Source organism: Pseudoliparis swirei, chromosome 18, assembly GCF_029220125.1.
Source record: "Pseudoliparis swirei isolate HS2019 ecotype Mariana Trench chromosome 18, NWPU_hadal_v1, whole genome shotgun sequence".
Taxonomy (NCBI): Eukaryota; Metazoa; Chordata; class Actinopteri; order Perciformes; family Liparidae; genus Pseudoliparis; species Pseudoliparis swirei.
Window position 1 is genome coordinate 26,480,581 of NC_079405.1, and position 124,556 is coordinate 26,605,136.

The 124,556-nt window shown below is 45.1% G+C and overlaps 13 protein-coding genes and 2 non-coding genes across 20 annotated transcripts; 4 read left to right on the forward strand and 11 right to left on the reverse strand.

Annotated features, from left to right (window-relative positions):
* The first annotated feature begins 12,229 nt into the window (after positions 1 to 12,229).
* On the forward strand, positions 12,230 to 16,971 carry si:dkey-202e22.2 (netrin-4). The gene is made up of 10 exons (XM_056437359.1): positions 12,230 to 12,320; positions 12,791 to 13,311; positions 13,388 to 13,657; positions 13,851 to 13,977; positions 14,401 to 14,589; positions 14,782 to 14,998; positions 15,080 to 15,207; positions 15,625 to 15,693; positions 15,785 to 15,955; positions 16,441 to 16,971. Exons 1-10 carry the CDS (start codon positions 12,230 to 12,232, stop codon positions 16,575 to 16,577), a joined length of 1,920 nt encoding a protein of 639 aa, XP_056293334.1. The 3' UTR covers positions 16,578 to 16,971.
* Positions 16,972 to 17,074: 103 nt separating this feature from the next.
* chchd4a (coiled-coil-helix-coiled-coil-helix domain containing 4a) lies at positions 17,075 to 19,253 on the reverse strand. 2 transcript variants are annotated; one of them, XM_056438358.1, is made up of 3 exons: positions 19,118 to 19,253; positions 18,628 to 18,726; positions 17,075 to 18,229 (listed from the first exon to the last, which is right to left on the reverse strand). In XM_056438358.1, exons 1-3 carry the CDS (start codon positions 19,137 to 19,139, stop codon positions 17,883 to 17,885), a joined length of 468 nt encoding a protein of 155 aa, XP_056294333.1. In that variant the 5' UTR covers positions 19,140 to 19,253; the 3' UTR covers positions 17,075 to 17,882. The 2 variants fall into 2 exon arrangements, with proteins under 2 accessions (XP_056294333.1, XP_056294334.1); XM_056438359.1 differs by lacking the exon at positions 19,118 to 19,253 and having other exon boundaries at positions 18,566 to 18,720.
* Positions 19,254 to 20,025: 772 nt separating this feature from the next.
* On the reverse strand, positions 20,026 to 25,563 carry LOC130208676 (protein transport protein Sec61 subunit alpha). Its single transcript, XM_056437934.1, has 12 exons — positions 25,455 to 25,563; positions 24,634 to 24,701; positions 24,349 to 24,414; positions 24,181 to 24,259; positions 23,881 to 24,012; positions 23,636 to 23,745; positions 23,026 to 23,179; positions 22,775 to 22,935; positions 22,484 to 22,681; positions 22,168 to 22,359; positions 22,006 to 22,082; positions 20,026 to 21,903 (listed from the first exon to the last, which is right to left on the reverse strand). The coding sequence occupies exons 1-12, from the start codon at positions 25,459 to 25,461 to the stop codon at positions 21,717 to 21,719; spliced, it is 1,431 nt and encodes a 476-aa protein (XP_056293909.1). The 5' UTR covers positions 25,462 to 25,563; the 3' UTR covers positions 20,026 to 21,716.
* Positions 25,564 to 31,281: 5,718 nt separating this feature from the next.
* LOC130209037 (inositol hexakisphosphate kinase 2-like) lies at positions 31,282 to 37,064 on the reverse strand. Its single transcript, XM_056438558.1, has 5 exons — positions 36,787 to 37,064; positions 34,787 to 35,024; positions 34,059 to 34,225; positions 33,075 to 33,250; positions 31,282 to 32,316 (listed from the first exon to the last, which is right to left on the reverse strand). The coding sequence occupies exons 1-5, from the start codon at positions 36,950 to 36,952 to the stop codon at positions 31,693 to 31,695; spliced, it is 1,371 nt and encodes a 456-aa protein (XP_056294533.1). The 5' UTR covers positions 36,953 to 37,064; the 3' UTR covers positions 31,282 to 31,692.
* Positions 37,065 to 40,136: 3,072 nt separating this feature from the next.
* trnaf-gaa (transfer RNA phenylalanine (anticodon GAA)) lies at positions 40,137 to 40,209 on the reverse strand. The gene has a single exon. It is a non-coding gene; the product is annotated as a tRNA-Phe (tRNA).
* A 1,620-nt stretch (positions 40,210 to 41,829) lies between these two features.
* Positions 41,830 to 55,981, reverse strand: LOC130208456 (G-protein coupled receptor 22-like). The gene is made up of 2 exons (XM_056437605.1): positions 55,866 to 55,981; positions 41,830 to 45,245 (listed from the first exon to the last, which is right to left on the reverse strand). The coding sequence occupies exon 2, from the start codon at positions 45,134 to 45,136 to the stop codon at positions 43,685 to 43,687; it is 1,452 nt and encodes a 483-aa protein (XP_056293580.1). The 5' UTR covers positions 45,137 to 45,245; positions 55,866 to 55,981; the 3' UTR covers positions 41,830 to 43,684.
* Positions 55,982 to 57,404: 1,423 nt separating this feature from the next.
* cidec (cell death inducing DFFA like effector c) lies at positions 57,405 to 60,210 on the reverse strand. The gene is made up of 6 exons (XM_056437772.1): positions 60,130 to 60,210; positions 59,759 to 59,827; positions 59,518 to 59,659; positions 59,162 to 59,311; positions 58,401 to 58,591; positions 57,405 to 57,819 (listed from the first exon to the last, which is right to left on the reverse strand). Exons 2-6 carry the CDS (start codon positions 59,821 to 59,823, stop codon positions 57,621 to 57,623), a joined length of 747 nt encoding a protein of 248 aa, XP_056293747.1. The 5' UTR covers positions 59,824 to 59,827; positions 60,130 to 60,210; the 3' UTR covers positions 57,405 to 57,620.
* A 2,506-nt stretch (positions 60,211 to 62,716) lies between these two features.
* On the reverse strand, positions 62,717 to 64,323 carry LOC130209005 (urocortin-2-like). Its single transcript, XM_056438487.1, has 2 exons — positions 64,142 to 64,323; positions 62,717 to 63,435 (listed from the first exon to the last, which is right to left on the reverse strand). The coding sequence occupies exon 2, from the start codon at positions 63,418 to 63,420 to the stop codon at positions 63,076 to 63,078; it is 345 nt and encodes a 114-aa protein (XP_056294462.1). The 5' UTR covers positions 63,421 to 63,435; positions 64,142 to 64,323; the 3' UTR covers positions 62,717 to 63,075.
* A 1,042-nt stretch (positions 64,324 to 65,365) lies between these two features.
* On the reverse strand, positions 65,366 to 70,901 carry LOC130208283 (cytochrome b-c1 complex subunit 1, mitochondrial). Its single transcript, XM_056437321.1, has 13 exons — positions 70,791 to 70,901; positions 69,516 to 69,656; positions 69,287 to 69,373; positions 68,558 to 68,687; positions 68,139 to 68,337; positions 67,828 to 67,907; positions 67,580 to 67,695; positions 67,132 to 67,275; positions 66,718 to 66,878; positions 66,554 to 66,639; positions 66,051 to 66,139; positions 65,865 to 65,940; positions 65,366 to 65,759 (listed from the first exon to the last, which is right to left on the reverse strand). The coding sequence occupies exons 1-13, from the start codon at positions 70,851 to 70,853 to the stop codon at positions 65,695 to 65,697; spliced, it is 1,437 nt and encodes a 478-aa protein (XP_056293296.1). The 5' UTR covers positions 70,854 to 70,901; the 3' UTR covers positions 65,366 to 65,694.
* Positions 70,902 to 71,291: 390 nt separating this feature from the next.
* LOC130208403 (tubulin monoglycylase TTLL3-like) lies at positions 71,292 to 76,951 on the reverse strand. Its single transcript, XM_056437494.1, has 12 exons — positions 75,650 to 76,951; positions 75,421 to 75,524; positions 75,198 to 75,318; positions 75,064 to 75,110; positions 74,800 to 74,928; positions 74,079 to 74,193; positions 73,662 to 73,950; positions 73,426 to 73,574; positions 73,102 to 73,345; positions 72,706 to 72,965; positions 72,025 to 72,200; positions 71,292 to 71,908 (listed from the first exon to the last, which is right to left on the reverse strand). The coding sequence occupies exons 1-12, from the start codon at positions 75,765 to 75,767 to the stop codon at positions 71,513 to 71,515; spliced, it is 2,148 nt and encodes a 715-aa protein (XP_056293469.1). The 5' UTR covers positions 75,768 to 76,951; the 3' UTR covers positions 71,292 to 71,512.
* A 109-nt stretch (positions 76,952 to 77,060) lies between these two features.
* On the forward strand, positions 77,061 to 79,372 carry hmces (5-hydroxymethylcytosine binding, ES cell specific). Its single transcript, XM_056437495.1, has 7 exons — positions 77,061 to 77,146; positions 77,273 to 77,493; positions 77,664 to 77,807; positions 77,912 to 78,145; positions 78,459 to 78,613; positions 78,710 to 78,902; positions 78,978 to 79,372. Exons 2-7 carry the CDS (start codon positions 77,305 to 77,307, stop codon positions 79,161 to 79,163), a joined length of 1,101 nt encoding a protein of 366 aa, XP_056293470.1. The 5' UTR covers positions 77,061 to 77,146; positions 77,273 to 77,304; the 3' UTR covers positions 79,164 to 79,372.
* Positions 79,204 to 85,506, reverse strand: rab7a (RAB7a, member RAS oncogene family). Of its 2 annotated transcripts, XM_056437498.1 has the most exons (7): positions 85,385 to 85,506; positions 85,225 to 85,312; positions 82,414 to 82,476; positions 81,789 to 81,915; positions 81,482 to 81,700; positions 80,866 to 80,994; positions 79,204 to 80,764 (listed from the first exon to the last, which is right to left on the reverse strand). In XM_056437498.1, exons 3-7 carry the CDS (start codon positions 82,464 to 82,466, stop codon positions 80,669 to 80,671), a joined length of 624 nt encoding a protein of 207 aa, XP_056293473.1. In that variant the 5' UTR covers positions 82,467 to 82,476; positions 85,225 to 85,312; positions 85,385 to 85,506; the 3' UTR covers positions 79,204 to 80,668. The 2 variants fall into 2 exon arrangements, with proteins under 2 accessions (XP_056293473.1, XP_056293472.1); XM_056437497.1 differs by having other exon boundaries at positions 85,225 to 85,506.
* Positions 85,507 to 87,587: 2,081 nt separating this feature from the next.
* trnaf-gaa (transfer RNA phenylalanine (anticodon GAA)) lies at positions 87,588 to 87,660 on the reverse strand. The gene has a single exon. It is a non-coding gene; the product is annotated as a tRNA-Phe (tRNA).
* A 363-nt stretch (positions 87,661 to 88,023) lies between these two features.
* rpn1 (ribophorin I) lies at positions 88,024 to 93,173 on the forward strand. Its single transcript, XM_056437228.1, has 10 exons — positions 88,024 to 88,385; positions 88,947 to 89,011; positions 89,602 to 89,908; positions 89,995 to 90,204; positions 90,293 to 90,485; positions 90,715 to 90,814; positions 90,903 to 91,041; positions 91,602 to 91,721; positions 91,838 to 92,083; positions 92,165 to 93,173. The coding sequence occupies exons 1-10, from the start codon at positions 88,137 to 88,139 to the stop codon at positions 92,345 to 92,347; spliced, it is 1,812 nt and encodes a 603-aa protein (XP_056293203.1). The 5' UTR covers positions 88,024 to 88,136; the 3' UTR covers positions 92,348 to 93,173.
* An 8,007-nt stretch (positions 93,174 to 101,180) lies between these two features.
* gata2a (GATA binding protein 2a) lies at positions 101,181 to 114,454 on the forward strand. Of its 4 annotated transcripts, none has more exons than XM_056438109.1 (6): positions 101,181 to 101,476; positions 106,131 to 106,545; positions 107,358 to 107,932; positions 110,407 to 110,565; positions 112,610 to 112,735; positions 113,622 to 114,454. In XM_056438109.1, exons 2-6 carry the CDS (start codon positions 106,317 to 106,319, stop codon positions 113,928 to 113,930), a joined length of 1,398 nt encoding a protein of 465 aa, XP_056294084.1. In that variant the 5' UTR covers positions 101,181 to 101,476; positions 106,131 to 106,316; the 3' UTR covers positions 113,931 to 114,454. The 4 variants fall into 4 exon arrangements, with proteins under 4 accessions (XP_056294084.1, XP_056294083.1, XP_056294085.1 ...); XM_056438108.1 differs by lacking the exon at positions 101,181 to 101,476 and adding an exon at positions 104,528 to 105,879; XM_056438110.1 differs by lacking the exon at positions 101,181 to 101,476 and adding an exon at positions 104,529 to 105,879 and having other exon boundaries at positions 107,358 to 107,933; positions 110,420 to 110,565.
* The last annotated feature ends 10,102 nt before the right edge of the window (positions 114,455 to 124,556 follow it).

Consider the following 124,556-nt stretch of genomic DNA (forward strand, 5'->3'; position numbering starts at 1 on the left):
CAACAGCAGAAGAAAAGGCAAAAACAGTAAGCTGACTACCCGGCTTACATTTAAAAGAAAAATATCCACGTTTCCAAGAGCGTTTCCCCCCTAAAAGCAGTATAACACAGTCATAACACAATCTCCCTTCAGCCGGCCTTTCAGAAAGGCTCAAGAGAAACCGAGGACAGGGTGATGTAACAGTTTGAGCCAGGATGCCAACCCACATCATATAAAGTAATGTGAAAAACACACGCCGGCACCACATGGGTGGAGCGCTGCTGGGTGAAATGTTTGGCCAGCCACATTTCATTTATTTTATTTACACTACACACATACACACACATTTCATTTGCACTACACACATACACACACTTTGCATTTTGCACACTGTCTATATTTGGTGTTTTTATATTTAGTTTAATTGTCATTAGTATTGTGTATTGTGTATGCATATATGTTGTATATATAGTAACATATATATTTTATTTTATATTTTGCTTTGTATGCTTCTATATCTTTCATCCCTGTTTTTATATTTTATTTATTATTTTTTATTCATGTGTGTTTGGTTTATTGGTGCTGCTACTGCTACGACAAATTTCCCCTTGGGGATTAATAAAGTATCTATCTATCTATCTATCTAGAGTTCAGGTTTGTGGAGGATAGTTGTGGTGATCCTTCAAGCTTATCCATGGCATCCATGGCATCTAGCTTCTGTCAAAGTAGTATTCTACATGGCCTATGGCCCAAAAATAGAGAAACCAATTAGCACAGAGGTGGCCATTCTTAACGAAAGGACAAACGGGAGTTCTGGGTCTATGAGAAAGTCCCTCCCCCCCCCAGGGTCAGAGAGAGTGTACGAAAAGAGAGAGTGCAAGATGATTCCCAGGCACCCCATGTGACTCTGACCTGGACCAGAGAGACGGGCAGCAATGACCTCGAGAGGTCAGCAAGAGGGACGGCGACGAGGGCGGTGGAGGGCGACGCCGGACCGGTCCCTGGAAAGATGGGGTAACGAGCCGTGAAATAAAAAGCTGTTGCATTATTGAAGGGCAAACAGCCGGAAATGATTTTTCAGCTGAAGTTAGCGGAGGCAATACATCAACCATTGTTTGCACTGCAATGGAGCCGTTATTGCCGTGTTAATAACGCCACACATCGGATAGCCCCCGTCGCAGAGATAAGACATATTGGTTTGGACGTCAACATTAAGGAGAGTGATGCAACCGTTTTCATGACGGTCCTCAGAAAGTGCACACACAGAACCATGAAGGTGCCATCTGGAACCGAAAAGGGTTCTTCAGAGTGATGCCATAAGAACCATTTCTGGTTCCACCAAGAACCTTTTAAATCAGGGTTATTTAAAGAATCATTACCTTGTATAGTTATTCAAGCTATCTCAAAGAAACCTTCAAAAAATGGTTCTTATAGGCACCATTTCTGGTTCTACAAAGAACCTTTCAGACCAGGGTTCTTTAAAGAACCATTTTCTTAAAGAGTTCTTCAAATAACCTTGAATGGTGTCTCAACGAACCTTCAAAAAATGGTTCTTATAGGCGTCATTTATGGTTCCACAATTAACCTTTCAAACCAGGGTTCTTTAAAGATCCATTTCCTTAAAAGGTTCTTCAAAGAACCTATAAAGGTATCTCAGAGAACCTTGAACACATATTTCTTCAAGGCACCATTTATGGTTCCACAAATAACCTTTCAGACCAGGGTTCTTTAAAGAACCATTTTCTTAAAGAGTTCTTCAAATAACCTTGAATGGTGTCTCAACGAACCTTTAAAAAATGGTTCTTATAGGCATCATTTATGGTTCCACAATTAACCTTTCAAACCAGGGTTCTTTAAAGATCCATTTCCTTAAAAGGTTCTTCAAAGAACCTATAAAGGTATCTCAGAGAACCTTGAACACATATTTCTTCAAGGCACCATTTATGGTTCCACAAAGAACCTTTCAGACCAGGGTTCTTTAAAGAACCATTACCTTATATAGTTCTTCAATTAAACCGACAAAGGTGTCTCAAAGAACCTTAAAAAATGGTTCTCTAAGGCACCATTTTTGGTTCCACAAAGAACCTTTCAAACCAGGGTTCTTCAAAGAACCATTTCCTCAAAGAGTTCTTAAAATAACCTATCAAGGTGTCTCAAATGAAAAAATGGTTCTTCAGTCAGTGACGGTTCTACGTAGAACCACAAAGCCTTTTAAAGAACCATTTAAGAACCTTTATTTGTCGGTGTGCAGCACCAGCAGCTTCTGGAGTGAGTCGGTTGTCCGTCTCCTGCTGTTTGCCATCAAAGGTTCTCTTGACACCCAGCAGATGTTGGGCGAAGCTCTCTGCCAGGTTGCTGAAGCCGTGCAGACCGTTAAGGGCCCAGCATGTCCCCCCCCCCCCCCCAGCGCCGGTCAGTCTGCCACGGAGCGACAACACAGAGTCATTACATATATTGCCTCAATGTTACCTCAATATTTCTGTATTTGTATGAGTTCCTACAGGAAATTAAAAAAGGAAAGCAGACTGTCACTCGCCTGCTCCTCGCCGGATGAAAGTTGTTCTCATTCATCGCGATGCGAGCGCCGAGGAGAAACGAGGACGCGAGGTTGTGCTTCTCAAACAAGCTGCGGCACACATTGCTGTGCAGGCCAAAGGTCAAGAATTAATTGATGGTGTGTGTGTATGTATGTGTGTGTGTGTGTGTGTGTGTGTTCACCTGTTGCAACAAAAGCAGGATCTAACGCCTCTGCTTTATTCTCCAAGAGGTTTTAAGATTAAGGAAGTCCGGGTTAACGTATTATAACAAGACATTGAGCGCCTGCTCTCTTGATACAAGTTCATACAATTCAATTACAAGCTACACGTTGTGAAGGAATAATTCAAAGTCTTGATACGACTGCTTTTCTTATGTTATTTTCTCACCGGCACCCTCTGCAGTTCGGATCGGCACACATGCAGGCTTCTCGCCATCTTTTTTCCATCCATTTGTTGGCTCGTCCCCCGAGGATCGATGAATAAAGTCTAAAACGGATTCAGTGTGATGGTCGATCAAAATGTTATCGGCGTGAATGTCAGCTGATGATAGGAGGGTTCGTGAATGGATCTCCTTTAGAAATATAAATTGATCCATCATGTAATAACATTTTAATTACATTTCATTGAGCTGTAAATCGCTTTTATTCAAAGCAACTTACAATCATGTTACATTCATACGCCGTAGGGAGCAACTCAGGGTTAAGTGTCTTGCTCAAGGACGCACCGACTAGACAGGATTGAACCACCAACCCCCTGATTGACAGACTCAGACTATCATTCTTATTTCAACTCTCCTTTCCTTTTGCTCAGCATGTTTTCACATTTTAAAAAGTGATTAATTAGAATAAGATACATTGCAGCCTCACTTCAGCATTCAGAGCCAGCAGATAGATTTGGGCGTTTATACTTTAGTGTAATGGGAGCTCTGACCTTTCATTCATAAAAGGCCCTTTTCATGATGCCCCTCGTATTTGATAAATATTTCCCTTCGGTTGACATCATCAGAGCTGAAGATGGAACTCCAGTCCATCCGTGCGAGCACCAGAAGAGGGCAGCAGCACAACACAAGCCACCGCATAGCAACCACACACAACACAAGGGTGTGTTAGTGGTTCCCCCAAAATAAGTTCAACCAGACTGTGTGTAAACTGGGACTAAGAAAGGAAGAAAATACAGATAGTGTGTGTATATTGACACCTAATAAGACCCCAGGAAGGGGATCCTCGTCAAGTCCTGGGACTCTACTTTGTCTGATTGATAATAATAATAAGTGATATCTCTGTTTATGTCCACACTTTTCTTTTTCAGTGCTGTACAACCTTCAGAAAGGGGGGTTCCCTGAACTGCTGTTCTTGTCAGACGGGCCTTACGATACCATAAAGACATGGCTATGTGTGTGTGTGTATGTGTGTGTGTGTGTGCGTGAGAGTCATTCTGAGCTTGTTCCAGGGCCCGAGCGAGAAGGTGTGAAAAAAAAAATACATGAAAAAAGTAACAGCCACCAATTTTAATGCAGATATTCACACATTGGGCCATGTGCACGAGCAAGAGAATGAAAAAACAAACACGTGGCCTCTGTTTCACCATCATCACTTCTCAAATGCTCTTATTGTGAAAAATAAAAGTGTGTTATGCATGCAGGGACTTTTTTGAAGGCTTCAAATTAAAAGGATTTATGTTATAATATTAGAGAAATGTTCTTATGTATAATATACAAGGCCCGCCACGTCATTTTATGTGGCCCTTGTCGGCTTAAAAGACTCATGATCACCTTTTCTTCAAGAAATTGAAGAAAAATATCCTATGCTTTTATTTTGAAGGTTTCAAATGAAATGGATTTATGTTTATAATATTAGAGAAATGTTCTAGTTACAAAGGAAACTATGACGATGGGATCAGAATCAACAGATACTGTCATAAAGTGACAAACTTAAAAAGAAGTGGATTTAGTGTCAAGTCACTCTTTAAAATAAAGTTTATGGACCGACCATACAGGTATTTGGGGCTGTAGAGGGGTCAGGAACATATTTATGTTTTGTAATATCATCAATAACCAAATTTTCTAAAGTTACTGTTGACTCATTTATCATAGCCCTGAACCCACACACCTGGGGGAAACATTGTGTGTGTGTGTGTGTGTGTTTACAGTGGAGACAAAGAACAAAGGTCAAATAGAGTAATACTGCAGTACTGTTTGTCTGCTTCATTGGCTTCACTCTCCAAACAATGACCTCACCCAACGAGGAAGCCTAAACCAAATGAAAGACCCTCCCCGAGGGTCTCAACCCACATCTAATAAAGACATTATCACATCAGAGCGGCCTCCACACTCAAAGGCACCCCCACCGCAGCAATGTATTAATCATTCGCACACGTCTAATGGCTATTGATTAAACCGGTGAGGAGATCCGGAGGCCGGAGAGGTTTTCCCAAACGGGAACCACAAAGTCTCAGATGAGGTGGTGTTCCTCCAAAAAAAAAACATGGTCGCCTAACCCCATTTCTGGTTGGCAGTGCTGGAGCCACCTCTGGAGCCGGGGTCCACCAGATGTGGCAGAGTGGAGCTGATTAAATCCTAACAAGCTCTCGTTACTTTGATCCACCGCCGACTGATGAAAGGTCTGGCTCGACATCGAGCGTGGAAGATCAATCGATATTAGTGAATGACGTCATCGCTCAGATGGTACGATCCATCCTCTCCCCTCTGCCTGTAGATCAATAAGAGAGTCCGGGCACATTGGGCTCTCTGAGTCAACAGTTTAGAAATAACACGATGAGAAAGAAAAAATACACAGAAGGTGGTAATATATGTACAGTGGTCATTTTTAGAACACAGATCTGTCTTTAAATGTTTTAATGATGTGAAATTAAATAAATGTCAACTGAATTTTACATTGTTTACTTTGTGAGTATTTTAGAGCAATTTTACCGTGGACAGAAAATATTTGAAAAACTATAAACACACATTTTTTATTTATTTTAACATATCTTTGTGTTATTTTAACAGATCTTTGTGTTATTTTAACATATCTTTGTTTTATTTTAACATATCTTTGTGTCATTTTAAAACATCTTTGTGTTATTTTAACATATCTGTGTGTTATTTTAACAGATCTTTGTGTTATTTTAACATATCCTTGTGTTATTTAAACACATATTTTTATTATTTTAACATATCTTTGTTTTATTTTAACATATCTTTGTGTCATTTTAAAACATCTTTGTGTTATTTTAACATATCTTTGTGTTATTTAAACAGATCTTTGTGTTATTTAAACACATATTTTTATTATTTTAACATATCTTTGTTTTATTTTAACATATCTTTGTGTCATTTTAAAACATCTTTGTGTTATTTTAACATATCTTTGTGTTATTTTAACAGATCTATGTGTTATTTTAACAGATCTTTGTGTAATTTAAACACATATTTTTATTATTTTAATATATCTTTGTTTTATTTTAACATATCTTTGTGTTATTTTAACAGATCTTTGTGTTATTTTAACATATCTTTGTGTTATTTTAACATATCTTTGGGTTATTTAAAACACATCTTTGTGTAATCCTGAAATTTCCCCACTGTGGGACTAATAAAGGAATATCTAATCTAATCTATTTTAACACATTTTAGTGTTATTTTAAGCACATATTTATGTTGAAATATGTAACACACAGCTTGTGTTAAATGTGCTGACACAGTGACTGTGTTGAAAGCAACACAACATGCATTCTCCTTAACTAGACACACAGATGTGTTTAAAATGAACACATGATGTGTTATTTTTGAGAACGTATGCAGTTTCAGAAACAGTTTTAAATGACAGATAGTAATAATATGTCACATGTTGCACATGCTAAGTGTATTGAGGTGGTGTTTTGTTATTACACATATTTAACATATGTACTGATGCTTTTCACTTCTACTAAGTCAAAGGCTGCACGACATGTATATTCAATAGAACTTCAGTTATTATTTTCCAGATTGTCAGTATAAATACACATATTTAAATAGTTTTGTTTTGCCATCAGTCTGTGAAGCTGTAGAGAGACGATGCTGTCCGCTCTATTATATATATATTATATATATTATTGATCCACTTCTCTCCTCTGGGCGTTCACAGCAGTGGGATGTTGTGAGGGTCATGGCTCTGTGAATATAGAACTAACTCCCATTTTATATTTTACGCTAATGACATCAGCATGTGCCGCTAACTTTAGCTCCCCCTTAGGGCCAGATGTTGGCTGATGGGATCAAACACTGGCTACCCCCCCCCCCCCCCACACACACACACACACACACCCTCTCACAGTCTCACAGTTTATAGCAGTCTTACATATTCTCACATTTATAAAAACCCGCGGTCCGACCGACGCTGCAAGCACACACCCGTACTGTGTGATCAGATTTCTTTAATTTTCTGGGCATTTGCACACAGGAATGGAAAACACACACACACACACACATACTGTGGTTTCCAGGAGAGGCTCATTTACACATTCTTGAGAATGAACTGAAATGTTGTTTAATTTTGATCATCTGACCCCCAGAGCTCCAAAGTCTTCCTCGTGATGTTCACTCTATGGAACCACCGGGGGCCGGGAGCGCTCCTGCACACCGGGTGCATGATCCACGCTTCACGCTCACAACCTAAAAACACATCGCACCCCCATTTCCATCCAGATCGTTGTGGATAAATAACTATTTTTATTTGCTTTGTCGGTTTTGAATGTGTGAGTCTTCTTGTTGCATGTCTTGTGAGTAGTCGACAATGTCGAAGAGTATACTCACTATTCTATTCTCACACTTAATTGTTTGTGCATGCATTGAAAAGCGTAAATATTGTACAATTATTGTATATGTAATCTCGTGTTTTTAAGTTTGCTTTAGGACGTCTGACTCTCGGGACTACAGATGAAAAATAGCCTCTTGGCTAATAACTCTGGCACAGATGAATACAGATGATACCAAAAATCACAATTTAATTTTCAACTCTTCAAAATAAAGAACATTAATGTTTTTATTAATATGCACTGTCCCTTATCAAATAAACCAAAGTTAAAAAAAAAGAAGAAAAAAACCCCAATCAGCACTAGAAATGAAGAAGGCACTTGGGAATGACACGGTAGAGCAAACTGTAAACCCATACTTCGGTGTTTTATTTTGACCTCCATTTTGACCTCTATTTTCAAAGCTCTTTTTTTCTCCTCTCCAGGTGATCTGTGGGACGTCGCCGCCGTGGTCACAGAATGGTCAGCGGCGTCGGTCACGTTAACATCGCAGCGTTCCGTGTGTGTTTTTTAACAGGAGCGAAGCCGATACCATGAAGCCTCCACGCACGAGGCCTCCACGCAGATGTTTCTTCTTGACTGCCGTTCGAAACGTTGACCCCCTCGCGCTCGGCCATACATTGAAGTTTTCCCGTCACGGCTTGGATGACTTAAAGGTGGACTCTTTGGCACGCCAATAAAAAAAAGCTGTTTAATGAGAAAAAGGAGGGCCTCAAAGAAGCAGAGTGGCCAGACATGAGAGGACAGATTGGACCCCACCCCCCCCACCCCCCAACCTGTGGAACCAGGACCCTCGAACAGCTGCGATTGATTTTTTTCTTTTTCTCCTCTCGTTTGCTTCGACTTTTTGAGGAGGGCGAAAACTAAAACTCAGAAACCACGGGTCACGGCACAGAGCGAGCATCTCAGAGAAAGAACTAACGCTCCTGGTGTGGATTCATTACGCTCTGCGTTCCTCCGCATCCAAGTGACGCTGAGCTCCAGTCGAGAGCGTCCGGGATCTATTCCCGCTGACCTCTGACCCCCAGGGCACGCGATGACATCGGTGCGTTTGTTCAGCCGCTCGATCCGAGAGAAAAAACTCCCGTTTCCTTTTGAATTCATCGAAGTTCTTTGAGTTCAAATAAATCGTTACGTAAACCACGCTGTGCTTTATCTAAGTGGGTGTGCAGAATATGAGCTGGAAGAATAAGGAAGTTTGCAATCTGTAACACATGGCGGGTGTGTGTGTGCGTGTGTGTGTGTGTGTGTGCGTGTGTGCGTGTGTGTGTGTGTTTGTGGTAACAAACCCGTGCATCTATACTGGCATTCCAGTTTGTTTACGTGGGTGGGCGATAGAAAGCCAAGAAAGAGTTATCAATAAATTGTGTGTGTGTGTGTGTGTGTGTGTGTGTGGGTTTGTTTCTAAGAGTACATTTTTTCGGGTCTCGTTAGTTGACGACATCATAAATATGGAGCAGGCAGACGGTCGGGGGGACCCGGGTCTTGGAGGCTGTTTTTCAGGCTGCTGCTGGGTGGCAGGTACCTGTGTTGTCTAATAATAAACACGAGTCTCCTCCAACAGTCTTTCTGAAAGTCCTCCTCGTTCAGCTTTAACAAAGAGCGGACGGGAAGCGTTCCGCATGGTTTCCACTCTGACGTTCAGCCACGATTTTCTCACGCCGAGTCATCCCGTCTCATCTGGCCGGTTTCAGCTGAATCTGTGTGATTCATCCTCTCACATCAGAGCAATGTAAACCTGTGCGAACAGATTTGTTTAAAACCACCTCTGTGTGCATTTCTTTCGTTCTTTCTTTCTTTTCTTTCTTTCTTTAAACCTCCATGACGTCCACAGCGAGGCCTTTTCTCGTCCTACGCTGTTCCACACGGACTACCGCGCTCACGGGGGATAATAAATTATCCCCGAAGAAATACAGTCCTCCTGGTTTTGTTGGACTTGAACCCTTGAACCTTTGTTGTTGACCTTTGTTGTTGACCTTCCACCTTGACCTTTCAACTTGAAACTGTCTTTTGGGGGAAGAGCTTTTAAGAATCGCTGTACGACTTTAAGTGCAACAGTCCGAAACTGGAATTCCGTGGATCCACAGCATAAGACATTAGCACTACGTACTTTAGGTTTTAAAAGCTACGAGTCGTCAACAAGATAATGACCTCCGACCTCAAGCACCTCCTATCAACCATCGCGTGGATATCAACACATTTGGTCCCACTCTGTGCAGTTAAAGTCTCCCAAACAGCAATTCCATAAGATATAGCGACCTCTGAATGAGACTGTTAGGAAGCAGCTTCACCCTCTTCTTCCCCCGTGGGATGAAGATCTACGAGCTGACATGCAGAACACGAAGGCCCGAGAGATGACACGGAACGGGAGGAGGAGTGTGGAGCGACACCATGTGCTCCACGCACCAGCAGGCTGGACAAACACTGGGGATTATTAAGGGCGGGAAGAGATGGGGAGGGGGGGAGGGGGGAGGGGGGGGAGTCCCCCATTGGTCTGACCCCAACTCTCTAACCCCCGGCCCCCTATTAAGCCCTTGTAAATGAGAAAGAGGAGCAATTAGAGGGGCAGTCACGCAGCAGGTAGGAGAACTCTGTGACCTTTCCTGGCTGGTATTTGACCTCTCCCAACTGGGGGCCAGGATAAATATATACATCCTGAGCATCGGGAGAAAAAAACAAGAAGACATTTTTTGTTCTCTCTCTGCACTTAGAAGCACGTGTTGTTCATCCTCCTTGATACGCTCACAACCGGCACTCTACTGGATTCCTATACCTTCAATTACAAGTCAGTCAATTAAGAATTCAATGGTCTTTTTTTTCTTTCTTTTTTTAAAGGCAAAACTAGCAAAACCAAATCTTATAGTTTACTTGTACTTGAACCAGCAAACCATCAAACCGTTGCCTCAGACCTCAGTTCACGTGCATTTAATAACGACAGTATGGACCTGAGTCTGTCGGTGGAAGCTAAAACAACAGCTGGACCACACCGAATAATTCCACTCTGTATGTTTTATCCATTACAAATGCGCACACGGGTCCTCGCGTCCTGCAAACCTCACGCCAAAAGATGTGAAACTCATTTCCGTGCATGTCCCATCAATCCAGAACTGACTCCAAATCAGCTCAAGGCAGCCATAAACTGTCTGTCTGCCACTCACACGAGCAGATAACCGCTAATCCCTCATAAATGGCATTACCCTAATCCATAAAGCTATTGTTAGCATATATATGTGTCGGAAAGTGTGTGACGAAAGGAGACACGTTGATGCCAGAAGATGGAGAGCCTCCGTGTTTTATGGAGTGGAGGCCTGCCCGGCACTCTCCGAGTGGAGAGCGAGGGCTGAACTAAAACAAACGCACTCCGGGAGTGATATACAAGTGGAGATACTATTAAAATGAACACAGATGGACTGGATGAAGGATTGATGACTTGGTCAAAATGTCGAGTACGACCCGCTGCTGCATGGCGGCTCGTAAACATCGTGTATATGTTACTGTCGGAGCGAACATTGCCATATGGCATTCCTCTGTCATTTTTATTTTCATTCTCCAATTTTTTTTTAAAAAGCCGGGGAATTAAAGAAATGTATATAGGAACGGATCTAATTCTAAACATCCGATCCAATTGACTGAACCCCCTTGTATTTGAAGTCCTAAAACTATACAGACATGATGTTTATTCTCTCAAGGTGCCAGGCGGAGGGGGGGGGGGGGGGGGGCTCAAGATTTCCTGATGTATGTGTCATATATCGGACCATGTGTTGACTATCCAGGGCTTATAATGACACGTGGCAGAATTCATCTACAGTCATGCAGACACAGACTGTTCTGGTTCAACTCATTTGCATGAAACTCCAAGCTGTCAGATTCTTGTGGTGCCACAATGCGCCATCAAGCTGCACACACACACACACACACCGCACTGAGGACTGTGTGTGTGTGTGTGTGTGTGTGTGTGTGTGTGTCCCGTCTCCAGTTTCTTGCCGCTATAGACTTCAAAGAGATCCCGCAACCTCGGAATCACTGCAGCTGAAAACCAGAGCGGCGAGGAGCAGATACATTAATTTCCTCGGCTCCATTACGAGGCCGTATAGTGGAGGGACCTGGTTGAGCGGCTGGTTCACGTTAACACACGTGTTGACGAGCCCGCGCGTGCCAGTCGCGCTGTAGTCTGTCCTCCTCCTCCTCCCTCCTCCTCCTCCTCCTCCTCCTCACACGATCTTTAGCGTAATCCTCAAATGGATAAAAGCCAGAGAGGAGAACAAATACATCTTCTCGGTAAAGCTTTGATTTGTTGTTGTTGTTGTTGTTGTTGTAGTACAACATCCTCACAGTGCGTGTGTATGTGCGTGTGTGTATGCGTGTGAGTGCGTGTGTGTGTGGTGGGCGGGGGAGGACCGTGGATAAATAGAGCGCACGCTCCGCTCCTGTGCGTAACGCGCGAGGAGCGCTGGACCTCACGGGACTCGGAGCTCTAAGATTGTGTGTGAATTAATGATATTCACATTTATGATTTAGCATAGAAGAAAAAACTTCATTTTTTATCGTTTAGACACTTTTTCTTGCGCAGAATGGATACAGCTCATCAAATGGTAATGAGGTCAAATGTCGTTGTTGTGTCAACTATGACGCGTTCCTGCTCGGACTGACCACTGGTCCACACCCTCCATCTTCTTGCTGCCACGCGCGTGCACAGGACCCACTCGGCGACATGCACCAAACTTTATGAAGGATTGTTTTCCTTCTTTCCTGGAAGGATATATCGGGTAAAAAAAACACCCCGTGATTCATCTGTATACGCTTTTCGCATTGCGTAATTGGCAGGAGAGGAACACAATGCGCGTGTCCGTTTGTGAGCGTGCTTTCCATCATATTGGGACCAACCTCTGGAACCGCGTATGTTGTAAACAACAACAACAAGGATGAGAGTGTCTAGTGTGCTCGGGAGACGGCGGCATCAGATGCTGCTGGCGCTCTGGTGGCTGCTGTTGGTTCGCGCGAGGAGCGGAGCAGGTGAGGTGCATCATCATCATCATCCTCTTTATTTGAATAGTATACGGCTAAACTCCCCTTATCGTTTCCCCCCGTTGTGGTATGTTATTGGGTGGGTATTGATGACGCACGCAGCTGCGTTAAATTGCCATGACGTTGATGACGTCATGGTTCATACCTGTTGATGTTGCATTTGATAGCGGGGCCACTTGGTGTCTCGCTCGTTACATGTAACCTGGTAAGATTTAATGCTGCATGTCCAACGGGGAAAGAGCAAGATTATGTGTCACATCAGAGAGAGAGAGAGAGAGAGAGAGACACGGTCAGGGAAATTAAATATGCAAACACAATGAAGAGGACAGTTTTTGCTCACGTCAGTGCTTGTTCTTTTATTTGATTTTTTAAAAGATATTTCTGTCACTATATGATATATATATATAAATAAATATATATATATACATATAAATATAAATACACATACACTGTAAAAGCGCCACCTCTCCATCCCCCTCATGTGTCAGTCTCCAGATGTGTGGACCACGCCTGCAGCCCCCCAATCGGGAACTTGGCGAGCGGCCGGACCCTCCTCACCCACTCGAGCTGCTGTGGGAACGGCTCCCTCCACCGCAGGCCTTGCCCCCCACATGTGGCCCCCCACCTCCTCTGCCCAGAGGACGCCCACCCGTCCGCTCACATGACCGACGACCCTTTCTCGCATCCGAATACGTGGTGGGCGTCGGGTGCGGGCACCGCCGTGCCGGGGCGGCGGGACGAGATCCGGTTGGACCTGGAGACGCGGTTCTGCCTGTCCCACGTGGTTTTGGTGTTCAGGTCCCCGCGGCCCGCCGCCATGGCCGTCGAGCGTTCGGCTGACTTCGGAGCCACCTGGGACGCTCTCAAGCTGTTTGCGCGGAACTGCAGCGCGGCGTTCGGTTTGCCCGACGATTCCGCTCGGCCGGGCTCGTCGTGCACATCCCGCTACACCGGCGCCACGCCCTGCAGCGGGGGGGAGGTGAGAGAATGCACGCGGCGAAAGGCGCAGATCCACAATGCGGGCGATTCGGTGCTGACCGGCGCTCTCCTTCCAGGTGATATTACGGACACTCGACCCCGGCGGCGTCGACAGACCGGACCCGTACGGCCCAGAGGCCCTCGCCCGCCTCACCGTCACCAACCTCCGCGTCAGACTGCTGGAGGCTCAGAGCTGTCCTCCCGCATCCACCGGAGGAAGCCCTGCAGCTTCAGCACCGTACGCCATTTACACTCTCCAGGCCAGAGGGACCTGCCTGTGCCACGGACACGCCGAGTCCTGCGTGCCACACGACGGCGGCCGAGACCCAAAGCCGGACACTAGCACGGTGAGTGGCTATTTCCTGTATAGGTGCATGAGAAGTGAGAGAAATGTGTGTGTGTGTCAGAATGTTGCACTCACCTGTTTTCTATCGCCTTGTACATCACACACGTCTGGAGGTCAGAGGTCACCGTACTTGCCGATGGAAAGCAGGTGTTTGTCTCGTCAGTAACTGAGCTGCCCCAGGTGTGTTCCTCCAGGTGCCCGGGAGGTGCCGGTGTGCTCATCACACGGCGGGCGACCACTGTGAGAAGTGCGCCCCGCTCTACAACGACCGTCCCTGGAGGCCGGCCAACGGCAGCAGCGGGGAGGCCGCGCCGTGCCAGAGTGAGTGGCGGCGAGCGGTACTGCACGACACTCAGGAGGCCACGGAGGAGCTTTAAGAGCCAATTAAGGACTCTTTTGTTCTTTGGAGGCTCATTTTTTTAAAGCACTCAAACACACACGTTTTAAGGAGAGCAATGATTTCCATACTTTGTCGAGATGTTTAAATGAAATAATCAGACCTCAGATATAAACATGAACATGTTCACGGGTCTTTTTAAGAACCGATCAGAGAGGGAAGCGTCTGGTCAGCGCACCTTTGGATCTGGCTGCTTGTAGCCTGGACTACCTTTTTACAGACTATACTCTTTAAATCTACTTTAACTATTTATTTCTCATATACATACACATATATACGACTATAGTATACAAGTCAACTAAACTAAAATCAGACTATTGATTCATCTATCTCTCTCTCTCTCTCAGAGTGCCAGTGTCACGGCCACGCCGACACCTGTCACTTCTCTCCGCGGGCGTGGCTTTCCTCCGGCGGCACCAGCGGCGGCGTTTGCGACGCCTGCAGACACAACACCGTGGGGCGCAGGTGCAGGCGCTGTCGCCACGGCTACCACCGCCATCCATCGCTGCCCCTCAACTCCCCTCACGCCTGCACACGTAAGAGACTCAGAATTGTGTGTGTGTGTGTGTGTAGGGGTGGGGTCACAGTTTTATGGTTGATTTGACTTGAGGTTTGTGGATGAAATGAAAAGGAATCGAAATATTGTATCGCTCCATAGGCTGGCAAATCTTGAGAAATTAAAGAAGAGATCACACACACACACCTGTAACTGTGTCTCTGCCCCTCAGGCTGCCGGTGCGACCCACAGGGCTCTGTGCCGCCCCGTCCGGGGGAGGCGGGCCCGTGGTGCCACCCGAGGAGCGGGCGGTGCCGGTGCAGATCGGGTGCAGGCGGCCCGAGCTGCGGCCGCTGCCGGCCCGGCCACTGGGGGCTCGGAGCGCACGGCTGCAGACCCTGCGCGTGCCCTCACAGCTGTGATCCCACCACTGGACGGTGTCTGGACAGGTCAGCCCAGTGATAATGTACACAGAACCGTAACGGTGAACGATGAGCCGTAACCCGACGAGTTCAACTCCACTGTTGCAGCTTCTCACACAACCAGGTGTTCCACGTGGCCGTCGGCGGGAGAATCCCCGATCTGGACCACGCGCTCACGGCAGAAGAGGAGGTGCCGTGGTCCAAGGAGCTCTCGGTCTCTGCTCTGCATTACACAGGTGAGCAGCTCACTCGACCCATAACTAATTTAGTTACCAATTTAGTATTAGTATTTAGTTTTGTGTTTTATCATTATTATTAATGCTCTGATGTGCACCGCTGCTGTGATTTTTGAAATGTCCCCACTGTGGGACGAATAAAGGAATATATCATATCATAACTGACGAGTCGACAGTTTAAATTGTGGACTCATGCATTACATCACACGTCATTTAGCAGACGCTTTTATACAAAGCGACTTACAATAAGTGCATCAAACAAGAGTACAATCTAAGAACAAGAATACAGAAAGTAACATTTCCTCAACATAGTCGAACTACAAAAGTACCATAATAAGAGCTCTTTAAGAGCCACTGAAGTGCTAATCTGTGTTTGCAAAAAAGTGGATTGGTGCGTAACTCGATATCTGTACGCAGGAAAGTGCAGCTGTAAAGAGAAAAGGCTGAAGAGTGCGTCCGACCTCTGTCGGGTCAAGCACGATTACGGTGAGACGCGACGACGTCGTTAAAAAAAAAATCTGTTTCATAAAAGATTGCACCGTTCTCGACGATTCTCTTTTCTTTCTTCCCGTGTCAGTGATCAAGGCCAGCGTGCTGTCGGCTCACGACAAAGGCAGCCACGCGGAGGTAAGGGTCAAAGTTCGCAAGGTCCTGCGATCGGGCCGAGCGGCGCTCCACCCGGGCACCATCAGCATCTACCCGCTGTCCTGGACCAGCCGCGGCTGCACCTGTCCGATTCTAAACCCAGGTAGGTCAGAGCATGACAAAAGGAGGAGACTTTTTTATTTTATTTCACAGTTCTCAATTCATAATCAAATCAAATATAACTAGAACGGTCATTCGGTAGAGCGCATACCGTCGCATATCACAAGATTGGGCATTGAATTATGAACATGTTGGTATTAGTTGCATGCCAATTGGATAGAAATTGACCGCGCTATGGTAAGAAGAAGATGTTGACCTCATGACCTTGACCTTTGACCCGATCATCCCAAAATCGAATCAAATGGTCCCCGGACAATAACCAATCATCCCACCAAATTTCATGCGATTTGGTTTAATACTTTTTGAGTTATGCAAGTAACACGCAGACAAATAAATACATAAATAAATAAATACACGGCGATCAAAAAATAACCTTCCGCATTGAAAATGCGGAGGTAATCAAGCTCCAGATAGTTGTGATAAGATTAGGTCAATTCACAATGTATTATTTTTCCCCCCACCCACCAGGTACGGAGTACCTGCTTGCAGGCCCAGAGGAGGCCGGGACAGGCCGCCTGCTGGTCACCATGCAGAGCGTGGTGGTCCCGTGGACCCCCCGACTCGGTCTACTTGTGTCAGAGGCTCTGAGGAACGGATGTACGTGAATATAGATCGGAGAGAAAAGAAAAAGATGGACACGCTTCAGAAGATTTCACGAGAAATGTGGAGTCCGTGGACAATTCAGAAAAAGGGACTATGCGGTGTCGTGAGAAGGAAGTCACAACATTGAAGAAAGCTAAATCGAGATGTGCGACAGAAAATAAAGACGAATGAATTCCTGGATTTGTTAAGATCCGAGTCCAACAGACAGTTTTCAATGTTTGAGTCGTACAGAAAATATGGGATGAGCACAACCTTGAGTTAACTCTTTGAATGTCTAGATGGGTTGTATTTATAGATCACAGATGGTAATTGTACATGTTCAAACCCAATTCATCTTAAATGAAACTAAACTATAAAATGACTAATATACAGGCAATGTAACAAGATCAGTTAAAGCTGTAGAGTATGGTGGTGTGGTTCGGTATCGTCTTCATCTTGTGAACTACAGACGTACGTTACATAACGGCTGCGCCTCGTCTTAAGAACAACAAAGTGGAAATAAATTTTGATTATAATTTTAATCTGGACATATCCATCGAGTCTTTTAAGGCCTGAATGTCAGTGAGTAGAGACCACAGCATCCAACTGGAGACAGAAATAAAGACGACAGAAACATTTATGCAGCGACAACAAAAACCTTTTGGTCTCGACCAGAGGAGTTCCATCTGGTGACGTGCCGGCCGCAGTTCATACGCGGAGAGATGAAACCCCTGAAGTTTTACCACGACGTCAACCAACACGTGCGCAACGAGCCTGGCTGAGGAAATGACACGTCTCTTCCATCGATGTGAAAACCCTCGTCTTCTTACCAATCATCTGCGTTTCGCTCTCTTAAATGATGGAAAGCAAAAAGGGATTTTTTTGATAATTCACAGCAGGATTTAAAACCGTCTCGAGTCGCGGTGAATTCCTAAGAAAAGTTGAACGTTGCTCAAATAAAATACAATTTCCAGTGATTACTGTTCAAATCGACACATAAATAAAAAGTATAATAAGTAAATTAAATTCAAATTGCATATGAAGAGAGTCTTCCAACGAAAACGTCCCTGCAGCGAACAGCGTGGCCGGCTGTCGTTAAATCACATTATTCAATGATCTATTTTTGGGGGGGGATTGCTCGTCAAACAAAAGAAGCGGACCTAAACTCGTGTACGCGCGCCGCGTTTCTCCTCGGTCACAAAGTCCGTCTCTGCGCGCTCGCGTGTGAACGTTGCCCCGCGAGCGCCAGAGCGCCGACAGACGGAGAGAGAGTCAGTCACGGTGGGCGGCGCTTGCACACAGGAAGCCCGGGCGACGCCGGGCGGACCTTAGCTGGCGGTCCGGTCGTCTGTCGGCGCCACGCTGTCGGGCGTGGCGGCGGACTCGGCCGCGGGAGAGTCAGTTTCGGGGGGCGAGGCGGAGCCCTCGGCCGGGTCGGCGGGCTCCGCTTGGGAGGAGGCTTCTTTGTCCTCGTCCTGCGGATAGAGCTCCGGGTACCTCTGCATGCACTCCTGCATGTCACGGAAGTCGTCGATGCACTCGGAGCCCTTCAGCTCCTCCTTGCTGTTGTGGAAGCAGGAAAAGGCGTCTTTGAACTGAGAGCCGCAGGGGCCGCTGGCCATGCCGCCGAGGCACGGGCAGTTCCAGTTGATGTCCCCGTTGGGCAGGATCAGACCTGAAGGAAACGGGGCGCGCGTCAGAATACCTCGACGAAGGGCGGGGCGCACGCACACGGCGACCAACGGATTCCCACGACGTTAAATAAAATGTCCATGACCAAACGTGTTGTGAAATCTCGATGTATGCGACACAAATATGTAACTAGTTTGATTAAAAGTACACATATTTATATAAATGTTTCTTTTAATTAAACTGCGTAAATGAAGATATGAATATAACACATTTACATGACTTTTCCAAAACTTTTGGGATATAATTTGTCTTCAAGGACTTTTCCAGGCCTAGAAATAACCATTTTAAAATTGCATGACTTTTCCAGATTCTTCATGACCTTTGAACCCTGAAGGGGGAGGCCAGGCCCACTTGTTTTCCACAACGACCAGCATGGCGTACCCTGCTCCTCGTAGGGGTCATTGGGGTCATCTGCAATGAGTTCGGCGTTGCTCGGAGCCTCGTGGTCCTCCTTGGTCACGAAGATGATGCGATCTTTACCTTCAAGGGGACAAAAACACAAGCAAAGACAACATGACGGATGAGGGAGCAGCAGAAGACCCGGTCCTCGAGAGCTTACGGGTACTAGTTGGTAGACACTGCCCCCTAGTGGCGAACTTTGGTAGCAGCTCCTTAACACCGGTTAAATCTGCCTGGCCTGGTTCAGGATGAAAGACAATACCGCTCTTCCGACTCGCGACGTGACGTTCAGCAGCCACTAGTTAGATTACGTCATCTCAATGCTGGGCTCCAATTATGAGCAAACCAGCGCTGTTGCTGGAGACGAAGCTCCTCGTCGCAGCTAACCGACAGCTAGCCTAGCATGGTGGCTCGCTCGGTGACATTGGATACCAAGCAAGTGGAAATGGAGTTTAAAGACGGTTGACATTACCCTCTTGCTTGCAGTACGACATGTCTGCCGGTGTTCGCGCGCGTCGCCCTCTGCGGTAAAAGGTGACCAGTGTGGGAGGAATTACTAGAAGACTGCGAGGATCTCATTTGACAAGCGACCCGGCGTCCGACAGCACGGTTACACTCTCTGACCCTGCGGTCACGTGTGGCGCGCCGTGATGACGTCAGGGGGGCCCTTTTCAACAATAATACATATATAAGACTTAAAATCACGCTGTTTCCTATTTAATTCGTACAACTATACATATATATACACATATATATATAGATATAGATATAGATATATATACACACGCATATATATATATTTATATATCTTTATATATAAATAAATATATATACACAAATATATATATGCATATATATATTTATATAAATATATATGTATACAATATATATATACACACATACATATATATTAAAATATACATATACAGGACTCTCAGAAAATTAGAATATTGTGATGAAGTTCTTTATTTTCTGTAATGCAATTCAAAAAACAAAAATGTCATGCATTCTGGATTCATTACAAATCAACTGAAATATTGCAAGCCTTTTATTCTTTTAATATTGCTGATTATGGCTTACAGCTTAAGAAAACTCAAATATCCTATCTCTAAATATTAGAATATCATGAAAAAGTATACTAGTAGGGTATTAAACAAATCACTTGAATTGTCTAATTAACTCGAAACACCTGCAAGGGTTTCCTGAGCCTTGACAAACACTCAGCTGTTATAAATCTTTTTTTTACTTGGTCTGAGGAAATATTAAAATTTTATGAGATAGGATTTTAGAGTTTTCTTAAGCTGTAAGCCATAATCAGCAATATTAAAAGAATAAAAGGCTTGCAATATTTCAGTTGATTTGTAATGAATCCAGAATGCATGACATTCTTGTTTTTTTAATTGCATTACAGAAAATAAAGAACTTTATCACAATATTCTAATTTTCTGAGACAGTCCTGTATATTAAGCTCACACATGCAGAGGGCAAGCGGATACATACAAAATGAATAAAATGTAAAATAACCTTAATCACCTAATTAAATACCATTCATGCATTGGCTCATAACTCATGTTTGATGAATAAATAATGATCCCTTGCAGTATGTCGTAATGGGTAACTGATTTACCTTACTTGTCCACTTAGATCTCTGTTAAGCAACATTTTATATAAACATTGAATGTAATGTGAGAAGGTTGCCGGTAGTAATGTGCAGGCATTCAGTTTAATTAGCCACTCCACCCCAAACCCTTTATAGAGTATATTTTACTCTTTACGTGAAACAAGTTTATCTTAAACCTCATAAAGTTGGCCTGAAGAACTGGCTTTTTACCAGTCAGATGTGTGAGCATGAACTGTGACTCCCTCCTCAGTGATTGTGTAAATAATTATTGTTTTTATGTCTGTTTTTTTATTTAAATTTATTTTATGTTTTAATGATTTTATGAAGAGGCCTGTATTTTATCGTAACCTGTATGTTTACTGCTTTTCTATTATGTTACCGTGTTAACCTCTTACTCCTTTAGTGAAGGCTGTAACATCTGGCCACAGGGACCAAAGCTGAAATTTAGCCTTAGCTAACGTTAACACATTTACCCATGGGTTGATTAATCTGTACGGTCCCTGTACAAATAAATAAATAAAATGAAAAGAAAAATAAAGTGACCTCTAGTGGAAGTTAAGTGAATTGTAGTAAAATACAGCCAAGTTATAAAGCACAACTAATGGGAGCTAAACTTACAGCCCTGGGGAGTTGAGACGATAGGAATCAAAACATGTTTTTTTTCTTCTTTTTTTTTTAATAACAATTATGTTTGTTACATAAAGTAAAAACAAAATAATAAAACCCCCTTTTCATCCCTATCAAACCCACCCTCGGCCCGACCATCTCGGCAGTGGGAAGAAAAAGAGCATGACGACGCTGACCAACTTTCCTTTGAGGACCCGGAGACAAAGGGCAACCCCTGTGCCCGACATAAGACCAGCGTGAAGATAAACATAGTCCATCATTTGAGATAAAAAGGTAAATAAAAACCACCGAAAGCTTGACTGAGATTACAAGAACCCTTATTAGGAGTACAAGCATATTGTATTTATACTTTTCACATCCTACTACGGGCCCCCAGAAACCTCGAGCTTGATTGCTACCGAAAAATCCAGGCGGTGCTTTCAGATTGAAATAAGCACCAACTCGTGGTCGTCGTCGTCTTCGTGTTTCTTGAACATAATGCAATGAACAATGCCTGAGGTAAGTCGAAGACAGCACCTCACACTCTGTGCTTTTAGGCATTCTTCAGCTGATGAGACAGTCCGTGGGTACAGAGGCAGCCTGCAGGTAGATGGGTGACAGCTATGGAGCACAAGGACTGAAGACGTACAATACTGTGGATTTTCACAGCATTGTCAGGCTGGAGGTAACGATGGGAAACCCAGGCGAGGGCGAAAGATGACCTACCCCAGCAGAAAAATGTACTGAATGTGCGATTTGTAAAAAAAATAATAATTCAAAAATAAAAGATGGAGGGGTTGGGGGGTGCTTTGTGTCCGATGCGCGTCAGAAGGTTGGTGTTCTCCTAGAAAAGCAGCGCTCCCATGCTGCCCATTTCGCTCTGCTCCTTCACGAAGATTTCAAAGTACTGGTAGATGATGGTCACAGCCAAGAGGATTCCTGTACCCGAACCGATCGCACCCAGGAAGTCGGCCATGACTGACAGCCCTCCTATGCAGAGGCCACCAAAGGCAGCCGCTGTGGGGATGTACCTGTGAAAAGGGAACCCAGTATAAATACACGCATATCCTGGACGACTTCCAACGCGCCGCAAAGTAACAAACGTGCAACCCGAGACTCTGGTTTCTTTGTACCTGTTGAGCTCATGCACCATCGAGGTCTCTCTGTGTCCCCTCATAACCATCTGCTGCTCCTTCAGCTGCTTCGCCACCTGAGACACACGGAGTCGATACAGGCAGGTGAATTTAATGCGGGACGCCCGCCGAGCAAACGGCCGTTTCAAAACGCTGACTTACATCTTTGGCAGAGGACCCCGAGACCTCGATCCAGGTCTTGGAGAAGAAGGCGCAGGAACCGAGCATGAAGACGATGTAGATGCCGGCGTGAACCGGGTCGTCCATGACAGAACCAAACGACTCCGGAGGAGACAGGTAGTAGCAGAGACCGGCAACTGGGTAGGCCCGAGCCGGTCCCCCGCCCGTGGAGTCCTGAACAAAACAGGATGTCGATCATAAGATTGACAATAGTCCATAACTTGCATGGATCGCAAGAGATGGTCTGGTCTGCACGTGTCGCAAAAGACTGGAGGCGGAGCTCCCATTCTGTACTTACAGACCACGTCCCCAGGAGGTTGACGAGGAAGTTGCCGCTGAAGCGCGTCGAGAGCATCTGAGAAATCACGTAGAGATTGGAGACCAGGGCAGACTGCAGGATGATGGGTATGTTGGAGGTGTAGAACAGCTTGATGGGGTAGGTGTTGTATTGACCACGATAGCGCGCCGACTTGATGGGCAGGTCCACCCGGAAGCCCTGGGGAGGCAAAGAAGAGCGAGTGGGAATTCCTTTCCTGCCGCAACAGCGGGTCGGACTCCGGACCGCATGCGGTTGGCGTCGCCTGCTCACCTGGAAGTATATGACCACGGCAAACACAAAGACGGTGGCCATGAGGTTCAAGAGGTTGGGCAGGTTTTGCCTGTAGAAGCCCTCTCTCAGGGCGCGCACCTTGTCCGAGCGGGTGGCCAGGAGATGAAACATAGCAATGATGGCTCCCTCAAACTCAGTACCTGGATAACAGGAGCCACAAGGTTGGCCATTATAATGCAGAGGTGGACGCATCTCATTCGTCGTGACTCAGCTTTAAGATGTTCCCGTACCTCGGCCCGTGTTGACGGTGGTGGGGCTGAAGGCCTTCCAGACGATCGTCTCGCAGATGTTGGTTGCGATGAAGAGAGAGATACCGGAGCCCAGACCGTAGCCCTTCTGGAGCAGCTCATCCAGCAGCAGGACAATCAGACCTGCGACAAAGAGCTGAAGAAACGGACTCCGGGTTTATGTCGAGGCGATTCAGGCCGACCGCGAACTGCAACGTTACGGCGGGTTTAGTTACACAGTTAGCGTGACTCCGTTAAACTAACACACACACAAAAACAACAAACCAAGAACCGGTATATATATCCATTCAGTCGCTACCGGCGACGAGACGCCAGCGAGTGACGCCACGTCGTCATACGCCACCCTTTCTTTGTGAAATGTGCTTTTCGGGAAGGCCATTTTTACATGGCATCCTGCTTTTCAAAAGAACCACGAAAGAAAGTCACAATAAACTAATTCCTGTCTACCACGCTAAGGGAGAGGCTGACAATTGAACTGCAATCCTAGCAGGTTGGATCATTTAATTATTAACGAGCTCAAGCACACTTTCATACACAGAACAGTAACTTTGGAAATGTTGAGGCACGAGAGCGGCAGCCGGCGTGGACTCACCTGGATGATGATGATCAAGCATATACCGGCACCCATCTCCGAAGGGTCTCCATACATGCCGGTCATAACGTACACAATGGCCTGTCCGATGGTGATGATCATTCCAAACACTGCAAAGAGAACGAAAAGATTTGCCATCTTGCAGTTAGTTGTGCTGGTGTTACTAAATGAAAAAAAAGGTATTCAGTTTCAAAAAGGCATGTGACTGGTCTAAAAATAGAAAATGTAGCGAGCAATAGACCTACATTTCTGAGCTCCATTGAAAAGGGCGCGGTCCTTTGGACTGTCTCCCACCTCAATGATCTTGGCACCGGCCAGCAGCTGCATGATGAGGCCCGAGGTGACAATGGGTGAGATGCCCAGCTCCATCAGAGTACCTGCAGGGGAGCAGCATTAGTGTCACTGTAAGCCTCAGTTAGCACAACAAGGGCTAACATATGTTGACCTTTGACTTGTCACGTGATAATGAGATTAGATCTATTTATTGGACAGGACGTAAAAGACCGCTGTGATTAACTCGTGTTAAACATTTACAAATCATGCACCTCTGTTGGAAGCCAGGATCACTCTCATCCAGTAGAAAGGATCTGCTGAATCTGAAGACATGATGCCAAAAAGAGGAATCTGAAAAAGAAGAAGATGGAAAACAGTGTCACGAACCACTGTCGCCACCAACAGAACCAGCAGGTGGGTTGTCATCCACAGAAACTAACCTGGCAGCAGACCAGGAAGATGAATAGCGTGATGGCGGTCCATAGTACTTTTTCTCTAAATTGAATCTGGAAGGATTAAAAAAGGGGCGCATGTCATTTTCATATATTAAGATTCAACTGTATTGTCATTTCACAGAGGAGGACAACATGCAGTTTTAGGATCTAACCAAAAGTGCAAAAACAAGCAGTAAAAGTGCTTTTCAAAATGCTCGATACATAACAGATCCATGCACAGTGCAGACATAAAAGAAAATACATATAATTTAAAAAAGGAAATTAACGCACCTTTCTTTCTGGTTTCTGAATTTCTGGCAAGATCGCACAGAACGGCTTGATGACTTCCAAAAACTTAACTGCAGAAAAAGCGATGAGCAGGTTGTGAGACACAGGAAACGATCACACAGACAGTGAGAGATGAAGCCATTGCTCCCTTCACCAGAAGCTACGTCATCACTGTCGCCGCCAGGTATCTGCAGCTGCCGATGCAACAACACCGGGTTTCCTTAGACATTAAATAAAACGTGGAACAAGTTTGGAGTAACTAATATCCAGTTTGTGGCCATTTAAAAAACTAGAAACGTGTTGCGGCCTCGTAGCTGCTGAATGTTCCGTCTTTGGTTGCCGATCAGCCGAGTTCAAATCACGGACACGTACTTTGACAGGAAGCGATTTAAACATGTTTTCCACTTAACACTCGATTGTCCAGTTGGACCCGAGGGTCTCGCGAAGAGAGAGAGAATAAAGGAGAAGAAGAAGAAACCCAAACGTCGACCCGTTTGGTCGCCCGCTGTCGTAGGAGCGTGATGCTAGCTAGCGATTACAAGTCTCCACACGAAGTGAGCGAATCACGTGAAAAAACAGGGAGCTCGCGCCCATATCTTGACACGGAGGTTACTTAATCCGGATTTGAGGAGAATAAAAGCCTCAAATTATGAAAACTAGCTGACGTCCAACTTGCCACCTAGCGTTAGCCTATCCAAGGTTAGCCAATTAGCTCGAGCGCCTTACGTCCGTGATAGTTCCGATGTGACAAACCAGACGGCAGGTATTCATTTTTTTAAAGACACCGCTCGACAACACGCATAAAAGTAAGAACCGCCACGTACTCCCCATGGCGTCCTGAGTCCGAGTTCCTGGTGACGGGTGTGTGAGTGCTCCGCGGAGTCAGTGCGGCTCCATCAGCCTCTCCGTGAGAAATGAGCGAGCAGGAGAGACACGTCACCAGACCAGCCGCTCGCGCACACACACGTCACTTCTCCGAGACGCGTGCGGACACGATTCTGATTCTCCTCCTCCTCCTTTCCTCCCTCCCTGCACACGTACGCGGTGTGCAGCCCGTGTCCTTATTTTAAAGGCGATGAACGCATCCAGGAAACTCGGGGAAACGCGCGATTGAGATATTTAACATATATAAATGAACGTCCCGTGACACGGAGGTCTTCCGTCCACCAGGGGGCGCCACGCTCCAGACGCACCAGTTGCTCTATGTACGCTTTCCCCGGAAAGAGGGTTCGGGATCAGGCCAGGACTGGATGAGGAGTGACAGGCTGACAGCCCTGCAGAAGAGATACAAGCTGGTATTAACTTATAACCACTAGTCTTCTGCTACTTGATTGCATTATTAACCCTATACTATTATGTTTATTTGTATATAGACCTCCCATACACCAACATAATAACACCTATAACTGCGGCTGCAGAGATGTTGCAATGGCACACTATATACTGAACAAAAAATACTGTAAAAAGTGTTATTAAAATGTATTTATTGAAAAAATACTACTACTAATAATGATGTCGTGTCACCTGAGACGCTCTCGCCACTAGGGGGCAGTGTTTTCCTTGAGTTATATTTAGCTGTGTGTGTGAGGTGGTATTCGATTAGATGAAAACAAACACAAACTAATGTAAATTATAATGAGAATATGTAATCATTTTGATATTGAATGGCAGTGAGCACCACGTGCTGGTGACCACTGACCCATAATAATGACATGATAGCACCACAATGATTGGAGCTTTCAGACATCTGTATACAGATCAGTCTACACTTTCTGGGTCTATTCTTGCCCATTGACTTGTAGCAGAAATCACACACATGCACACACACACACGGACACACATGGACACACACACACACACACACGGTCGTTGATGGTTGGGAGCCTGCACATCTGGCCCCAGATAAAGGAATATTTGTTCACGTGGTTACATAATCACAGAGCTGTGAGCTAACAGGTGAGGACAAGCAAATACCACACAAACTCCCTCCAGGCCCCGAGTTTCACTGAGATTTGAATAGTATTGTTCAAGATCTACTGTACAGTTCTTCCTGCCAGTGATAAGGAACGCTGTTAACTTCTGCTTTAATATGTTACATTTGAGTTTCGCTGGGAAACTATTTCTGAACACTATTTCTAATCAGCTTTAATGATCCGAAAAGGATTACCCTAATACACCATGTGCAATCAGTGCCTCGGCACCATTGGATATTTCAAATAGTCTGGGCAAAAACACAAATATTTCTTTAGTGTTTGTACAGTGGAAAAATCCATGCCAGTAAAACATGAATGCTGATTGCAATTTTTGGATACCTTAGTTTCCCCTGAAGCCTGTTCCTGTGCGCACCTGTGGAGGACATGCCTGTCTAACCTTCATTATGTAAACTCCCACTGATTCACTGCCTGAATACGTGCACCTCGGGCCATGGCTATAGGCCCAGGGCCAGACTATTTACTCTAAATGTGTCTCCACTCGCAAAGTTAAGACGTGTTTTGCCTCCTGGCTTTCATCGAAGATAAGATTAATTACAGAGTGAACATATTTCTTTAAAAAATGGGCTAAAATATCTGAAATAACTCAGATAACTGAAAAGTAGTCAACAAGCCTTACAATTTCTTAACAGCATTCAAGAATAAGACATTATTTTATAGCTGCAACCGATGTTTACATCTTTATCATTGATAACTCGGTCGTAATTTTTGTTTTCTACGTTTGTACTTTAAAAAAATATTACAAATATTCAAATGTATTTCAAATAAATGTCTTTATTTCTCAGAGCCCAAACTGGTTTGATCAGCCAACGGTCCAAAATAAAAATATAGACAGTGTAATATAATATAAATCAAAGAGAACCAACACATTTTTTTATGGAGAGATTACGTCAGACAAATCAAAAATAATGTTCTGCCTGTTTCTGCCCTACATCATTTACTCTGTTTACTCTTCATCTTCATCTACCTGCTCTGTGACGATGAAGAAACTCAAAACAATGAACACGCGTGGATTTCTATTGGTGTTTGGTCAGAGCTTTGAAAGGGTTAATCTGCAACGTAAATATTGTATCCGTCAAGTAAATAAAGCAATGGCGTAACTTTAGTCCGAAGACCAGAAGACCGTCATTTATTTATCATCTGCCAATTACTTCTCACGCACGCGCACTTATTCTTTGTTTACTTGCTGTCATTGTTCGGGCCGTCAATCAGGAAACCAGCTGTAGATCAGCTGGTCTCCTCTATCCAATAAGCGGGGGGTATGTATCTTGTTGCTGATCTCAAACGGACCTCAATTACAAACCCCCCTGCAGAAATAAGTGACAAAGACTCTGCAGTTTATGTCTCAGGTCAGGACTCCTGTGAGCTCTTGCCTCACTCTTGGGGCGGCTGAGGGTGGACGTCGACCAAGCCTCAGACCCCCAGACCCCCAGCAGAGCTCTGAACCCCTCTCAGCACCCCAGAGAGTCTGAGACCCAGTGAGAACGGTCCTCCCTGCCCCTCCACCCCGACACCACCCGCCCCACCAACGCCAATCTGCTCAGAAGCCCCGCCCCTCCACCCAAATCTGACATTTTATGACAAATAAATATTGTGCAAAAGATAATTGAATATCTTGTTGATTTCTATTTGACTCAAAGGCATTATTGTTATTACTGTTAAGTATTGATATTCGTAATATTAGATGGTGATATAAATTAAATGGAGAAAGTTGTAGATTATGGCCATCAATTTGCAGTATAAGTCTTACTATTACTATTTATTCAAATGAACTCGAAACTAACAGTTGTAATCTTTATTGATTGTGTACCAGAACAAAATGTAATAATACATAGACGTAGGTGCATGGCCACAACATGTGCCGTTAATACATCAGGGGGAAACAATGTGGGAACATGATGAATTAATAACATAGTATTTGTTTACAGCTTAACTCTGCTGTAGCTTATTTAAAAATGATCATATAGAATTTACCAACACTTGAGGAGAAAAATAAAGAAATACATAGAAAATAACGACGAGGTTCAGTGGAGTTTTTATTGTCAGGTACATACTTTGGCCTAAATAGATCAATGAAACATTTGAGTCATATCAAAATGAAATTATGAGATGAAAGTTCGGGTGAACTTCTAAATGTAAAAAGGGTCTGCACTGCCGCCACAAGATAGCCTCATCACCACAGTTTGTTTCCTCTTATATTCTGTGTGCAGTGAGGCATATACCTCTGATATGAATCATAAGACATATGTTTGTAAATGTGTTGTAAGATCTGTGCAGTGCCTATAAAATACAGATTATTACACACATGGGAAACTCTGGAGTGTTTCCAGAGGGCCACAAGTCTTCCTTCCTTTGACCTTCTTGGGTGAGCTGGAATAAAGACGGTTGTTTCGTACATCTGTGCCTCTGATGGCTCATTATAGTAATTAAGAGGTCAGAGTGAACGAGTTTGACAGCACTCCGTGAGGACAACGGGGGACTCAGGCGAGGACGCCGGCCGCCGCCCGGCAGACAGCGTCACCGCCGCCGTTATGTAACCCTCCAATTGCATCTCGGCGTCCGTTCCTCCGCCTTCTTCTCAACAGTCAGTTTGGTTCTGTTCAGTGGTTGAAACCGACTCGACGTGGGTTTTGGTTCGCAGGTGGAGGAAACATAGTTAGTTCAATGTGTGTGTGGAATGCACACACGTGATGGTGTGGAGTGTGGTTGGTTTATGCATTCCTGCTGTACCTGTCTTCTCAGTACACATCCTCTTCCTAGAGCTCACCTGAACACTGGCACGTGTGTGTGTGTGTGTGTGTGTGTGTGTGTGTGAATGTTCGCATGAGTCCTAATAGAGGCAACACAATGTCAGCCTAATTCTTCTTGAATAGAAGAACCTACATCCTGCCTGTTTTTCACATGCTTATAAACACACGTGTGTCTTTAAGCATGTTCTTTTGCATGTTGTCTTCCCACTGTGACGGCTTGATGTATTGTTGGATTACTCATGTTGTGTGTGAGTGTGACCCCCGTGGCCTAAAAAACAATGACACTATTTCATTCCCATAGCAAAAGGTTGCTGTTGACATCGTGATTTTAACCATTATGCAATTGCTGACACACACAAACACACACACACACATGTATGCACACATGGGTCATATACAGTGGCACGCACCCTCTGTGTTATAGAAAAACAGATCTACAGTGTGCGCAGTGCGCAGTGCATTGCATACAAACAATACGATGGCAGAACGGGGTCAAATTGGTTGTTTTTGACAACTGATTCTGAGTTACGCAACATTGGGTGACCCCCAATCCCCCCCCCACCCCTCTATCACAGTACAGCCGAGATGAAAGAGCTTATCTTCGTCATCCCTCCATCCTCTCATCTATCAATCTTTAGATCCCTCTGCAATCCCACGGCACATACACCACATCTATACCGCCTCGTATTAAACATACATTGGCATCTAAAAGTGGCGCGTCAATACGCCATGTGCACATAAGACCGCCCTAAGACTCCCCCGACTCTTTCAAATGAAAGTGTCGGTCCCTTACCGGGTTACAGTAAAGGGTTTGACCTTTTATTGTGCAGTCCGTAAACCACCAAAGGATTACAGAATAAAACAGGCCCGACATACTGTTGATAAAGAGCATATTGACAGTCAACCAATGACATCCTTGAGAAAACGATGTCTGCACAGCTGCCGGTGAGAGATATATGGGAGGAGAAGAGCGTTTGAACTGGGTCAGATATTCAGGTTCTAATTCAACAAAACAATGTGTACAGTCAAGTCACATGTCAAACGGCAAAAATAAAAGTGTTCTTTAAAAAATGGAATTGAAATGTGTGTGTTAGACGGCCAGCAGTGCAGAGATGACACGGCAGTGGTATTGGCTCATGCTTTCTGTTGACACAAGCACCGTGTCTGTTTAATAGCTCCTCTCCACACAGCGCCGGTGTCTCTGAGAGTCTCCGCCCGCCTATATACATATATATATATATATATATATATAGAAATATATATATATATATAATGATTGTAGATTAACGGAAACACGTCTTTCTCTCTCTCTAAATATATATATATAAATATATAAATGTATATATAAATATATATAAAAAACTAAATCATTATTCTAGATTAACGGAAACACGTCTCTCTTTAAATATATGTATATAAATACATATACATGTATATACAGTATATACATGTATATAAATATATATACATATACATATAAATATATATATAAAAACTAAATAATGATTCTAGATTAACGGAAACACGTCTCTCTCCCCCTCTTAATATATATAAATATATATATTTATATAAATATATAAAACGTATATATATATATGTATACTGTATATATATAAGTATATATATGTATATATATATACATATATATATATATATGTATATTGTGGGAACCTTGTTTCTTGTCCTTACATTTCCAGGGTATTTATAGAGGTATTAATAATTCTGTCGTCACGTGTTTGTGCAGGGTGCCACTCAAAGAGCAGTCATTAGTACACACCAAGGGGACGACCTCACATCCGGGAAATGTACATGAAATTTGATTGCCGCACATTTAAATTAGCCGAGTCTGGTTTCTTTTTTTATGATTATAAAGCTCCTGGTATCTTCAAATATGAAAGAAGACAGAGAGATCGTAACACAAACCAAAGTGTTCATTTTCTTTCGACAACACATACGTACAAGATAGAGGTAGGAAAGATGTAAAATAACAATATGAATTAATATCATTATTATAACATTAATAACAGGGAATGTAGTACCCCTCAGTCACGTTCTTTTTTAAACTTTTTGTTTATTTTATGAAACATGTCAAAAAAAGCAATAACTCTATATCAACTGTCCTTGATACAATATATATTTATATGTATATAATCTCTTTGAGTGGAGATGAACCGGGAAAGAAGGATGGCAGAATGAACAGGCAAAAAAGAAGACCGGAGGGGTCACGACCTCTCCTCCCACTTCTGCTTTTTATCCTCTGTGTTACTCTGTATCCGAGTGTGTGTGTGTGTGTGTGTGTGTGTGTGTGTGTGTGTCAGTCTTTAGACTGTGCTGTGGTTCTCCAGCTCGGAGATGATGGTGATCAATTGCTGGAGGCCAAAGATGTATCCGCTGTCCAGGCCATCGTACACCACTTTGTCCCCGTGGTACTGTCTGCAGGTGGTGTGAGCAAAATCGATCATCTGCACGTCCACCAGCGGCCCGCGGGCGCCGGAGCGCGATGAGCGAGCGGAGCCGGCGCCCGAGCTCCCGCCACTGCTGCTGCCATTGCTCGACGTGGAGGGTCTGCGAGGAAAGCCGAGTGCACCCGCTACTTCGCCCTCCTCCTCCTCCATTTCGGGTTCGGCCTCCACCTCCTCACCGTCATCCTCTTCTTCTTCCTCTTCGTCTTCTTCGTCCGAGAGGCCGTCCTCGGTGCGTTTTTGGTGCGGCGCTCCGTCGTAGATGATGAGCAGGGAGCTGGAGTAGAAGCGATAGGACTCACAGGTCTCCAGGGCGGCTTGCAGCTCTCGGAGCCGGCGCAGCACCGACGAGAAGAGTTCACTCAGTAGACGGCGTCCGCTGTGGAAGAATTGGAACAGAGCCTCCTTGAAGCCCAACACAGTCAGCTGGAGGCCTTGGATCTTGTTCATGAACATCAGCTGGCCCGTGTCACACTGGTACACCTGGAGATAGACAGAGAGTAGGCGGCGACCACTTCTTCTATATGTTTGACTACATTAAAAGTGCCAGAAAATAGGCTTTGTTTCACCTGGACTAGACTGGTCAGGTTGAATAAATAATTCACAGTTAATTGTACACCTAATGGTATCTCTGTGCTGTGTCATCATCCTATGCACCAACTTTTTGATTTATCTTTTTCTCTTTGGGTGGGGGGAATTATCTATTTACTTTTTATTTGTTTTATTTATTCTACTTTTATTTTATTTATTTTATTTATTTTATTTATTTTATTTATTTTCCTTTAATTTCTTCTATTTCCTAACTTGCTGTGTAATTTTCTGTAATGTTTAATGCACTGTGCTCTGTATGCTCTGAATGTTCTCTTGCATTGTGAAAATATAAAAAATTGCATACCAAATGTTTTGCGTCTTATTCCTAATTTTCTTTAAATTTCTATTTAAATAATCCCCATAGGGAGATAAACCGGTGTTTTGATTGGTCCTAGTCAGAGATGATGTGCAGATGTCGACCCATTATTCCTCTAAAATATTTCACCTTTACTAATTTAATAGCGAAAGGCAAATGTCCCTGCTATTTGACAGAGTAGATTCCTAAACAAAACATAGAAGTCTGGTTTATGAAAGGAATGCAGTCGGAATAGTCACTATAATAACGATATATAATATAAATATAGCGCATCCGAGGTGTTCCCCCAAATGTGCGCCTGTCCCTTTAAGCCTCTTCTCGGCTCGACGCTCACCTGCATGCCGGCGAGGCAGACTCCTAAAACAGCCGCTGTGCTCTGCTGGCACTTGCGCATCTTCCTGGCCTTCTTGTCCTCGGGCACCCCGTCTCCGTGCTGCTGCGTGCCCATCTTCAGGTCCAACACGCACGGCAGCGTGTGGCGCCACGTCAGATTCTCCAGCAAGATGAATTCTGGGAAAAACTTGAGTCAAGGAGGCAATGAGGTGCGTCTTCTACACTGATCAGTGTACGACGTTAAACTGCTTCGCGAGGTCCGATAAAAAAAACTAAAAGAACTCCACGTGTTTAACTACATTCACATAAATCTACAATCCATGCAATGGTCTGCAGAGGCCAGCGACAGTAATGTTAAGGAACCAATGGGAGAGCTTTGGAAGCACAACTCCACCAGACAAAGACAGTGATAGCTCGTAATTGTAATACACACAAAAAAATGAAGGTGTCATCTGGAACCGAAAATGGTTCTTCAGTGATGCCATAGAAAGAACCATTTTTGGTTCCTGAAAGCACCTTTCAAATCAGAGTTCTTTCAAGAAATATTTCCTTAAATAGTTCTTAAAAGAATGTATAAAGGTGTCTCAATGAACCTTAAAAAATGGTTCTTTAAGGCACCATTTTTGGTTCCTCAAAGAACCTTTCAAACCAGGGTTCTTTCAAGAACCATTAACTTAAATAGTTCTTCAAAGAACCTCTAAACGTGTCTCAAAGAACCTTCAAAACATGGTTCTTTAAGGCACCATTTCCAAAATAGTTCTTCAGTAGGTGATGGTTCTTCGTAGAACCACAAAGCCTTTTAAAGAAGCATTTAATAAACATTATTTTTCTGTGTGTTGGTAATGTCCCTCCGGTTACATGCCAGCGCCGCTGATGATCATGTATACATTTCAGCTGCTGCAGGTGTGGAGGTGTCCTGTGACCTTTGACCTTGAACCTCTAGAACATCTCCACATCTGGTTCCACTGTGACGGGGAAAGGATACTGTATTGGTTCCATTGCTCGGCCTTGTCCTTGATTCTCTGCATGCAGTGCTGCTGGGTCCAGGGGTTGTGTTTGAGCTGCGGCACCGCGGAGCCGGCACTGCGCTCGGCCTCCTCCGCCTCCTCCTCCTCCTCCTCCGCCTCCTCCTCCTCCTCCAGCTTTTGGACGCTGAGCGGAGAGAGAGAGAGACCGGCATCAGATTCAGGCGTAAAGAAGAAAGGAAACAAATCTGCTTGTGTTCGTAAAGGTGTGTGTGTGTGTGTGTGTGTGTGTGTGTGTGTGTGTGTGTGTGTGTGTGTGTTGGTTGCATGGCACAGAGGGCAGACATGAATTGTTATATTGGAAATAAAGAGGAAACCAATTCTATTGTGTCTTTCACTTAGGCCTACTATGATCCACAAAGTGACAAAGTGTTTGTGTACATACAGACGGACATGCGTCTATTGCAGTTATATACGCCTCTCTCTGGCTGCCGAGGAGCAGTGTTAACACCTACGGTTGTACGTTGTAATGTGCGTGTCGATTAATGTGAGTCTACAGAAAACAGCTTTACCATTCATGACAAACTTTTATTATTTTAAATAGATCGTAGCTGCGTCACAGTTCTGAAGCGACCAATGCGTCGTGTTCATGCATTGACTACACACCTGCTGCTTCATCATGAGTAATGATAAGACGATGCACAGTGTGCTGCTGTCTCTGATGCGACATTTTCTTTTTTCATTTCACCTCTTCTCGTCCTGGTCTTTAAAAGAATGGCGGCTTCGGCCATCTTTGCTGTAATCTTCGCCGTCCACCAGAGGGCAGGACGACATCATCTTCTCCCATAGGAGCAGCTCGCATTTGGGCTTGTCGTCGGCCGAGGGGTCCTTGTTTTCCAGGTCGTCTGCAGGGTCGCTCTGGATGGGGTAAGCGACGAAGCAAAAGTTCCCTTCTTCATCCTCCTCCAAGCTCACTGACACGACACCTGAGAAGCGGACATAGAGGGGAACAGAGAGAGAATCTGTTAGACGTGTCCGTCATGGAGCAGGGAGGATAATATGCCTCTCGTGTTGAAGTGAAACTAAATAAAGCTGATTATGTAACACAAGCTCACCTCAAGTGCTTAGAATCTCTTATCCCTGATAATTATACCTGCGGCTTTACTACACCTACATCTCTTCGAGACATCTGTGCTAACAACATCAAGTCAATATCAGTGCGCTGGCAGGTTATATAATGGTGTAAACCCATAGAAAACAAAAAAATGCTTTAAAGTAGTGATGCTCAAATGCATATAGCAACACAAAAGGTCATAGCCAATCATGAATGACACAAGGCTGCATAATTGAAGTTCACTTTATTGCCAATACATGTCATCTCACACAGTTAATGAGCAATATACATTAAGTAACATACAGAAACATCAAAGCATCACCGGAAATGTACACTGAGAAGAAAAAAAGGAGATGATGCTCGTCCACAGGCTTCACTTACAAGCACATCAACAACAAACAGTCAGCGGGACATATTTGGATCATAAACAGTCTTTCCTCCCCATTGGAGTCAGAGAACAATGAAGGAGAGGCAGAGGAGGACTGAGAAGTGTAACCTGTGGCTTAATTTGAAATTAGTTTTTACCAAAGTTGATGGATGTTGTCCCCAGGTTCGTCTATGGAGCTCGATTCGTGTGGGAAAAACACAAAACCAAATAGTTGAGTTTTAAGGGTTTTTACTGAACATAAAGAACAAAAATCAAGTACACATATTTATAATGAAAAATGAACTTTGTCAAAGTGGGCAGTCATAGTGTTCATCCGACTCGTGGGTAGCTCGCCATCTTCATCTGATACTAATTTGTATCAGCTCAAAAACCTGACCTATATAAAAGGTCACATAAAAACAGTTAATTCAAAACACACACAAAAATGTTACGAGCAGTAACCCAAACCGCGGGGGATCCTGTGCGAGGTGTTGATTCAAATGCCTTGCACACATGCACATAGAGCAGTGACATAAAGAAAGAGAGACAGCGCATAACAGTGCATAATAGCACATAATAAGCCATAACAGCACATAACAGCGTATAACAGCACATACCAGTGCATAATAGCACATAATAAGCCATAACAGCACATAACAGCGCATAACAGTGCATACTAGCACATAATAACACATAACAGCACATAACAGTGCATAACAGTGCATACAAGTGCATAATAGCACATAATAACCCATAACAGCACATAACAGCGCATACTAGCACATAATAACACATAACAGCACATAACAGCGCATAACAGTGCATAATAGCACATAATAAGCCATAACAGCACATAACATAACAACGCATAACAGTGCATACTAGCACATACTAACAAACACATAACAGCGTATAACAGCGCATCCCAGTGCATAATGACACATAACTCATAACAGTGCATAACAATAAATAATAGCACATAATAACACATAAGAGCGCATAACAATGAATAATAGCTCATAACAACACATAACAGCACATAGCGGCACATAATAACAGCGCATAACAGCATATAATAACTCATAACAGCGCATAATCAATCATAACAGCGTATAATAACTCATAACGGCGCATAACAGCACATAATAACGCATAACAGCGCATTACAGCGCATAATAACTCATAACAGCGCATAATCAATCATAACAGCGTATAATAACTCATAACAGCGCATTACAACCCCGGTGAGCGAAGGAAGGCTCCTTACCTCTGTACTCGGGGGTAAACTTCCTCACGGCTGCGGGCACACTCTCGTAGAACTGGTGCTCGCGGGGGATGAGGGGCTTGCAGATGGTCTGCTGCCCGAAGCGCAGCACGCAGCAGTGCCCCCCCACCTGGTGGAGGTACGGCTCAAGCATCACCCCTTTCTCCATATAGCGCTGCTGCTGCTGCTGCTGCTGCTGCTGCTGCTGCTGCTGCGGGAGCTGCTGTCGCTCTGCAACCTGCACGGCCTTCTGGGCCTGAGCCTCCACAGCCGGAGCTGGCTCTCCACTGGTAGAGCGCGCACAAGGCTGACGCTGGCCCCGCCCCCTTGACGCGCTATCCACCAATCAGGAGCAGCCGAAAGCAGGCTGTCGGGTGGTAACCCTTCAATCGAAAAGAAGTGCGAAAACAGAGACAGCGGTGGGAGGGGGGGGGGAATGTGTGAGAGAGAGAGAGAGAGAGAGAGAGAGAGAGAGAGAGAGAGAGAGGGGGGGGAGAGAATACAAACAAGGGGGAAGGCCACAGCAGGATTAACATCCTGACACAACATGTAACACCATTTTCTCATAGAAAGTGAGGAACAACATCACAAATGAACACAGAAAAGGACAAAATACACAATATAAAAACAAAATGACCTACTTACTAACGTGCAAAACATGCAAAACGGCTTCATTTCAATGACGTCACACTTACAGCAGAGGTATTAGGCGTCATGAATTGCAGCTCCACCCGAAGGCACTGTGGTTACCAGCAGGTGCAGCAGCATTGCTTTCCCTTTTCATCTCCTTCATAGCTCACAGAAGGTATTTTATAATCAGATGTGTCTCTCTCACTTTGGGCTCTGTCTGACGAGACCAGTGGTCCCCAAACTAAGGCCCGCCTCCACATTTGGCCCGGCCCCCTGAACAATACCAGAGACACATTATGATTTTTTTAAAGTCTGGCCACGCAAATCCTAGACTAGCCCCTTACGAATAGAACGTGTGAAGATCCCGGAAAGGGTTATTAATATTTGGTTATGTGTGGCTTTCTGGAAAGCAATAATTGTTTACATTTAGGCACCCCTGCGATTGTCACACTTTTTCTGGCCCCCATCAGAGAAGGGAAAAGTTATGTGGCCCTCACAGGAAAAAGTTTGAGGACCCCTGGACTAGACACTTCTGATTTAGACCCAGATGAAAAACTCTCACGCACGGAAAACCCACATAATACGTCAACGTAAGGCTCAAAGACGGAGTCCAGTTACAGTGACTTGTGGCTCGGTAGTCGGCATACTGACTTTTTATAGGACCTGTTTCTTCATGCAGAAACAAGCTGGAATGTGGAAACACACACGGTGTCACATATAGGACACACACCTGAGAGTTGTGATTTGTGGCGGGTTTGCGAGACACTTGGGGCTGTCGAGTCTAAACCGGTCCGATAACCAAACCATTACCTGCAGCGCACGAACCTCTCATCCAATAATCGTGTTACACCTGCAGAACACCCAGTCTTTCACATACAGTACAATCAGGCGCGTGCACAGGCGTGTTGGGGGGCAGGTACTCAAACCAAAAAAAGGGCACCCATTGCCAAGATGATTTATCTACTGATCAATGTAACTTGAAGTTAGCAAGTAAATGGTTGCTACGCAACACCTGAAACACATTGTGTCGTGAGAAGACATGAGAGCTGAACAAAATGACATGTTTTCTATTCAAAATTACAATTTATTTTCATTTACAAAATGATACGAGCGAAAAATGCCATATGATAAACGCGCGAGGAGGAGTCCGTGAGGCTCGGGGCAACATTTCTTACAAGAACTCAAATAAATGCCTCCGTCAGATATCGAAAACACATTTAAGGGAAATTGATGACAGAGTGAGTCATTTTTATTCTTCAATACTTACTAATAAAGAAACTTTTCTCATCCAGGGCAAAAGGGGAGGAGCTTGTGCACCACGAGGGGTCTATCTGTGTAGTACAATAAGCAAATAGTTTGTGAGTCAATTTTATGATGAAAAAAAAGAGAGTCCGAAAGCACAAAATACGTTATTTTGGAGCGTAGATAATTAGACAAATGAAAAGATTGACTCGATAATACACGATGTGGAGACCTGAGCAGCGCTGCAGAACTACCCGTGTTAGATAATCTCAGCTATGATGTAACACGTGTGTTATGAGACATTAAAACTGCTGAAACCCTAAGAGAAGGTCCAGAGCCGTTGATTTCACACTCCCTGCAAAACACACATAATCACACACATAAACACCACTTCAGATTTATGACTGGGTACATGTTGCTCCACGAAAGGTCAACAAGGTCACACATGATCAGGCACAAACAAAGCCAGAGGCCGAAACCCTGAAAACTGAATTCTCGTCGAGTCAGCGTGAAAGATTAGAATTCCCTCGGCGCGGCTCTCTCGTGCCCGGGAGACATGCAGGGAACAGCCTGTTCCTAAAACACAGCCCACACACACACACACACACACACACACACACACACACACACAATATGAACACAAAGTATCAAAATGCTCAAAATGCATTCCCTCATATAGTGTAGTGTGGGTATGTGTGTGTGTGTGTGTGTGTGTGTGTGATGTGGATGCACCTCAGCAAAGTTCATGCACGTGCACTAATCAATCCATTATAGACTCATCTAATTATTAGTGTGTGGTTTCAGTGTTCAGTGTTCTTAAGTGAGCTGGAAACTATCCAGTCCTGCCATCTGCTGGCGAGTAAATGTACTACAACTTCTGTGTGTTATAAATAAATAAAAATATATATTAAAGTCATAATAAACATAGATTCACAAAAATAACAAACAATACCCTGCTTTATATCTATAGTCAAACATGCTGTAGCTGAAGGACAAAACATGACTTCAATATAATTAAATACCTAAGTAAATGCATCAATAAATACAGGAATTAATTAATAAATGCTCAAAGAAATGTATGCATACCTAAATAAATAAGAACAATTATAAATAAAAGCTGAAATAAATAATTGAAAGCATATATGAATAAAAAACGTGATAATCAAACAGGACAGAAATACATATCATACAATCATGTCTACATTGTTGTTCACCGACATTTATTCATTCATTTATATATATATATATGATATCCTATTTCACAAAATGTTGCTTAAGAATGAGGTGTAAACTTCTACCACACATAAATAAATGAATGAAGGCCTTCAATGGTGTAGAAATGGGTTAATTTAATTAGTCAACTTTAGAATTTGATTATTTGAACTTATATATTTTTAATTCATTTTCCGGTCCTCTCTACTACTCACTTCACTATAAAACTTCTTTTACCGTCTGTGATTTCTCAAAAGGAGACATGTCTCTGCCGAAACCCGGGATCGAACCAGGGACCTTTAGATCTTCAGTCTAACGCTCTCCCAACTGAGCTATTCCGGCGGATGATTAAACCCGGACTCCCGGTGGGTGTAAGTACTCAATCCCTCCACCAGAGGCCAGTCGAGTTCAGAGTATTGTTCACCATATTCACAGATACAAGAAATGTTTTGATTATTTTCCATTATCTTCAAAACTATTTCTTTATTTAGAAGGAACACATGAGATATTTTATATATCTGCTTATTGCTCTTGCAGTTTGGCATACTGTATGGTACGTCCTGGGTAAAGTATAAATAAAACACACATGAATGTGTGTCATCTAAATACACACACACACACACACACACACACGCCTAATTTGATTCACTCCTCATGGCTCTCATGAAGGGTCATGTCGTGATTTTAGATGTTTTTTGAGCTACGCAGAGGCCACACACACACACTATCAGACATGATGATGTTAAAGTTTGAGTTAACTTGACTAAAGTACACATTTATAAAGAAGTGAAAATGAAGGTGACCTCTGAAGCTGACCTTTTAAAGTTGTGACCCCGAAACGTCTATAACGTCACATTTCGTAAAGATATTGAATCACACAGTCAGTGTGCAATGAAACCATTTATTAAATGTTAATATTACAAGTGTTCACATTAATGCAGATTTGAGGCAATTGAGTGAGCTTCAGCTTTAACATTTTGTGAAAGCATTTCCCCCAGAAAATACCTCACATGACCTCGGCCAGTCGACCTTGGGCCTCTCTGGTAATGTTGGTGTCATTTGACCACAAGACATCCGCACATACAGCTACATACTCTGGATTATTTTTCAACATGAAGTCTCCGTTTGAGCAACCGTTCCTCACGAGCACTTCGAGTCCAAAGCAAAACATCAACTTACGCAGGTGTAAGGTGTAAAGTCAGATAACGATCGCAGACCGTCGACTGTGTAACTCGCACTTCTTGCGAGTTAAGTGCTGCCGATATTTTTCTTCGTGGATGACCTTCTTCTTCCCGCGCTGCAGAGGTCCGCATCACCTTCCTCCCACGCGAGACCGAACCCACGCAGTTTGTCAAACTGCATGCTGAGGGCAACACTCTGGATGCTCCCGCTTGAGAACGGTGAAAAGACGGCGTCTCGTCAGAGTGAGAATGCAGGGGAGAGATCTCACCATGCCAACGGGAACGAGACAATGCTCAAATTAACACATTGCAAATTGCACCATCCTACTCACTTTTGGCTCTTTACGGCTGTTAGAAGTGGACAAACAGTTTATCATATGCAAACATGCCATCCGTGCCCAACCACAAGCACAGAGGGAATATTGAACACAAGTATATATTTATTTATATTGCAACAATATGTGGAAGAGGATACAGTGTTATGGCTCAGCGGTATATATATATATATATATCTTTATATATATATATATCTCGCCGCGTGTGTCTCGTCTGGGAACAAGAGTATAATCATGTGAGCTGTATGGACACTGGTGATTGTCCTCATGCTGTTCCCCTCCCAGCAGGTCGTCATGGAAGGAGAAAAAAACCAACTGTTGTGATGACTGCACTCGAAGCGTTAAGCTTCTTAGACAGAAACATTGTCTGTATTGTATAGTTTGTATAATTCGTCCGTGGCCTGACTCTCACACACTCGTAGCAGGGACAAAAAACAGCAAGTCCAGACCTCGGCATTTCATATTTATTGATATAATTCAACATTGCATGGTGATACATTCACATAAGAACACCGCCATGAAGAGAAACCTATGAAGATAGCATATTCTTGGTGTACATACGATATAATATTTATATTTTATATATCTATTTTCATGTTTTTGCATTCAATAATGCATTGTGTGTGTGTGTGTGTGTGTGTGTAGCAGGTAGAACACAGTCAACAGGAAACACACGTCCTATGGGGCTTAATCTACACACTGTGAGTTGTGTGTTGTCGGTTTCACATGAAATACACATTTTAATCTGCTCAGTATTTACAGTACATGAATGTTATTTTCCAAAGAGCTTTTGCATGCAAAAAAAAAAAAAACCGCTGACCGTCAAATATGATGCATAACAATGAACACTACTTTTTCTTAAGGCTGTCAGTATTTTTTGTTGACAATGTTTTTCAGAGGGCTGTTGATTGAACTATGTGGTTATTTGTTTGGGGTGATGAGACCGCATTATGTAACATCGCCCACCTCATCCCAACTAGCTACTTTAGCACAACCGGCAGACTTTACCCATAAGTCTGTCAACATTTAATATAATAAAATATATGTACACTACCGTTCCGTTTTTTCAAGAAAGATAACATTAATCATAAATACACACTATACATTGTTAATGTGGTAAATGACTATTCTAGGTGGAAACGTCTGGTTTCTAATGAAATATCTCCAGAGGTGTATAGAGGCCCATTTCCATCAACGATCACTCCAGTGTTCTAATGGTACATTGTGTTTGCTAATCGCCTTAGAAGACTAATGTCTGATTAGAAAACCCTTGTGCAATTATGTTAGCACAGCTGAAAACAGTTATGCTGGTGATATAAGCTATACAACTGGCCTTCCTTTGAGCTTGAAGTTTGAAGAACAAAATTAATACTTCAAATATTAATCATTATTTCTAACCTTGTCAATGTCTTGACTATATTTTCTATTACATTTTCAATTCATTTGATAAATAAAAGTGAGTTTTCATGGAAGACACAAAATTGTCTGGATGACCCCAAACTTTTGAACGGTAGTGTATTTTTTTACTATTTAAAAAGGACTATCAAGAACTTTTTGGGAGGAAAAAAAGAGGCTGATTGACTTTCTTTCTCGCTAGATGAGAAGTTCGATAGAATCAATCTTCTCATCCAATCCAATGAGCCGATTTCATTTCCCCCCCAAAAAGTAAAACCACGACTTCAATCCATATCCCTATAACTCCTCCGAGCACTATATGCAAAACATCGATAAGACGTGACACCCATGTGATACACATTCCAGAGCAAAAGAGTGTCATTTGTACAAAAGAGCGTTGCAATATTTCTTGTAAACACTGTGACATCGACCGTTTTCATAACTACCCGAAGCAGAACCTCGTCCTCATATTATTATCACGGAGCTATAGACGATATCAAACACGTTGAAAGAGTTTTTGGGTATTCATTTGTTTCAACGTGTAACAAAATGTATTTTTAAAGCTGCCTCGGAGCTTTGGAGTGGGTGGCAGACCAGATCATCTGCTGGCTGAACACATTCTTTGGAGCAGTTCGGTAAGCACCACTATGAGAACGCTCTATCATACAACTCCATATGTAAACAGACTTCACGAAGTGGAGTGTAAATTATATACATCATGTGCGCGCGTGTGTGTGTGTGTGTGTCGTCTTTAGCATGAGGGCTTGGTGGTTACGTTAAAAACATTTCCCAGACGTGGAAACGTGTTTTCCACATGTCCCACGCTGGCTTCACACACCCGTGTGTTTCATCATGGAACACACCTGTGGCTCTATTTTTTAATTACTGTGTAATAACCAGCGCGTCTCACAGGACCTCCGCCAGGCAGCGGTCAGTCCCCTCGCTCGCTTCCAGCCGCACCTTCCGGCTGCTTTTCCGGTTCTCCACCCACGAGTTGTGTATGACGGTGCCCCCCGGCGACGGGTCCACCTGCAGCAGGGACACCGCCCTCTTCTTCACCTTGGTGCGCAGGGCCCGGCGCAGCTTCTGCCGCGTGAAGGCGTAGAGCAGCGGGTGGGACACGGTGGTGCCGTACGACAGCGCCAGGAACCACAGGCGGAGGCTGACCAGCGCGTCGCTGGGGCCGACGCCCAGGATGAGCATGTTGGTGACGGAGAGCGGCGCCCAGCAGCCCAGGAACGTGGCGATGATGATGAGCGACATCCGGAACACCCGCCGCTGGCGCTCCCGCCGATCCCTGTGGCGCCGCACCGCCCTCCTCAGGGCGATGATGGCGGACACGGAGGCCTGGACGCCCAGGGTGGCGGCGGGCGCGGCGGCGCCGGAGGCCGGCGCCGGGGGGGAGGTGGCCGTGGGAGCGGGGGAGGGGGAGGGGATGAGGGGAGGGCGGCAGAGCTGTTTGGTGCCGTCGGCGGTGCACCGCTCCCCCGCCCCCGCCTGCTGCCCGCCGCCGCCGTCCGTCGGGAGCCCCGCCTTCTTTCTCGTCAGTTTCTTGTGGGGCCCCTCCGGGCCCTTCTTTACGTGGGAGCCGATGCGGATGTTCAAAGCCCTCAGTATCTTGGAGTAGGTGAAGAGCATGACCGCCACCGTGGTGAAGAAGATGGGCACCTGCAGGACGAGATGGTAGGACATGGCCAGACCCGTGTGCGCGCCCCGCCCGCCGACGCACAGCAGCGTCCGGTTACGCCACGCCGCCGAGGACGCCGCCTGGCCTCCCTCCTCTTCGACGGACCACCGCACCTCCAGGAACGGGATGAAAAACACGGCCACCGAGGCGATCCACACGGCGGCCAGGAGCAGCGTGGCCCTACGCGCGGTCAGCAGCCGGTTGGCGGGCCGCACCGAGATGTCGTACCGGTCCAGGCTGATGACCAGGATGTTGACGGCCGTGGCGATGCTGGCGAAGGTGACGCCGGCCTCGTGGAAGCAGCACAGCAGCGCCATGTCGGGTCCCGGCGGCAGCAGCACGACCGCCAGCGTGAGCGGCAGGCACAGCGTGCACACCGCCACGTCCAGCACGTGCAGGTTCACCGTCACCACGTTGCTCACCGAGTCCACCAGGTTGGATTGAGAGCAGTAGAGCACCAGCACCGTCAGGTTGCTGCTGAAGCCCAACACCAGCTCCAGCAGGAGGAAGGAGGCGAGCGACACCTGGAAGCCCAGCGAGTACGGCGCGTACCAGGAGAAGCCGCCGCCCCCTTGCTCCCGGAGGAGTCCCGTCCCGTCCGGGCCGGCCGCCGTCCCGGCCCAGTCGGCGGCGGCGGCGGCGGGGCCCAAGGTGTAGCTGTCGGTCTCCATGACGACCTCTCAGCCCTCATATATTGTGTTGGTCACAGCATGATGCACCGGACTGAGCCTCCGTGATGCGGCGCCGGCGGATAACGATCCAGACGGACGAGGGGATGAACTGGGGAGGAGAAAATAAAAACACTTTTTCTCTCTCGTATAATGTCAGACATCTCAACATTAAAAAGGTCAGAACACAAGAGATCATAACCCGTGTTGTCTATCCATCCATCGACCAACCAACCTACGATCAATTGTTATTGTTTTTCCTTTTTTCTTCTTCTTTGGTTTATTTGATAAGGGACAGTAAGGCACATTAAAAAAAACATTCTGTAAATATGCCAGAGTTTTTAGCCAAAAGGCTATTTTTCATCTGAGAGACGTCATAAAACATAAAAACATAAGATGATTTATACAATGTTTGTGCAATATTTAAGCTTTCAAATGTGTGCACAAACAATTAATAGTGAGAATAGTGAGTATACTCTTAGACATCGTCGACTAACAAGACATGCAACAAGAAGACTCACAAATTCAAATCAGACAAGGAAAATAAAATAAGGGAGAACTATAACTATGTTATTAGGAAGCATTGAACAGGTGCATCATGGATCAGGCTCTGGGAAAAAATCTGGACTTATTACAGTTTTTCACATTCGCTTCGGCTCAATTCTCAAATGACAATTTATTTTTGTGATTAATTTGAGTAAATTGCACAACAATTGCAAAAACATTTCAAGAATTTGCATAATAACTATTTGCACATGGTGTGGTGATAAAAAAATAAACCTCAGTGTTGGAAGGTTTTGGTTGAACTGACGATCAGTTGAGTTAACTCAACTAAATATACTGTGGAAGGAGGTCGTAACAAAAGGTAAACATCAATCATAAAGCAGACTTCAGGGAGATTCATGTGAATAAAAAACAAGTGCAGTAAGTAACTGCATTTAAACCAAAAACAACTCATTTAATCTCTATTTAAGCCAATTCACTTTGCTCTTCAGTTTTGGAAAATGCCCTAAAACTGCTAAATAAAATATGTCCAGCACTTTAAATTAAAACCTACAACTTCAATACGAGCATGAACAAAAAAATAAATAGAATTTTAATGGGAGTTAGAGTACATGATGTAACTGTCTCTCGACAAACAGCAACAAATATTGCCCATTTCACAAAATATTTCTCTAAAATAACTTCTCTGTTGTGTTTCCCGGATGTTTGATCAATGTACAATAACAGTGGTCTCAGTCATTATATTTAAATACGTGGTCCTCGGTGGAGGATACTTCTTTTCTTTTTCTTACTTAATACAAATTGCAGGTTTATTCCGATAATTCCCATCTTGGAGAACACACAGTTAATTCAGAAGCCACTGATTGCACCTGCGGGAAATCGCTTGAACGAATCCAATCCCGGCTATTTTTCTCTCTCTCCCACCTCCTTCATCAAGAGGTGAAAATCACAAACCCCCTCCAAGTCTTTAAAACGCCGACTATCAACGGCTGGAAAACGAGACATTTTTTGGTTGAGCGATGAACTCGTTTTTTTCCTCCTCGGGTCCAGGTTGCCACGGCAACCGCACAAGAGCCTCGCTCAAACCAGGGCACAGGTGCGATCCTATACTGAAGTGCGTGTGTGGAGTCGTGGAGTTAAAAGCATCCGCCCGGAAAACACGGGAGCGTGTTACATTCCCACGGACGAGATGAAGGGAGACGAAAACTAATAAATAATTCACCGGTGGCGCTCCGTCCGCTCGTCTATCGAGGAGAGATGGAAAGAAGGAATACTGGAGGAAGTAAAGTGAGAAACAGCCAGTGAAAAGTGGGACGTGTGCACGAGTGCAGCCCTGCAGCCGCTCCGCTTGACCCACGTTCCAGCAGAATCACCGATTTCCCCTGAACAAGGGATTTGTGATTCATGTTTAAAATGCACCGCCTGGACGTTTTAGGTACATCGGAAGAAGGAAAAAAACGCCCGAGACGTGACAGAAAGTGTGAACGCGGAGGAAGGAGAGAGGAGAAAGGAAAGAGGCACTGGTAAACAAGATGTCCCAGGGTGCTGGTTTCCTGGCTGCCTCCGGTACCCAACAGGCTGCCCGCGTCCCCAAAGACTCCGCTCATGATTGCCTGCGTGAAAAGCGTGACGACGGTCCGGGTTAGATGCTTAAGGACCCAAAAAAGGGGGGGGGGGGGAGCAATCTGGTCGTTGAACGTCAGAGAGGATGATGGAGGCCCGAGCTCTCCCTGACTCACCGGCCCTCCTGTGTCAGAGGGGGTGATGCTGTCGAGTTTGTTTGCTCTATTTTTAGTTTTATTGGTCAGATTTCTTTTTTTTAAAAGTACGGGTACGTTTTTTTTTTTAAACTTCTGTTTTAATCACCGTGATTTAAAAAGGTCGAGGTCGCACGTGTCCATGTGAAGTGTGAAAAATCAATCGACGCGACCCGGCATCAACCCGGCGAGCCTCGCGTCCGACCACGGAGACGCCGTGGCGTTCCATGCCGTGCTTCACGTACAGGCTGGTCATCCGGACACAGAGTCCTCTCTCGGTTGGGTTTTCGGAGTTGGGTTTTGTAAAGCTTGTTTTTGTATTTCCGAATCTAGATAAAACCTTGTCAGAAAGCGACCCCCTCTCTCTCTCACACACACACACACACACACACACACACACACACACACACACACACACACACACACACACACACACACACACACACACTAACTAATGTAAACCAGAGGCAGGCAAGTGTGGAACCAGGCGCCGGGTCTTAAGATGGCTTCCTTATTATGTCGAGTTAGATGTGGAAGGCGGTCACCAGGGAGTTGCCCAGGTGACGTGTGTGAGGGTGTGTGTGTGAGTGTGTGTGTTCTGTGTGTGTGTGTGAGTGTGTGAGAGAGACCATTGTCTGGCTTTGCAGAGGGCGGTGAACGCATCCTAACATGCAAAGAAGCAGGAAAAGATCACATCAAGGAACTTGCTTTTAATCTGTGGTCGTATTCACACAAGTATATTTCACATTTATATCTTTATATGTTTCACATATATATATTTATATATTTCACATTATATCTTTATATGTTTCACATGTATATCTTTATGTATTTCACGTGTCCACACAGCAGCTGACATGAAGGAACCACCACAACACATTTAAAGTGTTCGAGGGCGGAGCGGACGTCTTTAGCTTCTGGGTCCCAACGTCTGCTTCTAATTCTCAAGTGTTCTAATTATTGAATCAAGTGTTCTTATTAATTAATTAAGTGTTCTAATCAAGTGTTCTAATTCATGTTTCAACTGTTCTAATTAAGTTTTCTTATTCGTGTATCAAGTATTCTAAATGTATATCAAGTGTTTTAATTCATTTATCAAGAGTTCCAATTCATTTATAAAGTGTTCTTATTCATATATCAAGTGTTCTAATTCATTTATAAAGTGTTCTTATTCATATATCAAGTGTTCTAATTCATTTATAAAGTGTACTTATTCATATATCAAGTGTTCTAATTCATTTATAAAGTGTACTTATTCATATATCAAGTGTTCTAATTCATTTATAGTGTTCTTAGTCATATATCAAGTGTTTTAATTCATTTATCAAGTGTACTTATTCATATATCAAGTGTTCTAATTCATTTATAAAGTGTTCTTATTCATATATCAAGTGTTCTAATTCATTTATAAAGTGTTCTTATTCATATATCAAGTGTTCTAATTCATTTATTAAGTGTTCTTATTCATATATCAAGTGTTCTAATTCATTTATAAAGTGTACTTATTCATATATCAAGTGTTCTAATTCATTTATAAAGTGTTCTTATTCATATATCAAGTGTTTTAATTCATTTATAAAGTGTACTTATTCATATATCAAGTGTTCTAATTCATTTATCAAGAGTTCTTATTCATATATCAAGTGTTCTAATTCATTTATCAAGAGTTATTATTGATGTATCAAGTGTTCTAATTCATTTATAATGTGTTCTAATTCATTTATAATGTGTTCTAATTCCTTTATAATGTGTTCTAATTCATTTATAATGTGTTCTAATTCATTTATCAAGTGTTTTAATTCATTTATCAAGAGTTATAATTGATGTATCAAGTGTAAATTACAACTCTTTATGACACCAGGGGCTGATCTGGTATATCATGGTTCATTCTTTCATTTTAAAGTGAAAGCCTCGGCTCTGGGGCTTCACTCACACGTCCAAGAGGCTCCGTTCTGTGTGTGAAGCCAGAAGCGAGGCGGCAGGAGACGTCTAACGTGAATACATGAACAGACCGTCACATCGGCTTCCCCAGGAGCCGCAGCAGCATTAAGATTCATCGGTAGTGAAGATAATCTTCATATTCCTGTGAGACGAGCTGATGTAACAGGTTGTCAAACGGATGTATCGTAAAAAAAGAAGAAGACAGGAATGCAGACGAAGGTCACATGAATAGTGATGTGGGAAGGTGGGAGTATTGATATATTTCTATGGGAATGCAATGGAATATTATATATATATATATATATATATATGTTCATAAACCACACTAAAACATATCATGATTTAATGAAATACAGGAATAAGTGTTTGATATGTTATCCTTTTACAGGACATCAGCTTTTTGTCAATTGGTCTAAGCCCCGCCCCTTGAAAGCATGTAATATATAGGAAGGTATATTAATGTATTTCTATGGGAATGCAATGGGATATTATATTCATATGTTCATAAACCACACTAAAAAAGTATTATGATTTAATGTAATGTATAATTTTACTCTTTTACTTTTATATTTTTTGCACATATGTCACATGGAATCTGATCTTTTCGCTTCAGGTGTGATTTCTCGCCGAGGTGCCTCAGTCTGAACACGCATGATGTAATCAACGTGACTTTTACATGACATCATGCTCCCACCACCACTGGGTGCCTCGCTGCGTCCACGCACACCTACGCACACAAGAGGCATCTCTCGCTTCCTCATCATCATCCGCTCACATATTCACTGGCCTCCATATTCACTGGCCTCTATATTCACTGGCTTCCATATTCACTGGCCTCCATATTCACTGGCCTCCATATTCACTGGCCACCGTGTTCACTGGCCTCCATATTCACTGGCCTCCATATTCACTGGCCTCCGTGTTCACTGGCCTCCATATTCACTGGCCTCCATATTCACTGGCCTCCGTGTTCACTGGCCTCCATATTCACTGGCCTCCATATTCACTGGCCTCCATGTTCACTGGCCTCCATATTCACTGGCCTCCATATTCACTGGCCTCTATATTCACTGGCCTCCATATTCACTGGCCTCCATATTCACTGGCCTCCGTGTTCACTGGCCTCTATATTCACTGGCCTCCATATTCACTGGCCTCCATATTCACTGGCCTCCATATTCACTGGCCTCCATATTCACTGACCTCCGTGTTCACTGGCCTCCATATTCACTGGCCTCCATATTCACTGGCCTCCGTGTTCACTGGCCTCCATATTCACTGGCCTCCATATTCACTGGCCTCCATATTCACTGGCCTCCATATTCACTGGCCTCCATATTCACTGGCCTCCGTGTTCACTGGCCTCCATATTCACTGGCCTCCATATTCACTGGCCTCCATATTCACTGGCCTCTATATTCACTGGCCTCCATATTCACTGGCCTCCATATTCACTGACCTCCGTGTTCACTGGCCTCTATATTCACTGGCCTCCATATTCACTGGCCTCTATATTCACTGGCCTCCATATTCACTGGCCTCCATATTCACTGGCCTCCATATTCACTGGCCTCCATGTTCACTGGCCTCCATGTTCACTGACCGTTGTGCCATGTACGGCTTCATGCTGCGGGACCGACAAAAAAGGGAATAGTCGGGATACTTATTCTATTGTGTATATAATAACACAATAGAATAAACACGCACTGCAAAAGAAGACTTTCCATCACACCGCGGAGTAGAAAAAGGTTGTCGTCTACTTCAGGTCCTTGAGATGAAGATGACCTCCACGGAGATCTGAAGCAGACATTAACGTCAGACCGATAGAGAGAGAGAGATAGAGAGGACGGAGAGTCTGAGAGTCCTGACTATGCATTATACACCCACCGGCACGAGTGTGCGCACACACACACACACACACACACTTGTGTAGCGAGACTCCTATTGAGACGTCAAGCTGTTATCTGAGCACTCAACACGTCATGATGGAGACAAAAGGTCAAGGAGGAGCAAAACACAGGCAGGGCCACTGCTCATCGTCAGCGCAGTCGAGGGCCTGGGAGGGCAACGCACTATATCATCACTACATGTACACACACACACACACACACACTCAGTTGTACAACGGGACACCTGCTGAGTCTAAGTGGTCTTCGCAGATGAATACAGAGAGGACACGAAAGTCTCATCTGGAGCGACGCCGGAGTGGTTTACAGAGTCGTAAATCTGAGGGATTAGTTTTCCCCGCCCGGCGGACGAAATGTTAAACAAATACGAATTCAATACAGATTTCCCGGCTGAATCGGAGTTAGCGTGGTCGCCCGCCTCTGAGGCACGACTCCGACCTTCAGACGCGAGGACACATACCACAGGTTGAGATGAGCGCCATCATGTGAAGCGTCACGAATACGGATGGGTATCGTTTGGGTTTTTTCCCCGATACCGATGCTAAACCGGTACTTTAAAAACGATACCGGTGCCCAAACGGTGCCTGAACCGATACTTTAACCCTTGTGTTGCCTTCGGGTCATTTTGACCCGAATCAATATTACACCCTCCCCCCGCCTATGGGTCATTTTGACCCGATTCAATGTTTCACCCTCCTGTTACCTTTATATTTACTAACATATTTTACCGTTTGGGTTCAATTTGACGCCAGCAATTAAAACCTCCAGAAAATTATTAGAATTAATATTGTTTTCCAAGTTTAAGTGTGAGGCACTTTATGTTTGTTTGTTGACTTCCGAAAGAACACCGACATTAAACATTGAATGGGGTCAAATTAATCCGAAGGCGGGGGGAGGGTGTAATCTTGATTCGGGTCAAAATGACCCGAAGGCAACACAAGGGTTAAAAAAACGCACAAAACGACGATTGACAATGACCACATAAAAAACCTCTTCGGCCATATTCCCTGTAAAAGCCGTTCTCATGAAAAATTATTAGAATTAATATTGTTTCCCAAGTTTAAGTGTGAGGTACTTTATGTTTGTTTGTTGACTACCTACATAGCCCTTTAAATACATAAAAAAGTTGATATTTCTTATATGTTTGACACAGTGAAAAACAGCCTGGGGTCAAATTGACCCCAAAGAACACCGACATTAAACATTGAATGGGGTCAAATTGACCCTAAAGGTAACAAGAGGGTTAAACATGTTTATAATGGCTAATTTATTTTTTGTCGGCCTACTTTTATGAATGCAAGACTTGCAAACAACGTTCCAGTATATCTGAGTTCAGGCTCCTCTCTTCATCATCGGACTCCACGTTTTCAGAGGGACCGTCTCCCCATCGCACCCAGCCTGACCGCTGATGTGCTCGGCATATTGGCACCGGATTTCGGTACCCAACCCTAGTCATGAACAACTCTCAATGCAAATAAATAGTTATATACACACATATATATGTATATATATATATACATATATATGCTGCCAATGTGATGCAGAACGATAAACGGGCGTGCACATGATGGCGAGGCTCATTCTGCAATGATCTGTAGTTTAAGATGATCGGGTGACAGAACTCATCACCGCTCAAGGTGCACTCGCTGGGCTTTTTCTCACTTCCACAGATGCATCTCCATGACAACTTCCCCATCCGCTGACGACCACGGGAAGCTACCAAGTGGTCCTCGAGTTAAAACGACTTTGTCCAATGTGAGAAATGAACATCGATGCTCATCGATGAGGACGGACGTGTGAACGTAGCTCCCCCGAGAAGAGAATGGTTTATCAGGTGCTGGCCACAGACCATTTCTCTTCTTTCCTTATCCTCCCGGGTTTATTGGGCTCTCGTTGTGCATGTTGCTGGTGGTACTACTGGTGGTACCTGCAGTCCATCCGGGTTGCACAGGTCGTCCAGCACATCTACCGATACGTGTTTTCACGAGTAGGTTTGCCGTGTCTCCCAGAACAGTCTCAAGAGCGTAGAAGGGCAACAAGCAGGACCAATATCTGCTCCTTTGTGCGAGGGGGAACAGGAAGTGACCTTCCTGGTTTCCTCCTGGTGGAGGCCAATGGCCGGCCCCGTGTGGCCAGAGTGTGGAGGCAGTTCCTGGATGAAGATGGCATTGATGCTCCTCTTTTGTCTCTCTTGTATTGCACAGCAGCATGTCGTATCAGGATAGTTTAGATCTCCTTTCATGAAAAGGGAGGATAATTAAAGTTTCTGTTCCAGACAAACAAACGCATGCGTACTACGTCAGGGCTCTCTTAACCTCCATTGATATGTTGGCAAGGGCGCGAGGTCAGAGGTCAGCTTCACTCTGATTGGTTTATTGACCCTCTGTCCATGGTTTCCACTATAGCCTTAATTGTGGCTGTAGTTAAAGCTGCATCCATACTTTTTCTTTCAATGCAGCAATCCAATAATCCGTTCAGTCCCAAGTCATAAATATTTTTGGCTCATTTTCACAATGCAGACGCTGTAAAAAGCCAGCAGAACGGCATGAAATATGGAGAAAAACAGAGAGGGCTCTCAGGTAAAAGAGTCGACGCTCAGCAGGAGACTCATCTTTAATGTATTTATCTCTTCAAGTGACTGAGGAGAAATCAGAGTGAGTTCACCCAGTGCCATTTCACTCAAAATACATTACATTACACTCCGGATCCATTATTCAGACGTATTTTCCGAATGACGGGTTTGAGCAAAGCGCCCAGGCTCTCACCGAGGACCTCCGTGTTGTCCTGTTGCCTGCATTATTTATTGCCGAGCTGACATATGGACCTCAAAGAACCTATAAGCTTGGGGTGGGGGTGGGGGGGGGAGAAGAAAAGAAGAAATAGAGACAACAGGAAGAAGAAAAAGGGGTGTTGCAGCTGACAGATGCTGAACAGAAAACAGCTTGCGAGAAGAAAAAACCGAGGAGGTTACTTTCCTGCAGAAGGGGTGAATTATAAGACAATTGAATAATGTGTGTGTGTGTGTGACGACGGAGAGGCAGACACACTCCCCGTCTTCCATGTGTCGAGCAGGATTTGGTTTCCCTCCTTCATGTTCACAATCAAAGGCGTCCGCAGCTGGAGACTCGGAGCCGAATGCTTTTCATCAAGACTTTTTCGCTTTTCTTCTTCAGCCTCCGACCACTTCCCGTGATTCCCCATCTCGCCTGCTGGGTCTTACTCACTGCATTTAGTTTCACTTTCACTGTCTTTATTTGCCCCTCTGTACATCTCTCTTTTTTAAGTGAAGAGAAACTGTTGCTTGTGATGAACAGCTGAGAGAGAAAACACGTGGAGTGCATGAGAGAGTAAATCTAAGTTATTGGATTCCGTGAGGGCCGAATGCGGTTGTGAAATGCTCCGCGGCAGATTGTCCCATCGGTCAGAACTAACACCGTTTGGCTTCCTGTCTGACCCCAGAGGCTTTACCAAACACCGTTAGTGCTCAAACAATGCAGCAATAACATAATTATTTGAATGGCGAAAAAATTTCAGAAAATATAGGGGGAGATGCCGTGCCGTCATCATTTCCCAGAACCCAAAGCGATGACGACAAATTGCTTGTTTTTGCAGAACCAACAGTCCAAAACCAAGAGAACGTGATCCAAAATACAAAACAGAAGACCAGTAAATAATATTATATCACAGTTAATAAACTGGAACCAGATAAATTGATCATCGGCAGGTTGATTATACTTGAAAACCACAATTTGGGTGAAAGAAAACAAAACCTAAGAAACCAAATCATTTGAGTGTGTATCTAAAATGTTTATAATTACGTAATAATGGTTTAACAAACTAATGGAAAGTACTACATTCTGCTCATCACTCAATATACAATATATCCCAAAGGTTTAATTATACATTAAGTTGTATTTTGATCATTCTTCTTAAGGATGGGCAGATATACCTCACAACTATACCAGAGTGAGACTATATCACGAGAGCTTTAGGGCATTTTAAAAGGGACGTTTGCGGACGTTGGCGCGCACCCCTTGCACACTTGGCGCACGGTGAAACGTTTCCATCGGACTGCATCGAGTCTCTCAGGAGCGTGGGAGAAATACAGCCTCAGTGCCCGTAACTGTGTCAAGCACCTACTCCCACATACAGCTCGTGGGTTCCGGTAAAAGCCCAGATTCCTCTGCGCAATCGATATTTCGTGGGGCGCGTTGTGCCAAAACAGCACACGGAGTGTGTGCGTGTGTTTGCCGTGCACTATATCGTCAAATAAACACGGAGAGCTTGACATAATATATGCATGAACCACGATGTTTCCACTTCGTAAGGATGCTGTTGATTACCCACGTGAAAAAAGATTATGGAAATAAAATACGCATGCGTAAAAGTTGCGCTATATATGCTATACGAAAGTTTTGTTAAAAAGATCATTTTAACGTGTTGAATTTGAGCGCATGCACGTGCATATAAAACATATTCAATAGACTGAAGTTATTGCTGGACTGATGGTCGACACTGTTTACGACGCTGTGCACATTTACTCCCAAATATATTCATCGCAGAGTAAATGAAGTAAAAACTAAAACCCCACTTGGATTATTTTTGAAAAAACTGAGCTCTTACCTCTTGGAGTCGGAGCCGTGCGCTCAGCCATTCACGTCCGCAACATGTGAGCGAGTGTGTGTGTGTGAGTGTGTGTGTGTGTGTACGTCCCGTATGTCGCGTGGAGCGGAGAGTGGACTGTGCCTCTCTGCGAAGCAGCGGAGCACGTGCTGAGCAGCAGCTCCACCAGAGGCCACTGACAACAAGCCCGCTCAGTGCGAAGCGAGGACGGGCGGCTGCCGGGAGGACTTCAACGGAGTGAGGGGGGAGGAGGAAGAAGAGGAGGCATCTATGTGTAAAGGCTTCAAACTTCAAACTAGTCTGTGTTGCAACGCTGGTTGAAACTTAAGCCCCACTCTTTGTTGTGCGCACTAAACGAATTGCACAATATTAAATGCACATGTGAAAGAAATCAAAAGGGCATGTCATCTCCGCATTCATACATTAAATCTGCCCACTCCGGATCTCTGCTGGAGGCTACATTAGCTGCTTCCAGGCAAACGCATGCTGACTCTAGGGTTGAGTTGCATTATGGGTAATGCAGTGGCCAGACAAAGAAATCTCTATAAAATAAAAAATAAAAATTGGATCTCTCCATTTATGCTGCATCCATATTCGATGGCCCATCACGAGTCTGACATCAGGAGCGTGACAGCAAAGCAGCGGACATCTCCTTTAGGAACTGAAGCCGCAGTATTCCAGTCAGTCGTTTCTAAACGAGACGGTGGGTTCCCATCTCGTCTTTTTGGTGGAGCGAAGTGAAAGAAATCAAAACCACTCTTGCCTCATCGGTGTAGAGCAGATCCTGTAGAAATTGATCTTGAGACAAGACTGCCACCAGGAATACAAAGTAAGACAGTCTCCCTGACGCCAGATCAAATGAGACCTCTGACCAGTGTTCAGTCTTTAATGTTGTGTGCAATACTCATGCATTCATGAGATGAACGACCAATATACCGATTACTGAGGAATGTTTTGATTATCTCAAGATTCCTTATTTAAACATCCCTCAATAGCAAAAAAACAAACTAATACTAAGCGGTGTGTATATCATCTTTCATGTAAATGCTGATTGAATCCAAAATGATACAGTATTATTTCTGGTGATATTTTCCATTAGACAGAACCGGGCAGCAGAGGCGGGGGAGTGAGCCGACTCCTGACCTACTGATCTTCCGCCGGGTGGATCAGATGGACAATTTGGCTGAAAATCTGTCCTCCGCAACCTTTTTTCACAACAAGACGGCAAAAGTGGCACTTCTGCCGCCAGCTGAAGCCATCATCTCTCTCCTCTCGCAGCGTCATGGTTCGCTTCCGGCCTCTCGCCCCCTGCAGCTGCTCTTACTTCGTTCCCTTCCTCTGGTTTTCTGGAGGCCGGGGGACAATTAGGGAAGCGTGGGAGAGACAGCTGGACCTGTTGCCAATTATACCGACTTTAAACAGGAACCACACACACACACACACACACAGCTTAATGGGCTCACACTGCACATCTAAGCTCACTTGTAGACCGACTGTATGTATGCATGTACACTTGAATGGACTTTCAGGAACGGGAAATAAAAGTTACGTTATATTTATTCATCTCCATAGAAAAAGTGACAGTAGTGAGTAAAAGTGCTTTCTGAGGAATAACTTGTGGTATCAGTTTGTACATAAACAAAAGTAACAGGACAAGAAAGTGACAGAGAGACTTCAGAGGAGACTGACGCGTGGAGCTTGGCGGTTTCGTTTCCATCGTGTTCTAAACCCGGGAGTGGAGGAGGAGGTCCATCTTCACTGGGTTATCCTTCCCAGCAGCATGCTGTGCAGCTGCCTGATGCGGCCTTCCTGTGGCAGCGCCAGGTTCTTCTCGGCTCGCTCCTCCTCCTCCTCCTCCACCACCTCCTGCATCAGCTGCTCGATGTAGCAGGAGGATCCCAGCAGGATGTGACCCGTGGCCTGCATGGAGAAGATGGTCCATCGCAGAGCCTCCCTGGAGGCACAGAGAGAGAGAGAGAACAAAAGAAAGGGGTCACACGCAGCAACTTGAGCTATTCATCAGGTGTGACATCATCATGTCTTGAGAAATTTCATAGATAACTACACAAGCTACTGACTGATAATCATTCCTCACATTAACTGCATCTCTGACTGACGATGACACAACATGAATTTAATCCCGGTAAAATCAAGCATTTTCTTCTTCTGCAATCTGATTTTTTAAACTCATACACGTATTAATTAATCTGATTATTTAAACTAGTACACGTATTAATTAATCTGATTATTTAAACTAGTACACGTATTAATTAATCTGATTATTTAAACTCGGTACACACATTCAAATATTAAAAGTAGGAAATTAAACAGAAAACATGTAATTGTTATTGAGAGCAGTGAAATGGTGATTATCTGCTTTGTATTTCATAAATTAAAAACCCATTAAACTATAATAAATTTTCATTTTTGACTGAATTAAACGCGAACGAATGAAAGTCGCAAGAGAAACGCTTTAAAAAGAAGAATAAACCAACTTTGATTCCATGACAGTTCAACAGATATTCAGAGACTCACTTCAGCATCTTCTTGGCGGCGTAGCAGCGCAGGTCGTAGGACACGGAGTAAGCGCCGTACAGCGTCGCCTTCACGTTCAGGCAGCCGATGAAATCCGTGGGGTTGTTTTTGTAGAGGTCAAAGGTCACCTTGGCCACATCTGTCCGGTGCTGTGGCCTGCAGCGGCCGAGCTGATCTCTGGAGGGGCTGATCTGTGAGGAGACGGCCCGGACACACGGGGTCGGGGTCAGAGGGGGAGACTGACATTTAGGTGGCGTGATTGCGAGCAACAAAACGACAACAGGAGCGCCGCCAAGCAGACGTTACGGCAACGATGAGAGACGGATCAGGACAATGAAGAGAGGTCAACGTGAGGTCACCAGAGGAAACATGTATAGAGGGGGGGATGCAAATCACTGCATGCCTCAATTCCTATGGAAATTAATTGATTTTGGGAGAAACGCCATTTAAATTTTAACAGCTTCTGATTCTTCTCTGAACAATGTGAAGGGGGAGACTAATCTCTGGCGTTTGCAATAACTGACAATACTCCTCCTCGATTTGAGGATACAATATCTGCCGATTCAATTTCACTTTATTACTCTTCCTTCCAGAGACACCTGTAGCATCCATATTCATGGCGGCTTCATTCAGAAACAGACATGCCCCCGTTTATTCAGGCAATTCATCAAAGAATCGAGTCGAAACGGCACACTGCAGCGGATCAACAGCGCCACCTAGTGGTCGATGTGGGGGGGGAAAGGAGTCAGACGGCATCGTACCGTCTGAGGGGTCCACTTGTGGCCCTTCTCCAGGACCATGAGCACCGCGTTGTCCGGCAGCGTCTGGAAGAACTCCTCCGTGTCCACCCCGGTGCCGTCCTCGTCCAGCACCAGGGCGCCGACGCACGCCACGCTCAGCGAGACGCTGACCTGAGGACAGCGGTTCAGACAGCGGCCCGGCACACAAAAGACAAACACTGAGGCAGTCGGGCGTTAACCAGCGCGAGGCCCACGGACGATAAGTGAGTCACGGGCCAATCGGGTGTGTGGACGCTTTAAATCACCGGGTCGTCATCAGCCACTCGACGACTTCCCAATGAGCCCTTATTATTCTCTCACACACAATCACGCCTTGCCTTGTTCATCAGGTCTTCCAGCACGTCCGCCATGATGCCCTTCTTCATACTGCGGTCGGCGTTGGTGACCCTGAAGGGCTTTGGCCGCGGACCTCGACCCAACAGGAGCTGCTGGGTCATGGAGGCACTGGCCGTCACACACCTGGGAGAGAAAAGATGGAAGTCACGCTCCTCCTCCTCCTCCTCCTCCTCCTCCTCCTCCTCCTCCTCCTCCTCCTCCTCCTCCTAGCGGTGCTCTTACTTGGAGAGGGACGACGGCGTCAGAAGGCTGAGTGACTTCATGGCGTATTCCATCTGAGAGCTCATCGACCTGCAGGTTGGAGGAAGCAGCTGGACTTTAACTGGGAGAAAACATTGTGTGCTACATGTAACATTAAGAGGAGGAGCAGGAAGCAGCGATGAGAGAATATCGCAGCTTGAAAGTTCAAAAAAAAAGATAAAGAATTAGGGAAAAGGATCTGAAGTACAGTCTGTGTTCAGGCCTCCATGTCTACACCTGTAATAATTAACTCTAATCTGTAAAACCAGACCCCTTTGTGTTTCAGTTAACACACATTTCACAATAATTCCCAATAAAAATTAAAACACATGAAAATCCACAACAGATATGACCTTATTGTGTTGTTGTCCCGGCCGTGTTGTTAACCCTCAGTGCTGCTCCTCTCTCCACTAAACCGCTCTGACACTCTCGCCTCTTCTCTCCGTGTCTTGCGCCACTTGGCGACTGAACTTTGTGCCGATGACTGTTGAGCCTGATTGAGTCATAAGTCTCCATGAGCGCCGCTCTGACCCTCCCCTGATAAAAGCCCCGGATTTCAGTTTGTTACATGAGTCAGAGTTTACATTTAACCGAGAATCAAAAACTGTTTGACTTTCTGAGGAAAGTGTCCCTCTGAAAATATGCAGAGGAGTCCGTGAACGGTTTCTCAGATTAACCTGGAGGTTGTTATTGGAAAGATGTATAAACGATGTTCAAAATTGTATTTTTTCAATACATGTAGAACATACTAAATCATATTTAGCTCTATACTGTATTGGAACATGTGATCTGTATAATTTGGTGAATCAGCCCTTTAAAAATTTTTTTTTAAAAAGAGGTTCGTCATATGAAAACCAGAAGTCTTGATTAACATAAAACATCTAAAAACACTTTTCTATTAAATCTAATTAAATAATTTCTTGACATCAAGCTAGAATCAACTTAATGAAGAAAGACAACAAACAGCTGACAGCTGAACATTCTACCTACGTTTCTTTTTTTTAAATGTCCCATAATTTTAAAAAAAGGGGAAAACTATAACTTTTCTTTCTTCATATGAAGAACTCCTCAAATTTCAAACTCTGATCAAAACTAATGACAATTTGAACTTTTGTGTGGGTCAAAGGTCACGGAGAATATGTGACAGAAATGCAACTGGAAGATTTCACAGAATCATCTCACACATTGACCTTATGGAGATCATACGAGTCCATATACCTCGTGTTATCACACGATGGTACACCTACAGGTAGGCTGACGTCACCGGTGCACACGGGCCACAATAACTAAAACCCAGAGAGAGATTCTTCTATCTGAGTCAGAAGACCACATACAACTGGTAATGTTTCTCAAATGGCTTAAAAACAAAGAAGTCTGAATGTTTGTGGTTCAGAAGCGACAATGGCACAAAATATTGCCCCCACCTAAATACCCCACTCACTCACGCACGCGCACACGCGGTCAAGCCTACTGCTAAGCCCATTGGACAGGTTATATGGCCATCTTCACGTTTCCTTAGTGAGAATAATCAGCTTCGTGTTTTCTTAGATAACACAAGCAGCATTTTAGTTCAACAACAACCTCGCGCGCTTACACTATATGGCCAGACTGCGGTTGCATTGCATACAACCACCAGCAGGGGGCCAAATAAAGAGGATAACAACGGCACCACAGCAGGCTACATGTAGTTAAATGTATAATAAGAATGAACTCGTTTCTATCACGTGTGCACCAGCTTGTTTTTTTTCTCCAACCGAACAAAGTGTGATAAAATACCAACAACAGTAATTTAAGATTCAGACTTACTTTCCCTCCCGCTGCTTCCGGACGCAACGTGCAGCCACATGGAGGCCGACGCTGCTCCAGCGCTAATTAATAACACCTGGAGGACACTGATTACCCGCTGTGAGGAGACAACGAGGACGCCATGCGGACAGACGAGGTACTGCCTCACTTTGAAAGTCCATTGCAGTGCTTTGCAGAGTGGCGCACATCTTTATAGTGAAAGTACCACACTATAGCAACGTGTTTCAATTTGTACTGAAGGAAAAGTACAGATGTAAACTATTAGCAACTCATTTACATAGAATTGCCCCCATATTGTGATATTAACCACGCCAATATTTATAATACGCTGTACAACATCTGATTAAATGCAATATTGTCGAGACCAATTTGTGAATAAAGTTTGAACTCGAACTGAAAAGAATAACTTGTGTGATTTGTGAAATCATTTCACAATTTCGCCTGTATTTACATGTTCAATGTGAAAAAATGTTTTTTAGTTTTGTCACATTTATACACTTTTACAATAGAAAACCAGAGATGCTTCCTGAAATAGATTATTGTTAGATTATTCTGATGGAAATAATTTTTTTTAAATCCTTGTGCTAATTGAGTCCAGTTGGGTTTGGAGGGTTTCTCTGATGCCCAGTAATTACTTCATATTTGCCTTACATATACATATTAAACACATTTCTTTGCTCTTGTGTTGGCTTTAACTACGGCGGCTTCATATGGTACAAAAAATTATAATAATTCAGCTTAAAACTGGACCAACTGGACAACTAAATCGGCTGAGCAGTTTATTTCACTCTGTTGCATCATATTTCATCGTTCATGCTCCCTGCAGGGACACAGATGAATCACGCCACAGATATTAATGCAATGTAGAGCAGATAATGCATTAGAATTAAAATAGCTGCGACTCGTTTGCCAAATTCATCAAGAATCAGTGAACAAAGGTCCATAGAAAGGGTCCGTTCTATCTTCAGAGGTCAATATCCTGCCCACGTCTTTGTCCTGTTATCACATATCAGGTGACGCAGGCTCATTTAGCTCGGACCCATTCATGTGTGCTTTATGGGTTGCTGGTGCGAGTAATAAGCACGGCTCGTATCAATGCAGTGAGGGGAAATAATTAGATTTGAGAAGAAAAAAGAGGATTATCATATTGGATTTAATTGAACAACCTTTTTTTTCTTCTTTGATTCCAAAGATCACACATGCAAACACGAGACACAGGGCGAACAGTCCTGGAGAGAAAAGAACAACTTCATCGTACATCATTCTCTCTGTTTCACTTCTGTCCCAACAGTCCGCCCATGGAGTGTGTTTCTGACTGTAAAATTAGGTCAAATAAGTACAAAAGTAAAGCAAATCTAAGCTCTAAAGGACAGATATTGACCGTAATGACTAATCGCACCTGAACTAACGCCGTTTCTAACCAGGTGTCACAATGCCACTGCATCGGGGCCCCTGGCGGCTCCCAGGAGGCCCCCCTCCCCCTGAGGTGCTTCTTATTTCCTCTTGCCTATCCGCGCCATCAGCTCCGCGTTGGCCGCCGCCTTGGTCCTCATGTCCTGGTTCTTGGCGAGGTCTATGAGGACGCTGAGGATGCTGGTGGGAACGTCGAGGGACAGGGCGTAGCGGGACCCCTGCTGGGCTCTCTTCGGCACCTGGGAGGCCGGGCGCGGCGCTCGTTGTTCTCGCCGGAGCAGCGAGGTCAGCGAGGTCAGCGGGTCGCCGAGGTCCAGGACGCCGGCGGCCAGCTCCTCTCCGTCGAGGTCGGAGGCCCTCTGGCTCCGGACGGGCGGAGGCAGCAGCAGAGCCACGCAGAGGAAACACAGGAGCACACTCCTCATGGTGCAGGGCTCCGTCTGCAAGGAGAGGAGGAGAGGAGGAGGAGGAAATGAGAGAAGAAGAGAAGGTAAGGAGAAGAGGAGGGGAGGAGGAGGTGGATGAGGGAAGAAGAGAAGGAGAGGAGGTGAGAAAAAGAGAAGAAAAGGAGACAAGAAGAGGAGAGAAGGAGGAGAGGACGAGAGAAGGAGAGGAGGTGAGAAGGAGAGGAGGAGAGGAGGAGAGAACGAGAGGAGGTAAGAAGGAGAGGAGGAGAGGAAGTGAGAAGGAGAGAACGAGAGGAGGTAAGGAGAGGAAGTGAGGAGAGAACGAGAGGAGGTGAGAAGGAGAGGAGGTAAGGAGGAGAGAATGAGAGGAGGTAAGGAGAGGAAGTGAGAAGGAGAGGGGGAGAGGAGGTGAGGAGAAGAGGAGATAAGGAGAGAAGGAGAGGAGGTGAGGAGGAGAGAACGAGAGGAGGTAAGAAGGAGAGGAGAGGAAGTGAGAACGAGAGGAGGTAAGAAGGAGAGGAGGAGAGGAAGTGAGAAGGAGAGGAGGTGAGGAGAAGAGGAGAAGAGGTGAGGAGGAGAGAAGGAGAGACAAAAGAAAAAAAGCATGTTGGAAAAGTACTTTTAAAAGTAAGTAATTACAGATTTATTGTCCTATAAATCCGAACAATAATTGAAAGAAGTCATGCTCAGATAAACGTGACCTCAGATTAACCTGTTGAACGTCTCCATCGGTACTCACTCAGTCACCGCCGTGGAAAGTTATACCAGATAAAAAGGAACTTCCTGTGGTCTCAAGCAGAGCGTTGGTACTGATCTCTTGACTCAGACCCAATACCTCCCAGCTTCTTCTTCCTCCTCTTCTTCTTCCTCTTCTTCTTCTCTACAGGAGGATGGAACTGTGTGACACTCAGTCGGATGTTCAACTGGACTTCTGCCTCCTCGTCCACGTCGTTTATTTTCTTCTTCCCGCGGCGCTGCCCCGTCCCCTCTCTCCGTTTATCTTTTATATCTTTACCCCCCCGCGCCCCCACCCATCACCCTCCCTTTATTTCATCTCATTTCCTCTCCGCTCATCGGCCGTCTTTCTCTTTTCTAAAAATAAACACAATGGCAATCACAACAGTTGGCCCTGAGAAGGAATGGATGGGGAGAAGTTGCCCCGAGCCAAAGCGCATCTGAAACCCACCAATTCAAGAAGTTAAGTCCCAAAACTTCCACACAAAAAACCCAAAAATACTATTTATGATTTTACGAGTTCATGTCAATCACCCATACAGACCAGGTGACCGAAGCCTCCAGATGACAAAGGAGGAACGATGTGTTTTAGGACGTGGTGAGGCGAACAATGTTGAGATGGCCAATTTGCTTTTGCAGATTGTTGTGATTTTAATAGCGTCTAGTTTCAAGGTCACTGATAGGTCAACGGCATCATGACCTTCCTAAGACGAAGGGTGTAGGGGTGATGACCACGAGGCCACGAGAACGGGGAGCATACGCTCGTTTTGTTTTACTCAAATATGTTTAAATCAACAGAACATTGTCTCATCAAAGATTACAGAAGAAAGAAAAAAATAAATAATACTGACGTGGGTTCAGATAAAACAACGTGTCAGAGCTCCTCATGACCGTCACTGATCAGTGACGTCCATCTGACTGTTGTGCACATTGAATTAACATCCAATTTGTGACTGATTCCAAATTAAAAATCAAAGATTCAAAAGCAGAAAGGTGTTAGACAAGTCAATCTACGATGAAAAGAATTGTGCAAGGAGTTATTTGGATACATCAATTAAGCTCAGCAATTTAGGGTTAGATGGAGCAACATTCATGTCTGTACGGATCTGTCTCAATTAAATATATATGTGTGCACTCATTCTCCTCTTGACCTTCATACTTATTGGAGTTGCCGACACTAAAATGTAAAAGAGGTTCTAAAGGTTGAATTAAAAAAAACACGCTGGGACAATCTTTTATAATATTTTTTTTATTTTTCTCAGAATGAGAGCTTCTGTTATGTACAATAAAGGACAGAAACAAACGTTACAGAAATTATAAATATACTCTTGCTCCGGACGTGTTGTATTCTGAGTGTCCAGTAGATGATTATATCCTCTGAAAGTCTGCCCTCTCTCTCTGCAAGTCAGCACCGGCTAATGAAGACCTGCACGGTGCGACTCGAGAGGTCACCGATGTCAAATTTAATACTACATTTAAATGTGCAGAACGGAGTACGGGTGGAGGAGGAAGACGAGGAGCAAACGTGGGACACGCGGAGCAACGCAAGTACGCTTCTTAAAACCTCAGCCAGTACATGCCGCTGCGCATTCTGTTGTAGTCGGGCAGCTGCTCCACGGGACCTGATGGAGGAAGACAGGAAAAGATCAGATTAGAGAGCGAGAGAGAGAGAGAGAGAGAGAGATCGTTCCGGCTGCAGAAAGACTAAAAAACAACAAAGAACCCACCGACGCCGACCACAGCGGGACACTTGTCGTAGAGGTATTTGGTGCAGACGTCCCGCACCACCTTGGGGGTCACGGCCTGGAAGGAAACACGCAGAGGGGAAGTCAGAACTCGTGTCGCACAAGACTTTCCGTTTTACTTGTGCGTGAACGGGCCGGAACTCGTTTTTTCAGGGCGTCAAAACTCACGTCGATCCGAGCGTCCCACTCGGCCAGAGGAATACGGCGCCCGTAGTTCAGGGTGTGTCTGCCGATGTCGTCGCAAATCGGGGTCGTTCCTAAAAAGAACAAAAAAAAGACAACAAACGGGGCGCCGTTGACGAGGGATGGGTATCGTTTGTGTTTTTCCCCCCAATACCGGTGCTAAACCGGTACTTTTAAAACGATACCGGTGCCTGAACCGATACTTAAAAAAAAAAAAAAAAGCACAATGAGGACATTAAAAAAAAACCTCTTCGGCAATATTCCCTGTAAAAGCCGCTCGTAGCTGGTAGCTCGTAGCTCGCTTAAACATGCTTATAATGGCGAATGTATTATTTGTTGGTCTACTTTTATGAACGCAAGACTTGCAATCAACGTTACGGTGCTAATCTGCCAAATTGCCACCGGTTTTTCCGTACCCCACCGTTGACTCGAGATCCGGGGAGGAGTTGCGTTGGGTGAAAGAGCATAACGAGGCGAGAGTAACGTACCGTTGAGCTGTCCGACCAGGCTGGCCTTCAGGGCCTTCTTGCCTCTGGCGACATCGCTCTCCGTCACCGAGGTGCACAGGTTCATCCTGAGAAGAAAGGCGTACAATGACCCCGTCGTCCCGAACTCGCGGGAACATCACAGATGCGTGCGTCTCGCTACCGACCAGGCGTTCTGGCACAGGTGCATCATGTCGTCGATGTTGTGCTTGTCGACCACAAAGTAGATGCCCAGCAGGCCGGTGTCGCAGTAGGAGGAGTGGAAGGCCTGGAAGCTGTGGCACAGGTTCTCCTCCGCCACCAGGTGAGCCAGGCGGCTGCTCAAGTTCTGCAGGTGATGGGGAAGGAACGGCAGTCGATGTCCGACCACAATCAAAGTGAGATTACAATCGCAGAGAGGATCGTAGTGGTCGCTCAAAACATCAGCAACCTCTAGCGGGCGACGGTTAAAAAAAAAAAAGGGGACACAACTGCGTAAAGATAATAAACTTTCATCGATGCCGTCTTTTAAAATCGCGTGAACTAAAATCCCGCTTGTACGGAACTATGGTAACCAGCACTAGATTACATCTTTAACCGACCTTTCCGCCACCGAAGGTGAGGTCGTAGCTGCCGATGATGGTGTTGGCCACCATGAGCGGCACGATGTCCGGGCTGGAGGCGCCGGCCCCCTCCACAGCGATGGCAATGTGGGCCAGAGGCAAAGCGTCGTCGCGCATACGGATCTGGGAACGGGGCAACACAACAATTATGAAAAGAATACAAAATAGCGCCACCGATAGATGCTCTTCCACAGGCCAAGATCACGTACAATGCGTCAAAACACATCGACCTAGAATAGAAGTGAAATAACTTGAAATTCTGTAACCAAGTGGATGTTTGTGCCAAATTCGAAGGGAATTCCCTCAAGGAGTTCCTTAAACGTCGCTGTGATGTGAATGGGATGGGTGTAATGTCACAGTGACCTTTGACCCCTAACGTCAAACAAGTCCAGATATCTTCATGCAAAACATTGTCGACAGGTCTCACTTCGCTGCCGGTGAATCGGCATGGTGACAACAAGGGCACGGCGTCTCCCTCGTACTCAAAGGACATGTCGCTGAAGTGAGCTTTGGCCAAACCGACCAGCTCCTCGTGGTCCACACCTGCGGAGGAAGCGCATCAGACGGGACGCCGGGTCATTCCGGGGAAAAGTAGCAATTCACAGCTACCAGAAGTCACCTCGCGGCACAGTGTGTGTGTGTGTGTGTGTGTGTGTTAGGACTAGGAGGGCCTACCTCCAGCAGCAGACAGCACCATGCGAGGGGCTTTGTAGTGGCTGTTGATGTAATCCACCAGGTCCTGGCGGCTCAGAGTCCTGGAAGAATTGCATACGAAGTGTTGCTGGTAACATACACATGATATATAATATGGAATAAACATACAGAAACGCAAACATTCAGTATTAAAGTGACATTGTGTCAAATTGTTGTCGTGCCTCTTTAGAAGGGAGAAGTAGCGTCATCACATGAGGGGTGTGGAGATTTCTCGATTCTAAGATGCGTGTGTGTGTGTGTGTGTGTGTGTGTGTGTGTGCAGTTCCTCTTGCCTGGCATTGTTGGAGGGTCCCAGCACACTCTGCCCCAGAGGAGTGCCCTGGAAGGCGGTGGCGTGCAGCAGGTCGAGGCAAACCTCCTGCAAGTTGCCCTCGATTTCCTCGAGCTCGCGCAGCACCACGCCCCGCTGCTGCTCGATCTCCGCCTCGCTCAGCGAGCAGCTCTGCACCACCTCCGACAGCAGCTCCACGGCTGAGAACAGAGGAGAAAAAAACACGACAGTGCTTGGGTACCGCCCCAGGTAGAACAGAGCAAAGAACTTGCGGGTGTGTGGGGGTCTCAACTCATTAGGAATGTAAGTTTACGTTGGTTGATTTGCAACGCCATCATCTTATAAACAAGAATGGGTTTTATCACATTCATATAACATCTAGGGGATGATGTATTCGACTGCTCCGCCAGGTCAGCTCACCTTTGGGCAGGTCTTTGGCGAGCGTCTTCATGTAGTATGCAGTGTGCTCCCGAGAGGTATAAGCGTTCAGGTGAGCACCCATAGACTCAACCTGCTGCTCCAGGGCAGTCTGGGTGTAATTCTTGGTTCCCTGGGGGGGGGGGGGGGGAAATGACGAGTCTTTGATTAACTATGTTTATTTCAAGGGCTGCTCATCGAAAGGATGAGGAAAAGGCGTGTCAATCACCAAATAGTTCACTGAGACAATGTTCAAAAAAGTTAATGTAGAAGGAAGTTTGATTACATTATTTAGAAGCTAATATGCAATCTGGAAACACAAAGCCAGTGTTAACTGTTTCTTCTTTGACTTCCTTCCTGCTAGGTTGGACATGACTCCCAACATCAGGGTTACACTGAACATTTACTCCCACGAGAGACCCTCTAATTTCTTCTCCGCTATGGGCTTGGTGTATGTGTATGACAATTATAGACGATGGTCAGATGGTTCATCCACTCATATGCAAAGTCATTTTTTAAAGGCGCCTGCCCTTTTCCAAGGTGTCCAATGACTGCTTATGAGATGGTTCTGAGCGGTTCGGGGGAAAGCAGTCAACAAAGAACACATCATAAACCCGAGGGATACACTCAATGGGCTACAGTGAAAAACATTCAATCCAACCCTGACTTCTATTTGTTTAAACGAAACCTCAACAGGTTACTTTTAAGGTCATGCAGTCTACTAATGTGTACCTTGAAAGCCAAGTGCTCCAGGAAGAAGCCTGCTCCATTGTTCTTCTCACTCTCATACCGACTACCAACATTGATCCACAGCCCAACCTAGGACAGGAAGAAGATACGGGAAGAGTATGAGAAGTGATTATCGACAAACACAAATGACAGTGAAATGGCATGTCCATAAAAGCGCCAACACAACCTCATACATTGGTTTTTAAATAGACCTCCATTACTGTGTTCTTACAGTGCACGTGGCATGTCCGGTGTCCTCAGACGCAACCCTCAAACCGTTGTCTAGGGTCGTGAGGTGAGTTTCAGGGGCTCCCGCCAGGCTCTGCGCATAGCTGACAGCGGCATGGCTACGCCTCAGAGACAGCAGGATGGGCTGAGGAAGAAGAGACAACACAAGTCAAATAAACATAATGGACATACAGAAATAATTTAAAAATCTAGAATAACATTCCTTACAAAACTGAAAAGCAGTCTCATATGTGCCCTGCTTGTTTATACTATGCAGATAGAACATTGCTACAGGTTTTCTGTTATTAAAATAACATATTTTAAGGGAGTGCACACCACAGGTTTACGGCATGTTTCTCTCACTAAGACCAGAGGGAAAGCTTAGAGGCAAACTGAATACAGTAATAGAATAATAGAATAAGAGAGGCTGATCACAGGGTCCACTGGATGTCTGATCACTTCAAGTCGATCTGTTCACATGCAGATCAAGGACCGACATGTTTGTGACAGGACAACATGTTGCAGCTGTCATTACCACCACTGACCCCTTCTGCTAACTGTCAGTGACTCAACTTAGATATCAGTATAAATATACCCATTTTAATCAGATGTAAAGCTTAAACTATCTAGTTTAACATAGCATCCATCACATTGCACTAGAAGGTGATGTCAATCTCTAACCATTTTCATTTCAGACGCTAATTTCAATATATATGATTATTTTCTGATATCGACTGTAACGTTATTACAAATGTATAAAATAGCATTGATTTAGGATCATTCCTAAAATATGGAAGCTAACGTTGCGGTTTAAAGTTGGTCCTCAATCTCCTAGTTTCGTGAGTTATCTCAAAATCAGTCAGCAGTTTTATAATAACAGTCAACGTGATATAAACTAACGTGTTCGACAACCATATCACATATTGACGACCGACCAACAGCGTTGCCAAAGTCACCGCTAACGCCGCTAGCAGGGGAGGCTCGACGAGGGCAGGGCAGGCCACGGAACGGCGGCTGACCTTGTAGCGAGAAGATCGAAACCACGACCGGTCGGTGCAAATAACACGTATTAAAAAGGACGCTTCGCGTCAAGTGCTACAAGTGAAATGGACTGCCTCGTTTTGACAGATGACCTTGCGTCCAGCGCTGCTAACCGGTCAGCTAACCGTCCCCGTCCCGCCGCAGCGGTGACAAGAAGAGCACCGGAAGCCCGCTTAAGACTCTCCGTTCCGCTCAAAGCTTTTTTTTTAATGGTTTCAGCCTTTAAATCTGTACTCACACTGCGGGTCTTGGCGAGGGCTCGGCCCACAGTGCTCCCGACTCGGCACACGGACGCCGCCATTTCTTTCGCACGGTTACGGAAGGTAGGACAGGGGGGAAGTCTTCGGCTGTTGTGGCGGATTGACTCTTCTTCGTCTTCGTATGCAAATACGCGTCACCTCTTCCGAGTGGGAGTTGTCGCCCCCATCAGGCCATTGCGTGTAATTGCGGTTGACGTCGGTACTAAACGTAGGACTCCGCATGGCTTTTCTCCTTCTCTCTATCTAGATTAATACAAACTCTCTTTTTCACAACAGACACACAGAAACGTGGCATATAATGTAATATAATACTAATAAATTATATTAATATAATTCAGTGTCAACTGCTTCAGAAACAAATCTTAGCTTGAGTGTAGTGTATTGAATTCTTTTTGTATATATATAACTTTTAAAAAAATGACAAGCACCTTTTGCTTTAAAAGTTGATTTTTTACTGGATGCCATGTTTTTTTATTTTTATTATCCTCAATTTTCGAACTCCATCAGAGTACACAGGTGGTGAGGGAATGTTGTTTCTGATGCTCACAGCATTATTCCTGCAACAGTTTCACTGTTACTCGGTATAGTCCACACACTTTGCTGTGAACACGTATTGAATCTGCTAAATTCTCTGTCAAATCACATTGAAATACATACAATTTGTGTAAGTAGTGAGTGAAAAACAAGACATGGCCTTCTATTAAATTCTCAAAGGTTGGACCTTCTCTGATACCTTCGGTTGCCTCTTCCACAAAAGAACAGGGGGAGACTTGGCGCTAATGGGCAGGTGGATGGCTGTCACAATCATTGGCAGGTGAAGTGAGACGGTTTCAACAGGGTTGGCTGTTTGGGGCAAGTCAGGAGGAAGCGGTGGTGCAACCTCCCTGCTGATGGGCTTGAGCTGAGTCTGTGCCCCCTTTAACAGCATCTTAGGCAGAGTCTTTACTTTTTCTGCTCGAGGTTCCTTCTCCTTGATGCTGCATTTTGCTGCTGAACGGACGGAGGAGTGCAGCGGAGGAAGTGAGCAGGGATGCCCGACGTTGTTGCCCTCAACAAGTAGGTTGACCCCGACATACTGTGGCACGTCTACTGCCTCCTAAAGACAAAGAAAGGGACGTGTAAAGTAACGTATATATCTCCCTCACAAAGTGGGGTCACTTGAATGTCCTAGAGTCTAGACGACCCGTGGAGGAGGTGATAACTCTTCTTTACCTGCCGATATATGAGCTGAAAGTCTCCCGTGCTTGCATTGCGGTCCGCCCTCTGGTCCAGGACGACGCGTAGTGTGTCTTCCTGCACAGCAGCACAGAGGCGGGCTGTGACTGGGGTGGAGTGAGCCATAGTGGGACTGGCGTTGATTTCTATCAACCATGGTTTAAGGTCGTGACCTCAGAAACACAGAACACAATATATCACGTGTGATTATTCCTTTGTTTTTACTCCTTTTGAAAAGTGTGTTTTTTAAATTGTGATCTAAATTGTAATTGGATGCAAAAGTAATTTACTACTTATATATTGTTATTTTTTACAACTCCGGAAAAAGCATCTTTAAAGATAAGTTGACGCATGTTGAAACAGGGTGCATACACATTTCGACCAATGGACTTTTCCAGGACTTTAAACCAAATTCCCAGAACAAACATTTTGTGAAATCTCAGGACATACATGAAAAAATAACAAGGAGAATTCCAAAGCATACAGTATATACTGTGTAAATTAAAATGTCCTTGACTTTTCCAAAACTTATGGGATTTAATTTTTTTCAATGACTTTTCCAGGTCTGAAAATAACCATTTAAAAATTCTATGACTTCTCCAGGTTTTCAATGACTGTATTCGAACCCTGTACAACATATTCTGTAAAATAGCATAATCTACAGGGATGCCATCCTACCGAACATGAAGTCGGCACCGTAGAGCTCGAATGTGTTTTTGCGTGACTCCACCAGATCCTGTGTCGTCTGTAACGCGTGGATCACGGCCTTCTTCATCGCGGGGACGGCCACCGTCTGCCACTGAGCCTCCCGGCCCTGGCTGGACAGATATGTCCTGAACTGGTCATCCGACCACATGTTGTCTGCTGGGACACCAGGATGGCGCTGTTGGGAGGGCGTCAGGTGTTTCTGGATGGAGTTATTGCACAGGTGGACAGAGCTGAAATAAACGGGGTCAAGAGGCCAAGATTGGAAAGAGAAATGAGAGGAAATTGTTGACGAGGAATGGCGAGAAGCAAGGGAAAAATATACAAGCCCCTCCCCCACTACGTTCTTTAGAGGTATCCCCGGCTCACCTGTCCAGTGTATCCAGTGAGTAAGGCTGCGTAGAGAAGCGCAAGTAGCACTTTGTATAGAACCACACGGTCAGAGGGTTCAAGACGGTGACCAGGAACCACTGGCGCACGTCAAATTTGGTGCCGTGGACCAGCAGAGGGCGCTCCAAGTACTTCTGCACCACCCACTTGTCTTCCTTCCTCAGGGTTGGATCCCCGTCCACCAGGCTGAGGATCTGATCCAGATGCCTGGCACATTTGATACCTGGAAGGCAGGTGTGTCACAGGTCAGACTATTACGAAAGCTTTTATGTTACCGGGTTTGAGAGTGTCCCGACTTCTCACCTCTGCCCCTGGACATTGCACCAGGTTTGATGATCCAGATGTTCTGTATGCCGTCGATGTCCAGCTGTGGGCTGACCTGCGCCACCCTCTGCAGCATGGCTTTGCAGCAGGACACGAAATTCTCGCTGCTCTCGATCTCCGCTCCTTTACTGGGAAACGGAAAAAGACGACGGTGAGATACCCCGAAGAGCACTTTTGGTTTGCCGGCTCCCTGTCACCTCTCACGCGGCACTCACTGGACGACGAGGTAGTAGTCGCTGATGAACTGGGCCCACTCCGGCTCTGTGAGCGTCTGCGGCGTCTCCAAGTGTACGTCGATGTCCCGATGCTCCAGACTCTCTAGGAACTGATGGCATACTTTGAGCGCGCTGTTAATCATTTGGGAAAGGACCACCGGGCTGGGTTGCAGTTTGCTTCGTTTCCTCACGGACGGACTGTTGTGGCCGGTTCCCTCTCCCGGAGCACCTTGCTCCCTCTCCACAATGTACTTCAAAAAACTGGTGCATGCTGTCCTCCTGTAGTCCTCTACAAAGGAGAGACACAGGGAGGCATGTATTCAGAGGGTTTCTCTGCCAGTAGAAAGTAGAAGGATGCTGGAAATACAATAAAAAGAGATGGGTGTAATCTAGTCTTATGGGCCATTCGGGTCTGACCAATGAAAGCAGGCTTCTCATCCTTTGCTCCAAGTCTGTAACAGCGAGGGAAGAAGGTGTCCGGGTCCGCTGAATCAAACCAGTGCAGGTTCCTCAGGTTCACACACAATCCCACCTGAGCAAGAAAAGACACATATGGATGTTGGAGATGACAGGAAACCACTGTGTTAGGTTTTAGAGCATGTGTTTTCAATTTGTATAAAAGAATGTAAGCCCTATGAATTATTGTTTACTCCTCGGGATTGTAATTATTAAGAAGAGATTTAATAATAATAATCATATTATTGTGTGTGTTTTGTTTATTCTATACCGGTCACCCTGAGAGCAAAAAGGTTCCAGGTCACATCTAGTTAATAAGAAGACACAGGAACAATTTTTTGTTCTCAACTCTCCCCACACACCACACCACACACACACACCACAGTCAGGTCACTCAGCTCATCATCATCCTGTTTGAGACCTCATCCTGTTTTCACTTGTTTCAATAAAAGCACTGTCGAGGAGTGAGGAGCCAGAGTGAGAGAGGAAGAGAGCACAGCTCAGCCAAGCGGCACTCTCTCAAACAGTCTCAATTAAAAGGTCTGTGAGTTGGTCTCTGTGGTCATTGAGTTGGTCTGGTATTGAACTGGTATCTTTATATCTTTAAGGTGAAAACCCCACAACTGAATAGTATTTTTATTTTTATTTTTTATGTCGCAAATGATTATTATAGCACACACACCTTGGTGGTGAAGCTGCCTGCTTTTGCAAAATGATTGGTCATCTGTCCTTTTTGCAAGCTGTTGGTGTTGACGGCGTCTCTGCGGTTCGTCCAATGGAAGTAAACCGTTTCATTCTGCACCAGGCGGCACTGTATGAGAAGGGGAGGGACAGGGTGACCGATCGGGTAGCAACGATCTTTCACTTTACGTGCCTCTCCTTGCCATTTTTGTCTTCACATCACCGAAAGACTCACAGCCCACAACCACGAATGCCATTATTTTACCATCAGATCGTAAAGTCCATCTCGATTCGGCTCTTTTTCGAGATTGTCTGAAAAGAGGGAGTCATGTCAATCAATGACGAGATATGATGACAGATGACATGATCCATTAGGTACAGTGCTGGCTCCGCCTTCACCGCTGTGCCGCCGGTGAGCCGTGTGGTCGGGGCGTGGCGCTCGCTGCTCCACCCAGCCTCTGGCCTTCAACGCTGCCCTGACCACAGGGTAAGGGCCCTGGACAGCGAATACCTTGTGCATCTGAGAGGAATCAAAGCAGACACCAGTGATGGACTGGCCTTTGTGGAGCAACTAGAAGTGTGTGTGACCACGTAAATGTTGCATAGAGTCGTGTAGACCCACCCGGACAACTTCTTCCGTGAGGGCTCTGGCTTTCCTCAATCTCCCTGGGTTAAGGACAGGTACGCAGACAAAACTGCGGCAAACTTTGCCCTCAGGAGGAGTACCTGACGCACACACACACACACACGCACACACACAAATCAAAATATGTTGTGGTTCATACTGTTTGTTGTCTTGAAAGCTCTGCAGAGATGATGCTGTTGGTGAGTCACCTGCAGGGTGAACCTACTTGTTTGGGGACTTTTGCCTTCATGGCGGTTGCAGTGCTGGACGACCGCTGTGACCTTCCGATCCTTTGCTGAATCTACTGTTAGAATGTATTTGACTAAATTACCCCACATTTGCATATAGAGGCCTAAACTGGAGTGCACACAAATGCAATAAGTATACAAGGTATATAAACCACGGGGGAGGGCAAAGCCAAAGAAACTCGTGCTTGACCTCTTCAGCTTGCAGCAACAACAAAAAATGTTGAAGTCATGAAACTTTAATATGCCGCCTCTGAGTGTGATGTGACCTCATTATTAATTCAGCGCTCATGATCTATATACGCATCCTCTATGAATGCAGTCCTTTGGAGGTGTAAAGTCATACAATAGTTACTTTTTATGTTTCAGTCTCGAAATTGGTCCAGGAAAAAAAGCCCAGAATTTACTATTTTGAAGGCCCAAGCTGTAATTATTTTTACAATAGGAAGTTCAAAAACGTTGAAATTGGAATATATATATATATATACTCAAGTGCACTGGACCATTCAGGTGGGTCAAATTGCTCTGTAGCAGACAGGTTGGCTCCACCTGTCGGGCTCACAGTACCTAAGGCAAGGTGGAATACTCATGTCATCCAGTAACCGGTAAAACCCAGACACACATCCCCAAAACGGAAAAACACCAAAGGTTACAAGTCCTGTTTTTCTTTTTTTTTAAACAAACGTTAGCATCCCTATTACAACTTTCCGACTATCATACTCTTTCAAAAACTTACTGGCAAAGTAGCCAGCAGCTGCAAACACTGTGTTATCGACTTTAAGCATGTTAAACAACGCTTTGCCCTCATAGTTTAGCGTTTATATTACTCTTACCTGCTGAGGTCCACATAGTAACGCTATAGTGTTGCTATAGTAACACCGGAAGATTGCCCCGGGACTCTCGACCGGTGTCTCGGTTTTACAGGCGACCCTGTTAACTGGCGACTTTTCAGCTGAAACGGTTTAATTTTGTCATACACTGTCAAATCCTCCCATATACATAATACTATATACTATGAAAAATAAACAATTCGGCTTTCACGAGGGCAGCTATATGATATCTTCCTATTTTCAACAGCTGTCTGTAACTACGACGACAACGGACGCGTTCGGTTCAAAGTCGCCAGTTAACACGGTCGCTTCTTCAACCGTAACACCGGTTTGTTGTCGCCATGGCACCCGCTGGATAGACAGCTCCCTGATACCACCTTATCTGGACTTTACCTCTGTATGTGTGTGTGTGTTACGTCATATCGTAGTTTTGTGGAATAACTGAATAACGGCACGCTGTATTGTTGTTATTCATTTGTTATTTGATCGTGTTCGGTGTTTCTGTCGCCATCTTGGGGTTGCCGTACAGCGTCACGGTGTCACGTGACGTCGCAGCCCGTCCTCTGCCCGGGCAAATCCCCACACTACGTTGAAGCTAACATAACATAACACAGCTCAACTTTACGACTTCAGAACCCGCGGAAGCAGGTAACGCTAAACCGAGCGGTTTACTGCAGCTATTTTCTCCCTGCAATGAACTTAAACTAAACCCTTAAACGCTGAATGTGTTTTAACTTAATTAGCGTTACATAACCCTGCACCTCTCTTTCTCAGGCGGCTGAAAAAAGTGCTATATTCGCCCCAAAATGTGTGGAAGAACCGCGTGCACGCTTGCTTCTGACGAGGTGAGCCGAGCCTGCTCCTACAGAGACCGGAGAGGGCAGCGGAGACAGCCCCGCTGGAGGGACGGGGATGCGGACAAATACCGACCGTCTTACAACAAGAGCCCCCAGTCCACGAGCCCCGTGCTGCTGTCCCAGAGGCATTTCGACAGGGTAAGGTCACCTGAGTGAGTTTCATCCACCGTTTCAACGGATGGACGCCGAAGAAGTAGGCCGTTATGTGAAGATATTGCCCTAAAACGTCTTTTAGTAGATAACAATATGGATATATGTTAATTTGTAATGTTTTTAATGTGTTTGTGTTCCTCATTGTGTGTCTGCAGAATGCTCCTGTGGATGAGTGTGTGCTGGCCTCCATGCGCTGGGGTCTGGTCCCCGCCTGGTTCAAGGAGAATGACCCGAGCAAGATGCCATACAGCACCAACAACTGCCGCAGTGAAAGTATTTTGGAGAAGAAAACATACAAGGTGCATTCAGATTTAGGCGCCCGCTGAGAGCCGCGTTGTCATTATTGTTTCACGCCTCGGACGTGTTTACACCGGTGTGTGATCGCTTTGTCGTCTCCCCGAAGGATCCCCTGATAAAAGGGCAGCGCTGCGTCATCCTGGCCGATGGCTTCTATGAGTGGAAGAGGCAGGCGAGAGAGAAGCAGCCCTTCTTCATCTACTTTCCTCAGACTGAGGGAACCGGTCGGGAGAAAAGAGATGATGATGAGGAGGAGGATGACCCCGCGACCTCGGCTGACAATAAGGAGAATTCAGAGACGACGTGCCCTCCAGAGGAGGCCTCCGCTGTCTTGACAGAGGTTAATATTAGGGTTTATGCAGCAATATAAGCACCACCAACATTTACTTTCATCCAGATGAGAAGTCGAGAGAATGCAGCTGGGGCCGGAAATTGTCGTGACTGAAAATATATCCTGTGTGGGAGACGAGCCAACATGTGCATGTGCCCCCCCCCCCCAGGTGTTTCCTTAGCATCCGAAATGCCATGCTACATGCAAACTCATGCTTTTGTTTGATACTAGTGCTAGGCTAGGGAGTGTCAACAAATATTACAATTATACCAACAAAGTCTGGCCCATTTTCATCAAATCTGCTCATTCATGTGTTGGTCAGGGAGGAGAAGCACCAGATGAGTGGACTGGGTGGAAGTTGCTGACTATGGCTGGACTGTTTGACTGCTGGACACCTCCCGGCGGCGGAGAACCCCTTTACACATACAGTGTAATAACCGTGAACGCGTCCCTAAACCTGAAAAGCATCCATGATAGGTAAGGATAGCCAATGAGGAAACACCTTCTTTTTTTCTTCTTCTCCCATTGGTGTGTGTGTATGGAATCTTACATTCCTGCGTGGTCGTGGTTTAGGATGCCAGCAGTCCTGGATGGAGAGGAAGAAGTGAGGAGATGGCTGGATTTTGGGGAGGTGAAGTCTCAAGACGCCATGAAACTGCTCCAGTCTAAAAACAGTTTGACTTTTCACCCCGTCTCTTCGCTGGTGAACAACTCACGCAACAACTCTCCAGAGTGCCTTCAGCCAATAGATCCAAACAGCAAAAAGGTTTGTGATTTACTGTCGTGTTTTACTCTCTGCGGTGGTCTGGGGAGGTTTTAAGCTGACCGATCTGACCCATAGGAGCCCAAACCCACAGCCAGCAGTAAGATCATGACGAGCTGGCTGGCGAGCAGTGAACCGTCAAAGAGGAAGGAGCCCGCCGCACGCGAGAGTGAAGAAGAGCGAGACGGCGAGGCCGAGGCTCAGAAGACAGGATTACTGCACCAGTGGCTTCAGGGGGCCAAAAAGAAACCAAGAACCAAATGAAGATATGAACCGGGGACTGAAAACTCTGGAGACGTTAAAAGACCATTTAGGCATTATTTATTCCGCGTAATTATTTTATAAACAGTTGTGTGAAAAAAACATGCGTTTGCTCCACTTTCTACGTAATAATAAAAAAATGCGACACATCCGAATTTATTTTAAAATGCTATCAAATGTCAGAAATAAAAAAGGCTGCATGCTTAAATCAAGATTTTTTTTAATTATTACCCTCATTACTTCAAACGCGAAGACATTTTGAAACAATGTAGATGCTATGCATTTAACATAATATAATAATGAATGCCAATACTTTCCCACACTTTTTTCTTTTAAGTTACAATATGTATGCTATCTTGTAATCTATAATGCATTTCAAAGTTTTAACATACGAACAGACCAGTTTAAAGATCTGACCGGTTAAAATAAATGTCAAGCACTTAAATTGTTTGCCAACACGAGCAACTGGCAAAGTCGGACATGGAGATTTACAACACAACCTTTTGCCTTCCCCACACAGTGATTTGAGAGGTTTGCAAATATACAAAGTCTTGCAATAGTTGACAGTAAAAACAAATTTGCTACCTAATAGTACTGTCATATTTATATATGGAAAAAAACACGTCTCCTCTCCGCGGGCTATCGGGTAGAATGTCACGCCGTCAATCGGTTCATTCCCACGGCCGATGTTGTACCAAGAATAACCGATCACGAGCTGAACCTTCTGATACAGGGACAGCCCTTAGGGGAGGAGCCAAGTCTGGATTCACACAATGTCCTCAACTTGAGCTACAACTGCATTTATTGCGGCTCCAGAACGAGATTCTTAAGAGTTGAGTAATTGTGTGTGCAAATATTTTTTTTTTCTTCACGAAACTGGTTTTTCAATTATGTGCCAATGAATGAGAATCAGCAGGCGGCACATGATTGTGACCCCCACATGCAAATTCACATTTCTGATCCTTCACTACTTCAGCTGACTTCTTTTTATTTTATTTTATAGCCCGCATGAGGTAAAGTGAAACCATGGCCACGACTGTTTTTGAGAGTAACACTTTTAAGCCACAACACAAATGAGGGAGAGCATGTTTCCCCTCAAAACAAACATGAAGATATGTTTCGATTTGACCAAATAAAAAAAGGAGTTGGAACCAAAAAACTGGGAGTGAAAGCAGTGATCCATATGGAGCTCGAACCACCACCGTCATGAAAAAAGTATGCGAGGAAACACTGGGAAGTAAATAAGCATCGAACGAGTGGATTCCATAATATTTCTTTAAGATGTTCTTTGGGCGAGGACTCATATTTCATAGAAAATGTGTGTTTTGGGTACATGAGAGGGTGAGTGCAGCACATTTGTGGATGAGTGGGATGCTGCATGTATGTTGGGCTTTCAGGATTAACACAGTGGGCCATGGGATAAGGGATATATAGACAAGGCAGGAGCGGGTAGTGAGGGGGGCAGAGACAGCCCCCCCTAACACCCCTCCAAAAGATCTTCAGAGCCCTCAGCAGCTGCAGGTCTCCGCTGACGGCTTGGCTCGCTCGTTCCTGTCCAGCTTTATCGGCTCGGGGAACTCGTTGTACAACTCCACTTCGGTCTCCTGAAATCAGACGAACACAGTTGCATCACCCGAGCTTTAACAGAAGATGGCATTCGAGAGACGCTGGGTCGAACCGTCTGACTTCCTGCCGGCCCGTTTACCTGTTTGAGGGCGTTGCGTGCAATAGTCTGGAAGGCCTGCTCCACGTTGATCGCCTCCTTGGCGCTGGTCTCGAAATACGGGATGTTGTTCTTGCTTTGGCACCAGGCCTGCGCGCGCTTGGTCGTCACCTGAAAACGCAAGAGAGCGATTGTTAAACTCAAACGGAAGCGCACGGCATGTTCTAAACCAGTGGTTCTCAAATGGGAGTACGTGAAGGCACTCCAGGGGATACGTGAGATTTTTCTAAATATTATTAAAATTTGTATCTATTAAAAAAAAAATCTTTAGAAAATAAGTTATTTAATAAATATTAAATAAAATATAAATGTAAGTCCATTAACTTGTGATGTATTCTATTATAAAGCAGACACTGATGGCCCAGCTCTGTGTATTACATATTTTTTCAAATCAAAAATGCATTGCACTGGATAACATATTTCACATTGGGGGGGGGGGGGGGCACATCACTTAAAAAAAGCTTGAGAACCACTCTAAATTAAGGCCTCAAAAAATACCAACCATAACTGCACATTTCCTTAAACAACAAAAAAAGAAAGGGTGCACATAACGACGCCCGCTGGCCAAAAATAATAAATCCCGACCATCCGGACCCACCTGTCTGTTCTCCAAGTCTATCTTGTTGCCCAGCACCACAAAGGGGAAATTCTCGGGGTCTCGAGGGCTGGCCTGGATCAAGAACTCGTCCCTCCAGCTGTCGAGAGTCTTGAAGGTGTTGGGCGCCGTCACGTCGAACACCAGGACGCAGCAGTCGGCTCCGCGGTAGAACGCCACGCCCAAGGACTGGAATCGCTCCTGACCGGCCGTGTCCCAGATCTAGGATGCAGAAACGATCAGACGTGCCTTATTACATACACTAAATAATCAGATTGCGGTCATTTTCCAGGCTCATTTCCTCACGTACCTGCATCGTGACGAGTCTGTCATCCACCATGACTTCTTTCGTCAGGAAGTCAGCACCGATGGTGGCTTTGTACTGGTTACTGAACTTCTTATTCACATACTGGTTCATCAGCGAGGTCTTCCCGACTCTAGGAGAGAAGGACAGATCACAGGAGACGTTCAGAAACAAGAGTCACAGAAAGAGGTCATTAAGATGCACTGATTGGCGACAACACGGGTTCCTTGCTTGTTAAATAAAAATAAGCGTATTATTACGAGACCAGAATAAATAACCCAAATTACATGGGCAAAAGTTTATATCACCCCCATTTTTTAACCTACAAGTAAAAAACATACGCAAGTGTTGGGAAGAACTTTCTGAAGAATATTTTATTTTCAATGTACTTTGAGGAGTCAAACAAAACGATTCAATGATATATTTTTCATCTCCAATTGTTTATTTGTTCTATGCTTTCATTTCAGAGTACATTGAGAAATTAAAATGTGTACTTTTTAATGAAAACTGGAGAAATGTAGGTGTTTTTTAAAACTTTTGACCGGTCGTGTTTTCTTTACAATAAACCATCAAGCGTCCCTCTTTATCGTCGTTCTTTCCGCCTTAGCCTTTAGACTTTGACGTCACTCACCCGGAGTCTCCGAGGATGATGACTTTGAGTAGCACTTTCTTCCTTGATGTCATTGTGCCGCAGCTGTAAAAGTCAACAACAAAAAAACAAAAAAGGGGAGTAGATTAGAGGGGTGAGGAAAACCCACATTGAAAGCAGACCGACGCTGGAATTGCTCAAACAAGATGAATACAGGAGTCCCGCCTCTTGATACGAGCCAACAGGTTTCACAGAAAGATGACGAGGGCCCGTGTGTGTGTGTGCGTCTCAAAATACACTCCAAAAAAAAAATTGGGCCTTTCTTGGAATGAAACCCAGCACAGAGTCTCCAAGACATACGCCTCCTTCCCTTTAAAAACAATACGCTGCACCGCGATGCACCAGAACACACGGCTCGGAATACAGCTGATGAAACACAACAAATCACTCCACTGTTTTCGCTTTCCAAAAATATAACAATGGCAGCCATAGGGCTATTAACACTTACTATTTTTAGCACACAGCCGTTTGTCTTTTTATTGTCATACTGTAAAGTGTTTATTTTCTGATTTTTAAATGTGGCTATACAAAACATTCAATGGGAAATTCAACAACATTGTTTAATTCCCTCCAAGATACAATTATTGTCATTTTTAAAAGCTGGACAGTTCAGCACACTAAAAACAAGAATGCAACCAGCCCCCAGTGACTCCAGATCATTCTGAATACTGAAGCATGAATCATATTAACCCTTGTGTTGCCTTAGGGTCATTTTGACCCGAATCAATATTACACCCTCCCCCCGCCTATGGGTCATTTTGACCCGATTCAATGTTTCACCCTCCTGTTACCTTTATATTTACTAACATATTTTACCCTTTGGGTTCAATTTGACGCCAGCAATTAAAACCTCCAGAAAATTATTAGAATTAATATTGTTTTCCAAGTTTAAGTGTGAGGCACTTTATGTTTGTTTGTTGACTACCGAAAGAACACCGACATTAAACATTGAATGGGGTCAAATTAATCCAAAGGCGGGGGGAGGTTGTAATATTGATTCGGGTCAAAATGACCCTAAGGCAACACAAGGGTTAATGATTACATGTGCTGTATATTGCATCATGACTTCCCAGCTGAGACTTGCATGTACCCTACAGAACAGGTGGTGGACTTCAATCATTATCCACGCAGACATGGCAGTCTTTTTTCATAAAACTACTCGGAAACTAAACTTAACTTTGAAAAAGAAAGAGCAATCTAGGACCTTCGCTCAGCTCCTCATCAGACGGACTCGTCCAGAAATCAATAACAGAATCTATATTGGCTTGTTATTTTAAAAAAATCGCTGTTTAACATCTAAAAAAATGGTCATCATTCACTATATTTTTACAAACATGACACCACTCCTCTTATTTATTAGTTAATTCATAATGCACACGCACACACATGCATCTGTCTTTCTTTCTTCTTCTCCTTCTAATTATTATTATTTATTTATTTATACTCTGACTTTATATTGTTACGTCCATTGTTTTGTCGTCCGCATTGTTTCATTGTCCTCTAGGTGTTATGTCTATGTATTGTCTTTTGTCTTATAATGTAAAAAATATATATATAAAAAAATAAAAAAACATCTAAAAAAATCTCCCAATTTTTAACATCATGTCATGCTGAAATGTGACTTACGTATTGATGAAAACATCGGACACTGCTACCATATTACAAGTCATGAATGATACGGATAATCAGAAGTACAGATATATTTTTAGGCTGATGCTGATTGAGACCTTTCATCTTTGAGCATTCTCCAGACATCAAGCATTTCTTAATTCGGTTAATGGGGACAAGTTTTTTTTGTTTTAATGTAAATATGTATGTGTGTGTATTTATGTGTGTGTATTTATGTATGTGTGTGTGAATATGTATGTATATGTATATATGTATATGGTTCTCTGAAATAAGTTTTTTCGTGAAATCATAGGTTAGGGCACTTATAAATTTGACAGCTTTCAGCCTCGACCCTTTCGGTCAGCCACTTTCTTCTTTTGCTGAATTTTGATTTTTGTATATTTTGCTGATCAAACTAAACTAAAATGTCTCACTTTGACCGGATGTGCTTTGTGACAATGACCCTCCCCCATATTGCTCTAACGACCAAAGTCCAGACTCTGTTACCTTCAACTCATCAATCCACTCAAGATTAAACCTTGATGACATCATGATTAACATCTGGAGTTCACGCAGCGATCTAAATGAACCACAATGCACGGCTCGAGTCCACATCGGCACCTCGTGCGAGGCAAAACTATTCGGGAGTTTCTCTTGCTGCGGCTCTCATAATCTGCACCGCATGACACCGTGTCAGGATCACATGGTCGTAAAACAGGACTAACGGAACCATGACTTGGCAAGCGCGATTAGCTCAGCAAACGCTGCAGTTGCATACAACACACACACACACACACCGGTATAATCCAGAGTTGGGATCAATCTGTGGACCTCTCTGGTTGATTCCACTAAATAAACTGAAAGCAGAGAGTCCTGCCTCACATGTTTTACTCAATAAAGACATCGAACACAAATCACAGGCTGGGATCAACATGCTAGATAGCTAGGCAAGTAATATAAAACAACGATTGAACGTAGGTTGGGGTAACGGTATCATTATTAGAAACATACTCCATGTCAAAGACACATTAGGCACATCGGTGACACTTCTTAATTACAGCTAATTAAAAGCTATAATGTGTATTAACCGACGCGAACAACTTAGTTGCAGCTAACGTTATATATCGTGATTGTATAATATATATGCATAGTCAGTTAAAGCAATAATAGTCAACAGAAACTAACCTGTGTGAGGATCCTGGAGTGCAAAAAAAAAATCAAAACTGGACTTTTCTTCTGGTAGCTAACGGGCTTGCTAACAAGCTAACGGCTCCTGTGCGGAAAAAACAAGACGTTTAAAAGCGTCGACAGCGAAAAGTCCTCCGACGGTTCGCTGCACAGCTACCTCGATGTGTCCGAGTCAACGCCGCCGATGTCTGTCGCTCTTCGTCTACCGGAGGCCACTCGGTGCAATGGTCCGTTTCTCCCCGTTACCGTGTTGACGCTCGCTGTTCCCCCGTCGAGCTAACGCGCTATCTGCTAGCCGAGATCTGTCCACTTCCTCCAAAACAAGCTCGCGCACGACGTCACGCGCTGGACACGCCCTGTTCAACAGAAACCCGAGCAGTCACAACAAGATAGATAGATAGATATGTACTTTATTAATCCCCAAGGGGAACTTTGTCGTAACAGTAGCAGCACCAATAAACTAAACACACAAGAATAAAAAATAAAAAATAAAATATGAAAAACAGGGATGAAAGATATAGATGTATACAAGAAGTATACAAAGTAAAATATAAAATAATATATATATATATGTATATATACAACATATATGCATACACAATACACAATACAATACTAATGACAAATTAAATTAAATATAAAAATATTAAATATAGACAGTGTGCAAAATGCAAAGTGTGTGTATGTGTGTAGTGTAAATGAAAATGAAGTGTGTGTGTATGTGTGTAGTGTAAATAAATGAAATGTGTGAAGTGCAGATCAACATAGTGTGGATATGAAGTTATTATTGCAGTTATTGCGATCTGGCAAGAGGTGATCTGTTATAGAGCCTCATAGTCCGTAAGTTATGATAAATATATTTAATTAATTAAAGCGTGAAGGAATAGAAGAGTTAGTAGACACGAGACTCCACTCTTTTTTGTGTGGATATTGTATAGTTTATTCCCATTCTTATTCTTTTTTTTAGTCTGCTACTGCTGTCGGGTGTTTTGCACATAAGAATTTCACAAACCGATTATACTTGTATAAAAGGGGATGTGACAATAAAAACTTGAAACTTGAAACTTGATATTTATAGTTTTAGTTAACAATTGTGATGCTTAATTAATTAATCAATATACAGAACAACAACACGTGAGGCTACACACACCATCCACATTGAAGTGAAATGTGTCTTTTCTTTTGGCAATGCATTTTTACATTTTTTTATAATGGTTTATTGAATAAGGGACAGTGCACATTGATAAAAACATTTCAGTAAATGTGCCAGAGTTAGCCAAGAGGCTATTTTTTAATCTGTAGTCCCAATGATGTTGATGTTAAGAACAAACCTAACAAGCCATTCCGCCTTGTATATACTTTCTTAAGTCACTTTCTTAAACTTCTTAGACCGTTGCACTGTTTGTTTTATTCTGCACTGTTTTGTTTTGTATTGTATTGTGTTGTCATGTATATTTTGTGTAAGCACACTGAGAGTCACTTTACCAAGTCAAATTCCTTGTTTGTGCAAATGTACTTGGCCAATAAAACCTGATTCTGATTCTGAAAAACACAAGATTACAAATACAATCTACAGACAAAGCAAATAAAATAAGGGAGAACAATGTTAAAATGGACAGAGCATGGTTGATCAGAATAAACTGCGAGGGAGCCTGGGGATAAAATGTGTGACCTACTCCCCCCTCTGATGTTATTGCTCCTGCCTCATTGCTGTCATTCACTCCAGACCTTTTCCAGCCATCCTGATGTCAGCCATCTTTGCTGTTTGCCAGTGGTGCCACCAAATGAGGGCCTTGAATTGTCATGGCGATGACCGTTTAATGTTACGGCTCTTAGGGGTTAACACTTTGGGACCCAGTTCACTGTTTCTCTGTTGTTGTTGTTGTTTAATGAAGGACAGTGGCCTTGAGCTAACTTGATCACAGCTCATTTCCAGTGCTGAAGTTGTGAGTGTAATGATGATTTTGAGGACTTTTCAAGTCTCCAGCAGAATCAGCTAAATGTCCCCTCTGACCAGCTCACGACACCCTCTGCAGTCTTTCATGAATCCCCAGTAACATCGAAGACATTTGGCAGGCTAACATTCCGGTTATCTAGAATCAAATAGGTTTTTTTAAATGTGTCCTAAACTCTATTGATAACCTCTGTGTATAATTTTGAGTTATATTGATCACATTTGTGACTGTGATTTAGGTGTGACCAGTATTCTTGACTGAAGCCATATGAATCGCATAGTCCATGAGTTAAATCCTACAAAGACATTTAGCGGAAAGACGGTATTTGTCCATACATATTTGTCCATACCCTCTATTTAATTACACCATCGTCAGAATGCTCTTGCAATTTCTAAAAATACATGTTGCCGAAACCCGGGATCGAACCAGGGACCTTTAGATCTTCAGTCTAACGCTCTCCCAACTGAGCTATTTCGGCGTGCCTGTGAGGTGGCAAGATAAATAAATAATTAAATAACTTCAAGTTCCACTGAAATAATGTTATTTTGTGTTATTTAGTCTCCATTTGCAATACTGACACTGACGTTAGAAGGCCTACATATAATAATAATAATAATAATAATAAGAAGAATATTTTGTAATGGTCAGGCAGTCCATTAGTGTCCAACGTTTAGAGTCAAAAGGTGTCGAGGGTTATCCATTAGTAGTGTGTCTGTCTTCTGACAAAAAACACTTTTTATTATTTTCTTTTCTGCTCGTGCCGCAATGCTTCCGACGCGCAGCACGTTGTGACGAGCGCGTCGTGACGTCATCACGTCGGACTGAATGAAGCGTCATCCTTTTCTGATGTAGCGGCGGCACGGCGGCCTTTCTTCGCTGCTCGTAGGTTTCCCCCTCGAGCTGTCCCGTTTCGTATCCCGGTTTTATTTGTTTCTTGAATCTCTCTCTCTCACAATGACTGGAACGTGGTCGCCACTTTTCGCCGCGTGCCTCCTGCTCCTGGCTGCGGGGAGCGCGAAGGTTTCGGCGGCGACGGACGGTCTGGTGAACGAAGACGTGAAGAGGACAGTGGACCTGGGCACTCATCTGGCCAAAATCACCTTGGAGATCGTCTTGTCCAACCAGGGACACTCGGCCGTCCACAGCTTCATATTGGCGGTGGAGCCTGAGATGGCCCCGCACCTGGCGTACGTCGGAGCCTCGGTGAGCGAATTAAACACCGCTAGCATCTCTCGTCTGTAACCCGACTCGCCGGCCGTTAGCCTGTTAGCTTAACCGCGTCATAGTACGCTACTCGAGCCTCGGCTCTGCAACTCTCAAACTAATGCATTATTTTCCCAAAAGCAGCACCATTGCGCGCGTTAATAACGACGTGACTGCGCGTTCATTGAATGTATGGACGGCTAACTTACTCGCGGTAGGCTCGTGTGATTCAGTGTGACGTCAGCTCGCATGTCGCTCGCTAACGCTGTATTGCTTCGTGCAAAGATATCGGCGCGAGCGCATTTGCCAATTTTGCAGAAATGAGCCAAACACGGATTCATTCATTTTGAGTTATTAAAGATGTGGTGTTGTAAGGACGTTAACTTCCGCAGCGCTGCACGCTCTGTCAGTGGCTGAAAGACACGTATGAGCTGCGCAGATCACTTCCGTGTGTGTCTGCGCAGGACCGCCCCCCCCTTCTATTACTTGTGAAGCTGTACCACTGCTGTTTTTAACACCTGTATTTAGATTGAAAGTGTTTTTTTCCCTTTGTTTCCACAGGTGAAGGGTGATGAAGAGGAGGATGGGACACTTGAACTCCAACAGACAACAATTCAGGGCCAAAGGTGTGAGATCAGACTCTCCCATTGTTATCCAGCATTGCTTTCACGCCTTCCTGTGCAACTGTCATTTACTTTTAATATGAAAACAAATGAGGTTTGGTTATGAAACTATCATTGGCGACTTGGAAAATTAGTTATTCTTTAACATTTAGGGCCATTTTGGCAGCACTACTTTTAATGTTTTTTATTACTTACTTTTAATATGTTTTACTTTATAATGTGCTGTACTTCAGCTTTGCATTGCGTGTACACATACTGTTGTGGTGTGTGTTATCCAGTACTGTTTGTTATTGTTTTAATTTATAGTCTGTCTAGGGACTACAAATGCAAATTAGCTGAAGCTACAATCTGGTACAGTGCATCAAATGGTGACAATATTTTAACTGCACAAGAGACCTTTTAAATAAAGATACAAAATACAATATTTTAAGTAATAAAACCAGTTTGTTTCGTAAAAATAAATCCTTTCAAGAATCCAAACTTGATTTTCTGAAAGTGAGTTTGCGTTGCGTAGTTCCTGAGAAGCTGATCTTTTACATAATTCTGTAAATGTCTCTTACCCGTGTTCTTCTGTTGCGTCTGATCCCACACAGTGGTTTATTTTACAAAGTGCAGCTGCCCTCCAGTCTGGCGGCAGGCGCTCAGCTGAAAACGAAGGTGGAGATGACGTTGAGCCACGTCCTGAGGCCCTTCCCCACCCACATCACGCAGACTGAGCGCCAGCTGGTGGTCTTCCAGGGGAACCACTACCTGTACTCCCCTTATCCCACTCGCAGCCAGACTACACGCGTCCGCCTGGCCTCCAAGACTGTGGAGACCTACACCAAGCTGGGTAACCCCAGCAAGAACGACGAGATCATCGAGTACGGACCTTTCCGTGACGTGGCGGCGTTCAGCGAGGTACAGCCGCGACCACATCGGATGAGCTTCGAGTGAAACTGCACAAAAGTGTTTGTAAAACATTCTGTGTGTTCTCTGTCGTCCAGGATACAATGAAGATCCATTACGAAAACAACTCGCCCTTCCTCACCATCAGTAACATCATTCGGACCATCGAAGTCTCTCACTGGGGTAACATCGCTGTGGAAGAGACCATCGACCTGAGGCACACGGGAGCAGTCCTGAAGGGGCCTTTCTCACGCTACGATTATCAGCGTCAGTCAGACAGCGGCATCTCATCTGTCAAGTCCTTCAAGGTGTTGTATTAAACATAAAGCACTGTTGTTGTTGTTGGTTTCCCTATCAAGATGATGATGATGACTATATTTACTTTCTTCCCAATAGACTATCCTTCCCGCCTCGGCTCAGGACGTCTACTACAGAGATGAGATTGGAAACATCTCCACCTCCCATCTGCAGGTTCTGGATGATTCAGTGGAGGTGGAGGTCAGGCCTCGCTTCCCCTTGTTCGGAGGCTGGAAGACCCACTACATGATCGGCTACAATCTGCCCAGCTACGAGTACCTCTACACCCTGGGTGAGTTGACTTCTAAAAACGTAACTAACCCAGACATGGAACACGTCGAGCCCGACCCATATTCTTAAGAGAACCACCACAAATGGAAGAAGAGTAGAGGTGGATAATTGAGACTAAAGTAGTGTTGACCACCTCAGCAGGGCGGAGTCACTGGTGCTGGCTGTCATCCTGATTTATACCCAGGCTTCTTATTTAGACTGAATCCCGGGGTGTGTTGTTTATCTTCTAGGGGACCAGTATGCACTGAAGATGAGACTGGTTGACCATGTGTATGATGACCAGGTGATCGACTCCTTCACTCTTAAAATCATCCTCCCAGAAGGAGCCAGGTCAGTGACTGCACGCACATCTTCAGTATGTTCGGTTTAGCAGATATTTCGACAGAGTTCTCATATTCTCCCTCTGATGTCCTCTCAGAAACATCCACATGGAGACGCCGTACAAGATTGATCGCTTGCCAAACCAGCTGCATTACACGTATCTGGATACGTTTGGCCGACCAGTGCTGATCGCCACCAAGAACAACCTGGTGGAGCATCACATTCAGGATGTTGTGGTAAGACCAAGTAGAAAGAGATGGGAACATCTATATTACGTGCGTATATAATTTACTTTCTGATTTGTAGGAGATCGCTTAGACTAGTGTAACGTGTTGGAGTGTTATTAGATGCATGAAGCCAGATAATCTGCAGAGCTGGTCAGAGTATAAACTAGTTTTGATTCTTACCTATTGAGCATCCTTGGGACACGGAGGAACACTTTGTGGAACACGACTTAGGAAAGCCTCTAAGAACAGTAAAATGACCCAGAGATTATTTGTTTGTGGTATTTATTCATTTTAGTCATGGGGTCCTGTGACTGTTCTGAAGCTCTGCCTGGATGGATTGTACTTTCATATTTAATTCTTCTCAGTGTTGTATGTTCTCACAGCGTCAACAGTCAAGGTCTTCAATCTGCAATACGTTAGAGATAAAAGATATATTTTTGACCGCAATGTTTACTACGTCTGGGGACATGAGTTGTTCCCCCTTTTCTAATATTTCTTACATCTCTACTTTTAGCTGTGATACAATGTATACAAATCTGAGTTAATAACCCTCTTTTTGTGATTACCAGGTTCATTATAACTTCAACCGGATCCTGATGCTGCAGGAGCCTCTTTTGGTTGTCGCGGCCTTCTACATCCTCTTCTTCACCGTCATCATCTACGTCCGCCTGGACTTTGCCATCACAAAGGTATGACGGGTGTCTCCTCAAGGGAGCCCGGTTTCCCCCGTATGCTCCCCTCCCCTTTTTGGCCTGATATTCTGCTTGATTCTACATCCGCGCTGACGTCCGTCTTCTTTGTTTAGGACCCTGCAGCCGAGGTGCGCATGAAGGTGGCCTCCATCACCGAGCAAGTGCTGACTCTGGTCAACAAGCGGCTGGGTCTGTACCGGCACATGGACGAGGTGGTCAATCGCTACAAGCAGTCCCGCGACACCGGGACGCTCAACAGCGGTCGGAAGACCCTAGAGGCCGACCACCGCGCCCTCACCAACGAGATCAGCTCGCTGCAGTCGCGCCTCAAAGCGGAGGGCTCCGACTTGGCCGATAAGGTGAGAGGCGTGTGTTGATCTGCGAGCGAAGTGACCGTTTAAAAGTGCCGCGACCGCTGACCCCTCCTCCTGCGTTCGTAGACCGGGGAGGTGCAGAAGCTGGACGGCCAGGTGAAGGAGCTGGTGTGTCGCTCCTCCCAGGAGGCGGAGCGGCTGGTGGCGGGCAAGGTGAAGAAGGAAGCGTACATCGAGAGCGAGAAGTCTCTGACCGCCAAGAGGCAGGAGCTCGTCAGCCGCATCGACAGTCTGCTGGACGCCCTCTAGACCTGGCTCACTAGCGCGCACAAGCAGACACGCAACAACAACAACCCTGCTACGATATTCAACCGACTATCTGTATGAATGAGGAAATGTGACACGAATGCTTCTTTTTTTTTTTTTTTCATCTTTGAACCCAATCATGGACAATTAAAATCTCCTCTCCTGGTCGTGGTTTATCCAAACATGCGTGCCTTGTGATAAACGTGAGGTCACTGCGTCCGGCTCTACAGCTACGTCACAACTTTTGGCTCTTTTTTTTTTCTCCGTTCGTTGGTCTGTTTTTGAGTTTATTGAGCTACAGTTAAACTTTGTCACACTGCGCAGACTCGACACCTGATTTTTATGTTCAAATCTGAAATATTTTGTTTTTCTTCCCCATCTTTTAAGTGTGTGGTTATGGGACTTTTATTTTGAAAACTAATAGGAGAAGGGCCCCAGGTCTCATGTCTTTACTCGCATATGCCACATTCTAAGGTTGAGTCATCTCGAGCTCTCAAGTATTAAGGTGATCTTTATCCAATTGTGTCTCTTTTGCACTTACATCTTTTTTCTACTCACGACTGACGTTTAATTTTTTTAAACAAATTTGAAGCTGTGATTCGGTGTCGTCTCAAAAGTTTGTTTTTTCGATGTTTTCCTCAGTCATATTTTCTACATTTTTGTATGATTTTTCTCTTGTTTTGTAAGTAGTGTTTTTTGAACATGAGATTAGTGAATACATGAGATTAGGTTGCATGCGAGAAAAGACATGGGGGGTGGAACACCGAGGCCGGGGACACGGGCGATGATATGGAAAGTTGTCAAATTTCAAATAAAGTTTTGAGAAACTAATCATTTAGCCCGTTGTGTTTTTTTATATATTACACAGCAGCTGTATAAAGATGGACATTGTGACTAAGGCTGATGTAGTGGTTCATTTGGGGATGCAGTACCCTTGGTTAATCAACAGAGGGCGCACCTGTATCGACACCAGTGAACCACATTGGAGGCTTTCTTCTGTTGAGCAACTACACTCAATTTCTGACCCTGACATTTAATATTCCTCTACTAAAGTCAAACTGACATCCTAAAATAAAAATCTGCGATATATGCACGATGACTAGTCATCGCCCCCTTTAAAAAAAGAAAATGGGCACCTCGGAGGGAATTTCCAGCACATTGTTGCATTCCTTGTTTCAGTGACCCCCCCCCCCCCCTCCTATCGTCGTCGTCATCCCCCCCCCCAGACCTGCCCCGATAGAATTCGGCGCCCAGGACAAACATACAGGTCAGTCTGAGGTCACTGCTTTCCCCTCTGAGGTCACCAGGGGTCCTGGGAGGTCACTTCCTGCTCCATACTAAGTCACTCGTTCCCTCTCACAATGATAACGTTAACATTTTGTATGTGCCGTACAATAATCATTTTGAAAATACCCAGCGGGGGGGCGAGGGGGCAGGGTGAAGCAAAGACAATGTCTGTTCTCACCGATGCTCGGTGCCGGTGAAAGGCCACACAATGGCGTTTTTTGTTTGTTTGGGTGTTTGTACGCCAGGGGAGATTCAGAGCGGTGAGAGTTGGGAGAGATGGCGAGTCTCACTCACGTCCAGCTCAACGCCGCCGACTGTGGAGCAAAGCACTGAGCTCACCTCTGAAAAAAAGTTGTGGATCAAAAAGGTTTTTATAGAACATGAATCACTGGCCTTGCAAATATACATTCCCTAAAATAGAAGAACATGCACATTTGTGTGTATGTAAATGTCAGAAAAAGGGTAAGGGAAGAATAAAGTGGACATTGTATTTGTGCAATATTGATATTTAAAAACTTACTTTAGTGCCCTTTAAAAGACATTTAGATGCTGCACCGTGTGTTATTGTTGTTTCCTCAGTTCTTCTGTCCATTTGAGCTCATTTGACACATTGATCGAAAAGCAAATACATAACGCGTGTGATTTAAAGGAAGCATAAAACATTAAATCACATGAATTTCACCAAAGTAAAAGACTTTCCTGCTGAGCTCAGCTAGTTGGCTTCCAGGAAGACAAGTTCTGGTACGTTCTTTGTTGCTTGTGTTTTGTCTCAATATATAATGTATTTCTTGGGGCATCATTATGCAATACAGGAAACAGAAATATGTGATAAAACAAACTTCATGGCATCTCAGTCACTGCCGGTTGTTATCTCTGTTTTCTAGTTGTTTCTAACATGCTGTTTTGCTTTATTTTGTTAAAGAATGACTCACTTCTATGGAATGATACTTTCTATACGGTAAACCTCATGTCTGATTCGTGTAGCCCACCATGATGTGGCTTTGTGGGGCCGAATAGGAGGCCGTTGACTCCCAGAGCATCCCTGATTAGTCATGTGATCATCTGTTATTCTTCAAAGTGTCTTTGAATGCGATGTTACAATGACGCTGGACTCCTGAAGGGCATCGCCGAACGAGGCTCGTGTTCTGTTGACCCCCGTTTGACTTCCATTACGTCATCGGCGTTGTCTCGTGTGGTCTCGGGGGTTTTCGGGCCTTTCAGTTCCATCTCTGTCCTCATGGGCCAGGATGTGATCACCGGTCACATGAAGAACTGCGGTTTATTTGTTGTCGTGAGCCGAGCAGAATACTGTTTGAACCGGAATTCATGTGCAGCACTGTATCCTGATGTGGCAAACCGTATGTGTGTGTGTATGTGTGTGTGTGTGTGTGTGTGTTTGAGGGGGTCTGTGCAGGGTGGTGGACGGGTTGGGCCATGTGGTTGAGCTGTCATGGTCCCCAAGAGCATGGAGTTGATTATTATCTTCCTTTCCTGAAGTAAAGTAAAGATGCAGAATGTGTTCTTTTCTTTATCTGCCAGAAAAAAAAATATTAATAAATATGCAAAAAGAATGTGGAGTCAAAGTCTACGTATCAGTTGAAGGAGGTAATCCACAAACCCTGCAGGGCCCCGTGACGTGGTGGTGATTGATTACATTGAGGGCTCACCTGCAGTACGCTCCTTCTTAATCTTTCTTGCTCTGAAATACACACAAACACACACATGCACACACACATGCACACACATGCACACACACATGCACACACATGCACACACACACAAAGAGGGAGGCAGAAGTCACCAGTCAGGGAACAATATCCTGCTCAGAAGACCCTTCACAGCACACTCTCATAAATCACTGAGACAGAGCCACCACCCTCACTGTCAGTATGTTATTATGCACACACACACACACACCAGACACACACACACTGAGGTCCACGTTCCTCACCATATATACATTCATTCAATTTCATTCAAACCGTGTTATCCAGCCATAAAAGGATGTCATCGAGAAGAAGAAATATGACTTGAATCTAAAACTCAAAACTCAAAATCCTCCCCTCACCTGCGCTGATTCCCTCTGGCTCCGCTTAAAACACCCGTCTCCACAACGGCGGCTCTGTGTGCCGCTGTGGGCCCGGGCCCTCTGCACCCGGTGCCCATTCCTCAGTGACAGGGTGCCGGGATGAGGGGATGAGAGGGCTCTGAAGGGCGAGGTGAGGGATGGATGAAAGCCCCCCCCCCCCCCCGGCGGCTGCAGGTCCCTGGGCCGCCGCCCTGCGTCCTGCAGGCAGGTGGCAGGTGTGATCTGGGCCCGGGTGTGTGCAGCAGAAGCGTGAGGGCAAGGAAGGGAAGGTTATACAATGGAGGCGTCTGTGGGCCCCTCGGTCCCAGCTGCAGGCCTGACGGGGGAGGAGAAGGGGGTGGGGGTGGGGGGGTGACAGGTCGGACAGGTCGGACAGAAAGACAGGGGAAGGGGAAGGACGGTGTCGGACGCGCACAAAAAAAAAGATGGAGATGGGACTTCAAACGCGAGGATTGGGCCCATGCGGGTGAGGAGAGATGCATTCTTGTCTGGCGTGGAGGAGGATGGGGAAGGAAGGAGAGAGGGATAAAAAAAGAGAAGAAAAGGCGAGCATCAAAGTCCACAGTCGTCGTCCTCTCGTGCAGATGTTTACATCTGCTCAAAGCCGATGTATATGTGTGCATATTGATGTCAACCTCCCTCTCCTATAGGACGAGACAGTAATCCTCTTCCCTTGCCGCCCTTGTGTGCAACTGTCCGCAGCTCCCACTAAGACCCGCTGATCTCTGCCACATGGCGCTCCATCAAAGCGGCGATAGGTCGTGCCTATCGGGGGGCACGTTTTTTTTGTTGTTGCCAGAAAAGAAGCTGCAGCCGCAGGGGGGGGGGGGCTCTCACACAATGAAGGTCTAACGCTCCTTCAGACTTCGTATCATCTTGGATCACATGGAGTGAAACAAAGCTGCTCTCTGTTTGGGAAAAAAAAGAAGAAGAAGAAGAAGAAGGGGAAAAAAAGCCCTTTTGTCTGAATGTGTGCACATGACACACGCACGCGTTTCCTACTTTCTCTATTGGACCTGATTAGAGTGACAGGGGCACTTCCCATTGGCTGTGAGAGTGGCCCTCTCCTTCCCAGGGCAGCCAATTTCCCCTACTACAGAGCTGATAGGAAACTTTGATTGTCCACATGAGCTCAGGAGAGACAAAGAGATTTTTCCTCTCGCAATCCACGTATCGCTTCATCACATCTCTACAATCTCCCCCACTTGCTCTCTCTCTCTCTCCCCTCCTCTCCTCCACCATCACTCCCTCTTGAACTCTCTCCCGACTTATTCCCATGATCGCCACTGTTGTGGGCGGCTGAATGTGAGTCCATTAAAGTGGCACCGACTGCTTCGATGGGCAGGAAGTGTCACTTCATATGGTGAGATCTACTTCCTGTGACACAACCCTAAACCCTGAGGACACGTGATCCACCCTCCCGACCCACCACTGTCCTCTAATAGCCATCCTATGTCACTCTATTCTGTGAGCAAGAGGCTGCTGCTAAAAAGAAAACATTTGCATACTGGTATGTACTCTTGTTGGGTGTGAAGTGGACCAAGAAAGAGAGAGAGGGGGGGGGGGGGGGGCAAAGTAAGCATGTGGAGAGAGCCAACAGGAAACAGCACTCCCTCTCTTTCTCTCTCTCTCCCCGCCCGGTGCTGGCCCTCCCTGAGAACACACTTCCTGTCAGAGCTCCTCTAACTTCCTGTCCGGCCACCAGGAATCCCAGCTGGAACATTCCAGCTGTGCACTATAGTCTCTCTCTCCCTCCCCTCTCTCTCTCTCTCTCTCTCTCTCTCTCTCTCTGGGATGCTTGATTATTACAATGTCTTTTAATGCTCAGGCAACTCAAATATACAGGTAAGTAGCGCGCGCACACACACACGCACACACACACATACAGAGAGAGTCAGAGAGAGAGGACCTCAGAGGCTCTTGTGGTGCTATTGCATCCTCTCCCAGCCAGGGGTCGCTCCATAACAGTACATTCTCTCCTGCGTGACTTGACGCGTCTCTTTCCTGCAGTGTGAACGTCTCTGATGGGGGACGCTGGCTCTCTTGTATCTCCTCAGAAGGCTCTGATGTATATTACTATCGTTGTGTTTTGTGTGTGTGTTTTTTTAGGGGAATGGAAATGCGCAGCGCCATTAGTCTAATGGCATCACGTCAAAAGGACGCATGCATGTTTATAAATGTGTCCTCTGCGCGCTGGGGTCCGTATGGGGCGGAAAGAAAAAGCAGGTTTGGTGACTTTGTGTATGACCTTTTCGGAAAGAGAGCTAATCCCGAGCTATAATAGACTCCGGGACCGATATGGAAAACTGCTGCACCGTTATCTCGGTTGTCTAGGAGACCATCAGAGCACCGGGCCGGTGGAGATGCCAGGGTATTAAAAGGGTGTGTGCGTGTCTGCGTGCGTGCGCGCGCGCGTGTGTGTCTGTGTATTGAAAATGTTTTCTTTTTTTCTTCTTTTCACTCATAAATACTGCATTATAGAAGCAGGTTTTTTTGGCCACGTTTGTCCAGCAGCATCTTATTTGTTTCGCATGTTGAAACGATTCATTCAGAAGACATGTGAACACACACACACACACACACACACACACACACACACACACACACACACACAACCACACATGCATACACATGTGTGAAAAGGTCAGTCGTGAAAAAGTGTCTCGTTAGTCGTTCAATTAAACTGCGCGCGCCTGACATCGATTTATAAAACGTGGCCTTGCTGGAGGTCTTCCGTAAGGGATGACGCGGGCCTGATGTGGCCTTTACCGACCAGAGGCAACCGAATCAGAACCGACCGTGCCCGTTACGCGCGTGAAACTGCAGCATAATGCTATCACGTGGCGATGTGTTTATTAGGAGGGAATCGTTTTCACACGCGCAATCACGATGGGAAATTGAAGATCATCACGCTATCTGCATCTTGAGCTGTTATCATGGAGATACAGCCTCGGAATATCTAAATCACATAGTACTAGACGTAGCCCGCATCTTAAACCAACACGTGAGTGTTTTGTGTGTGACACAATCGTCTTATTTTGTAAAATAATAATAATAATAATAAAATAAACTGATGAGCTGCAAACATAGCCCATGTGATTTCCCAAAAGATGGCGTAAATACAAAGATTTTTTATTTTTTTAAAGGAGCTCTACATCCTATAGGGCAGCAATGGGACTAATCAGACAGATAGGAATCATATGATGTTTAATACAGCTTGCATTGATATGTAAAGTGTCCTGTGTGTGTGTGTGTGTGTGTGTGCGTGTGTTCGTGTGCCAATGGTCTCGCCAATAAACTCCATCTAAAGCCCAAACAGAGCCCATATTGGTCTGCACCGCCGCTGCCCGTAAATATTTCTCGCCTATCTGTCTCTATCAAACCTGCGGGACCCCCTTCCCCCCCCCCTACCCCTACACACACACCCACACACACGCACAAATGATGCATTAGATGCATTGAATGTATTTGTTGTGCAAGTTTTGAAAAGGCGGCGATAATCTGGGAGTGAGAGATAAGGAACACCAATTTATTCAGCAGCACTTTGGACCCCGCGCGCAGCCTCGGTCGGCGCTGACACCCGCAGCAGTTTGCTGATAACGATTAAGGCCATTTATTATCTTCACGCGGAACAAAGATTGCGTGGTGCCGATGAAATATTACCCCCGGTAATAATCAGAAGGAGGAGGGGGCCCCGGCATCTAATGCGCAGTGTGCATATAATATCGTCCCTGACGGGAAAAAACGTGCACACGCGCACATGTCCGCGCACACGCACGCACACACAGGCGGATATAGCCTTATAGTCTCGTGCAGAACATGCAGAAAACGGTGTCCAAAAAATATAACATTTGGCTATAATGTTGTGTAGTAGATTGTTGATATCGGTCTATTTTCAATAATATAATAATAATAATTATTATGATAATAATTATAATAATTATAAGCAAACCATTTGGCGGTTATAATTTCAAGCGGTCATTCTTTCCCGACAGCGTTTAAATAAAGTAGTTGATTTAACACTTATAAACTTTGACCATCTGCTTTTAAATTGATTGACGTCCCATTGACACAATTCTCCACTAATTCAATTACAATTAGGCCAACTACTGTTAAAAGGCATTGACGAATTATATTGTTATTGAATGTATATATATATTTATAATCTATAACTGCAGAGTACATGGCACCTTTTATACCCCCCATCTCTTTTTACCTGCTGTATGTGCATGTGTGCGTGATGCTGAATGTGTGCATATATGTGTATATACTATACTATATATATATAGATTCTATATACTACACATATACTATAGTATTATGCAAAATGTTGCTACTGCAGTAAATATAAAAAAATAAACAAAAGTCAAACTAATAATGCTGTTTGTCAAATAATATATTCTATATAGTTATATCACAGTCGAGATAATAACACACTTTAAAAAGAGAGATGGGTTTTATGAGTAACCATGAAGCACACAGTTATAATTCTGGATATCTGCTGTCGCATCCTTTGCTCTGGTGAATTCAAACATTGAAACAAATGTGATTTATTCAGTCAGACTTGACACTTCTTTTCTTTTCTTTCCCTTCTTTTTGTGTGTGTTGCGCGTGTGTACTCTGGGGAGCACGAGCTCCGAGTTGCAGAGGTCCTCGCGCCCCCTTGCACCTGCCTGGGCTCCATCGGCGCCGAGCACGAGCCCAGGCAGGTCGCGTGCAGGAGATTTTAGGGGCTTTGCATGTTTAACAAAGTTGTTGTTACTGTGTGGGATTTAAGATTTAAAGCACCAAAAAAAAAAAAAGAGGGGAGAGGGGGGTATCTTTCTTTTTAAACACATTTTACTAAACAGGGGGGGGGGGGGTTATGAAGCACAGTCTCAAGTCAATTAGACTTGTCAGTTTTAGTGACAGCAGAAAGTAAATATCATTAAAATGTCATACGTGCAAATACATGAAGTCAAAACTTTTCTTTTTTCTTCTTTTCTTTTCGCCACAAGATTTTTTTTACAACTTGCTTCCAAACTCCCAGAGATTGAGCGCATGCGTATCATGTTGCACACGGCTGGGACAGGTGGGGGGGGGGGGGGGGCAGGGACGTCCCCCACGGCCCTTGAAAGACACCCATGTCCTCACCACCAAAAAAAATGCATTTATTTACTCTCTTTATTATTTTTAGAAGTGAAATAGCCCATTGTTCTTCTATCAGACCTCACCTTGGAGGCCCTTGAGATAGAAGGATAACTATAGGAGCGCGAGTCAGGGGCCAGTCCTCCGCCATTGATCGCCTCTCGGGAGCAGGTACTGCTGCCAGTTTGAACCGGGACCCGGAAGACGGGCTGCTTGGCTGACGTGCCATTACGTTGCTGTTGCTCATACGGCCACTGAAGTTTTTGTGTGTGCTCATATTCAGAAAAGGTTTTGGATACGGCGAGAGAGGAGGGAGGGACTGCAGAGCGCGTGCAGACACACACACACACAGACACAGACACGCACACACACACACCGCTCTCTCTCTCTCTGTGCTGGTGATGAGACGTCGAGCAGCGGCTCCAGGACACCGGGTTGTTCCATGTTGTCTCCACGGCGTCTTTAAAATACACATTTAAAATCATAACTAAAGCAGAGCTCTTCCGGACGACCCCTTTTCCTCTGCGGCCGCATATTTGTGCGCAGTTATGTGGGAGAGACCCGCCGAAGCCGCAGCGCAGTGAGTCGGATGGACACACTTTCTCCGGCGGCCACACGAGACTCAACCGGTAAGTGAATTACACATATGGTTTTTATTTTAATCAGACTTTTTTTTAAAATTCTTCCTTTGGGGGAAATGTTATTTTCCATTTATGTATTAAAAATAGAGAAATACAAACGCAAATGTCTATATTAAAAAATGGTTAACAAATAAATACAAATCATCTCGTCGGTCGTTATTAACGTTATTGTTTAAAAAAACCAAAAGCTTATTTGTACTGTATGCTTGAGCTATAGCTTCCATGACTGTTGAGGGGTGATTATACTTTCACGCTTTGTTCAAAGGCCATAATTCCAGATTATTTACCTTCACGTTCAGCCTCTGAACCTCCATAACGCCTGAAAAGAAAGCGGCACATTGGATTACACGTGTACAAACATATATGCTTATGTATTGTAAAGATTAATTGTGAGCTACTTTTGTTATATTCACTGTCTGCTTTGTGTGTGTCCTGTTAGACTAGAAGGAGCTGTACTTTTATTTCTGAATAAGCGCCACAATAAAAGAATGAAAAGCATCGAACAAAAAACAGATCATTAATGCACCTATACCGATAATAATATTGCACATATAGCAGGTCGCGTTAAAAATAATTCATTCTATTGTCGCCCACTTTATGTTGCTGTTATTTTCCTGCAGGCACACACACGCACACACACACACACACACACACACACACACACACACACACACACACACACACACACACACACGCGCACACACACCTGAAAAAACTCGATCACGAAATGGATTAGTGTATCATCAGCATGATGTTAGTGACGACAAAGGTATTCAATTGTCACGCTTTAAAACGCGTAATGACTCGAGCACTCATCTTTCACCAGCATGAGAGAGGGAGGGAGAGAGAGAGAGAGAGAGAGAGGCAATCACATCCCCTACAATGGTGGAGCAGAGACAGGGGCGGGCTGGGGGTCTCCACAGGCATGCGGGAGCTGCAGAATACACGGCACCTTTTTACACCGACCAACCTCACCTACCTACCCCCCCCCCCAACCCCCTCTCTCTTACCTGCGCTGTGGTGTGCACCATGCTAGTATATATGTGCATCACGAAAACAAAACCGAAGCTCTGTTATTGAGAGCAGACAGTGAAAGATAAGAAAGAAACCTCCAGTTATTGTTCAATGAATGTCTGAATGAATGATCTGATTCTATTTAGTTTTTTTTGATCAAACAAAAAAAAACTCCCAAAAGATAAAATAAAAAAACAACAACAAGGGATTATTGGCTTTAAACTTATGCGAATCACCTTCTGCTTCTGCTTCTATAATCCTTTTACAGGTCGTGTGTCTCTCCCTTATTCTGAAATTTTATTATTCTCCATGCTATAACAAAACTGCTTATAAATGGGAGCGTGCGCGTGTTGCTGTCGCAGCCGCATGCAGGCCTCTGTGTCTGGGGTGCTCGCGCCTCTAAAGCCCCTCGTGCCCCGGCTCGATCTAATTAGCCGTGAGTAAAGGGGACAATAATGCTTCAGCTGGTTTGTGTCATTCTCTTCTCCCTGGCTCTCTGCTTATCTTCACGAGCACCACTGTGGCTCTTCACACTCCCCCCCCCCCCAATATACCGTCAACACACACACACACACACACACACACACACACACACACACACACACACAGTCACACACACACCTCCGCTCTGGATAATGATGGATGACCGTGCCCAATGGGAACAAACAGGTAGATAAAGCCAATCCCATTTAATAACAGCATGGATCGGAATGATAATCTTGTTGTTCATTAGCTACCGTGCACTGCACAGCAGCGACGCATGTTTGAGGCGCGCGCGCACGTTTCTCACCCATGCATGCAGCGCGATGGAGGTGTTGTGAGAGGGATAGTGTTCTCCGTGTCTCCATAGGATAGCATCCCCGAAGTGAAACAATAGTGCTGTGTCCTTGAGAACGACAGAGGGAAAGCAACAGCCCCCCCCCCCCCCCCCCACACACACATACCCCCTCCTCCTCTCTCCTCACTAACCCTTCGTCACCCTCTCCCATCTTTTGTTCCAGCACAGATACAAATGGGATTAATGAAGGTATAAATTACAGAGGGCTAAAAAATCCTGCTGAGTAATCCATTTGGCAAACATGCAAACAACAATGGGGGCATGCTGCAGCGACGACACACGCACACACAGCCGGACCCCCAATGAAACACAGGCTGACCACTGCGGGATACACACACACACACACACACACACACACACACACACACACACACACACACACACACACACACACACACACACACACACACACACACACACACACACACACACACACTGGGCCATGTTACAGTGGAAGACAACAACAAAAAAGAAGAGAGGGAAAAAAAGGTGCTTTCACTATATGAGCCTGAAGGACAGGAGCGTCGCTGCTCCTCCATTCATGCGGGAACAGAGGGAGTCGTTGTTGCTCCGGGTTCAAGCGTGACAGCAATTATTCAACAGCAGCATAAAATAGCTTCTCTTTATTAGACACACACACATTGTGCATAATTGACGATTGATCTTGTGGGCATTGTGATCTATATAAAGCAGATATGAATAACCACGAATTAGGTATATATATATATTAAGTTCTCACTCCACCTGCCCCACTTTTCACTGGAATGTCAGTTATTCAGGTAGCACAGGCCCTCCGCGGCCCAACGTGAACTAATTTGTTGATTTTAGGAGTTGACAAGCTCAAAGGGCTGAGCCCCTGGCAGCATGCCACTGATATAACGACTGATGAGTGACACACACACACACACACACACACACACACACACACACACACACACACACACACACACACACACACACACACACACACACACACACACACACACACACACATTTACGCAACAGCAGCAGATCAGAGCATGATTGTCGCCCTAATGACCTGCATCGTGGACACCGTGTCATCGGGTTATACGAGGGGTTCTTTTTATTTTTTTTGCCCTCAAGAATTTGTTCAGGTATCACAAGCTTCACGTGAAACCCCCCCCCCCCACTGCCCCACCCGTGATTCTGTGACGTCAGGTCCAGGCGTCAGCGTGGCGGCCAGTCTCGGCTCCGAGCAGCCTCCAATTATTCGCTGTCAATCACACGCGCGCACGCACACACGCACACACACATACACACACACACACACACACACACACACACACACACACACACACACACACACACACACACACACACACACACACACACACACATATGTATTTCTATGGGCGCATGGATTGGATTTGTGCGCACGGACTAATCATTTTACGCGCTAATTTTACAATGATGGAACATAATAATATGCCTCTTGTTCGTATCGCTTCACTTCACTGCTTGTGTGTCCTTAAAAGGCAGCACCCATAAATCACGAGAATAACGCTGATAATGAACCATGAATTTGGGAGGTGTGTGTGTATGTGGGGTGATTTCCTGTTCTTGATATGCATATTTTTGACTTCTGAGTGACGGCGTATGGTTCACCAACTGGTTTCCAGAGGCGAGGCCTATATGCGCCCATCCCCGGTGGCACCGAGAGAGAGAGAGAGAGGCGCCATTCGTATGCAAAACCGCGGTGTTTGATTGCTCTGTCCGCGAGACAAAAAGCCCTGTTTTCACAAGAGGAATGCCCTGCTACTAATTAAAGACAATTAGGCGCTGGCAACAATGGAGGCCAATTTCGGGGTCATAAATCGACTCCTCCTGTGTTTGTTTAAGAGGTGCTGAAAACTCTTGTTTATTTACATAATAACAGCGGAATGCAAAAAGATCAACACCTAACCAGTAGAGTCCGGGGGGCGAGAGGCTCACTCCGCCACATTTTTGGAAGTGGGCGTGAAATGTTAAACGTGCACTCAAAAAGTCTTGAAAACGTCTGAAGAAATATTGTTTATATATTTAATGAAGGCGATTTGCATAGACGTTTAATTCTAATAAGTAATAGGTTGTAATGCCATATATTGTGCCGGAATAATTCCCCCCCTGTCAGATGTCTGTTTTTAGGCTTATATAACAGAAGCTAAAAAAAGAAGAAGCAGCAGATCATCAGAGGGACCGATTGCTCATTTAGTGTGAGCTTCACGAGAGAAGGAGCTCTAGAAAGTACACCGCTGATTGATAAGTCTTTTAGTTTTTTCGGAGCAGGAAAAAAAAAATGGAAATTGAAAAAAAGGAGAGCAAGAGCAAGAGATGCGGCGAGCCAATTGTGGCAGGGCTGTTTGTGATTGGCTCCGACCGAGGCCCCGCCCCCATACGGCTTGATATGGGAATTTACTGGCGCCAGCCGCATCAGTCTGCGCCACATCTCATTAATGAGCCCGAGCGCTGCGTGGAGAAGAGAGGTTTACACAAGCTGTGTGTGTGTGTGTTCGCAGTCAGCTGATCGGGACCGCAACAGGTATCCAGAGGACACATTTGTATTTTTATTTTATTTGTTTCCCCCCTTTTGGTGCGGGGATCGGGATGCATTGGCTTTCTTTTCATCCTTTTAAAAATTATTATAGGACCTTGAAATGCGCAATGTTTATTTCACGCGCCGAGTGCTATATGATTATGATTATATATATATGTACATACGAGGAGAGGTGGAGCGGCCGCGGTGTTCATATGCAAAAATATTAACATGTTTCTCCCCCGTTTCATTCGCAGGTCAAACGGAGGAGAAAAAGAAACCGGTTATATTGAAGGATTCTATTTCTGAACTAAATAAGCACAGCCAGAGTTATTTTCCACAGCTCAGGAAACTATTCGTCGCGAGGAGGATTTAACGTGGAGATAAACAATAGAGCATTATATTTAAAAAAAGTAGCCCGACGCGCAGAGGAGAGAAGGACCATGGAGGTCGCAGCGGCGGATCAGTCGCGGTGGATGGCGCATCATCACGCGGTGCTGAACGGCCAGCACCCGGACTCTCACCACCACAGTCTGAGCCACAACTACATGGAGCCCATGGCGCCTTTACTGCCCCAGGACGAGGTTGACATGTTTCTGAACCACTTGGACTCTCAAGGGAACCCCTACTACGCCAACTCCCGGGCAAGGGTCACGTACAGCCAAGCGCACGGTAAGATGCGCGCGAGTTTACGGACTCCTTTTAATAATAATAAACTGAGTGTGATGAGAAATTAGGATGAATTGCATTTTATTATGGCGTTATTTAAATTGTTGTAACAATCCGACAAAACAGAGCTTTATATATTATAGTGTGTGTCTGTATTTGTTGGCGTGTGGCTCTGGGATAAATACATTAATTTAGTACGGACACTTTAAGAAAGTTTAAACAATGCATACAATGTGCAGCAATTTGCTATGATAAAAAAAAGCCATCTTGACTATACGGGCCAATTCATCAACATAAAAGGAATTTCTAGCAAATGACAGCGAGAGGAAAGGGAAGTATGTCGTTTAACCCCTCTGTGTTGGGGCAGGGGTTTCTGGAGGGAGAGAGAGCGAGAGAGAGAGGGAGAGAGAGAGAGGGAGAGAGAGAGGGAGAGGCACTTCCCGGATATAAAATAAAAACCGCAAATGTACTAATAACAATCTTTAGTCCGGGAGCTGCAGACGATAAGATAAGATACAGCGAGAAGCTACTTCTGCTCTAAATGGGTACTTATCGATTATATCTTAAATAGATATACGATGTGCGAGGCGACCGTCATTTAATGGAAAATAATTGTAATTGTGAGACGAAGAAGAAGAAGAAAATCGCATTTTAAATTAACAAACAACATTTTGTTTATCTTCATCTGGATCTAAATGTCGGACTCGAGTAATTATGTGTATTTAGCAGGTGAGATAAAACGTCTTTCTGTTTTGCAAACTGGTGATAAAGGCATTAATAATAATAATATTTTAAATACTATATTTGGATTTCAGCTCGTCTCGCTGGGAACCAGGTCTGTCGACCACACCTTATTCACAGCCCCGGTATTCCCTGGCTGGACCCCGGGAAAGCTGCCCTTTCCGCTGCCCACCACCACAACGCATGGGCGGTCAGCCACTTCAGTAAACCCGGCCTGCACCCCGCTAGCTCCGGCTACCCTTGCAGCAGCAACAGCACCGGCACCGCGCCGGTCTCGTCGCTCACGGTGTCCCACTCCAACACGCACCTCTACAGTTTCCCCCCGACCCCTCCGAAAGACGTGTCCCCGGACCCGGGCCCTACCTCTCCGACCTCCAGCTTGACCCGAATGGACGAGAAGGAGTCCCTCAAGTACCAAGTGCAGCTGGCGGACAGCATGAAGATGGAGAGCTGCAGTCCTCTGCGCAGCGGCCTGGCCTCCATGAACGCGCAGGGCCAGGCCACGCATCACCCGATCCCGACCTACCCGGGCTACCCTCTGCACACACCCCACGAGTACAGCGGCAGCCTCTTCCACCCCGGCAGCCTGCTAGGCGGGTCCTCCTCCAGCTTCACGCCCAAATGCAAGAGCAAGGCTCGGTCGACCTCAGGTGAGTCTCACGTGCGTTTCTTCCTCCATGCCAGATGAAAGTGATAAGGTCTAATTAAAATGGTTATGGGGGATTCGGAGCAGTGAAGCATTACGCGCGTTCTTGGATCAGATACATTTCGTTTATATGTGTCCCCACAACAAAAAACTGAATTAATGATTTAATTATCAGCATTTATCTTGGCTAATTGTTAATGCTGATGTCACTTTAGACCCGACCTGTTGCTCCAGTGGGTCTCTGACACCAGAGAGAGAGAGAGATAATTTCCATATCGGGCCCTTCTGTCCTCCTAAACCGGTCCTGACAAGTCCTATCTGTTGTCCCATCGCACTTTATAAGCCGCATCCACTTAAAATAAAGAGGCTTCTTCTCCTTCGTCGAGGATTCGACCTTAGATGAAACTCATCAGACTAATCGGGGTCAACTATTTACTGCATGTTCAGCTAAAGGGCCCTTCTGCGCATGCCCCAACGCGTCTTTTGTGCGACTTCAAAGAGAGAGAGAGAGAGAGAGAGAGTGACGTTAGGATTACAGCTAATGAAATGAACCAATTATTTATGTGTCGGACATATAACAAATTAACGGAGTGTTTAAAGTTTTATTAAATATTAAACAATAATCTCGTGTTCAAAAAAAGAAGAATATATAAATATATCTTTCACGGAGACTTTACATCGAATTTAAATCAGCTGCTGGCTTCATGTCGACGCGGCTTCTTCGTGCCACAGCCTTGTTTTCTTTTTAACATGTTGGCCTTTTATTGCACTTAAACCACGATGGAGTCACGACGCCCTGGCTCCTGCCATATCCTGTATACCTCCAAGTGAACAAATCACGACCTCCACCCCGCCCACAGCTCCCCAGTCCTAACAAAGCACAGGGACAGAGCCCTGCTGTTTGTGTTTTTAGGCATGGCCTTGGCCCAGTGAACCAAGTCTATCCAAACAACACTTCTATGCATGACTACAGCATTTGGAGAATAGTACATTGAGTAAAACTGATTAAAATGTATAAAAGAAAGAAAGAAAAAGAAATATAATATAATAATGCACCTGTTTCAATAGACGCATGTGTTAGACTTTATGTCTGGCAGACGTTTGAAAAACAAACTCCCTCTGGTAATGGCTCTGTAATTTTTTTCCTACATTGTTCCAGCTGTTGTCGAAAGAAATAATGGAGCAAAAATAAAATAACAATAGAGAGACATCCCATAGACATGTTTTTAGGCTCCAAATGTGTCCGTGTAATTATATCGATATTGTCATCCATTGTGCACATGCCGTACAATGCACCCGGGCGATGCTCGCCGGCTGATAATCGTGAGTGAATGTGATACTGTGACATTTAAAAGAAGATGTGCGGCCAGACTGTGTCTGAATCAGCATCACAAACATCTCAAGATATGGCATTAAAAAAGAAAAAAGGCTTCTTATCTGTGAAAGTCGGTGCATCCGTGTGCCAGTAATGGGGATTGATGTTGTACAAAATGCCACGATGACATTTACCTTTTCCACACAAAGCTTCCCCTTTTTTCTTCTTCTTATTTCAACACCGAAGATTGCATAAGACATAAATACATGCAGTCATTGCAGATGCATATTTGCCGTGGTTTCCTTATACCTGTGAAAACGCTTAAGAGGAAGCGAAGGGAGGCAAATATAAATATAAACATATATATTTAAAAAAAAAGCTGCAGGGTGCATTTCCAAAAAGAACATAGCTTGTTTTTTGTTGCTCAGGTCAGATTCCATTGTGGAGCGAAGGGTGGGACTGTGGGTGTCGCTGGCATTATAACAGGAATAATGAGATGATGCTCTAGGGAGAGAGGGATACTTGAATTAAATGAATCGGTCGGTTTAAGCAACAGGCTGTTTGAAGTCAGGGGAAGCTGAAAGGGAGAGGAGAGCATGTGGGAATAACACACAAAGCAGTCTAGAAAAGCACCAAGTAGAAAATCGAGTTCATATTCAGTCACTTTTCCTTCGGAATAATAGAAAATTCATCAAATAGATGTTGGATTAAAAACCCTTTCTGGATTCTTAAGTGCGAGCTTTTCATCAAAGTGTTCAACACTGTCCACCACATTAAATAACTGGTATGTTTCCTCTCATGGGTGCCCACTGCATCTGATGAATAATGTAGTCCTAATTTGATGGTGTTCCTCATCCTCTGTGTTGGGACACCTCTGGACATGTTCTGGCGGTCTCCGGCCTCCCCTCTCTGGATCGGTTTACACGAAGGTGTCTGTGTCCATGACAGCCGCGCACACACACACACACACACACACACACACTCGCTGCACCTGCACTCTGATATGGACTTTGTCTCCTCCATCATGAAGACAGATTTTGGACTTCATATTACACGTCTCGGGGGGAGGTGGGGACAGCTGCTATATATGATGTGTCTCTTCTGATGGATGGTGAATTTTTTAATTATATAAAATTTGTCTCCTTTTCTCTCCCTCCTTCCTGAACTCTACCCAGAGGGACGTGAATGCGTGAACTGCGGTGCCACCTCCACCCCTCTGTGGCGGAGAGACGGCACCGGCCACTACCTGTGCAACGCCTGCGGACTGTACCACAAGATGAACGGCCAGAACCGGCCGCTCATCAAGCCCAAACGTAGACTGGTGAGTTTTCTTTGTAATCCTTATAACCATATAGAGAAAGGCACCCCCCCTACCCCACACCCCCACATATACAACAAGCACAAAGCAGATGCTGGCAGCACAATTCCAGGAAAGTTATATTTTCCCTATCATCTTCCTGGAATTGTTTGTGCCTCTCGCCCCCCGATGATCCGCCTTCACGGCCTGTTACAATACTGCTACTATTGCCATTGTTCCCACTATCATTATTGCTGGTACTTCTGATACTGCTACTGATACTACTGGCCATGCTGCTTTAGTTAACACAGAGCGCGAGTAAATGAAAAGCAGCGTGGACATCACATTCTAGGAGTGGATGGACCACTGCACAGCCACTTCGGGCATTAACCCTAAACTGGACACATTTCTGTGCATCATAATGAATGAATTCTCAATTTATAAACACATGTATTTTAATTAAAACCTTTACTCTCACACACAAGTGCACCATGGGCTAATTATTAGTATATCTTTTATAGCTTGTGCTGTTATTTTTAAGGATTTCTATTTTTAAAGAAACTCCTGAATTGCTTTTTCTTGTTTGTACTAATTGAGTAAAATATGCCACAAATAACAATATTTATACATTTTAAAAACTGGCGTGTAAAATGAAAAGATACACATGCTATTTAAAAAAATATTTGTGAAATAAATAAATAATAATAATAGTCACAAATTATACTAATACTAAATTCCACTAATAATATTATGAATAATGGTTAAATTATTACAAATTAATTACAGGCTCTAAAATAGGTATTTAATTCTTTTCATAATAATACAAAGTTTGATGCTGGCAAAAACTTTGAAACTTTCCTTCCCAGCAGAACATTTGACTCAACAATAAATTGTTGGCTTGAAAAAAACACAATAATTTCTAAACCTTATGATGAGACGATTATATAAGTTATATTTATATATTTTCTCCGTGTCACGGCGTTCCTGCTCGTGAACAAGTCCATTCCTCTTTTTTTTTTTTTTTTTTTTTTCCTTCTTCTTTCCACTGGCTCGGCCCATATGGCTGTGTAGCTTTTTTGCATTTTCAGCTCAAGTGTTTTTCAGAGTTTGTGTTCAAAGGGGGGCATCCAGTTGTTTCCTATCCGGATATCTGTCCAGCCCAGATAAGGAAGTCGGGCTCCCGGCTGTTTCCGCCTCCAAGCAGCGCGCTGCATTCTCTGTGGCCGGACTGACTGTAAAGAGATTATCACAACACTGGAGGAGCCGCTAGTGTGTGTGAAGAAGGGTGGTGGTGGTGGGTTGGGGGAGGTTGGAAAAATAAATGGATTTATATTCTTCCCCTTGTTGATCGTTCTCGATGCGCAGTCCATATGCGCGCGGAGAGCTTACTTTACATTTGATTTCGCCTTAAAAAAAGAACAAGAAAACAGCAGTGTTGTTGTTGTTGTTCAATAGCAACGAGCCCACCTGAAAATAATTAACCTCCTGGATGCTGCCTGCAGAGCCGCAGGCTGCTCGCATGGAAAAAAAGAAAAGATAATGTTTCTTATTATGTGTGAAGAATCGATCCGCGACGCAGCGGAGGCGCACATTAAAACCACGCAGGACACCGGGGCGCGAGCGACTTGGAGCCCAGGATACACTGCCGCCTTCATTTCAACCTGCATATTTATATTTACCCTTCATTAAATATGATAATCGGCGACGTGCGTGTACAGAATCGGGCATTCTGTTGGCGCAACATGTAGCGCACATTATAAAATATATGATCACGGCGTGGAGCGGTCTGCATACATGCGATTGATTTAACAGGAGGGGGGTTATGTGTTGTTTTCTCCCCGGTCTTGGTGTGGCTTCTTCGGTTGCTCTTGTGCACATTCTGCGGTCTCGCGATAACCAACGATCTGCGGTTCTTTCCGTCTCTTATTGGTTTTGTGCTGCGGCAGAAAACACCAAAATGCATCGCGTGATATTGTGTCTATAAGAACATGAATATGAAACCATTACACTCGTACCCGTGTCCAGTGGGTCTGTATTCAAGACTTTCTTCTTCTTCTTCTTCCTCCAGTCCGCCGCGAGACGTGCGGGCACCTGCTGCGCCAACTGCCAGACCACCATCACCACCCTGTGGAGGCGCAACGGGAACGGAGACCCGGTGTGTAACGCCTGCGGCCTTTACTATAAACTGCACAATGTAAGTAGCATGCAAAAACAACAACAACAACAAACATCAACAAAAAACTTGCACTCAAGTGCTGGATTTTGGGGGAAATTAGTCGGAGGAGGAGGGGGGGTAGAGGGGTATTATAGGCCCGCTGGTCGTTAACTGGTCAAGTGGGCGGACAGCTCGTATCGATTTAGGAGCACGAGGGAGTGTGAGAGTGTCGAGGCAAAGCTGGCTCACCCTGTCGAGCAGAACCCACCGGTCTCTGTTTTTTTTATTCATTTTATTAATCCATCGTTGTTTCAATGGGGGGCGTTACTCCCCGGAGAGGCAGCAGGGTGGGACTGTCATTCAGTGTAACGGCGTCAGTTACACTGATGAGGATTTGTCTGCGGCTGCTCCCTTTCAGCTCCAGCCAGTCCCTCATCCACCTTGTATTCATATGGACCGGGACTGTTTGAAATGAGACAAAAGCCCCCCAGCCCCCCCCCCCCTCCCAAAAAAAAGAAAAACGCCCCAGACTCTCCCTGTAATGCAACTATATATGCAAAACAGATGCTCAATATTATTAGCAGTTATTTCACGCTGCGGTTGTACATTCGTAATATTTTGGCTGAACGTGAAACAAATGCGTGTAAATGCAGTAAAAATGCAAGATGCGACATATTCCCCATGTTTTTTAAATTATGAGCATGAATTAAACCTGGACCACGACAATGTCCACACGGGAGAACATTTCAAGTTAAACTAGCAAACGAAAGTTCACCTGCTGCCTTGAGAATGCAAGTTAACTCAACTTGAAGAATTCCTTTAATTCAACTCAGAAATTCAAGTAAACTCAGTGGATTGATGTCTATATGACCGTCGGTGAGTCTTTTGGTCTAACGTGGTCTCCCCCCCCCCCTCCCTCCCCCAGGTCAACAGACCCATGACCATGAAGAAAGAAGGCATCCAGACGCGCAACCGCAAGATGTCCAGCAAGTCCAAGAGGAACAAGCGGGCGGGCGACGGCTTCGACGAGCTGTCCAAGTGCATGCAGGACAAGGTTTCTCCCTTCGGCGGCGGCGGGCCGGGCCTCGGCGGCCACATGGCCCACATGGGTCACCTGCCCCCCTTCAGCCACACGGGCCACATGCTGCCCACGCCCACGCCCATCCACCCGTCATTCGGTCACCCCCACCACTCCAATCGCTCGCCGGTCTGGGCCGATCCCCTGAGTCACTGAGGCCCTCCTCTCCGGACCCCCACCCCCCCCTTAAAAAACCCCTCCTCAGGCCTGTAGGAGCCACCACCACCACCACCACCACGTCGACCATTAACACTAAATGGCCTCCCCGCGTCACCACGCGCCGTAAGCTGAGCAGACTTGTTGCAACGGGTCGGAGGCGGAGAGACTTTCAGTCGGACTTAACGACCCGTAAATGTGGCGTCATCGTTCCTGAGCTCGCCGACGGGACGCGTGGGCTTTACAGCGAACTGTTCTGGAGGAGCTAATGCGACGAGGGGTTCCTCTCGGTCCCGCGGTGGCTGACTGACGCGTGCGGGAATGAAGTGAATAGGAGACGCTTGTCATTCTTTTTTTTGCTTATTTTTACTAAGTCACTTTTGGTACCCGCCTCTCCCACGAACCCTGTAACGGGAGAACTCACGAGAGGTCCCCGAAAAAGAGAACGCTGTTCCCCCCGCCCCCCCCCCCCCTCGCGGCCATCTCATTATATACTGAGATACGTACACCCAGTCCCCCCCCTCCCCCCTTCACATGCTGGATTGTACACCACCGCATCGCTCAGCACCTGTTTTTAATAATGGACTTTTATGGAGAAAAAAAAAATACACAGTAAATAGAGTGTTTATATAATGCTTAAATTGCTATCATTGTTGTTATATTTGATGTTATAATTATTGCTACGATAATTTATTTTCCCCTCTTTAAGCTTTTTTTCATCAAAGAACACGTGGAAACCGATGATTTCAAAAGGTCCGGTGTGTAGGATTTCAGGGGGCGGCATCATTTGTCAGAAATGGAATATCCTATTTTACATAACTATGTTTTTATTAGTGTGTAACTCCCTGAAATTAAGAATCGCTATTTTTTTTGCTGAGCTTTGAATAAAGCGTTTCTATCCACGCGGGGAGCAGGTCTTCTTCATGGAGTCCGCCATGTTGCACCGCCATGTTTCTACAGCATCCCAGAAGGGTCAACCCGAACTGTGGCTCTAGCATGAGCCTTTTTACGTCTTTAAGTTACCTAAAGGTCACCGAAGGTCACCGGCACGCGTGTAAAAGGACGAGTAAGCGGTATTCATTCGGTTGGTTGCAATCTGTGACCTCGCCACTAGATGTCACTTCATCCTCCACACTGGTCCTTTAACTGTTATTACGTAAAAGAAAAGAAGAAGAAAAACACACTGACCTATCTTAGATGACAAGTCCTTTAAGCTGTATGTTTTTATCATTTTTTCCATCTTACAAAAGTAAAGGAAAATAAAGTTTAATACTAAAGTAAGTTCTGCCTCGTAAGTGAAGTCTGTCTCCGTCATTCTTCTACACACACACACACACGGATAACACACATAAGACGAAGACATAATGACGAGTGCTTGATTATTAAAATCACAAGGGGGGATATCGGCTGCATCAAGGGAAGCTCTGTGATCCCTTGAGCGTGGTAATGCGTTGGTCAGGCTCCTCCCCCTATCTGTGATGGCGTGTTAAGAGAAGGCCTCTTTGTCGGGCTGGCGGCCCCCGGGCCGGACCATTGTGCCCAGACAGCAGACTCCAGCGGAGTCACACACACTCATACGTATATGCACAACCCCACATGCTCATGCGCACAAAACAACAACAAAAAACACAAACCCCAATTCACCAAATTGTAACCATGGCATGTCTCTATTTTTTTATTTTTGAACATCTAACAGCCAATTAGTTTTATGAATTTCTATGTGACCGATACTGAGTCATGAGTGCAGTCTCTCTCTCTCTCTCTGGAGTGAGAGGAAGGACCGGGGGTCTTTAGTGGAAGAGAGAGAGAGAGAGGAGGAAGGAAAGGCAATCAGGCGACCTGAGCAAACACGTGAGGGTCTGCTCGGACCCCGTCGCACACACACACACACACACACACACACACACACACAGATGTGCACGCAGCTGAGGCGGCCAGGAAGCGTCCCTCTGCTACTCCCTCGTCTCGTACTCTTTCTTTTCTCTTTCCCGTTGTTTATCTTTTTTTTCTTTTTTTCGCCACTCTGATCTCCCATTTGTTCTGTTTGTGTTTGACTCTCTCTCTCTCTCTCGCTCTCTCCATTCTGTCTCGCCCATGCCATTTGGCCGATTACAGTAGAAAGAAAAAAATAACTTTGAACAGAGCCAGCCACTAATGAGTCTGCTCCATTAGGGCCAATTGGAGGTCATCATCACTGAGTTCAGGCACACGCCCACAACACAAACCATCCCATAAAAAATAAAAAAAGAGGTCCCGAGCTAAAAGCGGACAACTGTACCCCTCCCTGAACTCTCCACCCCGCTCACATCTGCTCGACTGCTGCGGAGGAGGAGGTTGATCTGATGGAGGTTTCCCAGGGGGTTGATCAAATTAGAAATACTATTATATATATATATATATATATATATATATATACAGTATATATATTTATGGAGGTGCTGTTTTGTTATACGCTACATTGTATAGCATCCGCACAACTAACTGGCTGCACACACGGCATCTGAGTGTCTGCTTTCAGAGGGAGGGGGAATGGGGGAGGGGGGGGGGGCTTGATTCACTTGCTGAACACCAGTGAAAATGTAACGCCGGGCTGCCAATAAGCAGTCTAGCCATCTGTGCGCATCACAGCGCTGTGGGTGCCGGGCCGTGTGCAGGCCACGGGTTTGCGAGCCTGCTCGGCCCTGGGCTTGGCCGGACTCCCGGAAGCCCTGAGAGAGAGAGAGAGAGAGGGGGAAGACAAGGAGAGAGAGAGAGAGAGAGAGAAAGAGAGTGAGAGCGAGAGCCAGCACTCTTCAATGAGGCCCTCCAGAGGGAAGGAGCATGCAGGCCTCCCAAAAATAATACAGCAGCCTGCCAGACCACGCAAGCGACTCCCCGGGAGCCGTGCCCAGGGCCTGGACACACACATCCCGGACACAACGGGCACGGACACGCGTGTGTGTTTGTGTGTACGAACATACGAGGACGGTGGAGGCCGAGCGTTTGTGGCGAGCGCCGTGACATATTTCATCTCCTTCGGCCCACGCCGGACATTTGGTCGTCCTGTAATGAATGCTCCGCCGTGTCTTGGTGTGCCATTTTCTTCATGGTTTAAAAAAATGTAAAGTGAGGGTTTTCTTCCGAACTGTTTACTCGCCCCGGGCTCTCACATTCAACAAAGACATCCACCTCCGAACTCACATCGTGAATTATGTGACACGTGAAAAAAGAAAGAAAGAAAGAAGAAAAAGAGCCATAAAATGGGACGTTAATACTTATCTTCGCTATCAAAGCGGAGGGGATGAAGAGGAGGGATCTGGGATGCGTCGGCGGGGTGAACACGGTGGCCACCTACATCAGAGCACCGAGAGGTTTACGACTTCAACCTGGAACTGGATGTTTCGGCTCATCTCGACTCCCTCTACCTCCTCCTCTCGTCTTTCTCCCCATCCGCTCTTTTCCTCTTGTCCTCAACGACCCCCCCCCCCCACACACACACACACACACCACCAACACCGCTCATTCCCTTGGAAGCTCTCCACGTTATAACTCACCATTTCTTCATATTCCCCTTCTCCACCCCCCCTGCCCCCCCGCCCCACACACACCCCCTACGTGCTGCACTCCCACTCTCTTCTCGTCTCCTGTATTTGTTTTCCCATCAAATTGAATTAGCGGAATCAAAAGGTATCTCGACCATCCCCTCACAAAGTTGAGTTAGGGAGAGAGAGAGACGGAGAAGATGAAAGGAAGTGGAGCACGGTTCAGATGCAGGTCTCTGAGTGTGTGTGTGTGTGTGTGTGTGTTGAAGTAGGGGGTTGACCTTTGCCTGGGTCTAGCTAAAAAAGCATCCCTCCTTCCTCAGATACCCCTAGAAGGATATTAAGGCTGCAGAGACGGGACGGTATTTAGATAATACAAACGTGGGACATTTATTCCCGCTTGTATTATTTGCCATAAAGTTCTTGAGCTAATAAGCGAACTTTCTTCAGGGATGATGGAGCGTGAACGAAGATCCACGCACAGCGATGGGTGAACTTCCTCTTTTCATGCATCGATAGAAATTCATGGAAATAACCCACTGATAGGAAAAAAAGTGGTTTTATTCAGTAAAACACCTGGTGAATACTATTTATGGAACGATGATAAACCCTCTGACGCATGAGCCACTTCGAAAATGAATCGACCCTATAAACTTTGAAACGATGTGGTCGGTGAAGCGACGACAGTCGTGACTGTCACTCAGAGGATACACACCGACGACCTCAGGAACAATCTCCATCTCCAAATGTCAGAAAATTAGTCAGAAAAACAGTTTTGTGTGTGTGTGTGTTGCATTATTTTGGATGTCTCCTGCATGACCCCCCCCCCTCCCCACCCCCCCTTCACGTCTTTCTTTCATTTTTCTTTCACGTCAGGCCCGACGTAGAAAATGCTGCTGAACTCGCTCCAGCTGCATACCGAGCTCCGCCTGAGAAAATGACTTTTTCAAAGCGGTTTATAAAAAAAAGAAGAAGAAGAAAAGAAAACAGAACAGGGAGTGAGAAGTTCAAACAGGAAATACTTATGTTGTACGATTAGAGGAGCAATTAAGACCGCAGAGGTCCGACAGAGACAGTGGAAAGGAGATTGATGACGAGGGGTACTATTTACGGGTAATTCTCTGCTAGGTTTCATCCTGCAGGGTTACATCCTGTCTGCAGCACTCACGACCAAAAACCACTCACTTTGTTCATTCTTTGGGGTTTTCTCCTCTATAAAACTCCCACATTAGCTAACCATAGGACAAAACTGACTTTTTTCAATATATTTTTATAGGCTTACTTGAGAAGAAGGGTTTACATTTTTGCTACTTACGTGAAGCAAGAAATACCAAAAAAAAGAGCTTTATTTCAAATTAATAGTGAGAAAAAAGAAAATTGTGTACATTTCTAATATATATATATATATATATATATATATATTAATATATATTTATATTAATTTGTATTTATTTATTTAGATATATTTATAATAAATATTCTCTCATGAATTATATTCCTATTATAATTTGAATATACCCCCCAGAACTCACCTTACCCTCAGAAAGAGTGTGAGTTTCATCCTGCAGGGTAACATCCTGCATGCTCACTACTAAAAAACACTTGTATATTTGTTAATTATTTGGACTATTTATCCTCTATAAAACTCACATTAGCTAACCATATATGACAAAACTGACTAACATGGTAATATGGTTTACATTTGTGCTGCAAGCAAAAAATAAAAAGGTTTATTTCCAATTAAAAGTAAAAAATGTTGTACATTTTTGAATAAAATAGCGACTTCCTTTGAATATACACCCCCCCCCCCAGAACTTCCCCTTACCCTCAGAAGGAGTGTGAGTTTCATCCTGCAGGGTAACTCTCTCCTAAAAACCATTCACTTTGTATATTTGTTCATTATTTGGGCTATTTATCCTCTATAAAACTCATATTAACTAACCATATATGACAAAACTGACTGTGTTCAATATATTACTAAGCTTACCTGAGTAACATGGTTTATATTTTTGCTTCAAGCAATACAAAATCCAATTAATAGTCAAAAACGGTGTACATTTTTTAAATAAAATAGCAACTTCCTTTGAATATACCCCCCCAGAACGTCCCCTTACCCTCAGAAAGAGTGTGAGTTTGAAAGTAGAGAAGTGAAACAGGGGCAAAGAAACAGGGAAAGTGTCTCGTATCCCTCGTGGGCGGCTGGAGTCAGACATCATTGCCACAGCTCGTGGTTTTTGAAAAAAAAGCGCTCTGAGTGTCGAGGTACTGATAATAATGAACGAGGTCGACGCGGATGACGACCCCCCCTCTCGACCGCATCCACGCCGCTGACTCGGATGTCGATGCGTCTGCTTCTTCCTTTATTTTGCACACAGCTGGAACAAAAAGAGAAAAAGTCTGACACCGTTACGAATTAGCGACGGCCGGTAATCTGACCGTTTTCACCTCACGCGTTCTTTAAGAGTAGCTGTCAGAAGCAGGGCGTGGACACGCAGAGCACCCCTCCCTATAGACTCACCCTGAAGTAACGAGGTCAGTCTCCTCTCACCTGGGACCGGGCGCATTCAGGATGTTCACCTGGGACAGGTGGTGTTCTGCTCTCATTCATGTCGTGTTCTGCCGGAGCTGAGGCCCTCCCGCTCGCCCGCTCCGACAGACAAATTCATCCCCACTGTCTGAGGACAAATGAGCCCATTCATCTGGAGGCTCCCATTGACAAACTAAGGGGGGGGGGGGGAGGCAAGTACAGTGCTAATGCCTGGGAGGGCTCGGGGGAATGCGCGTCTGGACCCGCCATCCTCTTCTTCGCCCATATAATGTCCTTCGCCATTCCCACTCCACTCGCTTTCACTGGCGGGGTAACTGGAGAAAGGCGTGCAGTGGGGGGTGGGGGGGGGGGGCACCTTGGCCCACGGCCAGGAGGGGGCTGGAGGATGGGACCCGCGGTGCCTATACCCCTGGATGGGTCCCGTGGACACTCCCACAGGGACCGATGACCAGACAGAGAACAGGAGGCCTGTGGAGGACAGTGGAGGCCCACAGAGACCGGCCGTGCCCCGCTCAGAATCTGTTCGGCTCGCCATTGTAGAGTAACGGCGGCGGCTTGTGCGGCGGATTAAGTGACAGAGCTGCCCTGAATTCTCGTTCTCATGGACCGACGTCGTCTTCATGACAAAAACACGGCCGCTCGTCACGTGCCGAGGCGTTCAGGGGCCTGCAGATCGCCGATGACGGAGAGAAACACAGCCCGCCTTATTTCGTGGCAATTCTTCCGTTATCATTCTGTCGTTGTGATCGTTGTTCATTCACAAACTTGTGCATCCTCGTGGAGAGGGATAGTCCGGGTGAAGGGGTTGTGGCTCGAGCAGTTGGCGCCTTGCTCAAGGGGCACTTTGAGCAAGGCGCCAGGCCTGTCTCTAGCTCCCGGGCACCGGCGCCGCACCCGTTTATTTTATACAGCCCAATATAAAAGCAATACAGCAATATAAAATATGAAAAATTACGAATGTGCCTCAGAGGGCTTTACAATCTGTACACGTACGACATCCTCTGACCTTTGACCTCACATCGGATCAGGAAAAAACTTCAGAGAAAGTAGAAGAAAAAAAATTTCACGGAGGAAAAAAGGGAAGAAACCTTCAGGAGAGCAAGAGAGGAGGATCCCTCTCCAGGGTTGAGAGAATTTCAGACCCGCTTCATCTTGTAGATCTCTGCACACACACGCACACTCACACACACACACACACACACACACACACACACACACACACGCACACACTGCATGAGCTGAGGGCATTCCTTGCACACTGAGTCTGAATGTTTATCTCAATATTAGATTTTATGTCTATGGCTGTGTTTACCCAATATTTGTCAGTACTGATAGGCACAAACATAAACCCACACTGGCACACACACACACACACACACACACACACACACACACACACACACACACACACACACACACACACACACACACACACACACACACACACACACACACACACACACACACAGGCCAGTCTTTTAGAAGATGGCACAATCAATGATACACTGTGTGCTTCATTTGAGAAAAAAAAGCATGATATGACTCAACTACTAAAGAGCCATGAGGATATTTTGGGAGACAGATCAAAAAGAAAAACATTTTGGATTAATAAAAAAAAACCTCTGTTCGCTCCCACAGCAGATACAAGAGGAAGAAAGGAAGTGTTTGATATCTATTACTGTATCAATGATGTATTTTTTTCCTTAAAAAAAAAAAGGGAAAACAAGCAAGATCAAGTTCATCATTTTCTTATTGACGACGCCTGTTTCATATTAAGAGAGTTCGGTACTGAACATTAAGAAAGTGGGCCGACAGGACAGGAGACACGTGCAGACCTGTGACCAGTAAACAGTGCATACCAAAATGTATCAGCGGCATCACACACAGACACGCACGCACGCACACACACACACACACACACACACACACACACACACACACACACACACACACACACACACACACACACACACACACACACACACACACACACACACGCACGCACGCACACACACAGGCCTCATATCTGCTGGGGATCTGTATGAAAAAGTCTCTGTGCTCACTCATTGGCGCAGTGGGATGTCGCAACCCCCAGCGCCTAACTGGTCCTTATCTCCCCCGAGCAGACGTGCACAGCTTGATATGCATCTGTCATATTTGTAAAAAAAAAAGAAAAGACACCGCGGCGAGAGAACGCGATGAGTCCCAAAAAAAGAAGAAGAGAAAACGACATTAAAACTCACTTCCCTGCGGTTCTCTGCGTGACCGTCATCATCCGACTCCCCGGCCCGAGAAGACGAGTTTTTTCCGTCTTCGCGGCGTTCCGTTCTCGCAATTGCATTTTTTCCAACGCGCGCGGACGTCGTCGCGCGGCGTGATCGCGCGGCGCCCACAGAGGTCCGCTTTTGAAAAACAACACGACGCCGAGAGCAAGATTGCCATCGTTGCATCGCGGCCAGATAAGGGCCCTCGTCCCTCGTCGTCGTCACAGCTTGCCGTGCATCAGGTGCTCCATCTGCTGCTGTGGCTAGCTGAGCCTCAGAGGAACGTGCGGGGGCGACTGTCTATATCGGATGGAGGCTATCTGGCCCCGATAAGAGCCGGGGGGGGGGGGGGGGGGGAGAGAGACGCCGGGACGCCGCCACGGTTACAATCCCGAGCCGCTCGCCGTACTCGAGGTCGGCGAAGGAAGTTTCACGTGGACGCGAGCGTGCGGGCCCCCCCGACGACAAGAGATGCCCGGAATGATCCTCCTCTTCGCATGGCGCACATTCCATCTCCTCCTCTGGTGCATGCAGGTTGTTGAAGGGGTCAAAAGGTCACGGAGGTTTAAATCCCTGTTGCTCCGGTTAACTCCAAGTCCATTTCTCTGTGCCTCTGCCGAGCCAAGCCATCATTAATTGGCATCACACACACACACACACACACACACGTTACACACACACCTACACACGTTACACACACACAAACACGTTACACACACACACAAACACGTTACACACACACGTTACACACACACAAACACGTTACACACACACAAACACGTTACACACACACATTACACACACACAAACACGTTACACACACACAAACACATTAAACACACACACAAACACGTTACACACACACACACAAACATATATTATACACACACACAGGTTATACACACACACACAGGTTACACACACACATACAGGTTATACACACACACACAGGTTACACACACACAAACACGTTACACACACACACAAACACGTTACACAAACACGTTACACACACACACGTTACACACACACACAAACACGTTACACACACACAAACACGTTACACACACACACACACACAAACACGTTACACACACACGTTACACACACACACAAACACGTTACACACACACAAACACGTTACACACACAAACACGTTACACACACACACACACACACACACAGGTTATACACACACACATGTTATACACACACACACATTAAACACACACACAAACACGTTACACACACACACACACAAACACGTTACACACACACACAAACACGTTACACACACACACACACAAACACGTTACACACACACACACACAAACACACACAAACGTTACACACACAAACATACACACAAACACGTTACACACACACACGTTACACACACACACAGGTTACACATACAGGTTATACACACACACACGTTACACACACACAAACACGTTACACACACACAAATATATACACACACAAACACGTTACACACACAAACACGTTACACACACACAAACACGTTACACACACACACAAACATGTTACACACACACCTACACACGTTACACACACACACAAACACGTTACACACACACACACATTACACACACACAAACACGTTACACACACACAAACACATTAAACACACACACAAACACGTTACACACACACACAAACAAAACATATATACACACACAACGTTACACACAAACACGTTACACACACACAAACACGTTACACACACACACAAACACGTTACACACACACACAAACACGTTACACACACACACACAAACACGTTACACACACAAACACGTTACACACACACACAAACACGTTACACACACACACAAACACGTTACACACACACAAACACGTTACACACACACACACGTTACACACACACACGTTACACACACAAACACGTTACACACACACACACACAAACACGTTACACACACACAAACACGTTACACACACACAAACACGTTACACACACACACAAACACGTTACACACACAAACACGTTACACACACACACACACAAACACGTTACACACACACACACAAACACGTTACACACACACACAAACACGTTACACACACACACAAACACGTTACACACACACAAACACGTTACACACACACAAACACGTTACACACACACACACACACACACACACACACACACACACACGCAGCGATGCATGCACACGCATCAGGAACACGGAGCATCTCATCCAGCTCATCCCCCCCGCCGGTTGAACAACTCGTGACGCGGTTAATC

Coding starts and splice junctions, on each gene's coding strand:
- LOC130208283 (XM_056437321.1), bottom strand. CDS start 70,853: ATGGCGGCGTCCGTGTGCCGAGTCGGGAGCACTGTGGGCCGAGCCCTC. Junction 67,908..68,138: donor GGACCCTCCAACAATGCCAG/GCAAGAGGAACT, acceptor CAATTCTTCCAG/GACTCTGAGCCGCCAGGACC. Junction 65,760..65,864: donor TCCCGCTGTGGTCGGCGTCG/GTGGGTTCTTTG, acceptor TTCCTCCATCAG/GTCCCGTGGAGCAGCTGCCC.
- rab7a (XM_056437498.1), bottom strand. CDS start 82,466: ATGACATCAAGGAAGAAAGTGCTACTCAAAGTCATCATCCTCGGAGAC. Junction 81,916..82,413: donor ATCATCCTCGGAGACTCCGG/GTGAGTGACGTC, acceptor CTTCTCTCCTAG/AGTCGGGAAGACCTCGCTGA. Junction 81,701..81,788: donor ACAGACTCGTCACGATGCAG/GTACGTGAGGAA, acceptor TCTGCATCCTAG/ATCTGGGACACGGCCGGTCA.
- hmces (XM_056437495.1), top strand. CDS start 77,305: ATGTGTGGAAGAACCGCGTGCACGCTTGCTTCTGACGAGGTGAGCCGA. Junction 77,494..77,663: donor CCCAGAGGCATTTCGACAGG/GTAAGGTCACCT, acceptor GTGTGTCTGCAG/AATGCTCCTGTGGATGAGTG. Junction 78,146..78,458: donor CCTCCGCTGTCTTGACAGAG/GTTAATATTAGG, acceptor TGTGTTGGTCAG/GGAGGAGAAGCACCAGATGA.
- si:dkey-202e22.2 (XM_056437359.1), top strand. CDS start 12,230: ATGAGAGTGTCTAGTGTGCTCGGGAGACGGCGGCATCAGATGCTGCTG. Junction 13,312..13,387: donor CGCCCTGCAGCGGGGGGGAG/GTGAGAGAATGC, acceptor CTCTCCTTCCAG/GTGATATTACGGACACTCGA. Junction 15,208..15,624: donor CTCTGCTCTGCATTACACAG/GTGAGCAGCTCA, acceptor ATCTGTACGCAG/GAAAGTGCAGCTGTAAAGAG.
- chchd4a (XM_056438358.1), bottom strand. CDS start 19,139: ATGTCGTACTGCAAGCAAGAGG. Junction 18,727..19,117: donor GTCGTACTGCAAGCAAGAGG/GTAATGTCAACC, acceptor GTCCCCTTGAAG/GTAAAGATCGCATCATCTTC. Junction 18,230..18,627: donor TGACCCCTACGAGGAGCAGG/GTACGCCATGCT, acceptor CGTTTCCTTCAG/GTCTGATCCTGCCCAACGGG.
- gata2a (XM_056438109.1), top strand. CDS start 106,317: ATGGAGGTCGCAGCGGCGGATCAGTCGCGGTGGATGGCGCATCATCAC. Junction 106,546..107,357: donor CACGTACAGCCAAGCGCACG/GTAAGATGCGCG, acceptor TTTGGATTTCAG/CTCGTCTCGCTGGGAACCAG. Junction 107,933..110,406: donor GCAAGGCTCGGTCGACCTCA/GGTGAGTCTCAC, acceptor TCCCTCCTTCCT/GAACTCTACCCAGAGGGACG.
- LOC130209037 (XM_056438558.1), bottom strand. CDS start 36,952: ATGGAGAAAGGGGTGATGCTTGAGCCGTACCTCCACCAGGTGGGGGGG. Junction 35,025..36,786: donor GTTTACCCCCGAGTACAGAG/GTAAGGAGCCTT, acceptor TCCGCTTCTCAG/GTGTCGTGTCAGTGAGCTTG. Junction 32,317..33,074: donor TCTGCCTCGCCGGCATGCAG/GTGAGCGTCGAG, acceptor GTCTATCTCCAG/GTGTACCAGTGTGACACGGG.
- LOC130209005 (XM_056438487.1), bottom strand. CDS start 63,420: ATGAGGAGTGTGCTCCTGTGTTTCCTCTGCGTGGCTCTGCTGCTGCCT.
- LOC130208456 (XM_056437605.1), bottom strand. CDS start 45,136: ATGGAGACCGACAGCTACACCTTGGGCCCCGCCGCCGCCGCCGCCGAC.
- rpn1 (XM_056437228.1), top strand. CDS start 88,137: ATGACTGGAACGTGGTCGCCACTTTTCGCCGCGTGCCTCCTGCTCCTG. Junction 89,012..89,601: donor ACAACAATTCAGGGCCAAAG/GTGTGAGATCAG, acceptor GATCCCACACAG/TGGTTTATTTTACAAAGTGC. Junction 92,084..92,164: donor GCTCCGACTTGGCCGATAAG/GTGAGAGGCGTG, acceptor CTGCGTTCGTAG/ACCGGGGAGGTGCAGAAGCT.
- LOC130208676 (XM_056437934.1), bottom strand. Junction 24,013..24,180: donor GATCCTGGCTTCCAACAGAG/GTGCATGATTTG, acceptor GCTCCCCTGCAG/GTACTCTGATGGAGCTGGGC. Junction 22,360..22,483: donor ACCTCCTGGGGACGTGGTCT/GTAAGTACAGAA, acceptor TGTTTTGTTCAG/GACTCCACGGGCGGGGGACC.
- cidec (XM_056437772.1), bottom strand. CDS start 59,823: ATGAGCTCTCAGATGGAATACGCCATGAAGTCACTCAGCCTTCTGACG. Junction 59,660..59,758: donor ACGCCGTCGTCCCTCTCCAA/GTAAGAGCACCG, acceptor TTTCTCTCCCAG/GTGTGTGACGGCCAGTGCCT. Junction 57,820..58,400: donor GCCGCCAAGAAGATGCTGAA/GTGAGTCTCTGA, acceptor CTGTGCCTCCAG/GGAGGCTCTGCGATGGACCA.
- LOC130208403 (XM_056437494.1), bottom strand. CDS start 75,767: ATGCAAATGTGGGGTAATTTAGTCAAATACATTCTAACAGTAGATTCA. Junction 75,525..75,649: donor AGGCAAAAGTCCCCAAACAA/GTAGGTTCACCC, acceptor TGTGTGCGTCAG/GTACTCCTCCTGAGGGCAAA. Junction 72,201..72,705: donor CGGTGCCGACTTCATGTTCG/GTAGGATGGCAT, acceptor TGTGTTTCTGAG/GTCACGACCTTAAACCATGG.